General features: G+C 38.9%; 1 long non-coding RNA gene and 120 other non-coding genes across 121 annotated transcripts; 110 read left to right on the forward strand and 11 right to left on the reverse strand.

The window, feature by feature from the left end:
* The first annotated feature begins 21,376 nt into the window (after positions 1-21,376).
* Positions 21,377-23,518, forward strand: LOC149959193 (uncharacterized). The gene is made up of 3 exons (XR_016478386.1): positions 21,377-21,518; positions 22,080-22,217; positions 23,278-23,518. It is a non-coding gene; the product is annotated as an uncharacterized LOC149959193 (long non-coding RNA).
* A 15,310-nt stretch (positions 23,519-38,828) lies between these two features.
* Positions 38,829-38,910, reverse strand: TRNAL-UAG (transfer RNA leucine (anticodon UAG)). The gene has a single exon. It is a non-coding gene; the product is annotated as a tRNA-Leu (tRNA).
* Positions 38,911-39,004: 94 nt separating this feature from the next.
* Positions 39,005-39,086, reverse strand: TRNAL-AAG (transfer RNA leucine (anticodon AAG)). The gene has a single exon. It is a non-coding gene; the product is annotated as a tRNA-Leu (tRNA).
* A 269-nt stretch (positions 39,087-39,355) lies between these two features.
* On the reverse strand, positions 39,356-39,437 carry TRNAL-UAG (transfer RNA leucine (anticodon UAG)). The gene has a single exon. It is a non-coding gene; the product is annotated as a tRNA-Leu (tRNA).
* Positions 39,438-39,530: 93 nt separating this feature from the next.
* On the reverse strand, positions 39,531-39,612 carry TRNAL-AAG (transfer RNA leucine (anticodon AAG)). Its single transcript has one exon. It is a non-coding gene; the product is annotated as a tRNA-Leu (tRNA).
* A 94-nt stretch (positions 39,613-39,706) lies between these two features.
* TRNAL-UAG (transfer RNA leucine (anticodon UAG)) lies at positions 39,707-39,788 on the reverse strand. Its single transcript has one exon. It is a non-coding gene; the product is annotated as a tRNA-Leu (tRNA).
* Positions 39,789-39,882: 94 nt separating this feature from the next.
* Positions 39,883-39,964, reverse strand: TRNAL-UAG (transfer RNA leucine (anticodon UAG)). The gene has a single exon. It is a non-coding gene; the product is annotated as a tRNA-Leu (tRNA).
* Positions 39,965-45,665: 5,701 nt separating this feature from the next.
* On the reverse strand, positions 45,666-45,747 carry TRNAL-UAG (transfer RNA leucine (anticodon UAG)). Its single transcript has one exon. It is a non-coding gene; the product is annotated as a tRNA-Leu (tRNA).
* Positions 45,748-45,840: 93 nt separating this feature from the next.
* On the reverse strand, positions 45,841-45,922 carry TRNAL-UAG (transfer RNA leucine (anticodon UAG)). Its single transcript has one exon. It is a non-coding gene; the product is annotated as a tRNA-Leu (tRNA).
* A 93-nt stretch (positions 45,923-46,015) lies between these two features.
* Positions 46,016-46,097, reverse strand: TRNAL-UAG (transfer RNA leucine (anticodon UAG)). Its single transcript has one exon. It is a non-coding gene; the product is annotated as a tRNA-Leu (tRNA).
* Positions 46,098-46,190: 93 nt separating this feature from the next.
* Positions 46,191-46,272, reverse strand: TRNAL-UAG (transfer RNA leucine (anticodon UAG)). The gene has a single exon. It is a non-coding gene; the product is annotated as a tRNA-Leu (tRNA).
* A 93-nt stretch (positions 46,273-46,365) lies between these two features.
* On the reverse strand, positions 46,366-46,447 carry TRNAL-UAG (transfer RNA leucine (anticodon UAG)). The gene has a single exon. It is a non-coding gene; the product is annotated as a tRNA-Leu (tRNA).
* Positions 46,448-51,528: 5,081 nt separating this feature from the next.
* On the forward strand, positions 51,529-51,610 carry TRNAL-UAG (transfer RNA leucine (anticodon UAG)). The gene has a single exon. It is a non-coding gene; the product is annotated as a tRNA-Leu (tRNA).
* Positions 51,611-51,703: 93 nt separating this feature from the next.
* Positions 51,704-51,785, forward strand: TRNAL-AAG (transfer RNA leucine (anticodon AAG)). The gene has a single exon. It is a non-coding gene; the product is annotated as a tRNA-Leu (tRNA).
* A 94-nt stretch (positions 51,786-51,879) lies between these two features.
* Positions 51,880-51,961, forward strand: TRNAL-UAG (transfer RNA leucine (anticodon UAG)). The gene has a single exon. It is a non-coding gene; the product is annotated as a tRNA-Leu (tRNA).
* A 93-nt stretch (positions 51,962-52,054) lies between these two features.
* On the forward strand, positions 52,055-52,136 carry TRNAL-UAG (transfer RNA leucine (anticodon UAG)). Its single transcript has one exon. It is a non-coding gene; the product is annotated as a tRNA-Leu (tRNA).
* A 94-nt stretch (positions 52,137-52,230) lies between these two features.
* On the forward strand, positions 52,231-52,312 carry TRNAL-UAG (transfer RNA leucine (anticodon UAG)). Its single transcript has one exon. It is a non-coding gene; the product is annotated as a tRNA-Leu (tRNA).
* A 270-nt stretch (positions 52,313-52,582) lies between these two features.
* TRNAL-UAG (transfer RNA leucine (anticodon UAG)) lies at positions 52,583-52,664 on the forward strand. Its single transcript has one exon. It is a non-coding gene; the product is annotated as a tRNA-Leu (tRNA).
* A 269-nt stretch (positions 52,665-52,933) lies between these two features.
* On the forward strand, positions 52,934-53,015 carry TRNAL-UAG (transfer RNA leucine (anticodon UAG)). The gene has a single exon. It is a non-coding gene; the product is annotated as a tRNA-Leu (tRNA).
* A 93-nt stretch (positions 53,016-53,108) lies between these two features.
* On the forward strand, positions 53,109-53,190 carry TRNAL-AAG (transfer RNA leucine (anticodon AAG)). The gene has a single exon. It is a non-coding gene; the product is annotated as a tRNA-Leu (tRNA).
* A 94-nt stretch (positions 53,191-53,284) lies between these two features.
* Positions 53,285-53,366, forward strand: TRNAL-UAG (transfer RNA leucine (anticodon UAG)). The gene has a single exon. It is a non-coding gene; the product is annotated as a tRNA-Leu (tRNA).
* Positions 53,367-53,459: 93 nt separating this feature from the next.
* Positions 53,460-53,541, forward strand: TRNAL-UAG (transfer RNA leucine (anticodon UAG)). Its single transcript has one exon. It is a non-coding gene; the product is annotated as a tRNA-Leu (tRNA).
* Positions 53,542-53,635: 94 nt separating this feature from the next.
* On the forward strand, positions 53,636-53,717 carry TRNAL-UAG (transfer RNA leucine (anticodon UAG)). Its single transcript has one exon. It is a non-coding gene; the product is annotated as a tRNA-Leu (tRNA).
* A 270-nt stretch (positions 53,718-53,987) lies between these two features.
* TRNAL-UAG (transfer RNA leucine (anticodon UAG)) lies at positions 53,988-54,069 on the forward strand. Its single transcript has one exon. It is a non-coding gene; the product is annotated as a tRNA-Leu (tRNA).
* Positions 54,070-54,338: 269 nt separating this feature from the next.
* Positions 54,339-54,420, forward strand: TRNAL-UAG (transfer RNA leucine (anticodon UAG)). Its single transcript has one exon. It is a non-coding gene; the product is annotated as a tRNA-Leu (tRNA).
* A 93-nt stretch (positions 54,421-54,513) lies between these two features.
* On the forward strand, positions 54,514-54,595 carry TRNAL-UAG (transfer RNA leucine (anticodon UAG)). The gene has a single exon. It is a non-coding gene; the product is annotated as a tRNA-Leu (tRNA).
* A 270-nt stretch (positions 54,596-54,865) lies between these two features.
* TRNAL-AAG (transfer RNA leucine (anticodon AAG)) lies at positions 54,866-54,947 on the forward strand. Its single transcript has one exon. It is a non-coding gene; the product is annotated as a tRNA-Leu (tRNA).
* Positions 54,948-55,217: 270 nt separating this feature from the next.
* TRNAL-UAG (transfer RNA leucine (anticodon UAG)) lies at positions 55,218-55,299 on the forward strand. Its single transcript has one exon. It is a non-coding gene; the product is annotated as a tRNA-Leu (tRNA).
* A 93-nt stretch (positions 55,300-55,392) lies between these two features.
* Positions 55,393-55,474, forward strand: TRNAL-UAG (transfer RNA leucine (anticodon UAG)). The gene has a single exon. It is a non-coding gene; the product is annotated as a tRNA-Leu (tRNA).
* Positions 55,475-55,568: 94 nt separating this feature from the next.
* On the forward strand, positions 55,569-55,650 carry TRNAL-UAG (transfer RNA leucine (anticodon UAG)). Its single transcript has one exon. It is a non-coding gene; the product is annotated as a tRNA-Leu (tRNA).
* A 93-nt stretch (positions 55,651-55,743) lies between these two features.
* Positions 55,744-55,825, forward strand: TRNAL-UAG (transfer RNA leucine (anticodon UAG)). The gene has a single exon. It is a non-coding gene; the product is annotated as a tRNA-Leu (tRNA).
* Positions 55,826-56,095: 270 nt separating this feature from the next.
* Positions 56,096-56,177, forward strand: TRNAL-UAG (transfer RNA leucine (anticodon UAG)). Its single transcript has one exon. It is a non-coding gene; the product is annotated as a tRNA-Leu (tRNA).
* Positions 56,178-56,448: 271 nt separating this feature from the next.
* On the forward strand, positions 56,449-56,530 carry TRNAL-UAG (transfer RNA leucine (anticodon UAG)). Its single transcript has one exon. It is a non-coding gene; the product is annotated as a tRNA-Leu (tRNA).
* A 93-nt stretch (positions 56,531-56,623) lies between these two features.
* TRNAL-UAG (transfer RNA leucine (anticodon UAG)) lies at positions 56,624-56,704 on the forward strand. Its single transcript has one exon. It is a non-coding gene; the product is annotated as a tRNA-Leu (tRNA).
* A 93-nt stretch (positions 56,705-56,797) lies between these two features.
* On the forward strand, positions 56,798-56,879 carry TRNAL-UAG (transfer RNA leucine (anticodon UAG)). Its single transcript has one exon. It is a non-coding gene; the product is annotated as a tRNA-Leu (tRNA).
* A 270-nt stretch (positions 56,880-57,149) lies between these two features.
* TRNAL-UAG (transfer RNA leucine (anticodon UAG)) lies at positions 57,150-57,231 on the forward strand. Its single transcript has one exon. It is a non-coding gene; the product is annotated as a tRNA-Leu (tRNA).
* A 93-nt stretch (positions 57,232-57,324) lies between these two features.
* Positions 57,325-57,405, forward strand: TRNAL-UAG (transfer RNA leucine (anticodon UAG)). The gene has a single exon. It is a non-coding gene; the product is annotated as a tRNA-Leu (tRNA).
* Positions 57,406-57,498: 93 nt separating this feature from the next.
* On the forward strand, positions 57,499-57,580 carry TRNAL-UAG (transfer RNA leucine (anticodon UAG)). Its single transcript has one exon. It is a non-coding gene; the product is annotated as a tRNA-Leu (tRNA).
* Positions 57,581-57,673: 93 nt separating this feature from the next.
* TRNAL-UAG (transfer RNA leucine (anticodon UAG)) lies at positions 57,674-57,755 on the forward strand. The gene has a single exon. It is a non-coding gene; the product is annotated as a tRNA-Leu (tRNA).
* Positions 57,756-57,848: 93 nt separating this feature from the next.
* On the forward strand, positions 57,849-57,930 carry TRNAL-UAG (transfer RNA leucine (anticodon UAG)). The gene has a single exon. It is a non-coding gene; the product is annotated as a tRNA-Leu (tRNA).
* Positions 57,931-59,892: 1,962 nt separating this feature from the next.
* On the forward strand, positions 59,893-59,974 carry TRNAL-UAG (transfer RNA leucine (anticodon UAG)). Its single transcript has one exon. It is a non-coding gene; the product is annotated as a tRNA-Leu (tRNA).
* Positions 59,975-60,067: 93 nt separating this feature from the next.
* Positions 60,068-60,149, forward strand: TRNAL-UAG (transfer RNA leucine (anticodon UAG)). Its single transcript has one exon. It is a non-coding gene; the product is annotated as a tRNA-Leu (tRNA).
* Positions 60,150-60,242: 93 nt separating this feature from the next.
* TRNAL-UAG (transfer RNA leucine (anticodon UAG)) lies at positions 60,243-60,324 on the forward strand. Its single transcript has one exon. It is a non-coding gene; the product is annotated as a tRNA-Leu (tRNA).
* A 93-nt stretch (positions 60,325-60,417) lies between these two features.
* On the forward strand, positions 60,418-60,499 carry TRNAL-UAG (transfer RNA leucine (anticodon UAG)). The gene has a single exon. It is a non-coding gene; the product is annotated as a tRNA-Leu (tRNA).
* A 93-nt stretch (positions 60,500-60,592) lies between these two features.
* TRNAL-UAG (transfer RNA leucine (anticodon UAG)) lies at positions 60,593-60,674 on the forward strand. Its single transcript has one exon. It is a non-coding gene; the product is annotated as a tRNA-Leu (tRNA).
* Positions 60,675-60,767: 93 nt separating this feature from the next.
* On the forward strand, positions 60,768-60,849 carry TRNAL-UAG (transfer RNA leucine (anticodon UAG)). Its single transcript has one exon. It is a non-coding gene; the product is annotated as a tRNA-Leu (tRNA).
* Positions 60,850-61,119: 270 nt separating this feature from the next.
* On the forward strand, positions 61,120-61,201 carry TRNAL-UAG (transfer RNA leucine (anticodon UAG)). The gene has a single exon. It is a non-coding gene; the product is annotated as a tRNA-Leu (tRNA).
* A 271-nt stretch (positions 61,202-61,472) lies between these two features.
* Positions 61,473-61,554, forward strand: TRNAL-UAG (transfer RNA leucine (anticodon UAG)). The gene has a single exon. It is a non-coding gene; the product is annotated as a tRNA-Leu (tRNA).
* Positions 61,555-61,647: 93 nt separating this feature from the next.
* On the forward strand, positions 61,648-61,729 carry TRNAL-UAG (transfer RNA leucine (anticodon UAG)). Its single transcript has one exon. It is a non-coding gene; the product is annotated as a tRNA-Leu (tRNA).
* A 93-nt stretch (positions 61,730-61,822) lies between these two features.
* TRNAL-UAG (transfer RNA leucine (anticodon UAG)) lies at positions 61,823-61,904 on the forward strand. The gene has a single exon. It is a non-coding gene; the product is annotated as a tRNA-Leu (tRNA).
* A 93-nt stretch (positions 61,905-61,997) lies between these two features.
* On the forward strand, positions 61,998-62,079 carry TRNAL-UAG (transfer RNA leucine (anticodon UAG)). The gene has a single exon. It is a non-coding gene; the product is annotated as a tRNA-Leu (tRNA).
* A 93-nt stretch (positions 62,080-62,172) lies between these two features.
* Positions 62,173-62,254, forward strand: TRNAL-AAG (transfer RNA leucine (anticodon AAG)). The gene has a single exon. It is a non-coding gene; the product is annotated as a tRNA-Leu (tRNA).
* Positions 62,255-62,524: 270 nt separating this feature from the next.
* On the forward strand, positions 62,525-62,606 carry TRNAL-UAG (transfer RNA leucine (anticodon UAG)). Its single transcript has one exon. It is a non-coding gene; the product is annotated as a tRNA-Leu (tRNA).
* Positions 62,607-62,875: 269 nt separating this feature from the next.
* TRNAL-UAG (transfer RNA leucine (anticodon UAG)) lies at positions 62,876-62,957 on the forward strand. The gene has a single exon. It is a non-coding gene; the product is annotated as a tRNA-Leu (tRNA).
* Positions 62,958-63,227: 270 nt separating this feature from the next.
* On the forward strand, positions 63,228-63,309 carry TRNAL-UAG (transfer RNA leucine (anticodon UAG)). The gene has a single exon. It is a non-coding gene; the product is annotated as a tRNA-Leu (tRNA).
* A 269-nt stretch (positions 63,310-63,578) lies between these two features.
* On the forward strand, positions 63,579-63,660 carry TRNAL-UAG (transfer RNA leucine (anticodon UAG)). The gene has a single exon. It is a non-coding gene; the product is annotated as a tRNA-Leu (tRNA).
* A 93-nt stretch (positions 63,661-63,753) lies between these two features.
* On the forward strand, positions 63,754-63,835 carry TRNAL-AAG (transfer RNA leucine (anticodon AAG)). Its single transcript has one exon. It is a non-coding gene; the product is annotated as a tRNA-Leu (tRNA).
* Positions 63,836-64,105: 270 nt separating this feature from the next.
* TRNAL-AAG (transfer RNA leucine (anticodon AAG)) lies at positions 64,106-64,187 on the forward strand. The gene has a single exon. It is a non-coding gene; the product is annotated as a tRNA-Leu (tRNA).
* Positions 64,188-64,280: 93 nt separating this feature from the next.
* TRNAL-UAG (transfer RNA leucine (anticodon UAG)) lies at positions 64,281-64,362 on the forward strand. Its single transcript has one exon. It is a non-coding gene; the product is annotated as a tRNA-Leu (tRNA).
* A 444-nt stretch (positions 64,363-64,806) lies between these two features.
* TRNAL-UAG (transfer RNA leucine (anticodon UAG)) lies at positions 64,807-64,888 on the forward strand. Its single transcript has one exon. It is a non-coding gene; the product is annotated as a tRNA-Leu (tRNA).
* Positions 64,889-66,872: 1,984 nt separating this feature from the next.
* Positions 66,873-66,954, forward strand: TRNAL-UAG (transfer RNA leucine (anticodon UAG)). Its single transcript has one exon. It is a non-coding gene; the product is annotated as a tRNA-Leu (tRNA).
* Positions 66,955-67,048: 94 nt separating this feature from the next.
* On the forward strand, positions 67,049-67,130 carry TRNAL-UAG (transfer RNA leucine (anticodon UAG)). Its single transcript has one exon. It is a non-coding gene; the product is annotated as a tRNA-Leu (tRNA).
* A 93-nt stretch (positions 67,131-67,223) lies between these two features.
* TRNAL-UAG (transfer RNA leucine (anticodon UAG)) lies at positions 67,224-67,305 on the forward strand. Its single transcript has one exon. It is a non-coding gene; the product is annotated as a tRNA-Leu (tRNA).
* Positions 67,306-67,575: 270 nt separating this feature from the next.
* On the forward strand, positions 67,576-67,657 carry TRNAL-UAG (transfer RNA leucine (anticodon UAG)). The gene has a single exon. It is a non-coding gene; the product is annotated as a tRNA-Leu (tRNA).
* A 93-nt stretch (positions 67,658-67,750) lies between these two features.
* On the forward strand, positions 67,751-67,831 carry TRNAL-UAG (transfer RNA leucine (anticodon UAG)). The gene has a single exon. It is a non-coding gene; the product is annotated as a tRNA-Leu (tRNA).
* A 93-nt stretch (positions 67,832-67,924) lies between these two features.
* Positions 67,925-68,006, forward strand: TRNAL-UAG (transfer RNA leucine (anticodon UAG)). Its single transcript has one exon. It is a non-coding gene; the product is annotated as a tRNA-Leu (tRNA).
* Positions 68,007-68,099: 93 nt separating this feature from the next.
* Positions 68,100-68,181, forward strand: TRNAL-UAG (transfer RNA leucine (anticodon UAG)). Its single transcript has one exon. It is a non-coding gene; the product is annotated as a tRNA-Leu (tRNA).
* Positions 68,182-68,450: 269 nt separating this feature from the next.
* Positions 68,451-68,532, forward strand: TRNAL-UAG (transfer RNA leucine (anticodon UAG)). Its single transcript has one exon. It is a non-coding gene; the product is annotated as a tRNA-Leu (tRNA).
* Positions 68,533-68,626: 94 nt separating this feature from the next.
* On the forward strand, positions 68,627-68,708 carry TRNAL-UAG (transfer RNA leucine (anticodon UAG)). Its single transcript has one exon. It is a non-coding gene; the product is annotated as a tRNA-Leu (tRNA).
* Positions 68,709-68,801: 93 nt separating this feature from the next.
* TRNAL-UAG (transfer RNA leucine (anticodon UAG)) lies at positions 68,802-68,883 on the forward strand. The gene has a single exon. It is a non-coding gene; the product is annotated as a tRNA-Leu (tRNA).
* Positions 68,884-69,153: 270 nt separating this feature from the next.
* On the forward strand, positions 69,154-69,235 carry TRNAL-UAG (transfer RNA leucine (anticodon UAG)). The gene has a single exon. It is a non-coding gene; the product is annotated as a tRNA-Leu (tRNA).
* A 93-nt stretch (positions 69,236-69,328) lies between these two features.
* Positions 69,329-69,409, forward strand: TRNAL-UAG (transfer RNA leucine (anticodon UAG)). Its single transcript has one exon. It is a non-coding gene; the product is annotated as a tRNA-Leu (tRNA).
* Positions 69,410-69,502: 93 nt separating this feature from the next.
* On the forward strand, positions 69,503-69,584 carry TRNAL-UAG (transfer RNA leucine (anticodon UAG)). The gene has a single exon. It is a non-coding gene; the product is annotated as a tRNA-Leu (tRNA).
* Positions 69,585-69,677: 93 nt separating this feature from the next.
* TRNAL-UAG (transfer RNA leucine (anticodon UAG)) lies at positions 69,678-69,759 on the forward strand. The gene has a single exon. It is a non-coding gene; the product is annotated as a tRNA-Leu (tRNA).
* Positions 69,760-69,852: 93 nt separating this feature from the next.
* Positions 69,853-69,934, forward strand: TRNAL-UAG (transfer RNA leucine (anticodon UAG)). The gene has a single exon. It is a non-coding gene; the product is annotated as a tRNA-Leu (tRNA).
* A 1,959-nt stretch (positions 69,935-71,893) lies between these two features.
* On the forward strand, positions 71,894-71,975 carry TRNAL-UAG (transfer RNA leucine (anticodon UAG)). Its single transcript has one exon. It is a non-coding gene; the product is annotated as a tRNA-Leu (tRNA).
* A 93-nt stretch (positions 71,976-72,068) lies between these two features.
* TRNAL-UAG (transfer RNA leucine (anticodon UAG)) lies at positions 72,069-72,150 on the forward strand. Its single transcript has one exon. It is a non-coding gene; the product is annotated as a tRNA-Leu (tRNA).
* Positions 72,151-72,243: 93 nt separating this feature from the next.
* Positions 72,244-72,325, forward strand: TRNAL-UAG (transfer RNA leucine (anticodon UAG)). Its single transcript has one exon. It is a non-coding gene; the product is annotated as a tRNA-Leu (tRNA).
* A 93-nt stretch (positions 72,326-72,418) lies between these two features.
* TRNAL-UAG (transfer RNA leucine (anticodon UAG)) lies at positions 72,419-72,500 on the forward strand. Its single transcript has one exon. It is a non-coding gene; the product is annotated as a tRNA-Leu (tRNA).
* A 93-nt stretch (positions 72,501-72,593) lies between these two features.
* On the forward strand, positions 72,594-72,675 carry TRNAL-UAG (transfer RNA leucine (anticodon UAG)). The gene has a single exon. It is a non-coding gene; the product is annotated as a tRNA-Leu (tRNA).
* A 93-nt stretch (positions 72,676-72,768) lies between these two features.
* On the forward strand, positions 72,769-72,850 carry TRNAL-UAG (transfer RNA leucine (anticodon UAG)). Its single transcript has one exon. It is a non-coding gene; the product is annotated as a tRNA-Leu (tRNA).
* A 93-nt stretch (positions 72,851-72,943) lies between these two features.
* TRNAL-UAG (transfer RNA leucine (anticodon UAG)) lies at positions 72,944-73,025 on the forward strand. Its single transcript has one exon. It is a non-coding gene; the product is annotated as a tRNA-Leu (tRNA).
* Positions 73,026-73,119: 94 nt separating this feature from the next.
* Positions 73,120-73,201, forward strand: TRNAL-UAG (transfer RNA leucine (anticodon UAG)). The gene has a single exon. It is a non-coding gene; the product is annotated as a tRNA-Leu (tRNA).
* A 93-nt stretch (positions 73,202-73,294) lies between these two features.
* Positions 73,295-73,376, forward strand: TRNAL-UAG (transfer RNA leucine (anticodon UAG)). Its single transcript has one exon. It is a non-coding gene; the product is annotated as a tRNA-Leu (tRNA).
* Positions 73,377-73,646: 270 nt separating this feature from the next.
* TRNAL-UAG (transfer RNA leucine (anticodon UAG)) lies at positions 73,647-73,728 on the forward strand. The gene has a single exon. It is a non-coding gene; the product is annotated as a tRNA-Leu (tRNA).
* Positions 73,729-73,999: 271 nt separating this feature from the next.
* Positions 74,000-74,081, forward strand: TRNAL-UAG (transfer RNA leucine (anticodon UAG)). Its single transcript has one exon. It is a non-coding gene; the product is annotated as a tRNA-Leu (tRNA).
* Positions 74,082-74,174: 93 nt separating this feature from the next.
* On the forward strand, positions 74,175-74,255 carry TRNAL-UAG (transfer RNA leucine (anticodon UAG)). Its single transcript has one exon. It is a non-coding gene; the product is annotated as a tRNA-Leu (tRNA).
* A 93-nt stretch (positions 74,256-74,348) lies between these two features.
* Positions 74,349-74,430, forward strand: TRNAL-UAG (transfer RNA leucine (anticodon UAG)). Its single transcript has one exon. It is a non-coding gene; the product is annotated as a tRNA-Leu (tRNA).
* Positions 74,431-74,701: 271 nt separating this feature from the next.
* On the forward strand, positions 74,702-74,783 carry TRNAL-UAG (transfer RNA leucine (anticodon UAG)). Its single transcript has one exon. It is a non-coding gene; the product is annotated as a tRNA-Leu (tRNA).
* Positions 74,784-74,876: 93 nt separating this feature from the next.
* TRNAL-UAG (transfer RNA leucine (anticodon UAG)) lies at positions 74,877-74,957 on the forward strand. The gene has a single exon. It is a non-coding gene; the product is annotated as a tRNA-Leu (tRNA).
* Positions 74,958-75,050: 93 nt separating this feature from the next.
* On the forward strand, positions 75,051-75,132 carry TRNAL-UAG (transfer RNA leucine (anticodon UAG)). The gene has a single exon. It is a non-coding gene; the product is annotated as a tRNA-Leu (tRNA).
* A 270-nt stretch (positions 75,133-75,402) lies between these two features.
* Positions 75,403-75,484, forward strand: TRNAL-UAG (transfer RNA leucine (anticodon UAG)). Its single transcript has one exon. It is a non-coding gene; the product is annotated as a tRNA-Leu (tRNA).
* A 93-nt stretch (positions 75,485-75,577) lies between these two features.
* TRNAL-UAG (transfer RNA leucine (anticodon UAG)) lies at positions 75,578-75,658 on the forward strand. The gene has a single exon. It is a non-coding gene; the product is annotated as a tRNA-Leu (tRNA).
* A 444-nt stretch (positions 75,659-76,102) lies between these two features.
* Positions 76,103-76,184, forward strand: TRNAL-UAG (transfer RNA leucine (anticodon UAG)). Its single transcript has one exon. It is a non-coding gene; the product is annotated as a tRNA-Leu (tRNA).
* Positions 76,185-76,455: 271 nt separating this feature from the next.
* On the forward strand, positions 76,456-76,537 carry TRNAL-UAG (transfer RNA leucine (anticodon UAG)). The gene has a single exon. It is a non-coding gene; the product is annotated as a tRNA-Leu (tRNA).
* Positions 76,538-76,630: 93 nt separating this feature from the next.
* On the forward strand, positions 76,631-76,711 carry TRNAL-UAG (transfer RNA leucine (anticodon UAG)). Its single transcript has one exon. It is a non-coding gene; the product is annotated as a tRNA-Leu (tRNA).
* A 93-nt stretch (positions 76,712-76,804) lies between these two features.
* On the forward strand, positions 76,805-76,886 carry TRNAL-UAG (transfer RNA leucine (anticodon UAG)). The gene has a single exon. It is a non-coding gene; the product is annotated as a tRNA-Leu (tRNA).
* Positions 76,887-77,157: 271 nt separating this feature from the next.
* Positions 77,158-77,239, forward strand: TRNAL-UAG (transfer RNA leucine (anticodon UAG)). The gene has a single exon. It is a non-coding gene; the product is annotated as a tRNA-Leu (tRNA).
* A 93-nt stretch (positions 77,240-77,332) lies between these two features.
* Positions 77,333-77,413, forward strand: TRNAL-UAG (transfer RNA leucine (anticodon UAG)). The gene has a single exon. It is a non-coding gene; the product is annotated as a tRNA-Leu (tRNA).
* A 93-nt stretch (positions 77,414-77,506) lies between these two features.
* TRNAL-UAG (transfer RNA leucine (anticodon UAG)) lies at positions 77,507-77,588 on the forward strand. Its single transcript has one exon. It is a non-coding gene; the product is annotated as a tRNA-Leu (tRNA).
* A 270-nt stretch (positions 77,589-77,858) lies between these two features.
* TRNAL-UAG (transfer RNA leucine (anticodon UAG)) lies at positions 77,859-77,940 on the forward strand. The gene has a single exon. It is a non-coding gene; the product is annotated as a tRNA-Leu (tRNA).
* A 93-nt stretch (positions 77,941-78,033) lies between these two features.
* Positions 78,034-78,114, forward strand: TRNAL-UAG (transfer RNA leucine (anticodon UAG)). Its single transcript has one exon. It is a non-coding gene; the product is annotated as a tRNA-Leu (tRNA).
* A 268-nt stretch (positions 78,115-78,382) lies between these two features.
* Positions 78,383-78,464, forward strand: TRNAL-UAG (transfer RNA leucine (anticodon UAG)). Its single transcript has one exon. It is a non-coding gene; the product is annotated as a tRNA-Leu (tRNA).
* A 93-nt stretch (positions 78,465-78,557) lies between these two features.
* Positions 78,558-78,639, forward strand: TRNAL-UAG (transfer RNA leucine (anticodon UAG)). The gene has a single exon. It is a non-coding gene; the product is annotated as a tRNA-Leu (tRNA).
* A 93-nt stretch (positions 78,640-78,732) lies between these two features.
* Positions 78,733-78,814, forward strand: TRNAL-UAG (transfer RNA leucine (anticodon UAG)). Its single transcript has one exon. It is a non-coding gene; the product is annotated as a tRNA-Leu (tRNA).
* A 93-nt stretch (positions 78,815-78,907) lies between these two features.
* On the forward strand, positions 78,908-78,989 carry TRNAL-UAG (transfer RNA leucine (anticodon UAG)). Its single transcript has one exon. It is a non-coding gene; the product is annotated as a tRNA-Leu (tRNA).
* Positions 78,990-79,082: 93 nt separating this feature from the next.
* On the forward strand, positions 79,083-79,164 carry TRNAL-UAG (transfer RNA leucine (anticodon UAG)). The gene has a single exon. It is a non-coding gene; the product is annotated as a tRNA-Leu (tRNA).
* Positions 79,165-79,257: 93 nt separating this feature from the next.
* On the forward strand, positions 79,258-79,339 carry TRNAL-UAG (transfer RNA leucine (anticodon UAG)). Its single transcript has one exon. It is a non-coding gene; the product is annotated as a tRNA-Leu (tRNA).
* A 270-nt stretch (positions 79,340-79,609) lies between these two features.
* On the forward strand, positions 79,610-79,691 carry TRNAL-UAG (transfer RNA leucine (anticodon UAG)). The gene has a single exon. It is a non-coding gene; the product is annotated as a tRNA-Leu (tRNA).
* Positions 79,692-79,962: 271 nt separating this feature from the next.
* Positions 79,963-80,044, forward strand: TRNAL-UAG (transfer RNA leucine (anticodon UAG)). Its single transcript has one exon. It is a non-coding gene; the product is annotated as a tRNA-Leu (tRNA).
* Positions 80,045-80,137: 93 nt separating this feature from the next.
* Positions 80,138-80,219, forward strand: TRNAL-UAG (transfer RNA leucine (anticodon UAG)). Its single transcript has one exon. It is a non-coding gene; the product is annotated as a tRNA-Leu (tRNA).
* Positions 80,220-80,312: 93 nt separating this feature from the next.
* TRNAL-UAG (transfer RNA leucine (anticodon UAG)) lies at positions 80,313-80,394 on the forward strand. The gene has a single exon. It is a non-coding gene; the product is annotated as a tRNA-Leu (tRNA).
* A 93-nt stretch (positions 80,395-80,487) lies between these two features.
* TRNAL-UAG (transfer RNA leucine (anticodon UAG)) lies at positions 80,488-80,569 on the forward strand. Its single transcript has one exon. It is a non-coding gene; the product is annotated as a tRNA-Leu (tRNA).
* A 93-nt stretch (positions 80,570-80,662) lies between these two features.
* On the forward strand, positions 80,663-80,743 carry TRNAL-UAG (transfer RNA leucine (anticodon UAG)). Its single transcript has one exon. It is a non-coding gene; the product is annotated as a tRNA-Leu (tRNA).
* A 93-nt stretch (positions 80,744-80,836) lies between these two features.
* TRNAL-UAG (transfer RNA leucine (anticodon UAG)) lies at positions 80,837-80,918 on the forward strand. The gene has a single exon. It is a non-coding gene; the product is annotated as a tRNA-Leu (tRNA).
* A 268-nt stretch (positions 80,919-81,186) lies between these two features.
* Positions 81,187-81,268, forward strand: TRNAL-UAG (transfer RNA leucine (anticodon UAG)). The gene has a single exon. It is a non-coding gene; the product is annotated as a tRNA-Leu (tRNA).
* Positions 81,269-81,350: 82 nt separating this feature from the next.
* On the forward strand, positions 81,351-81,432 carry TRNAL-UAG (transfer RNA leucine (anticodon UAG)). The gene has a single exon. It is a non-coding gene; the product is annotated as a tRNA-Leu (tRNA).
* A 93-nt stretch (positions 81,433-81,525) lies between these two features.
* Positions 81,526-81,607, forward strand: TRNAL-UAG (transfer RNA leucine (anticodon UAG)). Its single transcript has one exon. It is a non-coding gene; the product is annotated as a tRNA-Leu (tRNA).
* A 93-nt stretch (positions 81,608-81,700) lies between these two features.
* On the forward strand, positions 81,701-81,782 carry TRNAL-UAG (transfer RNA leucine (anticodon UAG)). The gene has a single exon. It is a non-coding gene; the product is annotated as a tRNA-Leu (tRNA).
* Positions 81,783-81,875: 93 nt separating this feature from the next.
* TRNAL-UAG (transfer RNA leucine (anticodon UAG)) lies at positions 81,876-81,957 on the forward strand. The gene has a single exon. It is a non-coding gene; the product is annotated as a tRNA-Leu (tRNA).
* A 94-nt stretch (positions 81,958-82,051) lies between these two features.
* TRNAL-UAG (transfer RNA leucine (anticodon UAG)) lies at positions 82,052-82,133 on the forward strand. Its single transcript has one exon. It is a non-coding gene; the product is annotated as a tRNA-Leu (tRNA).
* Positions 82,134-131,276: the final 49,143 nt, after the last annotated feature.

Consider the following 131,276-nt stretch of genomic DNA (forward strand, 5'->3'; position numbering starts at 1 on the left):
GTATTGTTCTATGGAAACAGCAGCCCCAGGATCGTTGTACCTCTTAGGTAACGGAAGATTCTCTTTACAGAACTCCAATCTGCTATTGTCGGACTTTCCATCGCTTGTGAAGCACGATTGACTGCATACTCGATATCAGGCCGGGTGCCGAGAGTTGCATATCTTCGAATAGCTGAAGCGTAGATCTTTGGCGTCTCAAACTTCTTTCTTCCTGCGTGTCTGCGGATACGGCAAGAGTTTTCATCGGCTTGCAATCGACCATATTGAACCTCTCGAGTACTTTTTCCAGATATGAACTCTGGTGGACAAAAATGGAACCATCGGACGTGCGATGGATTTTCAGACCAAGATAAGTAGAGACTGGGACAGTGGTAATCTCGAACTCGTCTTTGAAAGCCTCCAGGAAAGCATCGATGCCTTCGTCGGACCTTCCAGCCACGGCCCACTGCGCATGCGCTCGCGTTCTCTCGCCCCATAGCGGCCCGCTCAATCAGCCCAAAATAGTGAATTCCATTTGTGAACGCTACGTAGGCTGTAGCGCTATAATCTGACCCCTCTTTAACATTGAATCCTACGGAGATATGTTGGTTTTTTATTCATTATGAAAAAGATTGAGAATTAATCGGCATTTTCAAGGAAATGAAAGGTAAATCAACTCTTTTTATACGTTATAATCACTTTTTTAAAATTTTTACTTTTGTTTTTCCCGCCGAAAATAATATTTTAAAATCCAATGTTCCTAGAAAAAATTCTCGGCAATGAGTCAGCTGTTACAGTAACTGTTGTCGATGAAAAGAGACTGCTTGGATAATCGCAATTTACGCTTGTAGCTAAGCCAATAGTAAATATTTTAATAACTGAGAAATTGAAAGTAAGTTATTATTTAAATATTTAAAACAAAGTTATTATTTACATATTTCTCCAGGAATGACTGCTGTAAAAGTTGTATTGAACTTTTCACATTTTGATAAACTTTCTCGATTGCGGCTTAAAAGTAAGTTCTTTAAGTTTCTCGTAACAAGCTGAAATTATCTGTGATATATTATCAACTAAAGGAGGAATTATTTTGTCATAGATAAATTTTGCAGAAGTTGAAGGATGAGTGTCATTGCAATAACACCTTAAAAGAGGTAATTCAGGAAGTTTCGGCAATAGGAAATATTCAATTTTTGTTACAAATTCCATGAGTTTCTCGTAAATATGGAATCGCTTCCTCTATGAAGGTCAAAACAATTGAGATAATCATGACAAACTTCTGCTTTGGGTATTTTAAACAACCTTTGTCTGAGTCCCAATTCGAAATTTGATTCGTTTAATCAATAAATCTAAACTTATTGGTTTGAATTTGGTTACTTGATTTTTAAGAGGCAAGAAAATTACTAAACATTATTTACATTTTTGAGGGGCTACTATGAGATTTTTAGGGTGGACTAATTTTTAATTTCAGGTCACTATATCCCACCCCCAAGGGCCTAGAGACTCCAGTGTATTTATATCCAAATTGTTTACCGGTTCTTTGAAAATTTCAATTGTCATTTAAAGATAAATTCTGTACCTTTACTTAAGTGTAAATTGCATACTACACTTGATGCTGATGTGTCATTTATTTTGTAATTATCACGATATATGATTTTCAGCCATCTTTCTCGCAGAGTTTCATCACTTTTTTAGATTTGCAATAAGGAACGCAACGCAAAAGCATTTTAATCTAGTTTAGTAAGGGTAAGTAGGGTCTTCGAGCGGGTCCCAAAACATACCGTGGATGACCTCCACCCGTCCCGCCGTCCCGTCCGCGAGTACAGTGGTGGTGAACAGCCAAAGGTAGGGTGAACTAGCAAAGTTATGTCTAACGAAAGAGTGACGCAATACTTAGGTGGTGAACGTACAAAGGCAGAGCGGTGTCGGCAGTGAACAGCCAAAGCTACAGTTGGGTGGTGAACGTGTAAAGGCAGCAGCCTTTTGTGTATTAATGGTTGACGCTCATCCCTTTACCCCCTCGTCGAAAAGAAGGGATATAATCCTGACTGACAGACCCCGCTTCCGTTGGGTGGTGAACTTGTAACGCTATAGAGAGTGGTGCATAAGAAAACGTACAGACTGTACCCCGCTAAAATGAAAGGTTTATAGAAGGTAGCAGCCTTTCTCTGTATTATTGAATTCCTACCGAAAAGAAGGGTTTTAATCCTGATTGACAGTCCCCGCTTTTCGTTGGGTGGAGAACTAGTAAAGATAAGACATCAGAGGTGGTGAACGTGTAAAGCTATAGAGAGTCCCAAAGTGTCTGGAAGAAACACATTATCCTAACTGGACACCTTAATTTGGAATACGTCACTTTCAGCCAATAGGGAAAAAGAGAGATGCTCCTCAAAAATTGCTCAATATTGTGTTTGGGGTAAACATAGAATTCACCGCCCTCTCGGACACCGTTTAGGCATACGCCATTTTTAACCAATGAGAATCTTGGTGGCGAACTGGTGGTGAACGCGCAAAGGCGGGGTGAGGGTGAAGTTTTCAAATCTAAAAAGGGTATAAAAAGTCCTGGTACGACCCGTACAAAAATACGTCTATAGAAAACCCACGTTTTACCTCTATAGTTTAACCTTGAATTTTTAATGGTTTTTCTTTAGATATTTGGGTCAATTTTGTATAACAAAGGAACTTTTTTGAAGTGTTTGTTATAGAATCAACTGATTCTATTTCTTAGAAAACACTATCTTTTCACTGGTAAATATAGTGGGTTTTTAATGGTGTTTCTTTAGATACTTGGGTCAATTTTCTATAACAAAAAGTGTTTTCATAGTTTTTCTATAGAATTAACTGATTGTTTTCGTAGAAAACACCGATTTTTAACTTGCTTATTTAGTGGAATTTATATATAATTAACTGATTGCTTTCTTAGAAAACACCAATTTTTAACTGGCAAATTTAGTGGAGTTTCTTTTGAATGAACCGATTGTTTTCTTAGAAAACACCAATTTATCACTGGCAAATATAGTGGAGTTTCTATTGAATAAACTGATTGTTTTCTTAGAAATAATCAATTCTTCACTGGCATATTTAGTGGAAATCTATATAATTAACTGATTGTTTTCTTAGAAAACACCAATTCTTCACTGGCATATTTTGTGGAAATCTATATAATTAACTGATGGTTTTCTTAGAAAACACCAATTTATCACTGGCAAATTTGGTGGAGTTTCTTTAGAATGAACTGATTGTTTTCGTAGAAAACACCTATTATTCACTGGCAAATTTGGTGGAGTTTCTTTAGAATGAACTGATTGTTTTCTTAGAAAACACAAATTCTTCACTGGCATATTTAGTGGAAATCTATATAATTCCCTCAAAATGTTAATCCGAGTTGCCACAAAGTTTACATTTTAAAATTCCCCGACTTTTCCAGGTTTTCCCGGACAGTCTAACACAATTTTCATGGACCAATCAGTAGCGTAGCAAAGGGGGCGGCACTTTTCCCTTCATGGTAACTGAAGCGACGGTCAATACTCCATTTTAAACTATCTTAGAAAACTATTTCTATGTATTAAGGGGGCGGCAAAAGGTCTAGCTACGCCACTGGGACCAATGAAATAACGTTCAAATCTTACAATTAAATTATTTTAAGTTAAACCATAACTTCTTTTGAAGTGGTAATTAAATATGAACAAGAGCACATTATATGCTGACGTTAGAAGGCTATAAAGAAGTTAGAGACAGTAAATCTAATGCATGTGGTCACCGGCCAGTGATGGTCGTTGTTCTACCCCTGTGAGAATAGGGTGAGAATTTGAGAGGAGGTGAGATGCGCGAAACTTCAAAAGGAGAGGAGCGTGAGAGGAGTTTCACAAAGTACGCATTTCAGAGAGAGGAGATTGAAAGGAGGGATTTTACAACTTCCATAAACGGAATAGAGTGAGAGATGAGATCAGATTTTTCAATAAAACTAACGGGAGTGTGCGCGAGGTTAGATTAATTAGTGAAATTCGATGAGAGGAGATGAGATACAAAATTAGTTTACGGTGGTTAGAGGAGATGAGTTTGAGTTTAAAATTTTAGAAACGGGAATGAGGTGGAGTGAGAGTTATCACGATATTTTGAAAAATGCCCATCACTGCCTAAAATTGACGCAGGGTTCATATAACCATAGGCAAACCGATTTCCTTGATATTTCCCGTTTTTCCATTTATATGTGGTCGATTTCGAGTCGAACATTCATTAGACCTTTAGCGTAGGAAAGTACAGAGAGTGTCACACTTTTAAGTAATTATCTCACTTTTGTTATTACCTATAATTATCAGACATGGGTGAGGCGGCAGCTTTTTTTCTATGTCACTAATAGGAGTTCCAGCCTAAATATAGGAATAATAATAATAATAATAACTTAATAATTTCATATAATTCACGGCACAACTTGTTCTTTCAATAAATCCCCACTTTTTCCCCGGATCCCGAAGTATGTTGGAAGAACTCGAAAATTATTTGTCCAAAATATTAGAATATAATTCAATATTATTGTAGTACAGTCCAAAAGAAATAATTCAACAATGTCATCTTCACGAGTTCTACTACAGTTGAACTATTGTCCCCAGAAAGCTTAGTACGGTTTGAACACTCTTTGCGTCTATGTCCGTCACGTGTTCTACTGCAACCATTCCCATATAGTAAAATTTAGTCAACGGTTTTACTTAATACAATAGGTGTTTCAATAAAATAATAAATCATAATTAATTAAGCTTGGTTTTAAATTAGAGCCTCACAACCTAAGCTCCAGTCTACGTCACTATTTACATTCCTTAACATCAAAACTGGAACATTAAAATCGTATAACTTTAACTTACGCTGCTGGCGCCACAGTTCGCGGGAATTTCTGGGCTTTGTAAACTCGCATCCAAACATTTTCTGTTCTCATTCATTACCGCGTATTACAGCCGTGTCTATTTTTGAACCGTTTCCGTGCGAAAATAGTCTTCGGCTATTTAAGCCCGTACCCGTTTACCGATCCAAAATAGCCGTTACCAGGCCTTTCCGCAAACGGACCTAAATAGCCAGGACTATTTTCAAACGGACACCGTTTAAAACCGACACTACGGTATATTACCTTTAATACTACTTTTATGTTAATCAAAATAAATAAATAATACTAACTATTAACAATAATAATAATCTTCGGAATAAATTGATGATTTCGCTAAGCCTAAGAATGGAACAAAATGCCCAAGGCTTGCCTCGTCTTTGTGTCGGGAGCGCTCCAAATTTTCAACACTAACTTCAGTCAGGAGTCATGACTCATGAGCAGCGTTGCCATGTCAAAAACCCGAAAATTATTTCACCCCTGATCGAAGATTTTTAAAGTGTACCATGTACAGATTTTAAAACAAAAATTCCCACATGCTCAGATTTTTTTAACAAAAGATTTGAACCTGTTATATCTTATTCTAATGTAAATACAAAGTTAACTTATGGGTTAGAATAATACAAAGAAATAACTGACAGCTCACTCTGCAACTGCATTTCGTGAAGCCAATATAGAAATCGGATAACAAACTAGAACGGGTTTTGAAATTTTGTCGTGTGGTCCGATTAGAACTTTTAAAGAACCTTGCCTTTGGTCCATGCTTTTCATTTGGCTGGTAACGAAAGTTACGCCATCAGCGCCGCACTGGTGAACCACAGTCAACTTTGATCACGCGCTGTTCACGCTACAGTGGCCAACACATTCGTCGAAATTCCGCGAGCAAGGATTTTCCCCCTATAAAATGTACTATAACGTGTTCAGCGCCACGCTCATTTTTATAATGGCTTCAATGTAAAAACTATTTTAAAAAATCCGCTAGGGGTGCTCAAATCATACACATAAATATTTAATTACACAAATTAAATATTTATGTTTTAAATAAATCTTGTGCACTAGAAAAATTCGCCTGGTGGGAACGTGTTCAAGACGGCGGCCGCGTTGTCCCGCTGCACGGCAATGGCTATGCGTTGGCTGATGTATTCCACGGAACGCGGCTACCCGGTTACTTCGCGAATTTTCCGGCCAGTCGCGTGTTCCAGGGCCAAGCCAAGAGTTTCAACAGCCAAAGCACAGAACTGGAAGCGATGACCGAGGACCACATATATTTGGCCTTTTTTCTTCAATTCAGCCTGGATGGCGGCCCAGAGAGGGGCTGTAGAAGACGAAATCAAATACGAAGGAGTTATGGGGTCGGATCGTGTGAAATCCCATACTAATGATTTACCACCGGACCAAGGGACAAGGGTCATGCCATCTGCGCGTTTGCCGTCGTCCCTCGACAAACTGCGGGGGCTCGAGGACGGAGGGCACACAGGCGGACATGTCACGAGAGCGCGTCGTACGATGTCGTTGACAGCGGCGTGGCGGGACAGACGACCAGTGCTTTTTTGCAACTTAACCATCGGTCCCGAACGAGTCGACATGGGCACCGCAGTTGCAGATTCGTGGAACGCAGATATGGGCACTAAAGCGAAGACCGATGGCGATTCTAAAAGAATCATCGTCGAGATGAGTACCAGAGACGGAGAAGGAAGCGCGTTCAGAGGCGCTCGATTCCTTTGAAACGACAGATGGGAGCCGAGTTTTATCGCAGTCGCAAGAGGCGCGTTCCGTTAGGTGCGAGAGTGGCTATCATAAGCTTATGGTAATAACGCCAGAAATTTAGAAAATTTCGTTTCTATAAAATATTTCTATTACAACTACGGATATACATGTAACACTTACATTAGATAATTGTAGCGCAAATTACAAGACGAGATCTGTAATTTTTGCAGTTTTTGGTGAAAATTACAGTGCCACAAATAAAAATATTTGGTCATTTTAACAGCCAAAATCGTTGATCGTGGATTACAGAAATAGTTCTGTAATCTCTACAGTTCTTAGTACAAATAACAGTTCTGTAACTAAAATATACATAAGGATATTGTACAAAAATAAAATGACTGAACTGTTTTACTTGCTTACAGAAACGTACTGCAAAAATTTCGCACACATTAATACTGTACAAAAACTCTGTAGAAAGTACAGAAATTTCTCTCAGTGTAGGAGGTCCCACTATTTTCACGGTCGTTCCGAATAGTTTTCTGTCCCATATATATGTATAAATCTTTTTTCGTAGTGTGGTGTATTTCTTTTTGTTATATAAGTCTTAATTGTAGTGAAGTTAATTGTAGCATTTTTAATTGTAGTTTTATTTAAGAATAGTGTATTTAGTATTTCATTTCCCTCGCCTAAACAAACTGATGGCTTTCGCCCGAGAAATTGGGACTGATCCCATAAATAATTGTGAGTAATCTAAATATTTAATGTTAAAAATTGTGGTCAGAGCATTTGAATGTCCCGCGCTAATGACTGGAAATCAGAATTAGATTTCCATTTCCCTTTCGTTTATTATTTTGTGTTTCGTAGAGTGTATAATATTAACCCACGCCCTAATTTACTGTATTGCATTTTAATTCCCGCGCCATAATATCCTTACCGTCCGATATTTGTTCATTGTATGTATATATATTTTAATACGTAAATAAAGATTTTTGGAATTTAATCGCGGGCAAAGTGTTACCAGACTGAAATCCGAACCGGCTATTTTTAACAATAGGTACTTTTGTTTTTTTTTTGGGTTTTGTTTATTTTTTTAGATGTATTATTTGTCAAGGATTACAATAATGCAAAAAGTTTTAACCGCAATTTATTATTTAGAAAGTTATGATAAATTTAAAATATTGACTTGCCAGCAATTTTTACCTAGGAAAATACGACATATTTCGAGATTTTTGTACTTGTTGGATGAGGTAGGACTGATGACGAATTAGATTTAACGACAAGATATTACTAAATTTTTAAAACGTGTGCAAACCGAAAATGTGTTTACGGCTTTTTTGGTTTTGTTATTGTTTTTTGTTTATTATTTGTCAAGGATTACAGTAATGCGAAAAGTTTTAACCGCAATTTATTATTTAGAAAGATATGATAAATATAAAATTGTTATTTGCCAGCAATTTTGGGTTAAGTGTAGAATAGCTGCCCCCCGCCCGATTTTTTATATATTTTTTTTTTGGATAGAGGGCAAGATGGGGATTACTTGAATTTTCATTTTATTTTGGCGAAAATGAAAAAAAAATCCCTCCGAACCTCCCCCTTTTTTCCCCCTTCCCTTATTTTATAATCATTCTCTCGATCCGATGTCTTTCACCCCACCAAAGGCCACGACTTGCAATTACCATCATCTTCCCTTAGCCTTGGAGAAAGTATCGTTGAGATCGTTAATTGGTTAAACAATAACGAAAACGAGAAGAAGAGGTTATATGTTTCACACCAATGTAACTTGTAAGAGGAATCTTTAAGGTGAATCACAATGCTTTTAATATTTTCTTTAACAATATTATTTTTCTTATCCGACCGAAAATTTCCCTTTATGACGGCCCCCCCGTCTTTAACCTCACAAAAATAAAAGTAATTTAAAGCCGTTAGATGGCGAAACTTTATAGATAGTCACATGACTACGACCGATAAGCAGACGCCGTTTCAATTTAGAGTACGCGACTCCGCGAGGATAGTTATATAATTCGTTTCCCTCAATTTTCTTATTACTTTAATTAGTTCTTGGTATTTCTAGATGCTTTCTTATTCTGTTCATTGTTATAAGCTTTTTAGAAAATATAAAGGTAATGGAATATTTCAAATTAGGGATTTAATTTTAATTAAACTGTGAAATATTAATTATTCAGGTATTTGAATTATACCGCCTTTATTATGCTCTGATAAAAATATTCCTTTTTAAACTAGAACCATAATAACATTTGGTTTTAGTCATCAGCTCTTGAGGAACATTTAGGGCATTTCATTTAAATTTGGTCAGATACAGGATAATATTCTTAATTTTTGGGGAGATTTTACAATATTTTAATGTTATCGCAAGGGAAGGTAGAATTACCTGTTCTAGAAATGTTTTTTGAAGATGTTGCTAAGTGTATTGGCTTAGTTGATCAAAAATAGCCGTAGTAGTAATAATTCAAGAAAATTACATATGACCTTTTATCGGGGTTTTAACTGTAATTTTTATATTTTTATCGATTTTTATTTATTTGAAATATATACCTAGCTAAGAGATTGAAAAAAAAATGAGTTTTTTTAAACTAGAACCATAAAACCACTTGGCTTTAGTCTGTTATCCGCTATTAACAAAAAAAATGCATTTAAATTTAATTGGTAAATTTTTAAACCTTAATGTACATTGCAAATTGATATCTTAATACATCACAAAGTAGACCTGCAGCTTGAGGAACGAGCTTAAATATGTTAGAGTTAATTGAAACTCAAAATAAACTAGATTCTTTATTTAAATTTAATTGGTTTTATATTATTTTAGGCTTTAATGGTATCATAGATTGCAAAATGAAGAATTTTTATATCTCAAATCGTCAAAAAAAGAAAGCTTGCAGTTTCAGCAAGAGATTTTTTACTTCAATTTGGAGATGCGAGCTCCAAATCCTATATAATTTGCAAGAGTACCTGAATTTGAAGCTCATTTGTATTTTGTATCTATATACCTGATATTAAAACAATTTAAGCGTTAATATAATGGTTTTAAAATAGGTGAATGAACGTTTAAAAAAGTTGCGAAAATTACTTCTATTGCACGTTACTCTAATAAACGTTCAAAATTGTTGATAAAACCATAGGCTTATGATAAAACGTTTCTTAAAACTTTTTTTTAACACGTTCCTTAGCCGGACATGATCAACGAGTCAATAAAGTTTTATTATCAATTATTCATCAAAGGTTTATCAAATAAATTTTGCTACCTGCGTAGAGCTGGGGGTTTCAATAAGAAATATCCGTTTTATTTATATTTATCCATAACCAAAAATTATCCGAATAAAAACCAAATTTTGGCATATTAAATCGTTTTATAACCGCGTATAATATCCAGCAATAAATTTTTATGTATAATCGAAATTTTTAAGGTTAATTTACCTGTTCCACCGAGCTCTAAAAGGTCCGGTCAACGATAATTGGTTTTTCTGTTGCGCAATTTTTTCCCGCTAGATGCGCCTACTTTTGGTGGCGAAAGGGCTGACCCGCCCACGAAATCGGTGGCAACGCTTCCCGCAAAGAGTAAAATGTCCACCTAATCGGTGTACAAACAAGCTCGTAAGCGATCAGGGCCTTGGTATGATGCCATTCTTGATCAGAATTGATTCCTAGAAGCTAAGACACAAAGTTGTGATACTTTAGATGAAACCAAGATAAACTTGTTTTTACATTTCTCTCTATTTTAAAAATGTTCCTTATTTTGATCGGGAAAAGTTCTCTTATTCCTCAAATAATTTTTTATATTTTGTGGCAGTCCTGTCATTATTCCCCTTTGGAAATATTTCCCGCCTCAGACGAAATCTCTTCAAAATTTTCCAAAACAAATCAACCCAACAAACACCAACGTCTAGGAAAGTTGATATATTGATTTTTATTGATTCAAAGTATATTAACTTTTAAAACATAAAACAATGTATTTAAAACGTGACAATCGTCACTTCAAACTGTGAGACGTAGCTTTCTGAAAGTGAGACCGTGGCGACATCTTCGTGCATTTAGTAGAACCGCATTCCTTTCCTCCACCAACGAACGAGCGGGAGCCACAGATTGTGCAATCTCTCTTGGGCGTAACAGGATCGGACGCAGCCCAGATTCGGGTACATTGAGGGCAGAGAGCCGCTGAGGTAATGGCAGAAGCACAATTCTCCAGAGACCATTTCCGAAACGAACGCAGCGCCGACTATGGTCATTACAACAATTACTCGAAGCTCCATTTCTAGAAGATAAAATGAAAGCATTATTAATACGATACGTAATTGTTCAATGTCGTTCTTGAATTCTAAATAAAGTTATCGTATACAAAGAAGAAGATACTTTCACACTGGTAACGCTAATTGTCAAACAATTTTTAAATGCCTGAATTCTTACCAGATGGCGCAAACTACACCGAGTGACAACTTAAAAGTAGAATATTCCATGACTAAATTCTAAATTCAATTAGTGACTAACTGAAATATTTTGTCTTCGATGATTTCTCTTGGCTTTGGCTCCTCAAATACTTTTTTAAGTAATTCGTTCAGTTAATAATTGTCGGAGCTAAACAATGTTAGAGTCACCTTTGGACTTGGCCTTAAGCTATTTGTTAGCTATGACTCACTTTTTGACTAACCCTTGGTACAATTAGGGACTATTTGAAGATAAGATGTATTTAATAAGTTATCACTCTCTTATCTGGTATCGCGAAGTATCACCGGGACCCCACAGATGGCGAAGGGGAGGGAAGGGGTTGGAATTATAGGAAAGCTGATCACGTGTTTTAAAAACGTGAAATCCAGTGATTATTAACTGCACTCTTCGATATCATTGATTTCGTTGATTTCAAAGAATTTTGGAGATTACTCATAATTTTAATCCACACGAAGGCAGTGTGGCCGATTGACCCAAGGCGCTGGTTTTAGGCACCAGTCTTTTCGGGGGAACGGGTTCGAATCCCGCCGCTGTCATTATTCAATTTGGCCAGAGGTATGTTTTTAGGGGCATTGGAAAACCTTTTTACAGCATTTTTACGACATTTTAGTTAATTTTAATCCACACGAAGGCAGTGTTGCTGAGTGGTCTAAGGCGCTGGTTTTAGGCACCAGTCTCTTCGGGGGCGCGGGTTTGAATCCCGCCGTTGTCCTTATTCAATTTTGTAGAAGGTATGTTTGTAGAGGCGAGGGAAAACGTTTTTACAGCATTTAGACGTTATTTTAGGAAATATATCCCAAAATGCAGGCAGTATGGCCAAGTGGTCTAAGGCGCTGGTTTTAGGCACCAGTCTCTTAGGGGTCGCGGGTTCGAATCTTCCCGTTGTCATTATTCAATTTTGTAGAAGGTATGTTTTTAGAGGCGTGGGGAATGTTTTTTACAGCATTTAGACGATATTTTGGGAAATATAAGCCGAAACGAAGGCAGTGTGGCCGAGTGGTCTAAGGTGCTGGTGGGTCTCGCTTGAGCTTTTCTAGAGTGCGGTTGCTGATTTTTCCGCTCCGTTTTTCTAGTCTCTTTCGGCGTTTAAGCCTAGGCTTAGTGTTTATTTTAAATATATTTGCTTTTCTATAATCCCAGTTTATTGAGTTGTTTATTAATATTAATATTTGACCCTGCATTGCAGGGTCTGTAACCCCTTTAACTAATTTTAATTATGGTAGTTTTACGATGTACGGTTTTCGTCGCTTCTGAAGCGACGGCCGTTAATTTGGTAGAAGATGATTTGAAAGAGCATTTTGGTTTGGATTCCTATTCGTCAGTGGTCGCTACTTTGGGTGGCTTTTTCGTCACATTTATAACATTGGAAGATGCGGATACTTGCGGTGAACATGATATAGAGTTTGGAGGCGTAGAATGTGTCGTTACGAAGGTTGGGAGCCGCGAAGTTTTGATAACGTAATCTGGTCTACCAGAATTTGTCATTGATGAAGCGGTGAAAGATAAGTTTGTCAGCATGAAATGCGATTTAAAGTCTGACGTGATGTGGGCGCGGGAAAATGGAAAATATTACGGTCAAAGGTCGCTAAAAGTGTCATTACCAAAAGGTGTGTCAAGTTTGCCTTATACTATTCGTATTCGTGATGTCTTGGGTCTTGAAACTAATTACCGTCTCCGCCACGACCGTCAGGCCAAGGTCTGTAACAAATGTTTTTCCACGTCTCAGTTATATCGCCAATGCCCCGATTTTCGTTGTCGAAAGTGCGAACTTCAGGGTCATGGAATCCGTCAATGTCCGGAATGGGAGAAGGGCGCCCAAGGCCGGCCTGCACAAGTCAACGAAAAAGTGGGCCACGCTGTTGTTCATGACTTGCCGATGGATCAGGGGGAAGTTGTTAATCCTCACCTTCCATCCGACGGGGATGCGGGTACTCCTGATGAAATGGCTGATAAAGGACCCTCCTCAATTTTATCGTTAAGCGCGGCTAAGAGACCAATTTCTACTTCCACTGGTAGTGACGATGGTGTCCGCCCCACTGGTAATTTGTCTTTCCCCGGCCTACCATTAACATTAGTGTCTTCTTCTTTGTAAAAATTAAAGAAAAACTGTGATGATTAAACTACATTTTTTGAGGGTATTTTTGATATTTGGAAAGGGTAAAAGTGGGTATTTTTCAGCTTATGTCTGGGTAAAATGAACTTTTGGAAGTGGAAGCACTGCTTATTAGTTCTAAAAATACTTTTGTGTTGATGTTATTTGTAATTGATTTCTTTACAATTTAGTGCAAAACATTTACCATGCAGTCCCGCACTAAAGCTGTCCCTTATTAATAATAAGACTTTGAGGCCTCTGTGTATAAATTAATTTAATAAGGAGGAAACACCACTTTAATTACACAATAAAATTTTACTGTGGGGTGGCGTAGTGGTTAGCACTTTCGCCTCTCAGTAAGAGGAGCCAGGTTCGAAACGGTAATAGTAGATGTATGAAGCTGTTGGTTCGCTCCTACGCTATATAACCCGGCCACTGGTTAAAAGGCCTCATAAGTCGCAAGAAAACTTAGGCCTGTAGTGGTGACTTGGTATTAGCTTAGCTGATTTTTTTTTAATTGTCCCTTATTATATTATATTTAATTACAATTTTGTTAGCTATAATAAGTGTTTTGCATGTTTTCCGCATGGTGGTGCTGTACGGGGTAGAGAAGAGGTAAAGGTACAGGAATAAGTACTTCCTCGCTGGGGTTCTTTAGTTCTTTATTAGCTTAACAAAAGGTCAGAGACCCATCACGTCAAGACAGTGAGAAATGAGATATGTACAATCAATAAGCAAAAACAATATACATACAACGAAAAAGGGTAATAAAATTGTGAAATAAAATAGCTTGAGAGATTATGGACACTTAGTCATGGAGTTAGAGATAGTTCGCACACTCCTTCCGGAACTGAGTTTGCACGGGAAAGCCCTTAAGATGATCTGGAAAGGAATTCCAGTCACGAATGGACGAGGAAAGGAATGAGTGCTTGCGGCACGCTATACGGAATCCCGGAGGCACCACAGACACCGTGCGGAGACCGCGGGGTTTACGAAACCACTGAGAGGCCACCGCGGAAAGAGGCGCAAGGGCACCTCCGTGGCGGTGAACGACAGAGTTTACCAGAACTAGGCGCCTAAAACGGTGGCGCGAAGCGAGCGTGTTCCAGTTGTTTGTCATACAAGTGTCCCACGAAAAGCCAATGCTCGCCGCGAAACGAAGAGCACGACGCTGGATAGTCTCTATAGAATGGATTCCGCTTGCCGAGTTGGGGGCCCAGACCGCCGAGCAGTACTCCAGGATAGGAAGGACATAAGTTTTTATACCCAGAGTCGTAGTGGCAAAAGTGCAATGGGCCAAATGGCGCTTAACGAAGCCCAGCGCGCGAGCGGCTTAGGAGGTGACCCGTGCAACGTGGGTAGCCCACTCCAGGGTGTCGGTGATATGGAAAAGGGTCAACTTGAACTTTATAGATTCGCCTATTGAAATTAGAGAAAGAACGTTCCTCTCTACAAAATACTTGTCATTTTTGTAAAAATGTTTGGACGTAAAGTTTTTCTCACTGTAATAAACCCTAATGACTTCGATCTTAATTTATGGAACAATTACTGTAGTTCGTAATTTGAAATATAATATTAACCATTCTTTGAGAGCTGCTTTAATATCCAGATCTCTATTAATAAAGCAGGACTTTAGTAGACGACGTAATAAGCTTGTTCGACTCACCCCAGTTCACTTCGCGCCAAAATAGTTAAAAATGGCGCCATCTATTAAAAAAGGAATGACTTGAAGGCCGAACGAAACACGGCATCCTTTAAATGTTGGTTTTCCTGCAAACCTTTGGTGAATCGGTTTATAGAGCAGCAATTGTTAAAAATTCCACCCCCCCTGGATAATGTCGCGGACAAACAGACTCACCGCTTCAATCAGCCGTCCAAAACGAAACTCCAACGGAAACCCGTGAACAAAGGGGTTTCCGTCAACAAATGGACTCGCGGGTATAAAACCACCGACCGTCTCAAAAAGAGGACAACTTTTTTTAGGGACTTAACCGAGTGTAGACCGTGGCGGAATAAGCCAAGCTCACAACTTTATTTCTAGTATTCGACTCCAGGCTGTAAAAGCCGACCGAAGTAAGAGGAGAGACCAAGGTTGAAAAAACCTAGCTCCTTTCTAGAAAAATCCCTAGGCTGACTACGCACCCGTAAAGTGTATATATTCTGTATCACATTTTTGTATTAATAAATATCGTAGGGAAAATCGTAAAACCAGTCTCGTTGTTTTCGCGCGTGACAATATGATGCTTCAGCGTGGCGTTCAAAAGAAACGGATTTGCAGCTCGCTCCGAGAGGGGCTCTCGCGATTCGAAATGTCTTCAGCGGAGCTTCCTTCGGGTTTCTGGCGTTGCTGGTCCAAAGGAATCGAAGGACGCTTCTGTCGTGGGGACCAAAGGATATCTGCAGGAATGCCTTCTCTATATCACTGGAGAAAGCGACGCGATGCTCTCCGAAGTTGATTAATAGGCGGATTGACTCTCGATTGAAATTCAGACTGGACTCTTAGACATCGTTCAGTGATGGAAACTTGGATCTGGGCGACGACGCGATGAATACGATGCGGACTTTGGTAGTGGCGCTGCTCTCGCTAATGACCGCTCGATGGGGAAGATAGAATACGATTTGGGATCTTCAGCAAGGTTGACTGCTTCAATTATTTGTCTTGGAAGTTGGCTTCTAATAATTAATATTCGCGAAGGAGAACTGGATTGGTTACTAATTTCTCCGGGCTTTTTGTAGCTACGGCCAAATTAAATCCTAGGCTGTCCTTGTTAGGTTTCCACGTGATTCGTACCGTTCTCCTTTGAATTTGATGGTTTGATTGAAAGCTTGTTGGTCTTTTCTAATTCTTCGGGTTTAACACCAGTGGCGTCGCCAAACCCTTTTTGGGGGACCTTCAAGATACGAACGTAAATACTTAACTGAGAAATCCAGCTCCATCTTGTCCACGGCCATCTCGAATTGGTCCCAAAATTCCTGCCATTTAATGGAGTCTCCGTTGAACTTCTTAATTTCTAATTGAGGTTGTTTCACTAGAGGATTGTGAGAGCAGCAGGAGGAACTACAGGTCGATGAGTGGACATCTTCCGTGTCGTCTTTGTCCGACGGCCTGGCTGGTAAGTTTCGTGGCCTTGAACTTACAGGAGATAAGGTTTTCGTGGCACTCTTCAGTTCCGATGAACTCAGTTTCTAGTTTCGAATTGTCAATCGCAGCTTCGATGGGCTCGTTCATCAGCAGTAATTTACTTTATTTTTCTTTCCAATGCATTCTTTTTTCTTCTATGATCTCTAAATTCGTGGCACTGGTGCGCACGGTCACGTGAATTTTAATGAGTTTGTCAACGTTTACCGTCGACAGGTTGATATCTCACGAACAGTTATTTTTATTGAACCAAAAATAATTATATAAAACCCTATTCCCGGGTTTCGGCACCAAAAATGTGAGAGAGCTTACGAACCCGACTTTAGCTTTATTGCCACATTGCACGTTTTACGTCATGAATTAATTTTGTCACTGGTTCATTACTGGAAACCCACAATTCAAACAAATTTTTGAAAAGCGTAGTTATTTCATACATTACAAAATCTTCTAACGAACATTGAGAGATTAATGATCCTTTGAGCCCCACCCCTGGCTACGCAACTGCCGCTAAAAATCCAAACAGTGACGTGCAGGGGCCAGTAGCAGCCAGTGCCGTCGCAAGCGGGAACAGCACTGGGGGTCAGCCTCAAAAGGGGCGAAATACATTTACAGTCCAGTAACTATGGCCCAGGGGTAACACCGACCTTAGTGACTCCAATGGGAGGAACACTTGAGAAACACAGTAATCATAGTAATCCGTAATCTGATTACTCGCGTGAAAACTTCCATAAAACTCCTGTAAACACACAGTCAAGAAGAAAGAAGTGACGTCGTCACAAGAGTTAGTTCGGTGAACGTGGCTGGAAAGCTTAACGAAAAAAAACATCTCATTTGGTAATACACTGTACAAATAAAAGTTTTTATACATTAATTAACATCAGCTTAAAAACCTGTTTTTTTAGATTTAATTTGAGTAGTTCGATTTTCTTAGAAAAATCATAGGTATTAACAGAAATCATTAAAAAAAACATTTTGAATTTCTCACAATAATTACAGTAATCTGTTAAAATGATGAGTAATCTCCATAATTCTTTGAAATCCTTGATATCCAAGAATTCAATCAATAATCTCTGGATTTCACGTTTTTAAAACAGGTGACCAGTTTGGGCTATAGTTTTAACCACCAGCCCCTAAGGAAGTGATCACTTATTAGATATATCTTATCTTCAAATAGTTTCTTGTTGTACCAAGTGTAAGTCAAAAAGTGAGTCATAGCTAACAAAAAGGTTCAGGCCTAGTCCAAAGGTCGAGATGAAACTAGGCGACTCTGACAGAGGCAGAACAACGTTCTAGGCCACATTGTTTAGCTCGGACAATCATAAATTGAACGGATTACTTAAAAATATTATTTGCGGAGCCAACGCCAAGAGACGTCATCGAAGAAAAAATATTTCAAGTAAGTCACTAATTGAATTTTTAAAATAGTAATAATAAATGAAATATTCTACTTAAAGTTGGTTGAAGTATTTGCTTTCTCAGAAGGTGTAGTTTGCGCCATCTGGTAATAATATGGGCATTTAGAAATTGTTTGCTAATTAGCGTTACCCCTGTGAAAGTGTGTTCTTCTTTGTATAGGTCTTTCTCTATCCGACAACTTTATTTGGAATTAAACGACCACATTGAACAATTACGTATCGTACTAATAGTACTTTCATTTTATCTTCTAGAAATGGAGCTTCGAGTAATTGTTGTAATGACCATAGTCGGCGCTGCGTTCGTTTCGGAAATGGTCTCCGGAGAATTGTGCTTCTGCCATTACCTCAGCGGCTCTCTGCCCTCAATGTACCCGAGTCTGGGCTGCGTCCGATCCTGTTATGCCCAAGAGAGATTCCACAATCTGTGGCTCCCGCTCGTTCGATGGTGGAGGAAAGGAAAGCGCTTCTACTAAATGCACGAAGATGTCGCCACGGTCTCACTTTCAGAAAGCTACGTCTCACAGTTTGAAGTCACTATTGTCTCGCTTTAAATATCTTATTTTTTGTTTTAAAAGTTAATATACTTTGCATCAATAAAAATCAATTTATCAACTTTCCTGGACGTTGGTGTTTGTTGGGTTGCTTTGTTTTTGAAATTTGGAAGAGATTTCGTCCGAAGTTGGAAGTATTTTCAAAGGGGAATAATGACAGGGCTGCCACCAAAATATTAAAAATTATTTGAGGAATAATAGAATTTTTCCCTATCAAAATAAGGAACATTTTTTTTAAATATAGATTAAGTATCACAACTTTGTTTTACATTACATCAAAGTTAAAACAAAGTCTATTATTTTGTAACAAGAGCTTCTAAGCTAGTGGCAATCATTTCTGATGTAAAATGTGGGTAGGAGCATCTAGCGAGAAAATTGCTCAACTGAAAAACTAGTTATCGTTGACCTTTGCCTCGTCAGAATTCCTGAAGAGCCCATTTGGACGATGAGTAAAAGAGCAGGTACTAGGCCTAATGATTTGTTCAGAAGTACACCAAAATTACGCGATCAATTTGTAATTGAATCTCTGTAAGAACGCTTAACGTGGAAGGCTGGAAACTAACTCACTACCGGGAAAATGTTATTGTTAATTTAGAGTTTGAACTATCTATCGCTGCCCCCTCTTTGGGCTTCCATTGAAACACTAGACAGCTAGCATCATGAATCTTTTATGGTACGCGGAGGGTTTTCATGGATGAAATTGAATCTTCTAAAAAGTTCATATTTGCATCACAATATAAATTGAAGGTCAATAAGGACTTCTTGGTAACGGTATTTGGCAACTTTCTGGAGGGGGGGACGGGTAATTTGCACAAATCAACAATTCTTTGGGTATGGAGTAGCTTTTGTTTGTATTGTTAATGTTATTGCACAACTTAAACCAACTAATGCAACGGTGTTCGGAAGATAAATTAAAGTCTTTAAAACATAGGGGGATGTTATAAAAGAAGAGTAAATTTATTTCAAATCCCCACTGCGCACGCAGCCAAACCTGCACTCTCGTCTGCTATGATAGGATAACCCCCAATTGTTTAAATTTGACGCTTTTTGGTTTAATTTTCGGCTCGTATTTTGTTTGTTTTTTTAATTTCGTAATCGAAAATAATTATTTACATACGAAAAAAGGAGAACTTTGTAGAATTGGCTGCCGGTTCATTATTTGAAGTTTATTTTGCTGTATCTGTTCACGTTTGTGATGTGGACAGTCAACATTAAATTTACAAAGAGGTCAAACTTGAAATTTAATAGAACTTTAATACAAGCACATCCTCATAGATAATATTGTTTATCTTAAATTTGGTTCTGAAGAAACATAATTTTTTTTTAAGTAAATTTTTGTAATTTGCGATTTTTCACTTTTGTATTAGATTCTATTACACGAGCTCTTTACGAAGGTAACACTTAACGGTGAATATGGAAAATGGTCAACTCGAAGTTTAATGAAACTTTAATCCTACCACCGCCTTATAGATCGAGCAATTTACCTTAAATTTGGTTTTGGAGAAAATATTATTTCTATATTAACGTGATTTTTAAATTCTTTCTATTCTTCACTGATGCATAAGACTTTATTATAGGACTTCATTACCGGGGTGGAAATAAACATTTCACCTGCTTTGAACTCAAAAGGGGGAAAGCACACCACACCGATTTTATAGAACGCTCTATTGTACGAACCTTTACACAAAAAGAATTTGGTGTACAGAAAAACATCACCTTAAAATTCAGTTTAGAAGAACACAAGTATTTTTTAAAACATAAGTATAAGAACTACAGGAGTCTTATGAATCTTTGCTTCCTTGAAGGTGATTGAAATTTTTCGCAACAAGCCATGACAAAACTGCTTGCACCGGAATAGCTGATACACGGAAAAGACTGTCAGCTCGTGCCCTTCCACAAAAAACTGTTGATAACCAGATCCTCACGCCTTCGGATTTGAATACATTGGACGTAAATAAAATATAAAAGAAATGACATTTCATTATGCTGCATAATCAATCTTTTATTCCAATAAGCAAAACATAAATAAAACATCTCGCCTCTCAGGTGGCCAATCCTTTTTTATAGTTAAGGCATGTGATTAAAACTTAGCAACGGGAATTCAAATACATTATTTTCAGATCTCATTCTTTGGAAAATAATAACGTTCAATATAAGGTTCCTTATAGATAGCTATTAATATTTATAATAAACGATAATTAAATAAAATAAATTAAATTTTCGTGATTGTATCTCTTTATTGCCAAATTTCACTAATCATCAATTTGTTGAGTGTGATCGCTACAGCATAGCGCTCCAATTTCTGATTCAGAAAATGTGTTAGGATCCGGTGTTCAACTTCTTTTTTGTATACACCATATGCACAAATAAATTGAAATAAATTGAAATAAATTGAAATTATTCGCGCGAAATTACCATAAAGACGTGTTTAAACACAGCCGCGCCCTCTACAGTTGGGTGGTGGAACTACTCAAGAAGAAAGAAGTGACGTCATCCCCAGAACTATTTTGCTAGCTTAATTCTTCCGTTGAGAAATTACATCCTGATTTAGCGCATCATAAAACCCAGTGACCGTGGCTGTAAAACATTACAAAGAATTGATGAAAGCTGGGTCCTCAAATCATCAAATTAAGTGTTCAAAATCAATATTCAAAGTTATTACACGGTTATCCCAATAAATCATATTGAAATCCTGATTCGTTTAGAAATAATTTAAAAAACTCGATTTTATTAAAAATAATTTAAATAATTAAATACATCATTAATATTATCCTTGGAATGCATAACAAAGTAAACACTTGAAAAGTCGAGTTATCCTAAAAATTCTATGTAAATAAGAAATTTTTTAAAAATAATCAATGAAATGATTCTGGAAATTCCCAAATTTCCACGAAATCATGAAAATCTAAAAATTCAGGCAAGTAACGCTGGAAATCACGTTTCTAAAACACGTTATCAGTTTGGCGATAATTTTCAGCCCCCCTCCCCCACCCTCTTGTGGGGACCCGGTGATACTCCGTGATACCAGATTACTAAAATATGTCTTATCTTTGGACTTTATCACAACTCAATTTCATATGGTTTCTAATTGTATCAGGTTTTAGTCGAAAAATGAGTCATAGTTAGCAGAGCGACTGAGGTAAAGTCCAAGAGTTAGAATTTTGAAAACCATACTAGGCGAGACTGAACCAGGCAGAACAAAGCTGCAGAACCCTTGCTAAGTTGGGACAGTTCTCGAAAGAAATATTTTAAAATAGTATTTCAGGAACCAAACTCAAAAGAAGTTATTGAAGAGAACAGATTTCATGTAAGTTACTAGTCAAAACTAAATTTTAATAGTCGTACAATGCTTTCAAAATTAAAAGGTTAATTTTTTAAGATCCTTGTGGTTTTTAATTCAAAATTTATAAGTAGTTTGAATAATGTTAAGCTATTTTCAAATACCACAAGTAGAGCCAACTCCAATATTATTGACACGCACTTTTATTTTATCGCAATTGGCCAGGATGGTACTTGGTTGCGAGATTATTTTTAAGAACGCACTGCCTTATTCAGTGCAATTTGTTTGAAACCGACAAATGGTGGTAATGTTATTGAAACTGGAAAATTGCTTAAGAGTTTTTAAATTATGAGGAAGAAGGCTAAAACTCTATATCCTAAATGACCAAATGAAAATGATTTGGTTTGTTCGCCGCGAATAATTTGTTAATTATTTGGACATTTCATTTGGGACGTTCCAATTTCTCAATAATTTCAAATGTTGGTCTTCTTGGTGCTTATAATTGGACTCCTGAGAACATTTTTATTCACACTCTGTTACCCTCCTCGAACTCATCGCAAAAATTATGAATTTATTAATCCCAATTAGAAACGGCACCTTTTCCCGAGGATTGTGGAAATATCAGCCAAAGTGTCTTCGAGCCACGGAGTTCTACTTCTCCCCGACGCCACAAACCAAAGACCACACGGACAACGGAGAATCAGAATCCAGTAATCCAGAAGCATGGTGAGATTGAAATTTGCTATTAAAATACAAAATTTTAAGAGTGATAATTCCTCAAAAAGTCACGTATGCCATTTTAAAGAGATTAACCAATCTTAAGCAAGGGTGCCGAAAGGGCAATTTGGACCTTAAAAATGAAATGTCGATCTACAAAGCAATGATCCTTAAAATTAGGGAAACCAAGACGGTATCTACATATTTTTAGTGATGGTGGCTCAATTGGGGCAATCCGCGGACGTCAGGGTTGAATTTTCCAACGGCCCACGAAAGAGACGAGAATCATTTCTAGCCGCGTTCGCTTTAAAATCCTTAGAAGAGGTTAGTTTAAGAGAGCAAATGAGATACCAGATTCTTTATGGGAAGGAGCTCATTTTTGAGCAAGAGGGGGATTAGGAGCAACGCTTCAGATCGTCTTAACACGAACTCACTCTCCTTGTGAGTATTTGTGCCGACGTTTCACTGGAAATTCCCGATAGATATTTCTTTTCTTAAACCACGCGAAGTGAAAGCGCCTAAAGACACTTTTTTTTTTAAAAAAATAACTTATTTTCTTATGATTAAGCACCTTAATAATCATAGTTTTGAAATAGAGAAGCGCAATTTTGAATACAAGATTTTTTAAACAATCTGGCGAGTGAAATCAGTTTATGATATTCATTACGCAATTCAAAGGATTCGTGCCACAAAAATTTAAAGTCGTTTTATAATTCGACTCCTAAGTTTGGCGTTCTCCAAATAGCAGATCAATAAATTGTTACAACCCCCAAAACGTCACCAAAATTTCCCTAGTTTGTCTGTTCACATTTTATGGTGAATCATCTCCAAAATTATTTCTGTCATTCCACTTCGGCCTCAGAATATTCTGTCGTGGTAACAGAAGTTTATAATATACGCTTACGTTAGAAGTATCCGTCTAGACTGAAATGAAGCAGAGTCGACGCGGATTAAAATAGGCTCTTATTTCCAGAATAGAGATATAAATATTTATGAGTTTTATTAAAACAATCTTGTTGTATAAGGTCGAAAAATCACGCTTGAGGATAATAACTGGTTCCATTCGCAGGAAACTGATCAGATCAGGAACGCGGATTTTTTCAATTCCCTCTTGAAATCTGGGGCTGTTGAGAAATCCTCAACAAACGCAACCCATAGATGCCATTTACCGGAAGCAAACGAGAGCGACACTACGTTCCGGAAATATCGAACAATGCGCCTGTTGGAGAACTCGTCGTTCAAGATACTGGTCACTTGTGTAGTCAATCCCTTCGAGTTTTACGTTCAACCGCTCTACAACCAAGCCCAATTGTTTAAATTGTCGAACGAACTGAATAAGTACTACCAGCGTCCAAAGAACCAAAATCAACAACTCGAGATTGATTGTGGCAGCCCGTGCACCGTATACCTGAACACCAACGGCTTCTGGTACAGAGCGGAAGTGTTGACCATCTTCGAGCGAAAAGTCAAAGTCAAGTTGGTAGATTACGGAAAGACTCAGTTAGTTCGCAGAGAGAACGTGGCACCTTTGCCGCCCAAATTCCAGCTCCTTCCTCGTCAAGGAATCAAAATGGCGCTATCCAATTGGCGGAGCGGATTGCGAGTCGAGAGTTTGGACGATAAATTCCGGGAAGAGGTCTTCTACAAACGGTTCCTCTCCGAAATCGTCGACGGTCCTTCGGGTCGCGATGCCCTCTACACCGTTCGTTTGTCGGACATCTTCGGATTGCCCGATTCGTCAGTCCGGTGGAAAACCATCGCGAATGTGTCCAAACCGTTCGTCGAGAAGAGCGCGGTGGAAGTCGGCGCCAAACTGAAAGTGGTCGTTACGACGGTGGTTTCTCAAATTCACTTTTACTGCCAGATTCCGACAAACGCCTTCCAAAGCGCTATACTCTCTTTCGAAAACTATTACAGTCGCGAGTTGGAGTCGATGGACTTGGACGCGGGGCAGCTGTGTCCAAACACCTTTTGCGCCGCTTGGAGCCCGGAAGATGAAATTTGGTTCCGCGCTCGCGTTGTACACGTTACCGGAAACCACGTCACGGTTTTCAACGTTGACACCGGCTGCTTCCGCGAGATTCCTCGTGAAGATTGTCAAATTCTGCTCCAGGAATTCACCGCCGTTCCTCGGCAAGCCATTCTCTGCCAGTTGAAGCACGCGGATGTGAGTTCCAGCCCCTTGCAATTAGAGGCCGGCACTGAACTGTTGACTGAATTCACCGCTTTTAACGACGGCGTGTACGAAGTTGACGTTCATTTTTATGTCAAGTAATTTACTCGAACTTGTGCGAAAACTCTATTCCCCATAATTTTAATCTTTTTCTGTATAAAATGATTTTCCAATTAAAATAATATATAAAAATGTATTTAGTTTTAAACATCATAATTAAAGTTTACTATTTCAGAGATAACTTTATTGTAATTTTGCGTAGGAGATAAGTTGAATGGCATTTGATACTTATTTTTTTCGAAATATTTTTTTAACTTTATCCAAATATGTTTCATCCAGTTGTGATTATAAACTATGTTTTAAAACTAAAAACTTGAATATTGCACAGGATAGGCAATCTATAATTATTGCTTCTTTTCTTTTGTCATTGATCTCCACTAGATTTAAATCCATAAACCCTGCAATTTTCAGAATAAAATGGTAATTTTATATTTAATAAGGTTTTATTTATTAAAAAAAATTGAATTAAATTTTGACGCTCAAAAAGATATTCCATCTACAATAAATACAAATAAAAACGAGGATAAGTAATTTTAGGAACTTTCACATTTTTTGTAAACAAGGGTTTCTAAACTTTTGGAACTTTGTTTCATCCTTCGGATCTTGGTGGCATTTCTGGTAGCTTTTATTGCTTTAATCTTTAAACGCGAGGAAGCTTCCTTCAGTAAATTCTTCTACAGTTTCTGAATTTCGGTTTTAAGTTTTTCGGTGAATTATTTTCTTAATCGGATCATTGTCACTTTACAAATTTTGCGTCATGAAATGGTCACTGGTTCACCACTGGAAACCCACAATCCAAATAAATTTTTATTTGGGTTTCGTTATTTGATGCATTACGTAAAAAAATTCTGCTTTATCTTCACAGTTTGCTATCTTGAATAGTTTTTTAGCTTCGTAATTAATCTCCACGAGAAGTGAAGGCTTTTGGTTTCAGAATCAATAATCCTCCCTTATTCAAGTCTTCAGTCCACTTTGTGAAATCGTTGGGATTCAACTTAACACTATTTTTAGTAAATGATTTTTGCCGTTGCAAATTCCACTATTTTCCGCAACGCTTCATTGAAAAATCTTCTTTAAAACATTGAGGTATTAAGAGCACCTATGCACCCCTGGTTACACCACTGCCGCGAAATATCCGTTCATTACTTCGCCCTCAGGCGCTGGGTGGAGCTACTGAATTTGAAAATTATTATCGACGTAAAAGGTTTAATCTAGTCATTCTTTCTTCAATCTGTGATACCGAAACTATTCCGCAGCATCGCGCAAAGGATCCAACTGCGGAAGTAAAGCAGACAGAGAGCTATGATGAAATATCCAGTGACGCACAGGGGCCAGTAGCGTCCCAAGATGAAACAGTACTGGGTGTCAGTCTCAGAAGCTAGGGGCGACAATCTCATCGAAATACATTTAAAGTCTAGTAACAATGGCCGAGAGGGTGAGACCGACCATAGTGACGCCATCGGAAGAGACACTTGAGATTGGGGAGGGGGCAGGGCCTCTGAAACACTCGGGTCTGGAGGAGAGAAAACCATATTTTTGGCAGACTTAAACGTTTAAAGTTTATTATTTTTAGATTCTGAAAATTAACACGCATTTAAGGTGATACACAAAAATAATTCTGTTTAAATTCTGGTTTTAGTTGGTCTCAGTTACAAGGTGAAGTTTGCTAAAATTGGTTTGCATTGTAAAAATTTCCAGTTTATGAATTTGCCGCTTTTCTTTTTAAGCTTTTCTAAATTTAACAATTGACTGTAACTTTAATAAAATTTGGCTTAGAAATATACAATTATATTTCCGAAATAATCAAGTTGACTTTAAATCTTAATTCTTGTTCTATCGCTTTTGGTTCATTAGTTATTTGGACATTTCATTTAGGGCTCCACTTTAAATTTTCTAAATTATTTTAAATGTTCGTCTTCTTGGCGAAAATATTTGATAATAGAAATTGGATCGCTAATACTTTACCATAAATCTAGTAATTTCGTTACTTATTTGTTTTATTTTAGTTATTAAATGTGTTTTAGTGACAATCAATCAAAATGCAATAATATCTTACTTGCTACTAAATTACAAAAATTGATTTCAAAAATTTAAATATTTACAAAATCACGTTTTTTATGTGCAAGTCTAGTATTATCGTTTTAATAATTAAAAAACATATTAAAACGGAAAAAGTACAATTTAATATATGTTAATACTAAAGAAAGCATTTTAAAAATTTTTACAACCAAATGCATGTAACTAACTGAGGCTTAATTTATTGAAAGAAATATTCATAGTTATTTTTAGAAGCACGCTATTTTCAAAAATATTGTGGTTTAATTAATATTGAAATTAATATTGACTCTCATTAATATTAATAAAAAAAGAGATAAGAATTACGTCGTAGCGAGCTCATCGTTGAAAATAAATAAGTCTGTAAACAATTATATTTATCATTCACGGTATCTACTGCACCAAATAGTTCAGTTATTAGAGTCAGAAACTTAGAATATATTCATACCATATGCATGGACTAATTAATTAGTTAATTAGTTAATTAGTCCATGCCATATGCAACTAAAATAAAAGTAGTGCTTGGAAATTTGGTTTCCCCATATCTAGTGAAGAGTTACTATTACGTTCGCCATTCCGAGGAAGCGGAATTGCTAGGCAATAAGAAAGGGAGAAAGGAGATGGGTTTCGTGCACTGCGACAGTAACTTTAACAGTGGTTTAATTGATGAACGGAACAAATTTTATTGACAATATAATTTACACTTTTTTATATTTAATACTCACACAAATCTGGGTCGGCTCCCTTTGTAGTCGGGGACATATTAAAATTTTTATATTTAAGAATTTTTAATTTCGGGGGCGATAATTTACGGACTAGCGTGGTTAAGAGCTGGGGTGAATACGACAAAAATGACGGGAACTCGGGAAGGAGTTTTCTTCGAGGGGCTCGTCACTTCGAGGAATCTCGTACGGACCTTGATTCCGTGATTCCGAATCTCAAGAATCTAATCAGGAATCTTGGGAATATTCGAATCTTCGGAATCTTGGAATCCTACTCGAATCGATGAATCACATTCGAATCACGGAATCTCGTTCGTATCACGGAATCAAAGATTAATCACGGAATCTAATATTGATATAAGGAATCACAGTAATAAGCCTTGGTCTGTCGGTCACACTTACAGCAACTGTCGGCTCTATCATTGCCACCTGTATTATGAAAACTTGAAAAGGACCCTGTTATTAGAGAGGGACATAAATCAATCCGATTCTTCGAAAAAAGGTGACTTGAGTGGAGACCGCGGTGCCATCTATTAATCAAAAATGAAGATAAATTTTAACGTCCACTTTGGATTTTATAATGTGTTCCGCGCGGACTGCGTTTCTCTCCCACTCCCGGTGAAAGGCGCCAGTGGTGGCGTTGCGATTCTGGTTGCTAGTTCTCTTCCGACGGTACAGCTTCCTTCCCCGGGTGGTGTAGCCTCCAGACAATTTTTCGACGATCTTCTCCTAGGAGTTGACACACCAGCCATTATCCTATGCGATTTCAACACACTCTGGGGTAGTAATCATACGGATCAGCAAGGCCGCCTCATCCAGAGTTGGCTAGAAGCCCAGGACCGTTTGGTCGTCCTCAACACTGGAGACTAACTAGGGGCCCAGAGGCTGCCCTCGATCTGACTTTCGTAAGCTCCAAATTGGCTATCTCCCTCCCCTGGACAGTCTTAAACCGAGGAACAAATGATCATCTCCCTATTTTTATAGGTGACCCAGCATCATACATGGGCAAACCTCCGGAGGGCTTTGAGGGCCTCATTGAAATTAACGTTAAGCCCTCCATCCCTCCGAAGTTCGCTCCGGAGGTTTGCCCTCGTATGCCCAGCACACACTACACGTTCTACGGCAAGTGGTATGCATTGGCACTATCCAGCGGCGGACAGGAAACGTTTTAGAATCCTTTTGGATGACACACTGGGGGACGCTCCGTTATCGGTATACTCTGCGGAAAATATTCTCCACCAGATTGCCCTGGCTACGATTCCTATCAAAAAGGGCGGGGGCCGCTCGTCTCCTCGTCAGCCTCCATGGTGGGATGAACGCTGTTCTAACAAGGCCTAAGAAGTCCGCCAGACCCGTCGCAGGGAACAGCGGTCGGGACTCCTGTTGGACCAGGTAGCTTACATAAGGGAGAAGGTTGTCTAAAAACGACTGATTAGCGACAAGAAGTGTGCTAGTTGGAGGGCCTATTGCGACAGGCTACATGCACACACACCCCTGCCTCAAGTTTGGAACCAGGTTAGGTGGTGCAAAACAGGGATCCGTCCCAGGAAGCTCATCACGCTCCACAATGGTGCTGAAATACTCACTGACCAGAAAAAGGTTGTGGAGTGTTTGGCATCCTCAGCTGGCGCTGTCATACATCTCCCGCTTTACTATTACTCGCGCGACCTACCACCCTGTACAATGCCCCATTCTCGGCAGAGGAACTATATGGCGTCATCTCCGGGTTACGCAATACGGCTCTGGGCGTGGACAACATTTCTAAACTTGTTATCAAAAATACTACTCCAACGTTCCGCACAGCACTTCTGAGTTTCTACAACAGCCCCAAGACCGATCGAGTTTCCGGAAGGGTCGGCGGGTGACGTACAATGCTTTCCGGTTGACTACGGCGGCACAGTGCGCCCTAGCAACCATCCATCATTGTCTATAAGATGCCTTAGGGAGTGTTCCTTACCACGCGCTCCTCTATAAGTTCCAACGTTGCGGCAGCTTGGTAAGTCGCCTCCTCTTCAGCATCATGCTGGATGGGATTCCCTTGCTATGTCCCAAGGCGGTCGACCAAGGTGAACACGCAGATGATATAGTTGCCTGGATATGCGGTCGGAACCTTTAGCATCTATATACGACCATGCAGGTCGTCCTGGACAATGTTTCGTCTTATGGCGTAAGATGGGGTCTAAACTTCCAGCCGCTGAAATGCAAATACATGGTTCTATCCAAGGTCAAACAGATTGCGGACGCTCTTCAAATTTAGCTAGGACGCAATGACCTGTCGAGGGAGACGTCATACAGATATCTAGGGGTTACTTTAAACGACAATCTCTCATGGGCAGCCCACATCAACGGGCTGATCTCGACTTCTCTGGAGCGTCTCAATCTTTTGAGGGCGGTTTTGGCGACTGACTGGGGGGCCAACAGAGCAGTCCTTAGAATGCTTTACACCCATCTCATTCACTCCAGGATGGATTATTCCAGCTCTCCCTATGAGTCGGCTACCTCCACTGCTTTTGCTAAGCTCGGCAAGGTTCAAAATGCAGCTCTCAGAGTCATACTTGGCCATTAGTCTCATGGAGGTGGAAGCAGCTCCGTGCGCCGCGGCGGACACTCCTTACTACACCTCCTTTTTTAGGGAAGGATTGTCTTATCTCGAAACTTTGGAACATCACTTCCCGTTGGGACGTTTACTATTCCTCCTCAGGGCTTGGCGTTTGGCACAGGCCCACAACCTGAGCTGGCTCATCAATACCTCCCGTCGCCATTTGTCTTTCAAGGGTTCGCCGTCCTGGAAACCACCCACCGCGACGATTCTCTCGACTTCACTCACTACCGCTAAGGAGGATAACAGTTCAGATATGCTGCGACAACGTTTCCTCTCGGATCTAGAACCTCACGGAAAGAACGCTATAGTCATCTATACCGACGGCTCGTTGGCTGAGGGTTCGGGTGTGGCGTTTGCGGCTATCGCGATCTCGGCTATCAATGTCGGCGCGACACGTCGTGTGGATTCCGGTCAACCCATAAATAGGATCGAACTCTTCGCTATTCAATTAGCTTTGTCTGACGCAGCTTCACTCTCATTCTACGGATCCGGGGGTCACCACCATTCACGACCTTTGTGATGGATACCAGTGGCCCATAACTCCCCTGTGGTGTCCGGCTCATGTTGGAGTTCCGGGCAAGGAAATGGCGGACCGTCTGGTGGGAGTTACAAAGCTTCTACGCCCAGTAAAGGAGGACTTCCTCCTCGCGGAGGAAAAGGGAGCCTGCCGCAGGGAAATTTCATCGACATGGACTCAAGAGTGGTCAGTAACTAGGACACAATGGCGTCTTCTGGATGCGAAGCCTTTTCCTGGCTCTCAGCCATTATGCGGATAACTTAAACGCGGCTCCTGTGTGCATGGTGTGAAGGCTTCCAGCCATATTATAAACCAACCTTTTACACTTTATTCTTTCCCCCCCCCCATGATAACGTCGTGAGAGAGCCGTTGTTGAGTATTATATTTAAACAACTTATACTCTATTTAGTGGACTTTAACCTAAATTATATATCCCATGTAAAAATATTGTTTATAATTGCTGTAATTTATGTTATTCACCAATTTACAAACGATCCAATCAACGCGAGGTGTACCTATAATTATCGCCTTTTGGGTCAAAATGTAACTTAATTATCTTGTTTTGGTGTCAACGATAGCGACATCTGTTGAAAAAAGATCTAATTGACGTAGAGCCGACACTTTCTTTAAAGCAAGTGTCGGCTCTATCGTTGCCCTCTGTATTTTTGATTGGGTCTATGTAACGAAGATGGCTATGATTGCTTAGATCGTCGGGAATTTGCTTCCATCTATTATCGACTTTCAAAAACGTATTGTCAATTATTTGAAAGTCGACGATTTCGTGATAGAAACACGTGATTGCAGAAAAGCCAATCCAAGCTGAGTTGACTGCGCACGTGATTACGCAAAGCCAATCAAAGGAAGGGGTACCTCGAGGCACCTACTTTTGAGGGAATAATTTGCTTGCTCAACTTGTTTCAATTTCGACTAAACTCTACGTTAGTGACATCTCTCGCTCGGCAATGATACTAACCTTAAAATAGGAGCCGACACTTGCTTTAAGGCCCGAAAACGGTTTTTTAGTGATTTGAAACGGTTTTAAGCGATTTAACCAGAGATAATTTAGAATGTTATATTATAAATTATCTCTGATTTAATTAGGTTCACACTTATGGTCGAAAACGATTTGAAGAGCTTCGAAACCTTTTTAGACGAAACGCGTATATGTGAACGTGGTTATAGTTGAACCGTATTCGTATTACCGAGCGTATTAGCTCGTCGTATTCTCGGGCTTATTACAATCGATTACAATTTGGTTGGCTTGAATTTGGAACTTTGAAGGCGAGGTTTGAATCCCATGCAGGCGGAAAATACAGTGAGCCCCATTACAGGGTGGAAAATAAAGAACTTTTTAAAGTGAACCAGTGAGTGGCAGTTACCATCGACTTAGCCTTCGACCCCGTGCTCTGAAATACCTCAGGTGATCCATATTAGGTATCCGTAGACCAAGTTGAATTAAACATCACACCGGCCTTCGAATTATTACAATTCCCCGTGCGAAATTGTGACGTAGGGAATGAAAAGTCACCTGCTACTCGATTTTCGGGCTGGAATTTTCAAACACCAGTGAGACCCTTTTTTTAAGTGGTCCAGTGAACCACTGACCCTCAACTGACCACCTTCGATTTAATTTTTAAACTGACCTAGAAAACTTTAACTGGTCATTTGCCTAGTCACACCGCCTTTTCTATAATATTCGAACAGCTAGATTGGTTTTGGTTGCGAATAGATGAATCAAGGAACCTTGTAATAGTGTGTAGCCGAACAAGAATCACGGAATCAAATAAGTATCAAAGAATCAAGAGTGGAATCACGAAATATTAAGGAATCATGGCGGAATCACGGAATCTGCTAGAATCTAGAATCTTAGCAGAATCAAGAATCTTGATTCCAGATTCCTTGATTCGGAATCTCGTACACGATTCCTCGAAGTGACGGACCCCTCGGTTTTCTTTCTTGTTTTATTACAAGAGGTGAAATTTAAGGGCGCATGCTCAAACATTCAAAACGGGGGTGGAGAAACGGAAAATATGTCAACAAAAATGGGGTTTAAAAGATTTGACTTTCTTTAACAACGGTTTTTTAAAAGGGGGAGAGACTCAATTTTTAGGCTGTGCTCGATTTCTAACTCGGTTGAGCAGGGAATATGGAAATGTTCAACTTAAAGTTCGTAGTCGGTGGATTTTATCGGGGATTCTTCTTTACGATATCCCGAAGGCGAGGCTGGCTTTAAACGTCCCTAGAGTTATGGCTATCCGGGTCTACGGGGTTCCGGTTTACGCCTTTCCGGATTATTTTTAGACTTTTCGGTTCTACGGGATTCCGGTTAATCTACGCGTTGTCTGGCTGGATGGCTCTTCGTGGCCGATTTATCTTTACCGGATGACATACGAGTTCGTTTCGCGTTAATTACAGATACCTGGCTATTAAGCGGCGCGGCGTGCTAATTGCATCTTTTGGGGTTACTATGTTTTTCTATTTATCTTCATTGCGAGTTTTATTTCGAGGTCCGAACTTGGGTTTACTTTGGGGCATTCTAGCCGAGCTTACGTTTCATTCCGACTGTGGAGCCGTCTGCGTACTCTACTCTCTATCCTGTTTTTAATGTCTGAAATCCAATTACCCTCCCTTTTCGCCGTGCGTTCTGGTTTTGTTCTTCTTTCTTTATGGGGGGGGGGGGGGTTAAAGTCGATTAGTTTACTTAGGTGCGTCATTACTAGAGGTTGTAATTACGACAAGCGGTCGAGTCTAAGGTACAGGTTCATTGGATGGGAATATTGTCCGCACCAACGACTCTATAATGGGCTTCTCTTTAAATTAGCTAGTCTCTCCTCTCGATATTCTTTGGGTCGACCTGAGGATAGCTTAGTTTTCGTGGGAAAAACCCTAAATTCTAGGTGGGACGCTGGAAAAGGTAAAGTTTTTAACAGTTACTGGGGTTCAGGTGCTCTTTTGGAAGGCTCGGATTTGAATCATGTGGTGTAATATGACCTTCAGGTGATTTTCTCTCGTTTCTTTTCTTTCACTGGCGCCGGACGGTGGATCTCTCGACGTTGTATGAGATAGAATACAATGGGTGTTTTCTTTAAGTATAGTCAAACTGGGAATTTAATTTTAAGGCATCAAGTTTAATTTTGATGTTATGGGAGTTTATATATTTTAATAGCTTGGGCTTTCTGGGAATACTTAACTCTACAATTGTAATTTAACTTTATGGAAAAATATACATAATTTACTTGTTTAATTTAATTTGGGTTGTTTTTAAGATTAACTTGGGAGTTCTAAAATCTTCGGAGAGCCAACTTGTATAATATTATTCAATTACCTAAAACACAACATAAGACACAAGACATGATGTTTATAATAATGATAAAGTGTTTAATTATATATATACAGGGTGTTACGGATAAGAGTACCGAAACTTTCTATATGCATTCTATGGTTCTCTATGAGTAAAAAATCACGAATAAACATGGGTCCTAAAGTGCTTCGTTTCAGAGATATGGGCTCCCAAAAAACTACCCCAAAAAAAACCGGACACAGCCTTAAATCTGGCAAACAATATTCTTCCTTGAACCAAATTGTTTTCATTAAACTATCAATTGTTTTTTATCCGTGAGGCGAAAAAACTTTAATAACAAGTGGCAAAAGTTCATTAATGTCCTTTTAGAAGTAAAATGAGTTTGAAGACAAAGCCATTTTGATTTATTAAATTTAAAGATACAAATGTTATAAAAATTCTAAAGGAATGGTTTTATAATTGTCTAATTCGTTTTGTAGCTAATATGGCACATTGGTCTAGGAACGCTTATTGCACGGACGGGCTCAAGAAAAATTGGTTAGAAGCTCAAAGATTCAACCAGCAGTAGATTCCTAAAAGACTGGTGTCAGATCGACACAAAGTTTAAACACTGTTTTTTTTTTGTGATTTTCATGTAAACTGGAGAGAGGTACAAATAATATTTCGACTGGTTTTACCAAATAGACGAACGATTGAATCTTTGAACTTCTAACCCAATAAGCGTTAAGCCATATTAACCACAGAACGAATTAGACAAACTTAAAAGCATTCTTTTAGAAATCTTATGACATTTTATCTTAGTTTTGATAATTAAAATCGTTCGTAACGACAAAATGTTTTTATTTTGTCTTCAAACTCATTTTACTTCTAAAAGGACATTAATGAACTTTTGCCACTTGTTATTAAAGTTTCTCGCCTCACGGATAAAAACAATTGATAGTTTAATGAAAACAATTTGGTTCAAGTAAGAGTATTGTTTAACAGATTTAAGGCTGTGTCCGGTTTTTGGGGTAGTTTTTTGGGAGCCCATATCTCTGAAACGAAGCACTTTAGGACCCATGTTTATTAGACATTTTTTACTCATAGAGACCCATAGAATGCATATAGAAAGTTTCGGTACTCTTATCCGTAACACCCTGTAAATAATGTTTTCTTTTGAGGGAAGCCCGTATCCGAGGGGTAACATTACTTCCTCCACGTCATAGATTTGCCTTTTTTGTGCTCAACCAGAAGACGACGGAACAGACTGTGTTATGACGTAGTGGAAGTAACTCTTCACCCGATAATGGACCCAAAATATTAAGCAGACTATATTTGAGGAAATACGTTTCTCTCGCCAATATGAAAACCCCAGTTGCGCGAGCTTTATTAGTAGTGAAAGTGTTGCCATCTAACACTAAAAATCAAACAATGGCGATGCCAGTGTTTAACAGGAATTGAAGACATAACCAGTAATAAGGCGAAACAAGTGAAAGCTTCACCAAAGAATATAAAGCCCAGGAACGGAAAGATAGATATTTTTGGCCGCTAATCTCTCGGAGTCTCGGTGTGAACGGCACTTCCGGCAAGAGAAAAGTAGCCAGCACGTCGTCTGCTGGATCTGTTTCGGGCTATGGGCTAACTTGCTAAGGCTCTCTCGCCATGGAAAACGACAAAACCAAAGGTACACTAACCATTTCTCTTATTTAGATTAATCGAAAAACTAATATTTACGTGATATGTTATTTAAATAGGTTCAAGAGCTTGTGAAATAGCCTTAAATGAAACCATAGATACCATTTCCAGGCCGCATGGCTATGATCATTTAGATCCGAGTGTTTTTCTGAAACAGTTCAGTAACTTAAAAGAAGTGAAATATCAGTTAATTTATTTAGAAGTAAAGAAATTTCTAGATTTAGTTAGGTAAATTGGAACAATAGCCCCGCCACTCCCTTTGTCCCCCTTTCTCGACCCCCCTTAAAGTACTTTTTAAGGAGATTCCAATGGTGCAAAAATTATTCCCCTCAAAGCATTATTAATTAAAATTTCCCAAAGACTATACATTGGCGCCTGACGGCGATAAGCACGCGATTCGCTCGAGCGCTGTTGGGCCGGACCGGTACCCCCCAGCCCCGTTCTTATAATCATCATGGATGCATATATAAACCCCTTTAAATATATCTCCTTAAGTATTAATTCCCGAAAAATAATGTTTCGCATTAAAAACAAAAGGATTACAATAATGCAAAACGTTTTAGCCGCAATTTATTATTTAGAAAAATAAATGTAAAATTGTTACTTGCCATCAATTTTTACCACGGAAAATACGACATTTTTTACGTGTAAATTAAAAGTAAAACTGGACTCGTCATCGAAGTATTGGCGCCTCACGGCGCCGCACACTCACTTCGCTCGAGTGCTGGGGGCGCGCGGCGCCACCCCAGCCCCATTCTTGCTAATCAAGCTGTGCCATCTATAACGCGACCTAGAGGACAGTACCTAGTATAGTCTCTTGTGGTGCGAATTAAACAAGGAAGAGCGACTGAGAGATGAATTGATCCCACGCGAAGGTGTTTTCCCTCCTCTTGAATGCATATATTAACCCCACCTACGGACATCGTTTCCGGTGACATCGTACCTAGTATCTAGCGAATTGAATACGCCGTAAAAAAAAACATTTTCTGTTTGGACACTTTTTAATAATTTATTAATATCTCGCTGTTAAATGTAATTCGTCATCAGTCCTACCTTATCCAACACGTACAAAAATCTCGAATTTCCCGAGAAAATCTCAAAATATGTCGTATTTTAAGAGGTAAAAATTGCTGGCAAGTAACAATTTTATATTTATCATATCTTTCTAAATAATAAATAGCGGTTAAAACTTTTTGGATTTCTGTAATCCTTGACAAATAATACACCTTAAAAATAATCAAAAACCATCCTTGACAAATAATGCACCTTAAAAAATAAACAAAAACCAAAGTACCTTTCTTAAAAATAGCCTTAGAATCTTCCGAACTTGCGGAAATACGCGAAGACCCGGAATCGGGCATGGTTAGCGGAAATAGAATCCGTTTTGTGAAATGTTTCTTTTTAGTTTCTGGCACCGTCCTTTTAATCTTTAGACCCCACTTCTACTACAGCAGCATATTTCGCTGGCGCCATTACCACTCCTAACAAATAAAGAAAGGCCGATTTCCGAAAGGGCAAAAAACGGCGATATAAAGATATTAGGGATGCAACGGTTCGGACTATCTCGGTTCCGGTTCTTAAATTTGCGCTTTGTCGTTTCCGGTTCTGGTTCCTAGCATTTTTCATTGTTCAAAAAAATGATATAGGGTACGTGATGGTACTTAGATAAAACTACATCGAATATCCAGTGGCGGCGCCAGGGGTAGGCTACGCAGGCTACAGCCTGCTTTATTTCGCTTGTAGGGGCCCCAAATCTAGATGAAGGGGCGCCGAACAGCCCCCTAAAATGATTTGCGAAACTAGAAATATCAAAATCCGAATTAAAAGCCTGCTGTTTTTAGGTTGCGAACACTGAACAGTGATTTCTAATAATTTTTCGAACGCAGCCTTTTTTCGTTGTAGTTGCTAAACTAGCTACTTCAAAAAGTGTTGCATTGTTAGACAGATGATAAATTACGCGGTTTTCCGACTCTCCGAGTCACAATTTCCTAAATAAAGATAAAATAAGAGCCGGGAGTAGTGGCTCACTCCTGTAATCCCAGGCGTCCGGGAGGCAGAGTTTGCGGATAGCCGTGTGAGGACGACCACTAATCCCCCAACGGGTGGTTGTCATACTTCCGCCACGGGTGTCCCAACCCTATTCCCAAGTAAGCCCCCGTTGGCGTGGCCGTAACACAAATCTCGCACCTGATTAATCAAATGGACGAGCGGACTGAAATGTCCCACCCGTTACAATCACTCATAACGAGCTTCTAAAAAAAAAAGAAAGAAAGATCAAATAAAGCGTGGCAACTGGCAAGTGTTTTTGCAACAATTGTAAGTGAAAATGGAGAATTCTGTTGGAGGATGTTGCCCATATGTGCATTGTTATGCTCATCGACTAAAAAAATTACTTCCGAGTACATTTAAACAGGCATGTACATTTCTTTTGTAAATTATTAAAAATAAACCGGTTTTGTCACAGTTTTGTTTAGTTAGTGTATGTAAGGGGGGGGCAAATTAAAGAATTAAGTAGCCTACCCATAGTAATATCCTGGCGCCGCCACTGCGAATATCATATTACATGTTACTTTTAAATTTAAACAACCCGTCTCCTTATTAAGCTCTCCAACGTAGAAATGTAACGTAGAGTAAAAACGTGTCCATCGTGTATGCTGCTTTATGAGCTAATTCTAATAAGTAAAACTTTAAGTAAAGTAGAGTAAATCTCGTAACGCGACTAGATAATCTTCGAAGAGTAAGTTAAAATGAAGTAGCGTAAAACTCGTAACGCATTTAAATAAACTACTCGTGTCTAAAGACTGAAATACATCAAATTTAAACCAGTCTTTACCTACCTTTGGCGCCAACTATAAAACTTACTCACTTTATAGTCCTCGAAAAAATGCGCCCCCAATCCTTCTGCGTCCCCACGCAGTTGCGTACCCTGCGTACCCTATATCGCCGCCCCTGGTTCCAAATAGCCTTTAGGGATTTGCAAGGACCTAATATCTAGCAAATCGCGAGAGGACCACTTTGTACAAACGCTTAAAATATGCCTCGACAAATTACTTAATGATAAATTGAAAACCAGTTTTGAAAAAATGACCTCATTTGAAAGCCTGCCATGCCGTTCCAAAAAAATTTGCATCAAGATTTTTTTGGTAAGCTAGTGGTGGAGCTAAGAATCGGAGTTGATGAAGCTGTGTTGAAAAGTACAAAGAAGAAAGATAAAGAAGACAAACTTAGGAGTGAACTAGATTTACCTTCAACTGATAAATATGAAAACAACTCACTAAAGGAACTCCTCGACACGTTACACTACGTCAGCGGGTTTGTTTTAAGAAGGCAAAGTACAAAAAAATGCCCCACAACGATAATAAAAGCTTTGTTGAAAGACGAGACTCCCGAACCAGCGCCTTAGATTACTCAGCCACACTGCTTTCTTTTTGTGTTATATTTCCCAAAATATCGTCCAAATGCTGTGAAATGGTTTTCCCACGTCTCTAAAAACCTACCTTCTACAAAATTGAATAATGACAGCGGCGGGATTCGAACCCGCGTCTCCGAAGAGACTGGTGCCTAAAACCAGCGCTTTAGACCACTCGGCCACACTGCCTTCTTCCCGTTTAATATTTCGCAAAATATCGTCTAAATGCTGTGAAATGTTTTTCCCACGTCTCTAAAAACATACCTTTTACAAAATTGAATAATGACAGCGGCGGGATTCGAACCCGCGCCCCCGAAGAGACTGGTGCCTTAAACCAGCGCCTTAGACCACTCGGCCACACTGCCTTCTTCCCGTTGAATATTTCCCAAAATATCGTCTAAATGCTGTGAAATGTTTTTCCAACCTCTCTAAAAACATACCTTTTACAAAATTTAATAATGGCAGCGGCGGGATTCGAACCCGCGCCCCCGAAGAGACTGGTGCCTAAAACCAGCGCCCTAGACCACTCGGCCACACTGACTGCTTCCCGGTATATATTTCCCAAAATATCGTCTAAATGCTGTGAAATGTTTTTCCACGCTTCTAAAAACATACCTTTTACAAAATTGAATAATGACAGCGGCGGGATTCGAACCCGCGCCCCCGAAGAGACTGGTGCCTAAAACCAGCGCCTTAGACCACTCGGCCACACTGCCTGCTTCCCGGTATATATTTCCCAAAATATCGTCTAGATGCTGTGAAATGTTTTTCCATGCCTCTAAAAACATACCTTCTACAAAATCAAACAATGACAGCGGCGAGATTCGAACCCGCACCCCCGAAGAGACTGGTGCCTTAAACCAGCGCCTTAGACCACTCGGCCACACTGCCTTCTTCCCGTTGAATATTTCCCAAAATATCGTCTAAATGCTGTGAAATGTTTTTCCAACCTCTCTAAAAACATACCTTTTACAAAATTGAATAATGACAGCGGCGGGATTCGAACCCGCGCCCCCGAAGAGACTGGTGCCTAAAACCAGCGCCTTAGACCACTCGGCCACACTGACTGCTTCCCGGTGTATATTTCCCAAAATATCGTCTAAATGCTGTGAAATGTTTTTCCCACGTCTCTAAAAACATACCTTTTACAAAATTGAATAATGACAGCGGCGGGATTCGAACCCGCGCCCCCGAAGAGACTGGTGCCTAAAACCAGCGCCTTAGACCACTCGGCCACACTGCCTGCTTCCCGGTATATATTTCCCAAAATATCGTCTAGATGCTGTGAAATGTTTTTCCATGCCTCTAAAAACATACCTTCTACAAAATCAAACAATGACAGCGGCGAGATTCGAACCCGCACCCCCGAAGAGACTGGTGCCTAAAACCAGCGCCTTAGACCACTCGGCCACACTGATTTCTTTCCGGTTTATATCCCATAATATCGTCTTAATGCTGTGAAATGGTTTTCCCACGTCTCTAAAAACATACCTTCTACAAAATTGAATAATGACAGCGGTGGGATTCGAACCCGCGCCAACGAAGAGACTGGTGCCTAAAACCAGCGCCTTAGACCACTCGGCCACACTGCCTTCTACCCGGTATATATTTCCCAAAATATCGTCTAAATGCTGTGAAATGTTTTTCCACGCTTCTAAAAACATACCTTGTACAAAATTGAATAATGACAGCGGCGGGATTCGAACCCGCGCCCCCGAAGAGACTGGTGCCTAAAACCAGCGTCTTTTTTTATTAAGACCAAAAGTATTATTTACATTAAAAAACTTTGAAATAAAACAAAACTCAAGCAGTTATGAAAAATCGAAACACAATAAAACTTTTGACACAAAATAATCAAGCAGTCATAACATTACCATGGAATAAATTCACTTAAAAAGTCCCAATAAAATATTTTTTAACACATTACAATTCTGAGCGGTATCCGGCTTTAAAAGTTTCAACTGGTTAATAGTTTCTTTGCGAACACATGCTTTAATACGACTTGTTAGCACCGGAACCCGTGTTATTTTTCCGACACTTTTAAAATTACGACTCCGCCATATTTCGTCTTTAAGAACCGCGGAAAGCAATTTCGCCATCGACCAGAAAATTGGAGGTCTCTTAATGGTGGACGGAACAATCGAAAAAACGATAAACTGGGCACGAGGTTCAGATATAAAACCGAAAATTGATACTGGGAGCTTTAAAATTGTGATAAAAAGCCAGGTCCACCACTCCTGAACTACGGGACACGTTACAAAAAGATGACTGACTGTTTCGCACCGAGAATTACCAAATAAACACATATTGTCCGCGACAAGACCAGCGTGGAGTAACCGTTCTTTAACCGGAAATGCTTGGTGGATGAGACGAAAGTTAATGTCCGCGTACCGCGTGGCCATTAGAGGGCAGGACACTTTTCCCCAATGCACTTGCGCAAGTGGCGCGGAGAAAAAGCCTCTCCAACGTTCTTCGCCTCGAGACTCCATGGAACACGCTTGCTTTACCAAAGAACGGTAAAAGTCGGATGATTTGAGCTCGCTGAAAACGACAGCCTCTTCTTTAGAGTTGATGACCCGATCCAATTCGGAAACCGGTGGCTCATGAACCAGAATATCCAAAGAGTCCACAAAATGAGCCCAGGCCGGTGGAATGAGCCGCAACATCTTATGATAGAGCGAAAGTATTGACCGATCCAGTAAACGCGGTCGAACCGATGAAACCATGTCCAAGATGACGGTATGAGGGAGGAAACCTGGGATGACCTCATACGTTATATCTCTCACGAGAACGAGCCCCGCGCGCGCGAAAGTAACTCTCTCTTGCGCCGACGCGGAAAAACCGGTAACTCGCGGGTTCAGAAAAATCGGCTCAAAGACAGGATTCGCGTGCGGTAAAACAGTCCATTCATTGGCGACAAGTAATCTGTTCCACGCGGTAACAATACTGCGATACCGGGGAACCATCCTTGGTAATAGTTTCTGGTCGAACTGAAGCCGAAAGACTTGAAAGCCAATGCCCTCATAACCGCCATAAAAGGAGAGCAAAAACCGTGGGACGTCCTTCATCGCGGAATCAGAGGAGTCGCCGATAAAGCCCTTAATTTCTTTTAAACGGAACGCGAGGTTTTTCAGCTGGAAATCTACGAGGCCGTACCCCCCCTTCAGATTTCGGACGAATGACTGTTTGGTAATCCACGTGACGCATGCCAGGACCCCAAATAAAATCCATCACCGCCGTTTTAAATCTTTGTGCCCAGGCTAATGGCAAATCTACCGAGCTCAGAGTATGCCAAAGCGTGGAAGCCGCTAGCACGTTAATGACGACAATTTTGCCCGTTAACGTAAGACGACGTTGTTTCCACGAACGTAAAGTGCCGGAGAACTTGTCCATTCGGGGTTTCCAGTTAAGACGGAGCAATTCTTGACCATCGTTCGTTAAATATATCCCCAAAATCTTCAGTGGGGCGCCACTTATGGACACCCCAGAGATCACCATCGGAAGGCGATTGCGATACGACCCAAGCCACTGCCCCTGACATTTCTTTACGTTTAATTTGGCTCCGGACGCTCGACCATACCGCTCGTATTCATGAATAGCCTCGACCATACCATCAGTCGAACTGGTTAGAATCGTATTATCGTCCATACAAAGGTAAGTGGCCGGTACCAAACATCGGGAGCCGTGGAATAGCCGGATTGCGCAACAGCGCAGCGAAAAGTGGTTCTGTCGAAAGAATATAGAGGAGGGAACTAAGCGGGCAACCTTTGCGAACTGAACGGCGCAGGGGGAAAAAATCCGTCAAAAAGCCATTGACCCGGACACATGATTTGGCGTGGACTAGAAAGGCTTGAATCCATTTGAGGAAAAAAGCACCAAAGCCCATACTGCGAAGCACTTCAAACAAAAAGGACCAGTCCACTTGATCAAATGCCTTCTCCAAATCCAGGTTTAACAAAACTCCTGGTGCGTTTGTTGCCGATAAAAGGTCAGACGCATCCAGCAAGAAGCGAGGCGTCTGCGATATGTCCCGGGCTCTCACCGCTCCCGTCTGGCATGGAGAAATTATATCTGGCAAAAGAGGTGCCAGCCTATTAGCAAAGACCTTCGCGAGTATTTTAAAGTCTACATTGAGCAGCGATATAGGACGCCAAGACGACAAAAAGTGAGATCGCCAGACTTAGGGACAAGCAAAATCAGACCCTCAGTCATTGTACGGGCAGTACACCATCCCGAGCCATCGTGGCCAAAACCCGAAGAAAACCTTCCTCGACTAAAGGCAAGAGAAATGACCAAAACTCGACTGTGAAGCCATCGCGGCCAGGGCTTTTCCCCCGCTTCATTGATTTTAAGGCCGTAACAATCTCCAACCAGACAATGGTATTGTCCAGGCTCCGCCGTTTGTCTTCTGATACTCTTCCCTGTACCAAGGAAGAAAAAATCCCGCCAGCTACGGGATCTACCGTTGCCTTAGCATAGAGCCTCGCATAGTATTCAAAAATATTCTGACGAATAGTGGTACCGTCGCGGGTGATCTCGCCACTGGACAATGTAAGCGACTGAATCGTTTTTTTCCTCTGCCGAAAATTTTCGAGGCGCAGAAAAAAAGCAGTAGGTTTTTCGTCGGCTAAAAGGTGCTGGGCTTTCGCACGAACTGCGGCACCAACGAACTCATGGGCGGTAACTTGAGAAAGGGATTCCGTCAAAGCAATAAGTTTGGTTTCTTCATCAACTGACAAATTCCGACGAGCAAGGTAAGCATTAATCTCTATTTACAATTTGGTTTTATGCGCGCGACGATGCGAGGCCAAATGTTTGGAGTAAAAAATAGCGTAATCACGCAAAGATATTTTCAAATCTTCATACCACCGAAAAATATCTTCCCGGTAGTCAAGTGAGGTTTGGCTTCGTTCCACTATACGAGTACAACCAGTGAGAAAGTTATCATTCTCCAACAAAGATGAATTAAAAGCCCAAGTTCCCGGCCCTCTCGGAGAACCAGACAGATCAATTTGCACTATGAGGGCTTTATGATCAGAAAAAGGAGAAACCATGTAAGTGCAACGAGATAAAAGAGCTAGTTCGGGCTGCCGATCGAAAAAGTAGTCTATTCGGGAGAATAAATATCGCCCAAAAACAAATCCAGCCCGCGAATATTCAAATTGCGAAGGATGGTAGTGACGCCAAACATCGACCAATGAAAGTTCGCCAGACATGGTTGGTAACGAATAAAGCGGGTCCCGGCGAAAATTTGCCGGGCGCCGGTCCATTGAAGGGTTCATGACATCATTTAGATCGCCAAAAATAAAATTCCGATGAAGCGTACTACAAATATCGGCGATTTCTTTAAAAAAGGTCGATCGGGAGGCTGCGTCATTTGGAGCGTAAACATTAATATGGTATCATCTATTTCAAATGAGGTCAATAAAAAACACCCCGTATTTTGATGTACCTACCACCCGGCGGGGTAAGACGTCTATTCCTGGCCGTATTAAAGTTGCAACACCGCAAAAACCTCCATTATTTAAATCCAGGTCAATAAAAACTTTACCTCTAAAATACGTTTTAAAAATAGCTACATGTTCCGGGAGCCAGTCTGTTTCTTGTAAAAAAACGAGATCATAGTCCTTTATAAAAGCTATTACATGTTCCATTTTCGTCTTATCACGCAATCCATTAACATTTAGCGATAAAAAACGTTAAGCCATATTAATTATACCATGTTGTGATCTTCCAAAACTCCATCAGACTGCTGCCCTCCAGACCCCATGGGGTCAGAGTCGTCACCAGGAGGCAAATTGGGCGTAGAGGCAAGCTTACCGGTCAGGCGGGAGGACTTAAAAGTAGAGGAACTCTTTCGGCGATACGGAAACGAAATTACGTCACCATCGTCCGTTGAATGATGACGCTTGCTGTTAGGCCTACCGCTCTGTTTAAATTTAGAAGAACGATTTATTATCGCAGCATCCGGTTTACTAACACCCACGTCGGCCGTATCCTGTGGCGCAACGCCCTCTGAATTATCAGCGGAATTATCATTACCAGCCCGCTGATGACAATTACGAACGGTGTGGCCCTGTTGCTCGCAACCGAAACAAACAAACTTAGGACAGTCCTTGTATATGTGATCGGAAGCCAAACAACCGTTACAGACCCGGCCTTGGCGATCATGCTAGACTTCGTAAAAGAACTCCACCCCCATCATGTCCTTAAGTTTAATGCGATAGGGAAGTGACGAAACCCCTTCCGGTAACGCCACCTTCACACGTCTAACTCCCGTGTAAATATTCTTCTTATTCTTCGCCCATACGATCTCTCCCTTTAGCTCACAGCTCATACTTCGCAATTTCTCCATCAAAGCCTCGTCAGCAATAAATCCCGGTAAACCAAAAAAAGAACTAGGCTACCACTACCTTAACAACAACATTCGACACGGCAATAGACTTCTTCATTAATATAAATTCCCTGCAAAACGCAAACCTCGGCGTCCTTGATAGAGACAAACGTGACAAAAAAACCTCCTATAGTTGGAACCACCGACGAGATGGCCTCCAACCCAAAAGCCAGGTTGATCGCCGTAATAACATCATCTTCTGTTATATCTTGGTTAGCGCAGATTAAAAAGTTAGAGCGTTTAAAAATATCCATCCTGGATTTCAGACGAAAACCCAGGAGGGCAAGGAAGCCGAAAAAAGAAACTGCGCGGAATAGTAAATTATAAATTTAGCAAACAAAATGTTATGAACTAAAGCTTAGCGAGCGCGCGAGGAGAGCAAAGAAAAACGAACCGCACTCTCCAAAAAACCAAACGCGAATCCAACCAGCGCATTAGACCACTCGGCCACACTGCCTTCGTTTCGGTTTATATTTCCCAAAATATCGTCTAAATGCTGTAAAACAAATTTCCCACGCCTTTAAAACAAACTTTCTACAAAATTGAAATATGACAGCGGCGGGATTGGAACCCGCGCCCCCTAAGAGACTGGTGCCTAAAACCAGCGCCTTATACCACTCGGCCACACTGCCTTCGTTTCTGTTTATATTTCCCAAAATATCGTCTAAATGCTGTAAAACAAATTTCCCACGCCTTTAAAACAAACTTTCTACAAAATTGAAATATGACAGCGGCGGGATTGGAACCCGCGCCCCCTAAGAGACTGGTGCCTAAAACCAGCGCCTTATACCACTCGGCCACACTGCCTTCGTTTCGGTATATATTTCCCAAAATATCGTCTAAAGGCTGTAAAACAAATTTCCCACGCCTTTAAAACAAACTTTCTACAAAATTGAAATATGACAGCGGCGGGATTCGAACCCGCGTCCCCTAAGAGACTGGTGCCTAAAACCAGCGCCTTAGACCACTCGGCCACACTGCCTTCATTTTGGTTTATATTTCCCAAAATATCGTCTAAATGCTGTAAAACAAATTTCCCACGCCTTTAAAACAAACTTTCTACAAAATTTAAATATGACAGCGGCGGGATTCGAACCCGCGCCCCCTAAGTGACTGGTGCCTAAAACCAGCGCCTTAGACCACTCGGCCACACTGCCTTCGTTTCGGTTTATATTTCCCAAAATATCGTCTAAATGCTGTAAAACAAATTTCCCACGCCTTTAAAACAAACTTTCCACAAAATTGAAATATGACAGCGGCGGGATTCGAACCCGCGCCCCCTAAGAGACTGGTGCCTAAAACCAGCGCCTTAGACCACTCGGCCACACGGCCTTCATTATGGTTTATATTTCCCAAAATATCGTCTAAATGCTGTGAAATGGTTTTCTAACGCCTCTTAAAACATACCTTCTGCAAAATTGAATTAGGACAGTGGCGGGATTCAAACCCGCACCCCCGAAGAGACTGGTGCCTAAAACCAGCATCTTAGACCACTCGGCCACACTGCTTTCTTTTTAGTTTATATTTCCGAAAATATTGTGTAAATGCTGTAAAAAAGTTTTCTCACGCCTCTAAAAACATACCTTCTACAAAATTTAATAATGACAGCGGCTGGATTCCAATCCACGCCCTCGAAGAGACTGGTGCCTTAAACCAGCGCCTTAGACCCACGGCCACACTGCCTTCTTTTTGGTTTATTTTTCCCAAAATATCGTCTAAATGCAGTAAAAACGTTTTGCCACGCCTTTAAAACATACCTTCAACAAAATTGAATTAGGACAGCGGCGGGATTCAAACCCGCACCCCCGAAGAGACTGGTGCCTAAAACCAGCGCCTTAGACAATTCGGCCACACTGTCTACACCAATAAATGAGGTACGTTTATGTTTTTTTTATAGCCGAGTACCCGTGTGGACTCAGCTTTGGACCTGGGAACGTCAGTTGAAGCCGAAACAATGGTTTGTAAAACTTACAATTTGAGTAAGCGTTACTCATCATTAGAAGTTGGTATTATACGTACTCATTCGTGAGAATCGTGACCAATGCAAAGTTACTAGAAATAATAAGAGATGGCGCTAAAGCATGATATTGGCTGATATTCCTATTGACCATCGGAATAAAGCTTGTGGTCCACCTGAGGTTATGTAACCGTATCGTAACCGTATGTAGAACGTAAAATAACCGAAAGAGGGCGTCAATTACTGTTGCTGACAATCTGCGTCTACGTATTGGCATATACGGTCGCGAGCGAGTTTCGCGCGCGATAGTATACTATTTTCCACCACACTCCCCCTTTTCGCCTTTCCGTTGCTATGCAACGCGTTTTGAAATTTTTAATGCTTAGGCTTAGTACCTCTTTTAGATATAACAGTCGCCAGCCAGATTTCCCGCATGGTATTGATGAGTTCCAAATAGAACGAAACTGGTTTACCGTTTTAATGTCTGGCTTTTTTTTAGTTTTTATTTAGTTTATTACTCGAAGATCTAATTGATCCGAGATTAACATCTTTTTGTTTGCTCGAAGACCTATTGGTACGAGTTATTAGAAGTTTTTTAATTTCTTCAAATTTGATTAGGGTTTAGCTTTTTTATCCTTTTTAATTATGGACTACACTCCTCCAATTACAAACACGATATAACACGGAAATCTCGCATTTAATACCGTTTTAAAGGTCTAGGATTTCTTTTGCCAGTTTTTCTTTTCCGCAACGCAAATATCCTGGTGGTAGGCCAACCGCAGAGCACGTTGGCCCACCACCAGGGTTATATGCGCTGCGGAAAAGCAAAACTGGAAGAAAAAATCCAAAGCCTTTAAGGAATAGGTAATTTGGACACGAGGAGTTTCAGGCCCTGGAAATTACGCGGGTGAAACGACCGAAGAAGTAAAGATATATCATATGGACCGGGCTTACAGCTAGGTGAGTATCTTACGTTCGGGTGGAGAAAGAAGACTAAATTAAAATACTTCTTTAAAGTTTAAAGGTCGTGCCCAGTGCTCGGAATTGTTTATTCATTATTAAAAAATTTTCCGATTTATTTAACAAAAGTTGGTAAAAAGAATATCATTTTGATTTATTTAATTATGTTTTTTACGCAACCAAGAATTTATTTGAAAAAAAAAGTTGTATTTATTTAAATAATAGGCTTATTCACTTATTTAAACATTTTAACATTTTTATTCATTTAAAAGTGTTAAAAAGCGTCGCAATTAATTTTTATTAATGGTCAATGTTACTGAAAATTTTCAACACACTTTTTACAATGAAAATATATTACATATTATTTTGCGGTTTTAAATTGGATTTGAATCTAACAATAAATAGCTGTATTCCCGTATTACGAGTAAAGCTGCCACGTGTTTGAGTGTAATACTACACCTACGGTATCTAGTAATATTACCAGTTACCGAAAACATTCTTTCAATGTCCGCGGAACTTGCAGGAATTGATAAGTACCTTTTTGCTAATCATCGTAACTAGTGAAATACCTATTTAGATAATCACTGAGATAAAGTTAAGTTATAAACGTGTTTTGAAATAAAATATCTTCATGTAGGTTAACTTAGCTTTATGTTAAAAATCGATTTTAACCGTATTTAGAAGGATAATGATAGGTTTAAAAATCCTATTAATTCTTCCAAAAATGCACCTATATTTTTTATTGAAGAGATTATATTTTTTACCCGGTTTGATTGATAGTTCTCCACACGGTGGCGCTATATTATTACTTTGATTTAATTTCCGCGGGAGTTTTGAATAATTATCCTTTTTCTAAGCGTTATTAAAAGGTAACAATGAACTACTTTTTGTGTTTTAACGAAATTTTGTTAAGAATTTAACAAAACAAAAAACCGTACCAAAGAAAAAACAAACAAAGTTCAATAAACAATATATACAGATATTGTATTAATCCGTTTAGTAAAAAAACCCGCCTTATTATAATGGTTTTAATATTTTCCCTAAGGAAGTCAATGGCTCGGCGTTGAACTATCCGCATTGTTACAATGCGACCCGAGTTCAATTCCTGATCACGATCAAATTTTACATTAAAATACTAAAATATTTAATTAAATATAAGATTAATATAATCTATAAATATTTAATTAAATATAAAATTAATATAATTTATAAATATTTAATTAAATATAAGATTAATATAATTTATAAATATTTCATTAAATACAAGATAAATATAATTTCTAAATATTTAATTAAATATAAGATTAATATAATTTATAAATATTTCATTAAATATAAGATTAAAATAATTTATTAATATTTAAAATGATTTAGAATAAATTATAGTACCTAACATTCGCCAAAGCTGTTTTTTAGAAAAACACCGTAAATTGACAAGCGTTGGTGGCTGAGTGGTTAGAGTAAATCTCTTGCACGAGGCAGCTCCTGGTTCGATTCCCGGCCGGCGCGAATAATTCGCGAATTAATATTAAGACCAATACCGTGTATAATTGGTGGGAACCCTGCCATTGGACGTTGAGAGGTTGCATAACACTCAGCACTCGGTCCGTCCCAAAGTCATTAAGAAGATGATAGAGAGAAAACGCCCATACAAACACAACAGACTCAACATCCACAACCAATCTAACACAAACAAAACAAACTCAACACCCACAACCGTCATAACACGAACTCAACATCCACAACCATCATAACACAAAAACAACAAACCCCACACCCCAACCGTCATAACACGAACTCAACATTACAATAACTAAATACCCAATCAAACTGAGTTAAAACCGTCACGACGGTGGGCGTTAACGAAAAACCACCATCTAAACCAAACCCATCCTCAAAGTAATCCGTTAACGTTCACCGTCACACGGTGGTTTTACCAACACTACGAAAAACTGCGAACGCAGAGATTTCGAGACATTGCGTACATTGATTAACCTTTGCACGGAATATGCGAACGAGTTCGCAGGGCAGACACACAGACAGAACGGTGAATGTATAACCCCTCCTAGGGGAGAGGTAAAAAGAATAGTTGTTCTGACCCTTTCATAGCTAGTTACTCCTTTTATACTGATATGGTTTTACGTCCTCTGACGTTTCTACCTAAAAATATGCATCGTTTTTTATTCACTTCAAATTCTAGAAAACGGGAAGATGCAAGATTATTTTTTATAAATTTTGAACTTTAACTTTTTTAACTTTATTTATAAAAGAACGATGTTTGCTACTTCATACAGCATAACAATCGCGGTAGTTAGAGGGTAAACACTAGTTTGTTTCAAGGTGTTGTAGATTATGATTTGGACGTGTTATATCGTGTTTGTAATTGGAGGAGTGTATTCCATAATTAAAAAGGATCAAAAAGCTAAACCCTAATCAAATTTGAAGAAATTAAAAAACTTCTAATAACTCGTACCAATAGGTCTTCGAGCAAACAAAAAGATGTTAATCTCGGATCAATTAGATCTTCGAGTAATAAACTAAATAAAAACTAAAAAAAAGCCAGACATTAAAACGGTAAACCAGTTTGGTTCTATTTGGAACTCATCAATACCGTGCGCGAAATCTGGCTGGCGACTGTTATATCTAAAAGAGGTACTAAGCCTAAGCATTAAAAATTTCAAAACGCGTTGCATAGCAACGGAAAGGCGAAATGGGGGAGTGTGGTGGAAAATAGTATACTATCGCGCGCGAAACTCGCTCGCGACCGTATATGCCAATACGTAGACGCAGATTGTCAACAACAGTAATTGACGCCCTCTTTCGGTTACTTTACGTTCTACATACGGTTACGATACGGTTACGTAACCTCAGGTGGACCACAAGCTTTATTCCGATGGTCAATAGGAATATCAGCCAATATCATGCTTTAGCGCCATCTCTTATTATTTCTAGTAACTTTGCATTGGTCACGATTCTCACGAATGAGTACGTATAATACCAACTTCTAATGATGAGTAACGCTTACTCAAATTGTAAGTTTTACAAACCATTGTTTCGGCTTCAACTGACGTTCCCAGGTCCAAAGCTGAGTCCACACGGGTACTCGGCTATAAAAAAAACATAAACGTACCTCATTTATTGGTGTAGACAGTGTGGCCGAATTGTCTAAGGCGCTGGTTTTAGGCACCAGTCTCTTCGGGGGTGCGGGTTTGAATCCCGCCGCTGTCCTAATTCAATTTTGTTGAAGGTATGTTTTAAAGGCGTGGCAAAACGTTTTTACTGCATTTAGACGATATTTTGGGAAAAATAAACCAAAAAGAAGGCAGTGTGGCCGTGGGTCTAAGGCGGTGGTTTAAGGCATCAGTCACTTCGGGGGTGCGGGTTTGAATCCCGCCGCTGTCCTAATTCAATTTTGCAGAAGGTATGTTTTAAGAGGCGTTAGAAAACCATTTCACAGCATTTAGACGATATTTTGGGAAATATAAACCAAAATGAAGGCAGTGTGGCCGAGTGGTCTAAGGCGCTGGTTTTAGGCACCAGTCTCTTAGGGGGCGCGGGTTCGAATCCCGCCGCTGTCATATTTCAATTTTGTAGAAAGTTTGTTTTAGAGGCGTGGGAAATTTGTTTTACAGCATTTAGACGATATTTTGGGAAATATAAACCGAAACGAAGGCAGTGTGGCCGAGTGGTCTAAGGCGCTGGTTTAAGGCACCAGTCTCTTAGGGGGCGCGGGTTTGAATCCCACCGCTGTCCTAATTCAATTTTGCAGAAGGTATGTTTTAAGAGGCGTGGGAAATTTGTTTTACAGCATTTAGACGATATTTTGGGAAATATAAACCGAAACGAAGGCAGTGTGGCCGAGTGGTCTAAGGCGCTGGTTTTAGGCACCAGTCTCTTAAGGGGCGCGGGTTCGAATCCCGCCGCTGTCATATTTCATTTTATAGAAGGTATGTTTTAAGAGGCGTTAGAAAACCATTTCACAGCATTTAGACGATATTTTGGGAAATATAAACCAAAATGAAGGCATTGTGGCCGAGTGGTCTAAGGCGCTGGTTTTAGGCACCAGTCTCTTAGGGGGCGCGGGTTCGAATCCCGCCGCTGTCATATTTCAATTTTGCAGAAGTTATGTTTTAAGAGGCGTTAGAAAACCATTTCACAGCATTTAGACGATATTTTGGGAAATATAAACCAAAATGAAGGCAGTGTGGCCGAGTGGTCTAAGGCGCTGGTTTTAGGCACCAGTCTCTTAGGGGGCGCGGGTTCGAATCCCGCCGCTGTCATATTTCGATTTTGTAGAAGGTATGTTTTAAGAGGCGTGGGAAATTTGTTTTACAGCATTTAGACGATATTTTGGGAAATATAAACCGAAACGAAGGCAGTGTGGCCGAGTGGTCTAAGGCGCTGGTTTTAGGCACCAGTCTCTTAGGGGGTGCGGGTTTGAATCCCGCCGCTGTCCTAATTCAATTTTGCAGAAGGTATGTTTTAAGAGGCGTTAGAAAACCATTTCACAGCATTTAGACGATATTTTGGGAAATATAAACGAAAATGAAGGCAGTGTGGCCGAGTGGTCTAAGGCGCTGGTTTTAGGCACCAGTCTCTTAGGGGGCGCGGGTTCGAATCCCGCCGCTGTCATATTTCAATTTTGTAGAAAGTTTGTTTTAAAGGCGTGGGAAATTTGTTTTACAGCATTTAGACGATATTTTGGGAAATATAAACCGAAACGAAGGCAGTGTGGCCGAGTGGTCTAAGGCGCTGGTTTTAGGCACCAGTCTCTTAGGGGGCGCGGTTTTGAGTCCCGCCGCTGTCCTAATTCAATTTTGCAGAAGGTATGTTTTAAGAGGCGTTAGAAAACAATTTCACAGCATTTAGACGATATTTTGGGAAATATAAACCAAAATGAAGGCATTGTGGCCGAGTGGTCTAAGGTGCTGGTTTTAGGCACCAGTCTCTTAGGGGGCGCGGGTTCGAATCCCGCCGCTGTCATATTTCAATTTTGTAGAAAGTTTGTTTTAGAGGCGTGGGAAATTTGTTTTACAGCATTTAGACGATATTTTGGGAAATATAAACCGAAACGAAGGCAGTGTGGCCGAGTGGTCTAAGGCGCTGGTTTAAGGCACCAGTCTCTTAGGGGGCGCGGGTTTGAATCCCACCGCTGTCCTAATTCAATTTTGCAGAAGGTATGTTTTAAGAGGCGTGGGAAATTTGTTTTACAGCATTTAGACGATATTTTGGGAAATATAAACCGAAACGAAGGCAGTGTGGCCGAGTGGTCTAAGGCGCTGGTTTTAGGCACCAGTCTCTTAAGGGGCGCGGGTTCGAATCCCGCCGCTGTCATATTTCATTTTATAGAAGGTATGTTTTAAGAGGCGTTAGAAAACCATTTCACAGCATTTAGACGATATTTTGGGAAATATAAACCAAAATGAAGGCATTGTGGCCGAGTGGTCTAAGGCGCTGGTTTTAGGCACCAGTCTCTTAGGGGGCGCGGGTTCGAATCCCGCCGCTGTCATATTTCAATTTTGCAGAAGTTATGTTTTAAGAGGCGTTAGAAAACCATTTCACAGCATTTAGACGATATTTTGGGAAATATAAACCAAAATGAAGGCAGTGTGGCCGAGTGGTCTAAGGCGCTGGTTTTAGGCACCAGTCTCTTAGGGGGCGCGGGTTCGAATCCCGCCGCTGTCATATTTCGATTTTGTAGAAGGTATGTTTTAAGAGGCGTGGGAAATTTGTTTTACAGCATTTAGACGATATTTTGGGAAATATAAACCGAAACGAAGGCAGTGTGGCCGAGTGGTCTAAGGCGCTGGTTTTAGGCACCAGTCTCTTAGGGGGTGCGGGTTTGAATCCCGCCGCTGTCCTAATTCAATTTTGCAGAAGGTATGTTTTAAGAGGCGTTAGAAAACCATTTCACAGCATTTAGACGATATTTTGGGAAATATAAACGAAAATGAAGGCAGTGTGGCCGAGTGGTCTAAGGCGCTGGTTTTAGGCACCAGTCTCTTAGGGGGCGCGGGTTCGAATCCCGCCGCTGTCATATTTCAATTTTGTAGAAAGTTTGTTTTAAAGGCGTGGGAAATTTGTTTTACAGCATTTAGACGATATTTTGGGAAATATAAACCGAAACGAAGGCAGTGTGGCCGAGTGGTCTAAGGCGCTGGTTTTAGGCACCAGTCTCTTAGGGGGCGCGGTTTTGAGTCCCGCCGCTGTCCTAATTCAATTTTGCAGAAGGTATGTTTTAAGAGGCGTTAGAAAACAATTTCACAGCATTTAGACGATATTTTGGGAAATATAAACCAAAATGAAGGCATTGTGGCCGAGTGGTCTAAGGTGCTGGTTTTAGGCACCAGTCTCTTAGGGGGCGCGGGTTCGAATCCCGCCGCTGTCATATTTCAATTTTGTAGAAAGTTTGTTTTAAAGGCGTGGGAAATTTGTTTTACAGCATTTAGACGATATTTTGGGAAATATAAACCGAAACGAAGGCAGTGTGGCCGAGTGGTCTAAGGCGCTGGTTTTAGGCACCAGTCTCTTAGGGGGCGCGGGTTCGAATCCCGCCGCTGTCATATTTCAATTTTGTAGAAGGTATGTTTTAAGAGGCGTGGGAAATTTGTTTTACAGCATTTAGACGATATTTTGGGAAATATAAACCGAAACGAAGGCAGTGTGGCCGAGTGGTCTAAGGCGCAGGTTTTAGGCACCAGTCTCTTAGGGGGTGCCGGTTTGAATCCCGCCGCTGTCCTAATTCAATTTTGCAGAAGGTATGTTTTAAGAGGCGTTAGAAAACCATTTCACAGCATTTAGACGATATTTTGGGAAATATAAACCGAAACGAAGGCAGTGTGGCCGAGTGGTCTAAGGCGCTGGTTTAAGGCACCAGTCTCTTAGGGGGCGCGGGTTCGAATCCCGCCGCTGTCATATTTCAATTTTGTAGAAGGTATGTTTCAAGAGGCGTGGGAAATTTGTTTTACAGCATTTAGACGATATTTTGGGAAATATAAACCGAAACGAAGGCAGTGTGGCCGAGTGGTCTAAGGCGCTGGTTTTAGGCACCAGTCTCTTAGGGGGCGCGGTTTTGAGTCCCGCCGCTGTCCTAATTCAATTTTGCAGAAGGTATGTTTTAAGAGGCGTTAGAAAACAATTTCACAGCATTTAGACGATATTTTGGGAAATATAAACCGAAACGAAGGCAGTGTGGCCGAGTGGTCTAAGGCGCTGGTTTTAGGCACCAGTCTCTTAGGGGGCGCGGGTTGGAATCCCGCCGCTGTCATATTTCAATTTTGTAGAAAGTTTGTTTTAAAGGCGTGGGAAATTTGTTTTACAGCATTTAGACGATATTTTGGGAAATATAAACCGAAACGAAGGCAGTGTGGCCGAGTGGTCTAAGGCGCTGGTTTTAGGCACCAGTCTCTTAGGGGGCGCGGGTTTGAATCCCGCCGCTGTCCTAATTCAATTTTGCAGAAGGTATGTTTTAAGAGGCGTCAGAAAACCATTTCACAGCATTTAGACGATATTTTGGGAAATATAAACCAAAATTAAGGCATTGTGGCCGAGTGGTCTAAGGTGCTGGTTTTAGGCACCAGTCTCTTAGGGGGCGCGGGTTCGAATCCCGCCGCTGTCATATTTCAATTTTGTAGAAAGTTTGTTTTAAAGGCGTGGGAAATTTGTTTTACAGCATTTAGACGATATTTTGGGAAATATAAACCGAAACGAAGGCAGTGTGGCCGAGTGGTCTAAGGCGCTGGTTTTAGGCACCAGTCTCTTAGGGGGCGCGGGTTCGAATCCCGCCGCTGTCATATTTCAATTTTGTAGAAGGTATGTTTTAAGAGGCGTGGGAAATTTGTTTTACAGCATTTAGACGATATTTTGGGAAATATAAACCGAAACGAAGGCAGTGTGGCCGAGTGGTCTAAGGCGCAGGTTTTAGGCACCAGTCGCTTAGGGGGTGCCGGTTTGAATCCCGCCGCTGTCCTAATTCAATTTTGCAGAAGGTATGTTTTAAGAGGCGTTAGAAAACCATTTCACAGCATTTAGACGATATTTTGGGAAATATAAACCAAAATGAAGGCAGTGTGGCCGAGTGGTCTAAGGCGCTGGTTTTAGGCACCAGTCTCTTAGGGGGCGCGGGTTCGAATCCCGCCACTGTCATATTTCAATTTTGTAAAAAGTTTGTTTTAAGAGGCGTGGGAAATTTGTTTTACAGCATTTAGACGATATTTTGGGAAATATAATCCGAAACGAAGGCAGTGTGGCCGAGTGGTCTAAGGCGCTGGTTTTTTGGCACCAGTCTCTTAGGGGGTGCGGGTTTGAATCCCGCCGCTGTCCTAATTCAATTTTGCAGAAGGTATGTTTTAAGAGGCGTTAGAAAACCATTTAACAGCATTTAGACGATATTTTGGGAAATACAAACCGAAACGAAGGCAGTGTGACCGAGTGGTCTAAGGCGCTGGTTTTAGGCACCAGTCTCTTAGGGGGCGCGGGTTCGAATCCCGCCGCTGTCATATTTCAATTTTGTAGAAAGTTTGTTTTAAAGGCGTGGGAAATTTGTTTTACAGCATTTAGACGATATTTTGGGAAATATAAACCAAAACGAAGGCAGTGTGGCCGAGTGGTCTAAGGCGCTGGTTTTAGGCACCAGTCTCTTAGGGGAGCGGGTTCGAATCCCGCCGCTGTCATATTTCAATTTTGTAGAAAGTTTGTTTTAAAGGCGTGGGAAATTTGTTTTACAGCATTTAGACGATATTTTGGGAAATATAAACCGAAACGAAGGCAGTGTGACCGAGTGGTCTAAGGCGCTGGTTTTAGGCACCAGTCTCTTAGGGGGCGCGGGTTCGAATCCCGCCGCTGTCATATTTCAATTTTGTAGAAAGTTTGTTTTAAAGGCGTGGGAAATTTGTTTTACAGCATTTAGACGATATTTTGGGAAATATAATCCGAAACGAAGGCAGTGTGGCCGAGTGGTCTAAGGCGCTGGTTTTTTGGCACCAGTCTCTTAGGGGGTGCGGGTTTGAATCCCGCCGCTGTCCTAATTCAATTTTGCAGAAGGTATGTTTTAAGAGGCGTTAGAAAACCATTTAACAGCATTTAGACGATATTTTGGGAAATACAAACCGAAACGAAGGCAGTGTGACCGAGTGGTCTAAGGCGCTGGTTTTAGGCACCAGTCTCTTAGGGGGCGCGGGTTCGAATCCCGCCGCTGTCATATTTCAATTTTGTAGAAAGTTTGTTTTAAAGGCGTGGGAAATTTGTTTTACAGCATTTAGACGATATTTTGGGAAATATAAACCAAAACGAAGGCAGTGTGGCCGAGTGGTCTAAGGCGCTGGTTTTAGGCACCAGTCTCTTAGGGGAGCGGGTTCGAATCCCGCCGCTGTCATATTTCAATTTTGTAGAAAGTTTGTTTTAAAGGCGTGGGAAATTTGTTTTACAGCATTTAGACGATATTTTGGGAAATATAAACCGAAACGAAGGCAGTGTGACCGAGTGGTCTAAGGCGCTGGTTTTAGGCACCAGTCTCTTAGGGGGCGCGGGTTCGAATCCCGCCGCTGTCATATTTCAATTTTGTAGAAAGTTTGTTTTAAAGGCGTGGGAAATTTGTTTTACAGCATTTAGACGATATTTTGGGAAATATAAACCGAAACGAAGGCAGTGTGACCGAGTGGTCTAAGGCGCTGGTTTTAGGCACCAGTCTCTTAGGGGGCGCGGGTTCGAATCCCGCCGCTGTCATATTTCAATTTTGTAGAAAGTTTGTTTTAAAGGCGTGGGAAATTTGTTTTACAGCATTTAGACGATATTTTGGGAAATATAAACCGAAACGAAGGCAGTGTGGCCGAGTGGTCTAAGGCGCTGGTTTTAGGCACCAGTCTCTTAGGGGGCGCGGGTTCGAATCCCGCCGCTGTCATGTTTCAATTTTGTAGAAAGTTTGTTTTAAAGGCGTGGGAAATTTGTTTTACAGCATTTAGACGATATTTTTGGGAAATATAAACCGAAACGAAGGCAGTGTGGCCGAGTGGTCTAAGGCGCTGGTTTTTAGGCACCAGTCTCTTAGGGGGCGCGGGTTGAGTTGCGTTCGAGCTTTTGGAGAGTGCAGGTCGTTCGATTTTGCACTCCGTGTTTTCGTCGCGCTAAGCCTAAGCGGGGTATTTTGCCAATTTATTTTTCTTTCGGTTATTATTCGTGCATTTAATTCAATAGTTGTTAATTTATTAATTTGGTAATCCCTCCTGGGTGTTTCTACCCAGGATGGACGCATTCAAAAGATCGGTTTTTATTGATTTTAAACGAAATCTACCAAGTTTTGAAGTTGTGTCTACGGCGGTGATTGCGAACTTTGGTCTGGATTGTGCTTCTGCTTTAGTTGTCTGTGATGAGGGTGGTTACATTCTCACCTTGAAGACTTTGGCCGATGTCGAGGGCGTTATAGATTCGGGCTTGGATATTGATGGTGAGATATATGAAATTTCAAGCGTTTCTGCGAAGACTGTGACTGTCGCCTTTTCGGACTTACCTGAGTTTGTGACTGATGAAGCCGTTTTATCCAAATTAACGTCGCTTGGCTGTGAAATCAAGGGTCCGCTTGTTTGGCATAAAAAGGCATCATTCTATTGCGGACTTCGTACCGTTCGTGTTACCTTACCTGAGAGTCTGTCATCATTACCATATCGCTTACGAGTTGCCGATGCTGTTGGTCGAGAGAAGTTTTACGCTGTCCGACATGATTCTCAGTTGAAAATTTGTAATAAGTGTTATTCTCCTGACCATATTTATCGCCATTGTCCTGATTTCAAGTGCTTTAAGTGCCAGAAGCAGGGACATGTTGTTCGGGAGTGTCCTCTATGGCCCCGGATGGCATCCCGCGATTTAGAAGCGGCGTCGGGCGGTGGTGGTGACGGTGAAGCGATGGTCGTCGATCCTGCCTCAGTCGCTATTCCTCAAGGTTCTCCGGTCCGGGCCGGTAGTGGTGAATCTTCCATCGTCGATGCTGGTGTCAAGTCTGATCCGCGTCGGAGTGCTAAGCATTCGCTGTCGTCAAGCGATGGCGATGTCGGTAAGAAGCTGTCTTCATCTTCTGGCTCTGCTACGAAAGTTCAAAGGGTTCCCGTTGCTATGCGTCTGCTCCCTTTCAAGGGTCATCGCCGGCCTGAGTGGTGGCCTAAGGAGGTTGCTTGGCCGCCATCTTCAGAGAACGAATATTTTGCTCGGGTGTGTCGGTATCAGGGTCAGCCTGTTACCAGTCCTCTGTATAAGGACTTTGTGATCCCGGATGATTACGGTTTCAACGTATAAGTTACAAATTAATGGTGATGGATTTTCTTAATGTTTTGCGGCCTTTTCTGTGTTCTGTCGGTTCTAAGCCTTTGCTTCTCATTTTCAATAAGGAGTTTTTTTTTCGTTAATTTATTTCTTCTTAATCGTCTTTAATGCTGTTTATTATCTAATTTAGCCTATTTTTGTTCATGAATTCTTTCTACAACATGTACTGCCTAATAGTGTTTGATACGTTGCTTAATTTTTTTATTTCTCACTATTGTTTAATCAATATTATCTAATCGTTTTTCTTTCTTTATCGCTGTTCATTTTCGCGACCGATTTTTCAAATGTTACTTCGTATTTTTTTCTTGTTCTATTATCTTGTTGCATTTCGCTTTTTGTACCATACACGCGTCGTGTATTTTTTTAATGATATAATTAAAAAAAAAAAAAAAAAAAAAGGCGCTGGTTTTAGGCACCAGTCTCTTAGGGGGCGCGGGTTCGAATCCCGCCGCTGTCATATTTCAATTTTGTAGAAAGTTTGTTTTAAAGGCGTGGGAAATTTGTTTTACAGCATTTAGACGATATTTTGGGAAATATAAACCGAAACGAAGGCAGTGTGGCCGAGTGGTCTAAGGCGCTGGTTTTAGGCACCAGTCTCTTAGGGGGCGCGGGTTCGAATCCCGCCGCTGTCATATTTCAATTTTGTAGAAAGTTTGTTTTAAAGGCGTGGGAAATTTGTTTTACAGCATTTAGACGATATTTTGGGAAATATAAACCGAAACGAAGGCAGTGTGGCCGAGTGGTCTAAGGCGCTGGTTTTAGGCACCAGTCTCTTAGGGGGCGCGGGTTCGAATCCCGCCGCTGTCATATTTCAATTTTGTAGAAAGTTTGTTTTAAAGGCGTGGGAAATTTGTTTTACAGCATTTAGACGATATTTTGGGAAATATAAACCGAAACGAAGGCAGTGTGGCCGAGTGGTCTAAGGCGCTGGTTTTAGGCACCAGTCTCTTAGGGGGCGCGGGTTCGAATCCCGCCGCTGTCATATTTCAATTTTGTAGAAAGTTTGTTTTAAAGGCGTGGGAAATTTGTTTTACAGCATTTAGACGATATTTTGGGAAATATAAACCGAAACGAAGGCAGTGTGACCGAGTGGTCTAAGGCGCTGGTTTTAGGCACCAGTCTCTTAGGGGGCGCGGGTTCGAATCCCGCCGCTGTCATATTTCAATTTTGTAGAAAGTTTGTTTTAAAGGCGTGGGAAATTTGTTTTACAGCATTTAGACGATATTTTGGGAAATATAAACCGAAACGAAGGCAGTGTGGCCGAGTGGTCTAAGGTGCTGGTTTTAGGCACCAGTCTCTTAGGGGGCGCGGGTTCGAATCCCGCCGCTGTCATATTTCAATTTTGTAGAAAGTTTGTTTTAAAGGCGTGGGAAATTTGTTTTACAGCATTTAGACGATATTTTGGGAAATATAAACCGAAACGAAGGCAGTGTGGCCGAGTGGTCTAAGGCGCTGGTTTTAGGCACCAGTCTCTTAGGGGGCGCGGGTTCGAATCCCGCCGCTGTCATATTTCAATTTTGTAGAAGGTATGTTTTAAGAGGCGTGGGAAATTTGTTTTACAGCATTTAGACGATATTTTGGGAAATATAAACCGAAACGAAGGCAGTGTGGCCGAGTGGTCTAAGGCGCTGGTTTTAGGCACCAGTCTCTTAGGGGGTGCCGGTTTGAATCCCGCCGCTGTCCTAATTCAATTTTGCAGAAGGTATGTTTTAAGAGGCGTTAGAAAACCATTTCACAGCATTTAGACGATATTTTGGGAAATATAAACCAAAATGAAGGCAGTGTGGCCGAGTGGTCTAAGGCGCTGGTTTTAGGCACCAGTCTCTTAGGGGGCGCGGGTTCGAATCCCGCCGCTGTCATATTTCAATTTCGTAAAAAGTTTGTTTTAAGAGGCGTGGGAAATTTGTTTTACAGCATTTAGACGATATTTTGGGAAATATAATCCGAAACGAAGGCAGTGTGGCCGAGTGGTCTAAGGCGCTGGTTTTTTGGCACCAGTCTCTTAGGGGGTGCGGGTTTGAATCCCGCCGCTGTCCTAATTCAATTTTGCAGAAGGTATGTTTTAAGAGGCGTTAGAAAACCATTTAACAGCATTTAGACGATATTTTGGGAAATACAAACCGAAACGAAGGCAGTGTGACCGAGTGGTCTAAGGCGCTGGTTTTAGGCACCAGTCTCTTAGGGGGCGCGGGTTCGAATCCCGCCGCTGTCATATTTCATTTTTGTAGAAAGTTTGTTTTAAAGGCGTGGTAAATTTGCTTTACAGCATTTAGACGATATTTTGGGAAATACAAACCGAAACGAAGGCAGTGTGGCCGAGTGGTCTAAGCCGCTGGTTTTAGGCACCAGTCTCTTAGGGGGCGCGGGTTCGAATCCCGCCGCTGTCATATTTCAATTTTGTAGAAAGTTTGTTTTAAAGGCGTGGTAAATTTGCTTTACAGCATTTAGACGATATTTTGGGAAATACAAACCGAAACGAAGGCAGTGTGGCCGAGTGGTCTAAGCCGCTGGTTTTAGGCACCAGTCTCTTAGGGGGCGCGGGTTCGAATCCCGCCGCTGTCATATTTCAATTTTGTAGAAAGTTTGTTTTAAAGGCGTGGGAAATTTGTTTTACAGCATTTAGACGATATTTTGGGAAATATAAACCGAAACGAAGGCAGTGTGGCCGAGTGGTCTAAGGCGCTGGTTTTAGGCACCAGTCTCTTAGGGGGCGCGGGTTCGAATCCCGCCGCTGTCATATTTCAATTTTGTAGAAAGTTTGTTTTAAAGGCGTGGGAAATTTGTTTTACAGCATTTAGACGATATTTTGGGAAATATAAACCGAAACGAAGGCAGTGTGGCCGAGTGGTCTAAGGCGCTGGTTTAAGGCACCAGTCTCTTAGGGGGCGCGGGTTCGAATCCCGCCGCTGTCATATTTCAATTTTGTAGAAGGTATGTTTCAAGAGGCGTGGGAAATTTGTTTTACAGCATTTAGACGATATTTTGGGAAATATAAACCGAAACGAAGGCAGTGTGGCCGCGTGGTCTAAGGCGCTGGTTTTAGGCACCAGTCTCTTAGGGGGCGCGGTTTTGAGTCCCGCCGCTGTCCTAATTCAATTTTGCAGAAGGTATGTTTTAAGAGGCGTTAGAAAACAATTTCACAGCATTTAGACGATATTTTGGGAAATATAAACCAAAATGAAGGCAGTGTGGCCGAGTGGTCTAAGGCGCTGGTTTTAGGCACCAATCTCTTAGGGGGCGCGGGTTCGAATCCCGCCGCTGTCATATTTCAATTTTGTAGAAAGTTTGTTTTAAAGGCGTGGGAAATTTGTTTTACAGCATTTAGACGATATTTTGGGAAATATAAACCGAAACGAAGGCAGTGTGGCCGAGTGGTCTAAGGCGCTGGTTTTAGGCACCAGTCTCTTAGGGGGTGCGGGTTTGAATCCCGCCGCTGTCCTAATTCAATTTTGCAGAAGGTATGTTTTAAGAGGCGTTAGAAAACCATTTCACAGCATTTAGACGATATTTTGGGAAATATAAACGAAAATGAAGGCAGTGTGGCCGAGTGGTCTAAGGCGCTGGTTTTAGGCACCAGTCTCTTAGGGGGCGCGGGTTCGAATCCCGCCGCTGTCATATTTCAATTTTGTAGAAGGTATGTTTCAAGAGGCGTGGGAAATTTGTTTTACAGCATTTAGACGATATTTTGGGAAATATAAACCGAAACGAAGGCAGTGTGGCCGCGTGGTCTAAGGCGCTGGTTTTAGGCACCAGTCTCTTAGGGGGCGCGGTTTTGAGTCCCGCCGCTGTCCTAATTCAATTTTGCAGAAGGTATGTTTTAAGAGGCGTTAGAAAACAATTTCACAGCATTTAGACGATATTTTGGGAAATATAAACCAAAATGAAGGCAGTGTGGCCGAGTGGTCTAAGGCGCTGGTTTTAGGCACCAATCTCTTAGGGGGCGCGGGTTCGAATCCCGCCGCTGTCATATTTCAATTTTGTAGAAAGTTTGTTTTAAAGGCGTGGGAAATTTGTTTTACAGCATTTAGACGATATTTTGGGAAATATAAACCGAAACGAAGGCAGTGTGGCCGAGTGGTCTAAGGCGCTGGTTTTAGGCACCAGTCTCTTAGGGGGTGCGGGTTTGAATCCCGCCGCTGTCCTAATTCAATTTTGCAGAAGGTATGTTTTAAGAGGCGTTAGAAAACCATTTCACAGCATTTAGACGATATTTTGGGAAATATAAACGAAAATGAAGGCAGTGTGGCCGAGTGGTCTAAGGCGCTGGTTTTAGGCACCAGTCTCTTAGGGGGCGCGGGTTCGAATCCCGCCGCTGTCATATTTCAATTTTGTAGAAAGTTTGTTTTAAAGGCGTGGGAAATTTGTTTTACAGCATTTAGACGATATTTTGGGAAATATAATCCGAAACGAAGGCAGTGTGGCCGAGTGGTCTAAGGCGCTGGTTTAAGGCACCAGTCTCTTAGGGGGCGCGGGTTCGAATCCCGCCGCTGTCATATTTCAATTTTGTAGAAGGTATGTTTTAAGAGGCGTGGGAAATTTGTTTTACAGCATTTAGACGATATTTTGGGAAATATAAACCGAAACGAAGGCAGTGTGGCCGAGTGGTCTAAGGCGCTGGTTTTAGGCACCAGTCTCTTAGGGGGCGTGGTTTTGAGTCCCGCCGCTGTCCTAATTCAATTTTGCAGAAGGTATGTTTTAAGAGGCGTTAGAAAACAATTTCACAGCATTTAGACGATATTTTGGGAAATATAAACCGAAACGAAGGCAGTGTGGCCGAGTGGTCTAAGGCGCTGGTTTAAGGCACCAGTCTCTTAGGGGGCGCGGGTTCGAATCCCGCCGCTGTCATATTTCAATTTTGTAGAAAGTTTGTTTTAAAGGCGTGGGAAATTGGTTTTACAGCATTTAGACGATATTTTGGGAAATATAAACCAAAATGAAGGCAGTGTGGCCGAGTGGTCTAAGCCGCTGGTTTTAGGCACCAGTCTCTTAGGGGGCGCGGGTTCGAATCCCGCCGCTGTCATATTTCAATTTTGTAGAAGGTATGTTTTAAAGGCGTGGGAAATTTGTTTTACAGCATTTAGACGATATTTTGGGAAATATAAACCGAAACAAAGGCAGTGTGGCCGAGTGGTCTAAGGCGCTGGTTTTAGGCACCAGTCTCTTAGGGGGCGCGGGTTCGAATCCCGCCGCAGACATATTTCAATTTTGTAGAAAGTTTGTTTTAAAGGCGTGGGAAATTTGTTTTACAGCATTTAGACGATATTTTGGGAAATACAAACCGAAACGAAGGCAGTGTGGCCGAGTGGTCTAAGGCGCTGGTTTTTAGGCACCAGTCTCTTAGGGGGCGCGAGTTCGAATCCCGCCGCTGTCATATTTCAATTTTGTAGAAAGTTTGTTTTAAAGGCGTGGGAAATTTGTTTTACAGCATTTAGACGATATTTTGGGAAATATAAACCGAAACGAAGGCAGTGTGGCCGAGTGGTCTAAGGCGCTGGTTTTAGGCACCAGTCTCTTAGGGGGCGCGTGTTCGAATCCCGCCGCTGTCATATTTCAATTTGGAGTTGCGTTCGAGCTTTTGGAGAGTGCAGGTCGTTCGATTTTGCACTCCGTGTTTTCGTCGCGCTAAGCCTAAGCGGGGTATTTTGCCAATTTATTTTTCTTTCGGTTATTATTCGTGCATTTAATTCAATAGTTGTTAATTTATTAATTTGGTAATCCCTCCTGGGTGTTTCTACCCAGGATGGACGCATTCAAAAGATCGGTTTTTATTGATTTTAAACGAAATCTACCAAGTTTTGAAGTTGTGTCTACGGCGGTGATTGCGAACTTTGGTCTGGATTGTGCTTCTGCTTTAGTTGTCTGTGATGAGGGTGGTTACATTCTCACCTTGAAGACTTTGGCCGATGTCGAGGGCGTTATAGATTCGGGCTTGGATATTGATGGTGAGATATATGAAATTTCAAGCGTTTCTGCGAAGACTGTGACTGTCGCCTTTTCGGACTTACCTGAGTTTGTGACTGATGAAGCCGTTTTATCCAAATTAACGTCGCTTGGCTGTGAAATCAAGGGTCCGCTTGTTTGGCATAAAAAGGCATCATTCTATTGCGGACTTCGTACCGTTCGTGTTACCTTACCTGAGAGTCTGTCATCATTACCATATCGCTTACGAGTTGCCGATGCTGTTGGTCGAGAGAAGTTTTACGCTGTCCGACATGATTCTCAGTTGAAAATATGTAATAAGTGTTATTCTCCTGACCATATTTATCGCCATTGTCCTGATTTCAAGTGCTTTAAGTGCCAGAAGCAGGGACATGTTGTTCGGGAGTGTCCTCTATGGCCCCGGATGGCATCCCGTGATTTAGAAGCGGCGTCGGGCGGTGGTGGTGACGGTGAAGCGATGGTCGTCGATCCTGCCTCAGTCGCTATTCCTCAAGGTTCTCCGGTCCGGGCCGGTAGTGGTGAATCTTCCATCGTCGATGCCGGTGTCAAGTCTGATCCGCGTCGGAGTGCTAAGCATTCGATGTCGTCAAGCGATGGCGATGTCGGTAAGAAGCTGTCTTCTTCTTCTGGCTCTGCTACGAAAGTTCAAAGGGTTCCCGTTGCTATGCGTCTGCTCCTTTTCAAGGGTCATCGCCGGCCTGAGTGGTGGCCTAAGGAGGTTGCTTGGCCGCCATCTTCAGAGAACGAATATTTTGCTCGGGTGTGTCGGTATCAGGGTCAGCCTGTTACCAGTCCTCTGTATAAGGACTTTGTGATCCCGGATGATTACGGTTTCAACGTATAAGTTCCAAATTAATGGTGATGGATTTTCTTAATGTTTTGCGGCCTTTTCTGTGTTCTGTCGGTTCTAAGCCTTTGCTTCTCATTTTCAATACGGAGTTTTTTTCGTTAATTTATTTCTTCTTAATCGTCTTTAATGCCGTTTAATATCTACTTTTGCCTATTTTTGTTCATAAATTCTTTCTACAATATGTACTGCCTAATAATGTTTGATACGTTGCTTTAATTTTTTTATTTATCACTATTGTTTAATCAATATTATCTAATCGTTTTTCTTTCTTTATCGATGTTCATTTTCGCGACCGATTTTTCAAATGTTACTTCGTATTTTTTTCTTGTTCTATTATCTTGTTGCATTTCCCTTTTTGTACCATACACGCGTCGTGTATTTTTTTAATGATATAATTAAAAAAAAAAAAAAAGGCGCTGGTTTTAGGCACCAGTCTCTTAGGGGGCGCGGGTTCGAATCCCGCCGCTGTCATATTTCAATTTTGTAGAAAGTTTGTTTTAAAGGCGTGGGAAATTTGTTTTACAGCATTTAGACGATATTTTGGGAAATATAAACCGTAACGAAGGCAGTGTGGCCGAGTGGTCTAAGGCGCTGGTTTTAGGCACCAGTCTCTTAGGGGGTGCCGGTTTGAATCCCGCCGCTGTCCTAATTCAATTTTGCAGAAGGTATGTTTTAAGAGGCGTTAGAAAACCATTTCACAGCATTTAGACGATATTTTGGGAAATATAAACCAAAATGAAGGCAGTGTGGCCGAGTGGTCTAAGGCGCTGGTTTTAGGCACCAGTCTCTTAGGGGGCGCGGGTTCGAATCCCGCCGCTGTCATATTTAAATTTTGTAAAAAGTTTGTTTTAAGAGGCGTGGGAAATTTGTTTTACAGCATTTAGACGATATTTTGGGAAATATAAACCGAAACGTAGGCAGTGTGGCCGAGTGGTCTAAGGCGCTGGTTTTAGGCACCAGTCTCTTAGGGGGCGCGGGTTTGAATCCCGCCGCTGTCCTAATTCAATTTTGCAGAAAGTTTGTTTTAAAGGCGTGGGAAATTTGTTTTACAGCATTTAGACGATATTTTGGGAAATATAAACCGAAACGAAGGCAGTGTGGCCGAGTGGTCTAAGGCGCTGGTTTTAGGCACCAGTCTCTTAGGGGGCGCGGGTTCGAATCCCGCCGCTGTCATATTTCAATTTTGTAGAAAGTTTGTTTTAAAGGCGTGGGAAATTTGTTTTACAGCATTTAGACGATATTTTGGGAAATATAATCCGAAACGAAGGCAGTGTGGCCGAGTGGTCTAAGGCGCTGGTTTTTTGGCACCAGTCTCTTAGGGGGTGCGGGTTTGAATCCCGCCGCTGTCCTAATTCAATTTTGCAGAAGGTATGTTTTAAGAGGCGTTAGAAAACCATTTCACAGCATTTAGACGATATTTTGGGAAATATAAACCAAAATGAAGGCAGTGTGGCCGAGTGGTCTAAGGCGCTGGTTTTAGGCACCAGTCTCTTAGGGGGCGCGGGTTCGAATCCCGCCGCTGTCATATTTCAATTTTGTAGAAAGTTTGTTTTAAAGGCGTGGGAAATTTGTTTTACAGCATTTAGACGAAATTTTGGGAAATATAAACCAAAACGAAGGCAGTGTGGCCGAGTGGTCTAAGGCGCTGGTTTTAGGCACCAGTCTCTTAGGGGAGCGGGTTCGAATCCCGCCGCTGTCATATTTCAATTTTGTAGAAAGTTTGTTTTAAAGGCGTGGGAAATTTGTTTTACAGCATTTAGACGATATTTTGGGAAATATAAACCGAAACGAAGGCAGTGTGACCGAGTGGTCTAAGGCGCTGGTTTTAGGCACCAGTCTCTTAGGGGGCGCGGGTTCGAATCCCGCCGCTGTCATATTTCAATTTTGTAGAAAGTTTGTTTTAAAGGCGTGGGAAATTTGTTTTACAGCATTTAGACGATATTTTGGGAAATATAAACCGAAACGAAGGCAGTGTGACCGAGTGGTCTAAGGCGCTGGTTTTAGGCACCAGTCTCTTAGGGGGCGCGGGTTCGAATCCCGCCGCTGTCATATTTCAATTTTGTAGAAAGTTTGTTTTAAAGGCGTGGGAAATTTGTTTTACAGCATTTAGACGATATTTTGGGAAATATAAACCGTAACGAAGGCAGTGTGGCCGAGTGGTCTAAGGCGCTGGTTTTAGGCACCAGTCTCTTAGGGGGTGCCGGTTTGAATCCCGCCGCTGTCCTAATTCAATTTTGCAGAAGGTATGTTTTAAGAGGCGTTAGAAAACCATTTCACAGCATTTAGACGATATTTTGGGAAATATAAACCAAAATGAAGGCAGTGTGGCCGAGTGGTCTAAGGCGCTGGTTTTAGGCACCAGTCTCTTAGGGGGCGCGGGTTCGAATCCCGCCGCTGTCATATTTAAATTTTGTAAAAAGTTTGTTTTAAGAGGCGTGGGAAATTTGTTTTACAGCATTTAGACGATATTTTGGGAAATATAAACCGAAACGTAGGCAGTGTGGCCGAGTGGTCTAAGGCGCTGGTTTTAGGCACCAGTCTCTTAGGGGGCGCGGGTTTGAATCCCGCCGCTGTCCTAATTCAATTTTGCAGAAAGTTTGTTTTAAAGGCGTGGGAAATTTGTTTTACAGCATTTAGACGATATTTTGGGAAATATAAACCGAAACGAAGGCAGTGTGGCCGAGTGGTCTAAGGCGCTGGTTTTAGGCACCAGTCTCTTAGGGGGCGCGGGTTCGAATCCCGCCGCTGTCATATTTCAATTTTGTAGAAAGTTTGTTTTAAAGGCGTGGGAAATTTGTTTTACAGCATTTAGACGATATTTTGGGAAATATAATCCGAAACGAAGGCAGTGTGGCCGAGTGGTCTAAGGCGCTGGTTTTTTGGCACCAGTCTCTTAGGGGGTGCGGGTTTGAATCCCGCCGCTGTCCTAATTCAATTTTGCAGAAGGTATGTTTTAAGAGGCGTTAGAAAACCATTTCACAGCATTTAGACGATATTTTGGGAAATATAAACCAAAATGAAGGCAGTGTGGCCGAGTGGTCTAAGGCGCTGGTTTTAGGCACCAGTCTCTTAGGGGGCGCGGGTTCGAATCCCGCCGCTGTCATATTTCAATTTTGTAGAAAGTTTGTTTTAAAGGCGTGGGAAATTTGTTTTACAGCATTTAGACGAAATTTTGGGAAATATAAACCAAAACGAAGGCAGTGTGGCCGAGTGGTCTAAGGCGCTGGTTTTAGGCACCAGTCTCTTAGGGGAGCGGGTTCGAATCCCGCCGCTGTCATATTTCAATTTTGTAGAAAGTTTGTTTTAAAGGCGTGGGAAATTTGTTTTACAGCATTTAGACGATATTTTGGGAAATATAAACCGAAACGAAGGCAGTGTGACCGAGTGGTCTAAGGCGCTGGTTTTAGGCACCAGTCTCTTAGGGGGCGCGGGTTCGAATCCCGCCGCTGTCATATTTCAATTTTGTAGAAAGTTTGTTTTAAAGGCGTGGGAAATTTGTTTTACAGCATTTAGACGATATTTTGGGAAATATAAACCGAAACGAAGGCAGTGTGACCGAGTGGTCTAAGGCGCTGGTTTTAGGCACCAGTCTCTTAGGGGGCGCGGGTTCGAATCCCGCCGCTGTCATATTTCAATTTTGTAGAAAGTTTGTTTTAAAGGCGTGGGAAATTTGTTTTACAGCATTTAGACGATATTTTGGGAAATATAAACCGAAACGAAGGCAGTGTGGCCGAGTGGTCTAAGGCGCTGGTTTTAGGCACCAGTCTCTTAGGGGGCGCGGGTTCGAATCCCGCCGCTGTCATGTTTCAATTTTGTAGAAAGTTTGTTTTAAAGGCGTGGGAAATTTGTTTTACAGCATTTAGACGATATTTTTGGGAAATATAAACCGAAACGAAGGCAGTGTGGCCGAGTGGTCTAAGGCGCTGGTTTTTAGGCACCAGTCTCTTAGGGTGCGCGGGTTGAGTTGCGTTCGAGCTTTTGGAGAGTGCAGGTCGTTCGATTTTGCACTCCGTGTTTTCGTCGCGCTAAGCCTAAGCGGGGTATTTTGCCAATTTATTTTTCTTTCGGTTATTATTCGTGCATTTAATTCAATAGTTGTTAATTTATTAATTTGGTAATCCCTCCTGGGTGTTTCTACCCAGGATGGACGCATTCAAAAGATCGGTTTTTATTGATTTTAAACGAAATCTACCAAGTTTTGAAGTTGTGTCTACGGCGGTGATTGCGAACTTTGGTCTGGATTGTGCTTCTGCTTTAGTTGTCTGTGATGAGGGTGGTTACATTCTCACCTTGAAGACTTTGGCCGATGTCGAGGGCGTTATAGATTCGGGCTTGGATATTGATGGTGAGATATATGAAATTTCAAGCGTTTCTGCGAAGACTGTGACTGTCGCCTTTTCGGACTTACCTGAGTTTGTGACTGATGAAGCCGTTTTATCCAAATTAACGTCGCTTGGCTGTGAAATCAAGGGTCCGCTTGTTTGGCATAAAAAGGCATCATTCTATTGCGGACTTCGTACCGTTCGTGTTACCTTACCTGAGAGTCTGTCATCATTACCATATCGCTTACGAGTTGCCGATGCTGTTGGTCGAGAGAAGTTTTACGCTGTCCGACATGATTCTCAGTTGAAAATTTGTAATAAGTGTTATTCTCCTGACCATATTTATCGCCATTGTCCTGATTTCAAGTGCTTTAAGTGCCAGAAGCAGGGACATGTTGTTCGGGAGTGTCCTCTATGGCCCCGGATGGCATCCCGCGATTTAGAAGCGGCGTCGGGCGGTGGTGGTGACGGTGAAGCGATGGTCGTCGATCCTGCCTCAGTCGCTATTCCTCAAGGTTTTCCGGTCCGGGCCGGTAGTGGTGAATCTTCCATCGTCGATGCTGGTGTCAAGTCTGATCCGCGTCGGAGTGCTAAGCATTCGCTGTCGTCAAGCGATGGCGATGTCGGTAAGAAGCTGTCTTCTTCTTCTGGCTCTGCTACGAAAGTTCAAAGGGTTCCCGTTGCTATGCGTCTGCTCCCTTTCAAGGGTCATCGCCGGCCTGAGTGGTGGCCTAAGGAGGTTGCTTGGCCGCCATCTTCAGAGAACGAATATTTTGCTCGGGTGTGTCGGTATCAGGGTCAGCCTGTTACCAGTCCTCTGTATAAGGACTTTGTGATCCCGGATGATTACGGTTTCAACGTATAAGTTACAAATTAATGGTGATGGATTTTCTTAATGTTTTGCGGCCTTTTCTGTGTTCTGTCGGTTCTAAGCCTTTGCTTCTCATTTTCAATAAGGAGTTTTTTTTTCGTTAATTTATTTCTTCTTAATCGTCTTTAATGCTGTTTATTATCTAATTTAGCCTATTTTTGTTCATGAATTCTTTCTACAACATGTACTGCCTAATAGTGTTTGATACGTTGCTTAATTTTTTTATTTCTCACTATTGTTTAATCAATATTATCTAATCGTTTTTCTTTCTTTATCGCTGTTCATTTTCGCGACCGATTTTTCAAATGTTACTTCGTATTTTTTTCTTGTTCTATTATCTTGTTGCATTTCGCTTTTTGTACCATACACGCGTCGTGTATTTTTTTAATGATATAATTAAAAAAAAAAAAAAAAAAGGCGCTGGTTTTAGGCACCAGTCTCTTAGGGGGCGCGGGTTCGAATCCCGCCGCTGTCATATTTCAATTTTGTAGAAAGTTTGTTTTAAAGGCGTGGGAAATTTGTTTTACAGCATTTAGACGATATTTTGGGAAATATAAACCGAAACGAAGGCAGTGTGGCCGAGTGGTCTAAGGCGCTGGTTTTAGGCACCAGTCTCTTAGGGGGCGCGGGTTCGAATCCCGCCGCTGTCATATTTCAATTTTGTAGAAAGTTTGTTTTAAAGGCGTGGGAAATTTGTTTTACAGCATTTAGACGATATTTTGGGAAATATAAACCGAAACGAAGGCAGTGTGGCCGAGTGGTCTAAGGCGCTGGTTTTAGGCACCAGTCTCTTAGGGGGCGCGGGTTCGAATCCCGCCGCTGTCATATTTCAATTTTGTAGAAAGTTTGTTTTAAAGGCGTGGGAAATTTGTTTTACAGCATTTAGACGATATTTTGGGAAATATAAACCGAAACGAAGGCAGTGTGGCCGAGTGGTCTAAGGCGCTGGTTTTAGGCACCAGTCTCTTAGGGGGCGCGGGTTCGAATCCCGCCGCTGTCATATTTCAATTTTGTAGAAAGTTTGTTTTAAAGGCGTGGGAAATTTGTTTTACAGCATTTAGACGATATTTTGGGAAATATAAACCGAAACGAAGGCAGTGTGACCGAGTGGTCTAAGGCGCTGGTTTTAGGCACCAGTCTCTTAGGGGGCGCGGGTTCGAATCCCGCCGCTGTCATATTTCAATTTTGTAGAAAGTTTGTTTTAAAGGCGTGGGAAATTTGTTTTACAGCATTTAGACGATATTTTGGGAAATATAAACCGAAACGAAGGCAGTGTGGCCGAGTGGTCTAAGGCGCTGGTTTTAGGCACCAGTCTCTTAGGGGGCGCGGGTTCGAATCCCGCCGCTGTCATATTTCAATTTTGTAGAAAGTTTGTTTTAAAGGCGTGGGAAATTTGTTTTACAGCATTTAGACGATATTTTGGGAAATATAAACCGAAACGAAGGCAGTGTGGCCGAGTGGTCTAAGGCGCTGGTTTTAGGCACCAGTCTCTTAGGGGGCGCGGGTTGGAATCCCGCCGCTGTCATATTTCAATTTTGTAGAAAGTTTGTTTTAAAGGCGTGGGAAATTTGTTTTACAGCATTTAGACGATATTTTGGGAAATATAAACCGAAACGAAGGCAGTGTGGCCGAGTGGTCTAAGGCGCTGGTTTTAGGCACCAGTCTCTTAGGGGGCGCGGGTTTGAATCCCGCCGCTGTCCTAATTCAATTTTGCAGAAGGTATGTTTTAAGAGGCGTCAGAAAACCATTTCACAGCATTTAGACGATATTTTGGGAAATATAAACCAAAATGAAGGCATTGTGGCCGAGTGGTCTAAGGTGCTGGTTTTAGGCACCAGTCTCTTAGGGGGCGCGGGTTCGAATCCCGCCGCTGTCATATTTCAATTTTGTAGAAAGTTTGTTTTAAAGGCGTGGGAAATTTGTTTTACAGCATTTAGACGATATTTTGGGAAATATAAACCGAAACGAAGGCAGTGTGGCCGAGTGGTCTAAGGCGCTGGTTTTAGGCACCAGTCTCTTAGGGGGCGCGGGTTCGAATCCCGCCGCTGTCATATTTCAATTTTGTAGAAGGTATGTTTTAAGAGGCGTGGGAAATTTGTTTTACAGCATTTAGACGATATTTTGGGAAATATAAACCGAAACGAAGGCAGTGTGGCCGAGTGGTCTAAGGCGCTAGTTTTAGGCACCAGTCTCTTAGGGGGTGCCGGTTTGAATCCCGCCGCTGTCCTAATTCAATTTTGCAGAAGGTATGTTTTAAGAGGCGTTAGAAAACCATTTCACAGCATTTAGACGATATTTTGGGAAATATAAACCAAAATGAAGGCAGTGTGGCCGAGTGGTCTAAGGCGCTGGTTTTAGGCACCAGTCTCTTAGGGGGCGCGGGTTCGAATCCCGCCGCTGTCATATTTCAATTTTGTAAAAAGTTTGTTTTAAGAGGCGTGGGAAATTTGTTTTACAGCATTTAGACGATATTTTGGGAAATATAATCCGAAACGAAGGCAGTGTGGCCGAGTGGTCTAAGGCGCTGGTTTTTTGGCACCAGTCTCTTAGGGGGTGCGGGTTTGAATCCCGCCGCTGTCCTAATTCAATTTTGCAGAAGGTATGTTTTAAGAGGCGTTAGAAAACCATTTAACAGCATTTAGACGATATTTTGGGAAATACAAACCGAAACGAAGGCAGTGTGACCGAGTGGTCTAAGGCGCTGGTTTTAGGCACCAGTCTCTTAGGGGGCGCGGGTTCGAATCCCGCCGCTGTCATATTTCAATTTTGTAGAAAGTTTGTTTTAAAGGCGTGGGAAATTTGTTTTACAGCATTTAGACGATATTTTGGGAAATATAAACCAAAACGAAGGCAGTGTGGCCGAGTGGTCTAAGGCGCTGGTTTTAGGCACCAGTCTCTTAGGGGAGCGGGTTCGAATCCCGCCGCTGTCATATTTCAATTTTGTAGAAAGTTTGTTTTAAAGGCGTGGGAAATTTGTTTTACAGCATTTAGACGATATTTTGGGAAATATAAACCGAAACGAAGGCAGTGTGACCGAGTGGTCTAAGGCGCTGGTTTTAGGCACCAGTCTCTTAGGGGGCGCGGGTTCGAATCCCGCCGCTGTCAAATTTTAAATTTTGTAGAAAGTTTGTTTTAAAGGCGTGGGAAATTTGTTTTACAGCATTTAGACGATATTTTGGGAAATATAATCCGAAACGAAGGCAGTGTGGCCGAGTGGTCTAAGGCGCTGGTTTTTTGGCACCAGTCTCTTAGGGGGTGCGGGTTTGAATCCCGCCGCTGTCCTAATTCAATTTTGCAGAAGGTATGTTTTAAGAGGCGTTAGAAAACCATTTAACAGCATTTAGACGATATTTTGGGAAATACAAACCGAAACGAAGGCAGTGTGACCGAGTGGTCTAAGGCGCTGGTTTTAGGCACCAGTCTCTTAGGGGGCGCGGGTTCGAATCCCGCCGCTGTCATATTTCAATTTTGTAGAAAGTTTGTTTTAAAGGCGTGGGAAATTTGTTTTACAGCATTTAGACGATATTTTGGGAAATATAAACCAAAACGAAGGCAGTGTGGCCGAGTGGTCTAAGGCGCTGGTTTTAGGCACCAGTCTCTTAGGGGAGCGGGTTCGAATCCCGCCGCTGTCATATTTCAATTTTGTAGAAAGTTTGTTTTAAAGGCGTGGGAAATTTGTTTTACAGCATTTAGACGATATTTTGGGAAATATAAACCGAAACGAAGGCAGTGTGACCGAGTGGTCTAAGGCGCTGGTTTTAGGCACCAGTCTCCTAGGGGGCGCGGGTTCGAATCCCGCCGCTGTCATATTTCAATTTTGTAGAAAGTTTGTTTTAAAGGCGTGGGAAATTTGTTTTACAGCATTTAGACGATATTTTGGGAAATATAATCCGAAACGAAGGCAGTGTGGCCGAGTGGTCTAAGGCGCTGGTTTTTTGGCACCAGTCTCTTAGGGGGTGCGGGTTTGAATCCCGCCGCTGTCCTAATTCAATTTTGCAGAAGGTATGTTTTAAGAGGCGTTAGAAAACCATTTAACAGCATTTAGACGATATTTTGGGAAATACAAACCGAAACGAAGGCAGTGTGACCGAGTGGTCTAAGGCGCTGGTTTTAGGCACCAGTCTCTTAGGGGGCGCGGGTTCGAATCCCGCCGCTGTCATATTTCAATTTTGTAGAAAGTTTGTTTTAAAGGCGTGGGAAATTTGTTTTACAGCATTTAGACGATATTTTGGGAAATATAAACCAAAACGAAGGCAGTGTGGCCGAGTGGTCTAAGGCGCTGGTTTTAGGCACCAGTCTCTTAGGGGAGCGGGTTCGAATCCCGCCGCTGTCATATTTCAATTTTGTAGAAAGTTTGTTTTAAAGGCGTGGGAAATTTGTTTTACAGCATTTAGACGATATTTTGGGAAATATAAACCGAAACGAAGGCAGTGTGACCGAGTGGTCTAAGGCGCTGGTTTTAGGCACCAGTCTCTTAGGGTGCGCGGGTTCGAATCCCGCCGCTGTCATATTTCAATTTTGTAGAAAGTTTGTTTTAAAGGCGTGGGAAATTTGTTTTACAGCATTTAGACGATATTTTGGGAAATATAAACCGAAACGAAGGCAGTGTGGCCGAGTGGTCTAAGGCGCTAGTTTTAGGCACCAGTCTCTTAGGGGGTGCCGGTTTGAATCCCGCCGCTGTCCTAATTCAATTTTGCAGAAGGTATGTTTTAAGAGGCGTTAGAAAACCATTTCACAGCATTTAGACGATATTTTGGGAAATATAAACCAAAATGAAGGCAGTGTGGCCGAGTGGTCTAAGGCGCTGGTTTTAGGCACCAGTCTCTTAGGGGGCGCGGGTTCGAATCCCGCCGCTGTCATATTTCAATTTTGTAAAAAGTTTGTTTTAAGAGGCGTGGGAAATTTGTTTTACAGCATTTAGACGATATTTTGGGAAATATAATCCGAAACGAAGGCAGTGTGGCCGAGTGGTCTAAGGCGCTGGTTTTTTGGCACCAGTCTCTTAGGGGGTGCGGGTTTGAATCCCGCCGCTGTCCTAATTCAATTTTGCAGAAGGTATGTTTTAAGAGGCGTTAGAAAACCATTTAACAGCATTTAGACGATATTTTGGGAAATACAAACCGAAACGAAGGCAGTGTGACCGAGTGGTCTAAGGCGCTGGTTTTAGGCACCAGTCTCTTAGGGGGCGCGGGTTCGAATCCCGCCGCTGTCATATTTCAATTTTGTAGAAAGTTTGTTTTAAAGGCGTGGGAAATTTGTTTTACAGCATTTAGACGATATTTTGGGAAATATAAACCAAAACGAAGGCAGTGTGGCCGAGTGGTCTAAGGCGCTGGTTTTAGGCACCAGTCTCTTAGGGGAGCGGGTTCGAATCCCGCCGCTGTCATATTTCAATTTTGTAGAAAGTTTGTTTTAAAGGCGTGGGAAATTTGTTTTACAGCATTTAGACGATATTTTGGGAAATATAAACCGAAACGAAGGCAGTGTGACCGAGTGGTCTAAGGCGCTGGTTTTAGGCACCAGTCTCTTAGGGGGCGCGGGTTCGAATCCCGCCGCTGTCAAATTTTAAATTTTGTAGAAAGTTTGTTTTAAAGGCGTGGGAAATTTGTTTTACAGCATTTAGACGATATTTTGGGAAATATAATCCGAAACGAAGGCAGTGTGGCCGAGTGGTCTAAGGCGCTGGTTTTTTGGCACCAGTCTCTTAGGGGGTGCGGGTTTGAATCCCGCCGCTGTCCTAATTCAATTTTGCAGAAGGTATGTTTTAAGAGGCGTTAGAAAACCATTTAACAGCATTTAGACGATATTTTGGGAAATACAAACCGAAACGAAGGCAGTGTGACCGAGTGGTCTAAGGCGCTGGTTTTAGGCACCAGTCTCTTAGGGGGCGCGGGTTCGAATCCCGCCGCTGTCATATTTCAATTTTGTAGAAAGTTTGTTTTAAAGGCGTGGGAAATTTGTTTTACAGCATTTAGACGATATTTTGGGAAATATAAACCAAAACGAAGGCAGTGTGGCCGAGTGGTCTAAGGCGCTGGTTTTAGGCACCAGTCTCTTAGGGGAGCGGGTTCGAATCCCGCCGCTGTCATATTTCAATTTTGTAGAAAGTTTGTTTTAAAGGCGTGGGAAATTTGTTTTACAGCATTTAGACGATATTTTGGGAAATATAAACCGAAACGAAGGCAGTGTGACCGAGTGGTCTAAGGCGCTGGTTTTAGGCACCAGTCTCCTAGGGGGCGCGGGTTCGAATCCCGCCGCTGTCATATTTCAATTTTGTAGAAAGTTTGTTTTAAAGGCGTGGGAAATTTGTTTTACAGCATTTAGACGATATTTTGGGAAATATAATCCGAAACGAAGGCAGTGTGGCCGAGTGGTCTAAGGCGCTGGTTTTTTGGCACCAGTCTCTTAGGGGGTGCGGGTTTGAATCCCGCCGCTGTCCTAATTCAATTTTGCAGAAGGTATGTTTTAAGAGGCGTTAGAAAACCATTTAACAGCATTTAGACGATATTTTGGGAAATACAAACCGAAACGAAGGCAGTGTGACCGAGTGGTCTAAGGCGCTGGTTTTAGGCACCAGTCTCTTAGGGGGCGCGGGTTCGAATCCCGCCGCTGTCATATTTCAATTTTGTAGAAAGTTTGTTTTAAAGGCGTGGGAAATTTGTTTTACAGCATTTAGACGATATTTTGGGAAATATAAACCAAAACGAAGGCAGTGTGGCCGAGTGGTCTAAGGCGCTGGTTTTAGGCACCAGTCTCTTAGGGGAGCGGGTTCGAATCCCGCCGCTGTCATATTTCAATTTTGTAGAAAGTTTGTTTTAAAGGCGTGGGAAATTTGTTTTACAGCATTTAGACGATATTTTGGGAAATATAAACCGAAACGAAGGCAGTGTGACCGAGTGGTCTAAGGCGCTGGTTTTAGGCACCAGTCTCTTAGGGTGCGCGGGTTCGAATCCCGCCGCTGTCATATTTCAATTTTGTAGAAAGTTTGTTTTAAAGGCGTGGGAAATTTGTTTTACAGCATTTAGACGATATTTTGGGAAATATAAACCGAAACGAAGGCAGTGTGACCGAGTGGTCTAAGGCGCTGGTTTTAGGCACCAGTCTCTTAGGGGGCGCGGGTTCGAATCCCGCCGCTGTCATATTTCAATTTTGTAGAAAGTTTGTTTTAAAGGCGTGGGAAATTTGTTTTACAGCATTTAGACGATATTTTGGGAAATATAAACCGAAACGAAGGCAGTGTGGCCGAGTGGTCTAAGGCGCTGGTTTTAGGCACCAGTCTCTTAGGGGGCGCGGGTTCGAATCCCGCCGCTGTCATATTTCAATTTTGTAGAAAGTTTGTTTTAAAGGCGTGGGAAATTTGTTTTACAGCATTTAGACGATATTTTGGGAAATATAAACCGAAACGAAGGCAGTGTGGCCGAGTGGTCTAAGGCGCTGGTTTTAGGCACCAGTCTCTTAGGGGGCGCGGGTTCGAATCCCGCCGCTGTCATATTTCAATTTTGTAGAAAGTTTGTTTTAAAGGCGTGGGAAATTTGTTTTACAGCATTTAGACGATATTTTGGGAAATATAAACCGAAACGAAGGCAGTGTGACCGAGTGGTCTAAGGCGCTGGTTTTAGGCACCAGTCTCTTAGGGGGCGCGGGTTCGAATCCCGCCGCTGTCATATTTCAATTTTGTAGAAAGTTTGTTTTAAAGGCGTGGGAAATTTGTTTTACAGCATTTAGACGATATTTTGGGAAATATAAACCGAAACGAAGGCAGTGTGGCCGAGTGGTCTAAGGTGCTGGTTTTAGGCACCAGTCTCTTAGGGGGCGCGGGTTCGAATCCCGCCGCTGTCATATTTCAATTTTGTAGAAAGTTTGTTTTAAAGGCGTGGGAAATTTGTTTTACAGCATTTAGACGATATTTTGGGAAATATAAACCGAAACGAAGGCAGTGTGGCCGAGTGGTCTAAGGCGCTGGTTTTAGGCACCAGTCTCTTAGGGGGCGCGGGTTCGAATCCCGCCGCTGTCATATTTCAATTTTGTAGAAGGTATGTTTTAAGAGGCGTGGGAAATTTGTTTTACAGCATTTAGACGATATTTTGGGAAATATAAACCGAAACGAAGGCAGTGTGGCCGAGTGGTCTAAGGCGCTGGTTTTAGGCACCAGTCTCTTAGGGGGTGCCGGTTTGAATCCCGCCGCTGTCCTAATTCAATTTTGCAGAAGGTATGTTTTAAGAGGCGTTAGAAAACCATTTCACAGCATTTAGACGATATTTTGGGAAATATAAACCAAAATGAAGGCAGTGTGGCCGAGTGGTCTAAGGCGCTGGTTTTAGGCACCAGTCTCTTAGGGGGCGCGGGTTCGAATCCCGCCGCTGTCATATTTCAATTTTGTAAAAAGTTTGTTTTAAGAGGCGTGGGAAATTTGTTTTACAGCATTTAGACGATATTTTGGGAAATATAATCCGAAACGAAGGCAGTGTGGCCGAGTGGTCTAAGGCGCTGGTTTTTTCGCACCAGTCTCTTAGGGGGTGCGGGTTTGAATCCCGCCGCTGTCCTAATTCAATTTTGCAGAAGGTATGTTTTAAGAGGCGTTAGAAAACCATTTAACAGCATTTAGACGATATTTTGGGAAATACAAACCGAAACGAAGGCAGTGTGACCGAGTGGTCTAAGGCGCTGGTTTTAGGCACCAGTCTCTTAGGGGGCGCGGGTTCGAATCCCGCCGCTGTCATATTTCAATTTTGTAGAAAGTTTGTTTTAAAGGCGTGGTAAATTTGCTTTACAGCATTTAGACGATATTTTGGGAAATACAAACCGAAACGAAGGCAGTGTGGCCGAGTGGTCTAAGCCGCTGGTTTTAGGCACCAGTCTCTTAGGGGGCGCGGGTTCGAATCCCGCCGCTGTCATATTTCAATTTTGTAGAAAGTTTGTTTTAAAGGCGTGGTAAATTTGCTTTACAGCATTTAGACGATATTTTGGGAAATACAAACCGAAACGAAGGCAGTGTGGCCGAGTGGTCTAAGCCGCTGGTTTTAGGCACCAGTCTTTTAGGGGGCGCGGGTTCGAATCCCGCCGCTGTCATATTTCAATTTTGTAGAAAGTTTGTTTTAAAGGCGTGGGAAATTTGTTTTACAGCATTTAGACGATATTTTGGGAAATATAAACCGAAACGAAGGCAGTGTGGCCGAGTGGTCTAAGGCGCTGGTTTTAGGCACCAGTCTCTTAGGGGGCGCGGGTTCGAATCCCGCCGCTGTCATATTTCAATTTTGTAGAAAGTTTGTTTTAAAGGCGTGGGAAATTTGTTTTACAGCATTTAGACGATATTTTGGGAAATATAAACCGAAACGAAGGCAGTGTGGCCGAGTGGTCTAAGGCGCTGGTTTTAGGCACCAGTCTCTTAGGGGCGCGGGTTCGAATCCCACCGCTGTCATATTTCAATTTTGTAGAAAGTTTGTTTTAAAGGCGTGGGAAATTTGTTTTACAGCATTTAGACGATATTTTGGGAAATATAAACCGAAACGAAGGCAGTGTGGCCGAGTGGTCTAAGGCGCTGGTTTTAGGCACCAGTCTCTTAGGGGGCGCGGGTTCGAATCCCGCCGCTGTCATATTTCAATTTTGTAGAAAGTTTGTTTTAAAGGCGTGGTAAATTTGCTTTACAGCATTTAGACGATATTTTGGGAAATACAAACCGAAACGAAGGCAGTGTGGCCGAGTGGTCTAAGCCGCTGGTTTTAGGCACCAGTCTCTTAGGGGGCGCGGGTTCGAAACCCGCCGCTGTCATATTTCAATTTTGTAGAAAGTTTGTTTTAAAGGCGTGGTAAATTTGCTTTACAGCATTTAGACGATATTTTGGGAAATACAAACCGAAACGAAGGCAGTGTGGCCGAGTGGTCTAAGCCGCTGGTTTTAGGCACCAGTCTCTTAGGGGGCGCGGGTTCGAATCCCGCCGCTGTCATATTTCAAGTTTGTTTTAAAGGCGTGGGAAATTTGTTTTACAGCATTTAGACGATATTTTGGGAAATATAAACCGAAACGAAGGCAGTGTGGCCGAGTGGTCTAAGGCGCTGGTTTTAGGCACCAGTCTCTTAGGGGGCGCGGGTTCGAATCCCGCCGCTATCATATTTCAATTTTGTAGAAAGTTTGTTTTAAAGGCGTGGGAAATTTGTTTTACAGCATTTAGACGATATTTTGGGAAATATAAACCAAAATGAAGGCAGTTTGGCCGAGTGGTCTAAGGCGCTGGTTTTAGGCACCAGTCTCTTAGGGGGCGCGGGTTCGAATCCCGCCGCTGTCATATTTCAATTTTGTAGAAAGTTTGTTTTAAAGACGTGGGAAATTTGTTTTACAGCATTTAGACGATATTTTGGGAAATATAAAACGAAACGAAGGCAGTGTGGCCGAGTGGTCTAAGGCGCTGGTTTTAGGAACCAGTCTCTTAGGAGGCGCGGGTTCGAATCCCGCCGCTGTCATATTTCAATTTTGTAGAAAGTTTGTTTTAAAGGCGTGGGAAATTTGTTTTACAGCATTTAGACGATATTTTGGGAAATATAAACCAAAATGAAGGCAGTTTGGCCGAGTGGTCTAAGGCGCTGGTTTTAGGCACCAGTCTCTTAGGAGGCGCGGGTTCGAATCCCGCCGCTGTCATTATTCAATTTTGTAAAAGGTATGTTTTTAGAGACGTGGGAAAAACATTTCACAGCATTTAGACGATATTTTGGGAAATATTAAACGGGAAGAAGGCAGTGTGGCCGAGTGGTCTAAGGCGCTGGTTTTAGGCACCAGTCTCTTCGGAGACGCGGGTTCGAATCCCGCCGCTGTCATTATTCAATTTTGTAGAAGGTATGTTTTTAGAGACGTGGGAAAACCATTTCACAGCATTTGGACGATATTTTGGGAAATATAACACAAAAAGAAGGCAGTGTGGCTGAGTAATCTAAGGCGCTGGTTCGGGAGTCTCGTCTTTCAACAAAGCTTTTATTATCGTTGTGGGGCATTTTTTTGTACTTTGCCTTCTTAAAACAAACCCGCTGACGTAGTGTAACGTGTCGAGGAGTTCCTTTAGTGAGTTGTTTTCATATTTATCAGTTGAAGGTAAATCTAGTTCACTCCTAAGTTTGTCTTCTTTATCTTTCTTCTTTGTACTTTTCAACACAGCTTCATCAACTCCGATTCTTAGCTCCACCACTAGCTTACCAAAAAAATCTTGCAAAAAAATGCTGATGCAAATTTTTTTGGAACGGTATGGCAGGCTTTCAAATGAGGTCATTTTTTCAAAACTGGTTTTCAATTTATCATTAAGTAATTTGTCGAGGCATATTTTAAGCGTTTGTACAAAGTAGTCCTCTCGCGATTTGCTAGATATTAGGTCCTTGCAAATCCCTAAAGGCTATTTGGAACCAGGGGCGGCGATATAGGGTACGCAGGGTACGCAACTGCGTGGGGACGCAGAAGGTTTGGGGGCGCATTTTTTCGAGGACTATAAAGTGAGTAAGTTTTATAGTTGGCGCCAAAAGTAGGTAAAGACTGGTTTAAATTTGATGTATTTCAGTCTTTAAACACGAGTAGTTTATTTAAATGCGTTACGAGTTTTACGCTACTTCATTTTAACTTACTCTTCGAAGAATTAGTTCATAACGCAGGCTACACGCCGGAGACTTTTTAGATTATCTAGTCGCGTTACGAGATTTACTCTACTTTACTTAAAGTTTTACTTATTAGAATTAGCTCATAAAGCAGCATACACGATGGACACGTTTTTACTCTACGTTACATTTCTACGTTGGAGAGTTTAATAAGGAAACGGGTTGTTTAAATTTAAAAGTAACATGTAATATGATATTCGCAGTGGCGGCGCCAGGATATTACTATGGGTAGGCTACTTAATTCTTTAATTTGCCCCCCCCCCCCCCTTACATACACTAACTAAACAAAACTGTGACAAAACCGGTTTATTTTTAATAATTTACAAAAGAAATGTACATGCCTGTTTAAATGTACTCGGAAGTAATTTTTTTAGTCGATGAGCATAACAATGCACATATGGGCAACATCCTCCAACAGAATTCTCCATTTTCACTTACAATTGTTGCAAAAACACTTGCCAGTTGCCACGCTTTATTTTATCTTTCTTTTTTTTTTTTAGAAGCTCGTTATGAGCGATTGTAACGGGTGGGACATTTCAGTCCGCTCGTCCATTTGATTAATCAGGTGCGAGATATGTGTTACGGCCACGCCAACGGGGGCATACTTGGGAATAGGGTTGGGACACCCGTGGCGGAAGTATGACAACCACACGTTGGGGGATTAGTGGTCGTCCTCAAACGGCCATCCGCAAACTCTGCCTCCCGGACGCCTGGGATTACAGGAGTGAGCCACTACTCCCGGCTCTTATTTTATCTTTATTTAGGAAATTGTGACTCGGAGAGTCGGAAAACCGCGTAATTTATCATCTGTCTAACAATGCAACACTTTTTGAAGTAGCTATTTTAGCAACTACAACGAATAAAGGCTGCGTTCGAAAAAATATTAGAAATCACTGTTCAGTGTTCGCAACCTAAAAACAGCAGGCTTTTAATTCGGATTTTGATATTTCTAGTTTCGCAAATCATTTTAGGGGGCTGTTCGGCACCCCTTCATCTAGATTTGGGGCCCCTACAAGCGAAATAAAGCAGGCTGTAGCCTGCGTAGCCTACCCCTGGCGCCGCCACTGGATATTCGATGTAGTTTTATCTAAGTACCATCTCGTACCCTATATCATTTTTTTGAACAATGAAAAATGCTAGGAACCAGAACCGGAAACGACAAAGCGCAAATTTAAGAACCGGAACCGAGATAGTCCGAACCGTTGCATCCCTAATATCTATATATCGCCGTTTTTGCCCTTTCGGAAATCGGCCTTTCTTTATTTGTTCGGAGTGGTAATGGCGCCAGTTGAACCACAATATTAGCGAAAAATGCTGCTGTAGTAGAAGTGGGGTCTAAGGATTAAAATGACGGTGCCAGAAACAAAAAAGAAACATTTCACAAAACGGATTCTATTTCCGCTAACCATGCCCGATTCCGGGTCTTCGCGTATTTCCGCAAGTTCGGAAGATTCTAAGGCTATTTTTAAGAAAGATACTTTTGGTTTTTGTTTATTTTTTAAGGTGCATTATTTGTCAAGGATGGTTTTTGATTATTTTTAAGGTGTATTATTTGTCAAGGATTACAGAAATCCAAAAAGTTTTAACCGCTATTTATTATTTAGAAAGATATGATAAATATAAAATTGTTACTTGCCAGCAATTTTTACCTCTTAATATACGACATATTTTGAGATTTTCTCGGGAAATTCGAGATTTTTGTACGTGTTGGATAAGGTAGGACTGATGACGAATTACATTTAACAGCGAGATATTAATAAATTTTTAAAAAGTGTCCAAAGCGAAAATGTTTTTTTACGGCGTATTCAATTCGCTAGATACTAGGTACGATGTCACCGGAAACGATGTTCGTAGGTGGGGTTAATATATGCATTCAAGAGGAGGGAAAACACCTTCGCGTGGGATCAATTCATATCTCAGTCGCTCTTCCTTGTTTAATTCGCACCACAAGAGACTATACTAGGTACTGTCCTCTAGGTCGCGTTATAGATGGCACAGCTTGATTAGCAAGAATGGGGCTGGGGTGGCGCCGCGCGCCCCCAGCACTCGAGCGAAGTCAGTGTGCGGCGCCGTGAGGCGCCAATACTTCGATGACGAGTCCAGTTTTACTTTTAATTTACACGTAAAAAATGTCGTATTTTCCGTGGTAAAAATTGATGGCAAGTAACAATTTTACATTTATTTTTCTAAATAATAAATTGCGGCTAAAACGTTTTGCATTATTGTAATCCTTTTGTTTTTAATGCAAAACATTATTTTTCGGGAATTAATACTTAAGGAGATATATTTAAAGGGGTCAAAAAAGCTACCTGTCTAAAAGGAAACACTAATTGCATACCGTTCAAGTTAAAATTGCTATATTAGTAAGTGGCTTCGTAATGACGACTCTTTAGTTAAATTAAACCATGAATATATATTGAGTACACGTGTTACATTTACATAGCGTCTGGATGACTATCCACAAGTGAAGACCACGTTCTCGAATCATCTAGGTCAGAGGGGGCTTTGACTAATATTTACTTAATATTACATTATTATAAATCTTCCTTTATTATTTATTAATAAGTTGAGTTTCCTTTCAAAATTCGACATGAACGAGATGTGCGAATGACTGGTTGATGGTCGGAAACACTGGTGGGCTGCTGAAAACGTAACTCGCTGTGGTCTGTGGTTCGTGGAATGTCTGGACGGTGAGTTCTGGATACTCTTTAGTTATGAGTTGGGGTTTGGGATAGTTCATTCGTTGTCGTTTCTGCTCACGAGTTGTTTTATCAGGTAGTCGAACTAGAGGAAATCTGTTCCGTCGAATGATACCATGGGCTTTTGATGTCACGTACGGGATCTTGCGGGTTGTCTGTACCTTGAATTCTCATATTGACCAGCCACCCGTTTTTCTGGGTTTAAGGAGCGTAAATCCTTTGTTCCTTGTCGGCAATCAAATTTAACTTTTTGCGTCATCCTTCCAGAGATCCTGCTAGTCACTGCGCTTATAGAGATATGAAACTCTCACGAAAATGCGTCAAGAAAAATTCAAGCATCAAATGGCCGGGAGTAAAGCCATTTTTGCTTAGGGCATTGCAATAGTTTTCTCCCAGACGTCAAGGGGCGCCACCGTCGGCAAAAAAAAATAGAGGGTCGCTGTGGGTATTGGGAGTTTCATATCTCTATAAGCGCAGGATCTCCGATCCTACTCTTCTCTTTCAATTGATAAACTTGCTTTTTGTGTTGAATTTTCGATTCTAACCATTCTGGCGTAGCTAGGACGGTAGTACGAAGTTGTCGATTCATAAATGGTTCTGCGGGACTGAAGCCCTTTTCATAAAGGTGTTTCTCGGTTAGCTTACTTGGGGATTAATGGAGGTATTTGTATTAATTACGGAAAACTCATGAGGCGATTTGGATTTAATTAAAATTGATTTAACAAAATGAAAATTAAAAACAAACATTTTAAAAACGTGATGTTTGAATCAACGTCCGACACTACGTTTCGGGTCCTACAAGATCCTTTGTCAATTGTGAAGATTTAGTTGAAAACATGCTTATTTATAGATTTTTTACATTAGGTATAATGACGTCATATTTCTACACTTTATTACAAGAGAGGTTATATTATTATTTTTTATTTAGGTAAATGTAGATGGAGGGACGATGAGACAATTTTCGATATCCCATATCGGGGAAATTTCGCCCTCTTTATCTAAATTTAAGTTTCCGAATTTTTGCATAAGGATTTTTTCTGTAAATTTACGTTTGAAATTATGTTTTTCAGTGTGGAGGATTTTTTTTAATTATAGGAAAAAGCTCATCTACGCTGAGGAAAAAGGAGATATATAAGTAACCCTGGGCAAGTAAGAAGGGACAGGTATTGAAAAAGCCCTAACTGGCATTCCACCTAATGACGTGGCATCGTACCAAGGGACATTGCCCTAAGTAGAATCGTACCTAGTGGCATCGCCGTAAATGGTATAGTACCTAGTGACATCGCACTAAACGGAATCGTACCAAATGGCATCGCCCTAAGTGGCATTGTACCTAATCTGGTACTGAAATCTGGTGGAGATTGGTTGGTTGGTTTTTTATTCCGTTAACGTCGCGCTGGTTGTCATGGGTGTGCTTTTCTAACTCCTTCTTATTGACTTTTGGGAAGGACCGAGTGCTGATTGTTACGGCAACCTCTCAACGTCCAATGGCCGGGTTTCCACCATTTGTTCACGGTATTCGTCTTAGTACCAATTTGCGATCACATCGGGCGGGTTTCGAACCCGAGACCGCCTGCTTGACAGGCGGACGTTCTACCACTGAACCACCGACACTCATTACGCTTCATCGAAAATTAGACCTTCAGCTTTATCGGAAGCGTATATAATAGAGTATGAAATTTTGGTTTAATTGATATAGAACAAGATTTCGTGTAAGATTTAAATTATTGCACCGAATAAATTCTAATTTAGCGATTTCTCTATTGATTAAAAACAAATGCGCCACCCAGGTTTTGAACCCGAGCCGTTCAGTTAGGCAGTTGAGCGCTCTACCACAGAACCAACGATAACTCCTCTGCTATACTGCAAATAAGACACTCATCGTAAGCATAATAGTTAATAAAGTCTTGAATTTTTATACGAATAAAATTATGAAGGCCTAATCTGGTTTTTTTACGATTGAAATTATGAAGGCCTAATGTGGTTTTTTTACGATTAGAATGAAATTATGAAGACTTAATCTGGTCTTATCGACTTAGATAAAGTTGTATTAATGTGGTGGCGTTGGTTTAACGTTTATTGATATACGAGCTGTCGTTTAGGTAAGGTTTTTGCTTCTTGTTTTGTTTTGCTTACTTAACTCGTGACTTCGTAATTTATTTTACGTGTTTTCTTATCGGCTTTAAATGTATGATACCAGGGCCGGACTGGCTAGTAGTCGGCCCCACCGGCTATGCAATCGTGTTGGCCTCATTTCCCATTAATGCCAAATTTTTCCCAATTTTTTCCCAATCGCCGGTCAGATCGGGGCCAATCTGGGCCTGTGTGATACATTTTCATTAATGTGGTTACGTTGGTTTTATTTATTTTGAGGCAAATTCTTCCGAGGAGAGGAATATTTTGGCAAGCTTGCCAACTTGTTTCATTAGAACAATTTTTAGAAATGAAACGAAAGGCACCTTGGAACTATTAATATAACCAAAGGAAGGCGTGTAACATTTTAAACGAACACTAAAATACATATATTTTGATTGTTGAAATCGCACATATGTCCCAATAAAAGCCTCTGTTAAACTCCAATGCGAGAGTCTGTAAAATAAAAGACAACGCTTTTCATGTTGCGGTGTAATTGATAAATTTCTTTAGTTTGCTTCCCTGATGGTGGGAATTAGAAATTCAGACAGTCAAAAGACAAAACCAAGAATGTATTTATTTATATTTAGGAAGAATGATTATGTTGCGACAATCGCCGGGCACGTTGAACCCCTTTCGGGGGGAAAGACAAAACGTCACCGGCGATTGATTTCCATCGCGTTAGGTGACGTAAATTTTAAGCAGCCAATGAAATACCGGGACTATTCGTTTTATTTTAAGCGGAGGAGCGTTCTGGGGGGACCAACGGGTGGTATGAGAGAAAGGCTAAAAACCGTCTCGACATAGACATTCTCCCTAGGTAAAAATAAATACATTCTTGACAAAACAAACAGTTGTAATAAGGAATTGTCCCCAAGGTATAATAATATGACCGGCTTTTAATGCATGGTAGGCTAAGCTATTGTGAGGGTCAAGGTTTTTCACTGCGCGTTGATGTTCTTTAATGCGAGTTTGTATTGGTCTCATCGTCTCTCCAACGTATTTATCTGTACATGCGCCACAAGAGATTTGGTAAATCACGCCATCTGGGTAAGATTTATGGTTTTCTGAGTTTTCCGTAATTAATACAAATACCTCCATTATTACTACACCATGACAAAAATCAGTAACTTTATTTACTTGTGGATTCTTTTAATCACATAGTGCAAGAGCTAACTGTATCTTCGAAATCCGTAGAAAAATCCTGTGTGTGTTCTCTACATTTTGTGATTACAAGATCTATAATTCTATATGATGGATCTTCGTGATAATTTTGTGTCATTGACTGTTTGGTATTAGAAGTCGACATCCAAGCATTAGAAATTCCTTCGATATAGTAATGTCCTGACAATTACGAAAACATTCAATATACTAACGGTATTTTCGATTTTTCGGGCCGTTCACTTGTAGTGTACTTACGAATTCGGTTCATGGTTTTGTATAGAAGTTGTGACTCTAAAATTCGCCAAATTTGGCATCTGTTGCTGGCAACATCGATGTGATGAGTTGAACATGCGCTGAGAGTTCATCTTGAAGTTCGATTGCTTCGACGACCTCTAACGGTTTCCTTGAAAAAACGTCAGCTTTAAGCAGGTCCTTCCTGGAATATGTATCACTATAGAAGTATCGCATCCGCCAAACTATTCATCGCTGGAGTCTTGGTGTCAAGTCATCTAGCTAATTCTCAAGTTATGTGGAGACCAAGAATATACATTTTAACTTATCACACGTCCATGCAAGTGCTTGTTGAAATAATGGAAATATGTCACCTGTAAATAGGACGTCGTGTTTTTGCTAAGCCTTCATATGTCAAAAAAAGCTACCTGGTTAAAAGGAAACACTTTTTGCGTACCGTGCCCGTGAAAAGTTTCCTTTATTTCAACAAGCACTATAATAACGGTCACATTCAGGTCCTGTCCTCGGATGTATTACTTCTTGGCAATTTCGTTGAAGATGGTTTATTGAAGCGGCTAATGGGAACGATTACACGAAGAAAGGCGGATGGGGCGTGGTTTATCTTCTAGAAATCACTAGCCAATTAGAGTACCACTCACAAATTACCTCTTATTATTATCATAAGTAACAAAATAACCAGAAGTATGACACTACCTTTTCACCCAATGCATTTTTTATGATTGTCAGTTTCGCCAATCACAACGTAAACCACTACGTACCGACGGACTTATCAGACTGAAAACTCTCCACGAACGGTTCCTAGTATTTGGAGGATGCCCTGAAAATCGCAGACGGTCCGCCGGCAGCCTTTTCAAAAGTGTAAATAACGCTTACTTTTGGAAAATAATGATAAATTATTGAATCGGAAGATAAAAACAAGAATGTATTTATTTATACTCAGGGAGAATGAATATGTCGAGACTATCGACGGACACGTTGAGCCCCTAACCCCGTCACGTTAAGGGGGTGGGGAGGAAAAAGAGAGGCGGTCTTATTTTTTGCGTCCTCGCTGCAGCGTTAATCGCGTCGAAAAACGTAATTTTTAAGAACCAATGAGATTGCAGTATTATTTGATTTTATTAAATAGGAAGAGCATACCGGGGGGCCCAACGGGTGGAATTGGAGAAACGCTAAAAATAATCTCGACATATTCATTTTCCCTGAGTATAAATAAATACATTCTTGATAAAAATAAGTATTATAAACACCTGCTCAATTTCAGAAGTTAGTTATTTTTGAATTTCAAACTTAAACGCCTGTACGCTCGTTTTTATCGCCATCAAACTAACCAACTATTTTACCAACGGAAAGAGTAGGAAGGGACAAGTTTCCTGTTCGGAAACTTCCTATTTCGCAATATCTCTACGACAGAAAATCATTAACCGAATTCGTTCTGTGCCATACTTGTGTTAATTATGTTACTTATGTTATTATTATCAAAAATAAATAGACATAATCAGAAAGTCTCGCATTAGTGATATTCTGTACCTTTCAACAAACAATTATTTACGTCCTTCGGCATCCCCATATGGTCGCGTTGGATAGTTTGTAGGAATGGGAAGTAGTTAGCGAAAGGCCAAAAGAGGGATCCAACGTGTTTCCATTGTTACTACTCTGCTAAAAGGAATCTCTATAGATGCCCGAAATTGCCCTCCTGTCAACCCAGCCACTGATTTATAGTTTTACGATCGTCTTTAGAATCGACGGTGAATAGCGTATAGTGTGCATGCCGCGTGTATTTATTATTGAACTCGAACCTTTGCCAGATTTTCTCGACCAATGCTTACAATTATAGTAGTGCGCCTCGATATTATTGTTTGGTGTAATTGTCACCGAATGTGTGCGCGTCTTGTGATCTCAAGAAAGTGAAACACATGTGAAACACATGGGCGCTTGAAATAAAGCCCTACGTTTAAATTTGGTGATTGGTCAAACCATAGTGTCCCTCCACGTGACAGCCCGTCATAGTAATTCGATTGGGTAACGAAAAAACCAGGATGGACCCAAAAAGTCACGTGGACAATACAACAAAACTGGAAAACAAGAAGAAGAATGGAAGAAGAGGACCCGTATCTCCGGACCGAAAGGAAAGGATGATCTTAAACACCCCGCTCCGGATGACCTTAATAGAAGGAACATAGTTTTCGCGCTGGTCGCAATCTATGGATGTCTCCAGCCAATTGATCAGTTATCGCCGGACCATGGTTTTCCTCTGCCGATCACCACCACGACATCGTAGACGATAGTAGTAGCCTCACCTTATCTCCAACGTCTCAAGCCTTCAACTCGTCTCTTCAACTCTACGAACTCTCTCCTCGCATCTACCTTTTTCATTTTATTTTCAAGTCTCGAGACCGACGATAATCAAGAATAGTGATGAGTACTTTTTATATGGCGCAATTAGTGTATATAGTAGACCGCGAATTTTTAGTAGTCTGGCATTGGTCGAGTGCATGCTGCATGTAGTTATTTTGGGGGTCATGTATATTAATCTAGTAGTATTTTATTTGTTAGCGGTATTGTTTGGTTTTTATTTAGTAGTTCGATTCGAAATGTTTGTCAATAGTAATTTTAGAAGTTGATCATTAAATCAGAATCTGGGTATGGCAAAACAACTTGTCCTTATTTAATAATTCATTAGCGTCCTTACGAACCATTTTAATCTAGTAGCATAGTGGTAGTATATGTCAACGCTAGGCACCTATAGGCCTATAGTAGTAGTAGAAAAGCGTTACATGTTTCGCGATGCTAAACACCCTGGAGAGATTTCCTACAAGCTCTTTAGGTCGGCCGCTTATTTTTCAGTTCTAGATGACTGGAAAAATAAATCCCAGCTCAATTGGAATTAATGTCTAAAAACCAGACAAGTTAATTTAATTTTTACGTAAAAGAGTTGTTTAGGACTGGAGTTTAAACTGAACTAGTTGAAAGGGAAAACAATGAAGACATTTGAAAAAAAAAGCAAAGCGTTAGAAGATTTAGATAAGTTAGACCTAGGCTTAGTGGCTGAATCTGTTGTTCTCCTCCTCATATTTTTCTTTCAACAATGTAAATTGAGAAACGATATCTTCATTGTGAAAAAATCGTCTACAGCATATTTCTTAACAATGATTTCTGTAACTCCTAGAATTTTCCATTACTATAACACAACTAAAACATTAAGTTTTGGTACACAAGTGCGCGTGGAGGCAACGAACTTATAGATGCTAGCTATTTCGCGGAGAGCGACAATTTTATGACCAGTTTTCGCATGTACCTCGTGCAATACCCTAAATTTGTAATCGCAGAAAGGGGATAAAGTAGTTTCTCAGATTACACGGCGCGAACTTGGCCTCCAATGCCAGACTTTCTGTTTATATCTATTTATATTTGTTATTATTATATTATCTTTTAGCACGAATACATTTTTGGTATTATTCTTGGGAAATCTGTACTTCAGTTCAGCTAAAAACATAATCAGCTAGGCTAATACCGAAGGCACCACCTTAGGCTTAAAGCATCAAGCGACATTTTAAAGCCTTTAATTCAGGTGGCTGGGTTACAATGCGTGAGAAATTTTTCTGATTCGTGGGGACAATAATCACTCCCACAGCAAGAGCGTGTTTGGAAGTGGGAGTCTGTCATTGGGGAGATAACCTTTGCTTAAGATCAGTGTCCACCGCAACGTTTACAAATATGTTTAAAGGTTTCCGCTCTAAAAATACGTTTTTACACGGATCGTACTTTAGATCCAGACATGGGCAAAATCACGAGTGATTATTAAGTATTCACTCTCACTCTTGAGGGAGAGTGGTGGAAAAAAATTATAGACCACTCCCGCTCAAGAGTGAGTGTGGCAAAAAACATTTTTAGTCCACTCTCGCTGAAAAGTGAGAGTGGCGAAAACAATTCTAGTCCACTCCTGCTTAAGAGAGAGAGAGAGCGGCGAAAACAATTCTAGTCCACTACCGCTCAAGAGTGAGAGTGGCGAAAACAATTCTAGTCCGGGAATAACTCCCGCAATAGAGCGAGAAAACCATTTTCTGCTACTATCACTCTTTCCGCACCCTTAAGTAGTTCACTCGGTGAAAGAGTTAAATAAATCAAGGCGATCACTTACACCCTTTTTCTGGGCGGAAAATTTGAAATTTCCAGCGCTTTATTCGAATTTTGTATAAAAACTTTAAAGGTAAGGCACTATGGTCTACTTTAAGATTTAGTTACCTTTTAGCCATGGTGATATGATTCAGTAGACCAATTGTTTTAAGTCATGGCTTAAATGGGTATTTTAAGGTTTGTTTCCCGATTTTCTCATTCATTGAGGAATTACTACTCGTAATTGAGCGTTATTGTTACACGATTGAAGAACTGGCTGACATTCATTTTACGTATGGAATAGCGGATAGTAATGCAGATGCTGCTTAACAAATTTACAGTGAAAGGTATCCAAACAGTGTATACCGATCCCACGAGCTTTCGTAAATGTTCATCGTCGATTACGTGAAACAGGCGCAACAGAGGTAAGATTTGGTCTGAACCCACTAGACTTTTTCCTGTGGGGATGGATAAAAGATCTTGTCTACGTAACTCCACTCGAATCAGAGGTAGATTTATTGGCAAGAATGCACGCCGCTGCGGAACACATTCGTACCACACCTATAGTGTTCCAGGACGTATGTTCAACTCTTATTTGCCGCTGCGGCCTTCGTCTAAGAGTTGGAGGACGACATTTTGAGCATTTGCTTTAAATAAATAAAATTGCGTTTCGCACGCGAAAATGTTTTGCGTCTTTCTTTTGTAAAGTCCAATTTTCCTCCTAAAACTAAAATGGGCTTTCCTATCTGGGTCCTTGTTTTCTTGTGGTTGAGTACAATAAGGCATATTTAACACAAACTTGAAAACTCTCTGACGTTTGTCCAATTCGTCACAGAGGATCGCGATGATTAACAAGTTGGCAAGCCAAAATATACCTCTCCTCGGAAGAATTGTCCCTAGCGGTATTAATTTCGAGATAACCCTCAAAGATATATCTCCCCAATTCAGAGTTATTTACTAAAAACGTAATCCCGGTTCAATCCCGCCCGGTATAAAATTTTAATTATAATTAAAATAATTGAGACGAAACAACCGATAATAATTTATTCAGAATATTATAAATTAAGTAGTTACAACAGTAAGTTAGACGTACTAAAACAATGCACAATTGAATTTAACCCTATTTACGGTACAAGTTTAGCAGTTAAATATAATACGAAGCCAATTTTAATGAAAGAAATATCTACAGAGGGTATTTGTATTTTTCTCGCTTACGAAATATTTGCCGCATCGTTAACGCTCATTTTATTTCAACGTTCGTCCTTGATGAAGATACCGTAGAATATCGATATCTGGTAGTGGACGACTCGTAGACGTCCTGTTGACGTTTTGACACATACCGCATGAAAACGACCAATACCGTCCAATTTCCAATATCATATAATGACTCGCACACCCAGGAAATCAATGACTGCATTAGGAATCGTAGATATCCAAATATCCACACCAACAAAAAATTTATTAACAAGAAGCGAAACACTTACCATTCACAAAGCACAGAAAGTCACTTGACTAAACGTATATCAATATATGACCGAAGACGGAATAGTTAGGGTTCTTTATAAATAAACACAAACGAACCCAATTGTTGAACAGGTCGGTGAAGTTGGCCCCCCCTATCGCCATTTTGATAAATTAACTATTTGATTAAAATGCACCCATTACGCACCATTATGCACCACCAATACCGCATTATGCAGCCATTGGGCTCGGAAGGAAAAAGCCACTCTAAAGGGGGGGGGGTAACTTTACCATAGCCCCCCCCCACTTTGACTTTTCACAATAACAAGTTAACCAATCAAAGGCACTCATTATGCAGCGTTATGCACCACACGCCAATCATTACGAACCAGTATCATAATAGAGTTATTTAAAATTTTAAATGGGGGGGGGGCGGTTTACCTCAACCCCCCCTTTCACCAATCGCGCCAAAAACGGTGTTATTCTAATGCACCCATTACGCACCGTTATGCACCACATTCGATATATTATGCACCATACTAGTTAATGGAAATTTTTATTTTTTACATTTTGGTCTATCCAAAATTTTTTTAAACAGACGGAGCAGATTTGAATTTACCTCAGCCTCCCCCATTCAATAATTAAGATAAAAATGGTGCCAATATAACGTAAGCTCTAGCGTAGAATTATCTTCCGTACTCAAATTATTAGGCACCATCACATTATATCATTATTTAATTATTAAATCTAATGAAATGCTCTGCAAAAGAATAACAGTATTTGCCTGGATAGCTTTTTCCGCAAACTCCCGGATTACAATTAATTATAATTTCGCATCACACTTACAATTTGTTCGCTGTTCAAAATATAATATAAATAATAAAATAGAAATTTATAAATAAAAATTTGTGGGTAGTCAAAATTGTTAATGAAAATTGTCAATATACTTATTGCACATACCCTTTTTGTATGGGGTAAAATAAACCGCTACAAATGTGTGACAAAAACAGACGCGATAAACATGAAATAGCCCACAAGGCCCTAATTAAGATTTAAGGCCGAAATAATCGGTAAATAAATATACACATTTGCGGTAAAAATAGCCACTTTTCACAGGAGCTATTCACCAATCCCCATAAAAATTGTGTCTTGCATTATGCACCACAGTTGATTTATTATAAACCATACTAGTTAGCGGAAATAATTAATTTTTTAAATTTAGACTTTAAATTTTCAATTTTAGCGGGAAATGATTTTCGTCTAACCGACCTGAAATTGGTTCCATTCAATTGCACTCATTACGCACCATTATGCACCACAGTCGATTTATTATGCACCATACTAGTTAGCGGAAATAATTAATTTTTAAATTTAGGCTTTATATTTTCAATTTTTAGCAGGGGAAAAATTACGTCTGCCCGCCCCACTTTTACTAATCCTCCTAAAAATGGTTCCATTCAATTGCACCCATTACGCACCGTTATGCACCACAGTCGATTTATTATAAACCATACTAGTTAGCGGAAATAATTAATTTTTAAAATTTAGACTTTCAATTTTCAATTTTAGCGGGAAATGATTTTCGTCTAACCGACCTGAAATTGGTTCCATTCAATTGCACTCATTACACACCATTATGCACCACAGTCAATTTATTATACACCATACTAGTTAGCGGAAATAATTAATTTTTAAAATTTAGACTTTCAATTTTCAATTTTAGCGGGAAATGATTTTCGTCTAACCGACCTGAAATTGGGTCCATTTAATTGCACTCATTACGCACCATTATGCACCACAGTCGATTTATTACGCACCATACCAGTTAGCGGAAATAATTAATTTTTAAATTTAGGCTTTATATTTTCAATTTTTAGCAGGGGAAAAATTACGTCTGCCCGCCCCACTTTTACTAATCCTCCTAAAAATGGTTCCATTCAATTGCACCCATTTTGCACCATTATGCACCACAGTCGCTTTATTATAAACCATACTAGTTAGCGGAAATAATTAATTTTTAAAATTTAGACTTTAAATTTTCAATTTTAGCGGGAAATGATTTTTGTCTAACCGACCTGAAATTGGTTCCATTCAATTGCACTCATTACGCACCATTATGCACCACAGTCGATTTATTATAAACCATACTAGTTAGCGGAAATAATTAATTTTTAAAATTTAGACTTTAAATTTTCAATTTTAGCGGGAAATGATTTTCGTCTAACCGACCTGAAATTGGTTCCATTCAATTGCACTCATTACACACCATTATGCACCACAGTCAATTTATTATACACCATACTAGTTAGCGGAAATAATTAATTTTTAAAATTTAGACTTTAAATTTTCAATTTAAGCGGGAAATGATTTTCGTCTAACCGACCTGAAATTGGGTCCATTTAATTGCACTCATTACGCACCATTATGCACCACAGTCGATTTATTATACACCATACTAGTTAGCGGAAATAATTAATTTTTAAAATTTAGACTTTAAATTTTCAATTTTAGCGGGAAATGATTTTCGTCTAACCGACCTGAAATTGGGTCCATTTAATTGCACTCATTACGCACCATTATGCACCACAGTCGATTTATTACGCACCATACCAGTTAGCGGAAATAATTAATTTTTAAATTTAGGCTTTATATTTTCAATTTTTAGCAGGGGAAAATTTAAGTCTGCCCGCCCCACTTTTACTAATCCTCCTAAAAATGGTTCCATTCAATTGCACCCATTTTGCACCATTATCCATTATGCACCACAGTCAATTTATTATAAACCATACTAGTTAGCGGAAATAATTAATTTTTAAAATTTAGCCTTTAAATTTTCAATTTTAGCGGGAAATTATTTTCGTCTAACCGACCTGAAATTGGTTCCATTCAATTGCACTCATTACGCACCATTATGCACCACAGTCGATTTATTATAAACCATACTAGTTAGCGGAAATAATTAATTTTTAAAATTTAGACTTTAAATTTTCAATTTTAGCGGGAAATGATTTTCGTCTAACCGACCTGAAATTGGTTCCATTTAATTGCACTCATTACGCACCATTATGCACCACAGTCGATTTATTGTGCACCATACTAGTTAGCGGAAATAATTAATTTTTAAATTTAGGCTTTATATTTTCAATTTTTAGCAGGGGAAAAATTACGTCTGCCCGCCCCACTTTTACTAATCCTCCTAAAAATGGTTCCATTCAATTGCACACATTACGCACCATTATGCACCACAGTCGATTTATTATAAACCATACTCGTTAGCGGAAATAATTAATTTTAAAAATTTAGACTTTAAATTTTCAATTTTAGCGGGAAATTATTTTCGTCTAACCGACCTGAAATTGGTTCCATTCAATTGCACTCATTACGCACCATTATGCACCACAGTCGATTTCTTATAAACCATACTAGTTAGCGGAAATAATTAATTTTTAAATTTAGGCTTTATATTTTAAATTTTTAGCAGGGGAAAAATTACGTCTGCCCGCCCCACTTTTACTGATCCTCCTAAAAATGGTTCCATTCAATTGCACCCATTACGCACCATTATGCACTACAGTCGAATCATTACGCACTATACTAGTTAAGGAAATAACTTATTTTTTAATTTTGGACTCACATTTTCGAATTAAAAAAGTGGGGGCTAGATTAACCCCAACCCCCCCCCCTTTCACCATAAGCATAGAAAATGGTGCCGTTTAAACGCACCCATTACGCACCATTATGCACCACAGTCGATTTATTACGCACCATACTAGTTAGAGGAAATAATTAATTTTTAAATTTAGGCTTTATATTTTAAATTTTTAGCAGGGGAAAAATTACGTCTGCCCGCCCCACTTTTACTAATCCTCCTAAAAATGGTTCCATTCAATTGCACTCATTACGCACCATTATGCACCACAGTCGATTTATTATAAACCATACTAGTTAGCGGAAATAATTAATTTTTAAAATTTAGACTTTAAATTTTCAATTTTAGCGGGAAATGATTTTCGTCTAACCGACCTGAAATTGGTTCCATTCAATTGCACTCATTACGCACCATTATGCACCACAGTCGATTTATTACGCACCATACCAGTTAGCGGAAATAATTAATTTTTAAATTTAGGCTTTATATTTTCAATTTTTAGCAGGGGAAAATTTAAGTCTGCCCGCCCCACTTTTACTAATCCTCCTAAAAATGGTTCCATTCAATTGCACCCATTTTGCACCATTATGCACCACAGTCAATTTATTATAAACCATACTAGTTAGCGGAAATAATTAATTTTTAAAATTTAGACTTTAAATTTTCAATTTTAGCGGGAAATTATTTTCGTCTAACCGACCTGAAATTGGTTCCATTCAATTGCACTCATTACGCACCATTATGCACCACAGTCGATTTCTTATAAACCATACTAGTTAGCGGAAATAATTAATTTTTAAATTTAGGCTTTATATTTTAAATTTTTAGCAGGGGAAAAATTACGTCTGCCCGCCCCACTTTTACTGATCCTCCTAAAAATGGTTCCATTCAATTGCACCCATTACGCACCATTATGCACTACAGTCGAATCATTACGCACTATACTAGTTAAGGAAATAACTTATTTTTTAATTTTGGACTCACATTTTCGAATTAAAAAAGTGGGGGCTAGATTAACCCCAACCCCCCCCCCCTTTCACCATAAGCATAGAAAATGGTGCCGTTTAAACGCACCCATTACGCACCATTATGCACCACAGTCGATTTATTACGCACCATACTAGTTAGAGGAAATAATTAATTTTTAAATTTAGGCTTTATATTTTAAATTTTTAGCAGGGGAAAAATTACGTCTGCCCGCCCCACTTTTACTAATCCTCCTAAAAATGGTTCCATTCAATTGCACTCATTACGCACCATTATGCACCACAGTCGATTTATTATAAACCATACTAGTTAGCGGAAATAATTAATTTTTAAAATTTAGACTTTAAATTTTCAATTTTAGCGGGAAATGATTTTCGTCTAACCGACCTGAAATTGGTTCCATTCAATTGCACTCATTACGCACCATTATGCACCACAGTCGATTTATTATAAACCATACTAGTTAGCGGAAATAATTAATTTTTAAAATTTAGACTTTAAATTTCAATTTTAGCGGGAAATGATTTTCGTCTAACCGACCTGAAATTGGTTCCATTTAATTGCACTCATTATGCACCATTATGCACCACAGTCGATTTATTATGCACCATACCAGTTAGCGGAAATAATTAATTTTTAAATTTAGGCTTTATATTTTCAATTTTTAGCAGGGGAAAATTTAAGTCTGCCCGCCCCACTTTTACTAATCCTCCTAAAAATGGTTCCATTCAATTGCACCCATTTTGCACCATTATGCACCACAGTCAATTTATTATAAACCATACTAGTTAGCGGAAATAATTAATTTTTAAAATTTAGACTTTAAATTTTCAATTTTAGCGGGAAATGATTTTCGTCTAACCGACCTGAAATTGGTTCCATTTAATTGCACTCATTACGCACCATTATGCACCACAGTCGATTTATTGTGCACCATACTAGTTAGCGGAAATAATTAATTTTTAAATTTAGACTTTAAATTTTCAATTTTAGCGGGAAATTATTTTCGTCTAACCGACCTGAAATTGGTTCCATTCAATTGCACTCATTACGCACCATTATGCACCACAGTCGATTTCTTATAAACCATACTAGTTAGCGGAAATAATTAATTTTTAAATTTAGGCTTTATATTTTAAATTTTTAGCAGGGGAAAAATTACGTCTGCCCGCCCCACTTTTACTAATCCTCCTAAAAATGGTTCCATTCAATTGCACACATTACGCACCATTATGCACCACAGTCGATTTATTATAAACCATACTCGTTAGCGGAAATAATTAATTTTAAAAATTTAGACTTTAAATTTTCAATTTTAGCGGGAAATTATTTTCGTCTAACCGACCTGAAATTGGTTCCATTCAATTGCACTCATTACGCACCATTATGCACCACAGTCGATTTCTTATAAACCATACTAGTTAGCGGAAATAATTAATTTTTAAATTTAGGCTTTATATTTTAAATTTTTAGCAGGGGAAAAATTACGTCTGCCCGCCCCACTTTTACTGATCCTCCTAAAAATGGTTCCATTCAATTGCACCCATTACGCACCATTATGCACTACAGTCGAATCATTACGCACTATACTAGTTAAGGAAATAACTTATTTTTTAATTTTGGACTCACATTTTCGAATTAAAAAAGTGGGGGCTAGATTAACCCCAACCCCCCCCCCCCTTTCACCATAAGCATAGAAAATGGTGCCGTTTAAACGCACCCATTACGCACCATTATGCACCACAGTCGATTTATTACGCACCATACTAGTTAGCGGAAATAATTAATTTTTAAATTTAGGCTTTATATTTTCAATTTATAGCAGGGGAAAAATTACGTCTGCCCGCCCCACTTTAACTAATACTTCTAAAAATGGTTCCATTCAATTGCACCCATTACGCACCATTATGCACCCCAGTCGAATTATTACGCACCATACTAGTTAAGGAAATAACTTATTTTTTAATTTTGGACTTTCAAATTTTCGAATTTAAAAAGTGGGTGCTAGGTTAACCCCAGCCCCCCCCCTTTCACCTTAAGCATCGAAAATGGTGCCATTCAAACGCACCCATTACGCACCATTATGCACCACAGTCGAATAATTACGCACCATACTAGTTAAGGAAATTTCTAATTTTTTTAATTTTGGACTAAAAAGGGGGGCTAGGTTAACCTTGGATGTCGTTACTTTAACAATACGGGATATGTTGATTTGATGTTTTTCGGCTGTTAAATGCTGTCATTTTACACGTAATCCTTTACAATTTGAAATTTTCTCAGTTTCCTGTTACAATTTCAAGGCTCAAATTTAAGGGAAGGGTTTTAAAATATATAAAAGGTGAGGAAAACCGATGGAAATTATTTTAGAAATATAATTTGCTTTTGAAAATTCCAAAAACAAAACTCTTTAAACCTAAAACATTTTCAATATCTGCGCCTTCATAGATCTCAGCTACTCCCCCTTAATTCAACCTTTCAACTGCTTTGATTAAAGCATTTTTTATTTAATATACTTATGGCTTCAATCTCAAATTCATCGATCTATTATTTCCGGTGGGCGGATTAAATCATGATTCTGTTAGATTACAATCACACCTGTATCTTTGATTTAAAATGATTTAATCATGATTAGATTTTTATCATGTTTATTAGGACACTTCGATACTAAGTGACCTACCCCGAGATTATTTCATTATTACTAACACAATAAAACAGAACCCCAGAAGCATTTCGTGGGTAAACCCTAGTTCAGAAATTCAGAATCGAAACCATTTGAGTGATGGCTGTATATTTTACAATTTCTCCAAGGACTAGAGCAGAACATGGTAAATTTAAAAGATACTGTAGTCTTTTAAACATTTTTACACACAATCCCTATGTGTAGTGTATTAGTTTCAAGTACAGTGTAGGTGCCCACCGCCGTTCGTTTGATTAATCTCGAACCGTTTGCGACACAAAATCCAACGATACGTCAATCGATTAGGAATAGAAAACCCTCGTCGTCATTGTTAATTATTTTAAAATAGGACGTCAAGAAGTTGGTCATTTGCCCAGTTTTTTTATACCGCCGTTTTTTTTTTCAAATTGGAATGAATTTTGCGCTTTAACTCTCGAACCGATTGCATTGTAATATCAAACGATACATCAATCGATCGATAACGTTAAACCCTAAATCGATGAACTAGAAGTTGGTCATTTATACTTTTCAAATTTACAGCAAAACAGAAGAAGAAAAAAAAAGGACTGGACATATTCTATGATGAGTATTTTCAAAGGAAAATGCTTGGACAGGGTGAATGTATTATTTCAGACGGTATTCTTAACACATCAGCGGGATTGTGTGTACGGACATGTCCGTCACATCTTGTTAACACGATATTTGTGGTTGTATTTTATAAAGATTTTACTCCTTAATCTTCAAGTAAGCTGTAGTTTTCTACAATTACCTATAACAACACCACTACACAGACCCCGACTAAAATCGCACCCCGTGCCGAAAAACATCAAATCAACATATCCCGTATTGTTAAAGTAACGACATCCAAGGTTAACCTAGCCCCCCCTTTTTTAATTAGAAAATGTGAAAGTACAAAATTAAAAAAATTAAGTTATTTCCTTAACTAGTATGGTGCGTAATGATTCGACTGTGGTGCATAATGGTGCGTAATGGGTGCATTTGAATGGCACCATTTTCGATGCTTATGGTGAAAGGGGGGGCTGGGGTTAACCTAGCCCCCACTTTTCTAATTCGTAAATGTGAAAGTGCAAAATAAAAAAATAAGTTATTTCCTTAACTAGTATGGTGCGTAATGATTCGACTGTGGTGCAAAATGGTGCGTAATGGGTGCAATTGAATGGAACCAATTTCAGGTCGGTTAGACGAAAATCATTTCCCGCTAAAATTGAAAATTTAAAGTCTAAATTTTAAAAATTAATTATTTCCGCTAACTAGTATGATTTATAATAAATCGACTGTGGTGCATAATGGTGCGTTATGGGTGCAATTAAATGGAACCATTTTTAGGAGGATTAGTAAAAGTGGGGCGGGCAGACGTAATTTTTCCCCTGCTAAAAATTTAAAATATAAAGCCTAAATTTAAAAATTAATTATTTCCGCTAACTAGTATGGTGCATAAAAAATCGACTGTCGTGCATAATGGTGCGTAATGAGTGCAATTGAATGGAACCAATTTCAGGTCGGTTGGACGAAAATCATTTCCCGCTAAAATTGAAAATTTAAAGTCTAAATTTTAAAAATTAATTATTTCCGCTAACTAGTATGGTGCATAATAAATCGACTGTGGTGCATAATGGTGCGTAATGAGTGCAATTGAATGGAACCAATTTCAGGTCGGTTAGACGAAAATCATTTCCCGCTAAAATTGAAAATTTAAAGTCCAAATTTTAAAAATTAATTATATCCGCTAACTAGTATGGTGCATAATAAATCGACTGTGGTGCATAATGGTGCGTAATGGGTGCGATTAAATGGAACCATTTTTAGGAGGATTAGTAAAAGTGGGGCGGTTAGACGTAATTTTCCCCTGCTAAAAATTTAAAATATAAAGCCTAAATTTAAAAATTAATTATTTCCGCTAACTAGTATGGTTTATAATAAATCGACTGTGGTGCATAATGGTGCGTAACGGGTGCAATTGAATGGAACCATTTTTAGGAGGATTAGTAAAAGTGGGGCGGGCAGACGTAATTTTCCCCTGCTAAAAATTTAAAATTTAAAGTCTAAATTTTAAAAAATAATTATTTCCGCTAACTAGTATGGTGCATAATAAATCGACTGTGGTGCATAATGGTGCGTAATGAGTGCAATTGAATGGAACCAATTTCAGGTCGGTTAGACGAAAATCATTTCCCGCTAAAATTGAAAATTTAAAGTCTAAATTTTAAAAATTAATTATTTCCGCTAACTAGTATGGTGCATAATAAATCGACTGTCGTGCATAATGGTGCGTAATGAGTGCAATTGAATGGAACCAATTTCAGGTCGGTTGGACGAAAATCATTTCCCGCTAAAATTGAAAATTTAAAGTCTAAATTTTAAAAAATAATTATTTCCGCTAACTAGTATGGTGCATAATAAATCCACTGTGGAGCATAATGGTGCGTAATGAGTGCAATTGAATGGAACCAATTTCAGGTCGGTTAGACGAAAATCATTTCCCGCTAAAATTGAAAATTTAAAGTCTAAATTTTAAAAATGAATTATTTCCGCTAACTATTATGGTTTATAATAAATCGACTGTGGTGCATAATGGTGCGTAATGGGTGCAATTGAATGGAACCATTTTTAGGAGGATTAGTAAAAGTGGGGCAGGCAGACGTAATTTTCCCCTGCTAAAAATTTAAAATATAAAGCCTAAATTTTAAAAAATAATTATTTCCGCTAACTAGTATGGTGCATAATAAATCGACTGTGGTGCATAATGGTGCGTAATGAGTGCAATTGAATGGAACCAATTTCAGGTCGGTTAGATGAAAATTATTTCCCGCTTAAATTGAAAATTTAAAGTCTAAATTTTAAAAATTAATTATTTCCGCTAACTAGTATGGTTTATAAGAAATCGACTGTGGTGCATAATGGTGCGTTATGAGTGCAATTGAATGGAACCATTTTTAGGAGGATTAGTAAAAGTGGGGCAGGCAGACGTAATTTTTCCCCTGCTAAAAATTTAAAATATAAAGCCTAAATTTAAAAATTAATTATTTCCGCTAACTAGTATGGTTTATAATAAATCGACTGTGGTGCATAATGGTGCGTAATGGGTGCAATTGAATGGAACCATTTTTAGGAGGATTAGTAAAAGTGGGGCAGGCAGACGTAATTTTTCCCCTGCTAAAAATTTAAAATATAAAGCCTAAATTTAAAAATTAATTATTTCCGCTAACTATTATGGTGCATAATAAATCGACTGTCGTGCATAATGGTGCGTAATGAGTGCAATTGAATGGAACCAATTTCAGGTCGGTTAGACAAAAATCATTTCCCGCTAAAATTGAAAATTTAAAGTCTAAATTTTAAAAATTAATTATTTCCGCTAACTAGTATGGTGCATAATAAATCGACTGTGGTGCATAATGGTGCGTAATGAGTGCAATTGAATGGAACCAATTTCAGGTCGGTTAGACGAAAATCACTTCCCGCTAAAATTGAAAATTTTAAGTCTAAATTTTAAAAATTAATTATTTCCGCTAACTAGTATGGTGCATAATAAGTCGACTGTGGTGCATAATGGTGCGTAATGAGTGCAATTGAATGGAACCAATTTCAGGTCGGTTAGACGAAAATCATTTCCCGCTAAAATTGAAAATTTAAAGTCTAAATTTTAAAAATTAATTATTTCCGCTAACTAGTATGGTGCATAATAAATCGACTGTGGTGCATAATGAGTGCAATTGAATGGAACCAATTTCAGGTCGGTTAGACGAAAATCATTTCCCGCTAAAATTGAAAATTTAAAGTCTAAATTTTAAAAATTAATTTTTTCCGCTAACTAGTATGGTTTATAATAAATCGACTGTGGTGCATAATGGTGCGTAATGGGTGCAATTGAATGGAACCATTTTTAGGAGGATTAGTAAAAGTGGGGCGGTTAGACGTAATTTTCCCCTGCTAAAAATTTAAAATATAAAGCCTAAATTTAAAAATTAATTATTTCCGCTAACTAGTATGGTGCATAATAAATCGACTGTCGTGCATAATGTTGCGTAATGAGTGCAATTGAATGGAACCAATTTCAGGTCGGTTAGACGAAAATCATTTCCCGCTAAAATTGAAAATTTAAAGTCTAAATTTTAAAAAATAATTATTTCCGCTAACTAGTATGGTGCATAATAAATCCACTGTGGAGCATAATGGTGCGTAATGAGTGCAATTGAATGGAACCAATTTCAGGTCGGTTGGACGAAAATCATTTCCCGCTAAAATTGAAAATTTAAAGTCTAAATTTTAAAAATTAATTATTTCCGCTAACTAGTATGGTGCATAATAAATCGACTGTGGTGCATAATGGTGCGTAATGAGTGCAATTGAATGGAACCATTTTTAGGAGGATTAGTAAAAGTGGGGCAGGCAGACGTAATTTTTCCCCTGCTAAAAATTTAAAATATAAAGCCTAAATTTAAAAATTAATTATTTCCGCTAACTAGTATGGTGCATAATAAATCGACTGTCGTGCATAATGGTGCGTAATGAGTGCAATTGAATGGAACCAATTTCAGGTCGGTTAGACAAAAATCATTTCCCGCTAAAATTGAAAATTTAAAGTCTTAATTTTAAAAATTAATTATTTCCGCTAACTAGTATGGTGCATAATAAATCGACTGTGGTGCATAATGGTGCGTAATGAGTGCAATTGAATGGAACCAATTTCAGGTCGGTTAGACGAAAATCATTTCCCGCTAAAATTGAAAATTTAAAGTCTAAATTTTAAAAAATAATTATTTCCGCTAACTAGTATGGTGCATAATAAATCCACTGTGGAGCATAATGGTGCGTAATGAGTGCAATTGAATGGAACCAATTTCAGGTCGGTTGGACGAAAATCATTTCCCGCTAAAATTGAAAATTTAAAGTCTAAATTTTAAAAATTAATTATTTCCGCTAACTAGTATGGTTTATAAGAAATCGACTGTGGTGCATAATGGTGCGTAATGAGTGCAATTGAATGGAACCATTTTTAGGAGGATTAGTAAAAGTGGGGCAGGCAGACGTAATTTTTCCCCTGCTAAAAATTTAAAATATAAAGCCTAAATTTAAAAATTAATTATTTCCGCTAACTAGTATGGTGCATAATAAATCGACTGTCGTGCATAATGGTGCGTAATGAGTGCAATTGAATGGAACCAATTTCAGGTCGGTTAGACAAAAATCATTTCCCGCTAAAATTGAAAATTTAAAGTCTAAATTTTAAAAATTAATTATTTCCGCTAACTAGTATGGTGCATAATAAATCGACTGTGGTGCATAATGGTGCGTTATGAGTGCAATTAAATGGAACCAATTTCAGGTCGGTTAGACGAAAATCATTTCCCGCTAAAATTGAAAATTTAAAGTCTAAATTTTAAAAAATAATTATTTCCGCTAACTAGTATGGTGCATAATAAATCCACTGTGGAGCATAATGGTGCGTAATGAGTGCAATTGAATGGAACCAATTTCAGGTCGGTTAGACGAAAATCATTTCCCGCTAAAATTGAAAATTTAAAGACTAAATTTTAAAAATTAATTATTTCCGCTAACTAGTATGGTTTATAATAAATCGACTGTGGTGCATAATGGTGCGTAATGGGTGCAATTGAATGGAACCATTTTTAGGAGGATTAGTAAAAGTGGGGCGGGTAGACGTAATTTTCCCCTGCTAAAAATTTAAAATATAAAGCCTAAATTTAAAAATTAATTATTTCCGCTAACTAGTATGGTTTATAATAAATCGACTGTGGTGCATAATGGTGCGTAATGGGTGCAATTGAATGGAACCATTTTTAGGAGGATTAGTAAAAGTGGGGCAGGCTGACGTAATTTTTCCCCTGCTAAAAATTTAAAATATAAAGCCTAAATTTAAAAATTAATTATTTCCGCTAACTATTATGGTTCATAATAAATCGACTGTCGTGCATAATGGTGCGTAATGAATGCAATTGAATGGTACCAATTTCAGGTCGGTTAGACAAAAATCATTTCCCGCTAAAATTGAAAATTTAAAGTCTAAATTTTAAAAATTAATTATTTCCGCTAACTAGTATGGTGCATAATAAATCGACTGTGGTGCATAATGGTGCGTAATGAGTGCAATTGAATGGAACCAATTTCAGGTCGGTTAGACGAAAATCACTTCCCGCTAAAATTCAAAATTTAAAGTCTAAATTTTAAAAATTAATTATTTCCGCTAACTAGTATGGTTTATAAGAAATCGACTGTGGTGCATAATGGTGCGTAACGGCTGCAATTGAATGGAACCATTTTTAGGAGGATTAGTAAAAGTGGGGCGGGCAGACGTAATTTTCCCCTGCTAAAAATTTAAAATATAAAGCCTAAATTTAAAAATTAATTATTTCCGCTAACTAGTATGGTGCATAATAAATCGACTGTCGTGCATAATGGTGCGTAATGAGTGCAATTGAATGGAACCAATTTCAGGTCGGTTGGACGAAAATCATTTCCCGCTAAAATTGAAAATTTAAAGTCTAAATTTTAAAAAATAATTATTTCCGCTAACTAGTATGGTGCATAATAAATCGACTGTGGTGCATAATGGTGCGTAATGAGTGCAATTGAATGGAACCAATTTCAGGTCGGTTAGACGAAAATCATTTCCCGCTAAAATTGAAAATTTAAAGTCTAAATTTTAAAAATTAATTATTTCCGCTAACTAGTATGGTGCATAATAAATCGACTGTCGTGCATAATGGTGCGTAATGAGTGCAATAGAATGGAACCAATTTCAGGTCGGTTGGACGAAAATCATTTCCCGCTAAAATTGAAAATTTAAAGTCTAAATTTTAAAAAATAATTATTTCCGCTAACTAGTATGGTGCATAATAAATCCACTGTGGAGCATAATGGTGCGTAATGAGTGCAATTGAATGGAACCAATTTCAGGTCGGTTAGACGAAAATAATTTCCCGCTAAAATTGAAAATTTAAAGTCTAAATTTTAAAAATGAATTATTTCCGCTAACTATTATGGTTTATAATAAATCGACTGTGGTGCATAATGGTGCGTAATGGGTGCAATTGAATGGAACCATTTTTAGGAGGATTAGTTAAAGTGGGGCGGCAGACGTAATTTTCCCCTGCTAAAAATTTAAAATATAAAGCCTCAATTTTAAAAAATAATTATGTCCGCTAACTAGTATGGTGCATAATAAATCGACTGTGGTGCATAATGGTGCGTAATGAGTGCAATTGAATGGAACCAATTTCAGGTCGGTTAGATGAAAATCATTTCCCGCTTAAATTGAAAATTTAAAGTCTAAATTTTAAAAATTAATTATTTCCGCTAACTAGTATGGTGCATAATAAATCGACTGTCGTGCATAATGGTGCGTAATGAGTGCAATGAATGGAACCAATTTCAGGTCGGTTGGACGAAAATCATTTCCCGCTAAAATTGAAAATTTAAAGTCTAAATTTTAAAAATTAATTATTTCCGCTAACTAGTATGGTGCATAATAAATCGACTGTCGTGCATAATGGTGCGTAATGAGTGCAATAGAATGGAACCAATTTCAGGTCGGTTGGACGAAAATCATTTCCCGCTAAAATTGAAAATTTAAAGTCTAAATTTTAAAAATTAATTATTTCCGCTAACTAGTATGGTGCATAATAAATCGACTGTCGTGCATAATGGTGCGTAATGAGTGCAATAGAATGGAACCAATTTCAGGTCGGTTGGACGAAAATCATTTCCCGCTAAAATTGAAAATTTAAAGTCTAAATTTTAAAAAATAATTATTTCCGCTAACTAGTATGGTGCATAATAAATCCACTGTGGAGCATAATGGTGCGTAATGAGTGCAATTGAATGGAACCAATTTCAGGTCGGTTAGACGAAAATCATTTCCCGCTAAAATTGAAAATTTAAAGTCTAAATTTTAAAAATGAATTATTTCCGCTAACTATTATGGTTTATAATAAATCGACTGTGGTGCATAATGGTGCGTAATGGGTGCAATTGAATGGAACCATTTTTAGGAGGATTAGTAAAAGTGGGGCGGCAGACGTAATTTTCCCCTGCTAAAAATTTAAAATATAAAGCCTCAATTTTAAAAAATAATTATGTCCGCTAACTAGTATGGTGCATAATAAATCGACTGTGGTGCATAATGGTGCGTAATGAGTGCAATTGAATGGAACCAATTTCAGGTCGGTTAGATGAAAATCATTTCCCGCTTAAATTGAAAATTTAAAGTCTAAATTTTAAAAATTAATTATTTCCGCTAACTAGTATGGTGCATAATAAATCGACTGTCGTGCATAATGGTGCGTAATGAGTGCAATGAATGGAACCAATTTCAGGTCGGTTGGACGAAAATCATTTCCCGCTAAAATTGAAAATTTAAAGTCTAAATTTTAAAAATTAATTATTTCCGCTAACTAGTATGGTTTATAAGAAATCGACTGTGGTGCATAATGGTGCGTAATGAGTGCAATTGAATGGAACCATTTTTAGGAGGATTAGTAAAAGTGGGGCAGGCAGACGTAATTTTTCCCCTGCTAAAAATTTAAAATATAAAGCCTAAATTTAAAAATTAATTATTTCCGCTAACTAGTATGGTTTATAATAAATCGACTGTGGTGCATAATGGTGCGTAATGGGTGCAATTGAATGGAACAATTTTTAGGAGGATTAGTAAAAGTGGGGCAGGCAGACGTAATTTTTCCCCTGCTAAAAATTTAAAATATAAAGCCTAAATTTAAAAATTAATTATTTCCGCTAACTATTATGGTGCATAATAAATCGACTGTCGTGCATAATGGTGCGTAATGAGTGCAATTGAATGGAACCAATTTCAGGTCGGTTAGACAAAAATCATTTCCCGCTAAAATTGAAAATTTAAAGTCTAAATTTTAAAAATTAATTATTTCCGCTAACTAGTATGGTGCATAATAAATCGACTGTGGTGCATAATGGTGCGTAATGAGTGCAATTGAATGGAACCAATTTCAGGTCGGTTAGACGAAAATCACTTCCCGCTAAAATTGAAAATTTAAAGTCTAAATTTTAAAAATTAATTATTTCCGCTAACTAGTATGGTGCATAATAAGTCGACTGTGGTGCATAATGGTGCGTAATGAGTGCAATTGAATGGAACCATTTTTAGGAGGATTAGTAAAAGTGGGGCGGGCAGACGTAATTTTTCCCCTGCTAAAAATTTAAAATATAAAGCCTAAATTTAAAAATTAATTATTTCCGCTAACTAGTATGGTTTATAATAAATCGACTGTGGTGCATAATGGTGCGTAATGGGTGCAATTGAATGGAACAATTTTTAGGAGGATTAGTAAAAGTGGGGCAGGCAGACGTAATTTTTCCCCTGCTAAAAATTTAAAATATAAAGCCTAAATTTAAAAATTAATTATTTCCGCTAACTATTATGGTGCATAATAAATCGACTGTCGTGCATAATGGTGCGTAATGAGTGCAATTGAATGGAACCAATTTCAGGTCGGTTAGACAAAAATCATTTCCCGCTAAAATTGAAAATTTAAAGTCTAAATTTTAAAAATTAATTATTTCCGCTAACTAGTATGGTGCATAATAAATCGACTGTGGTGCATAATGGTGCGTAATGAGTGCAATTGAATGGAACCAATTTCAGGTCGGTTAGACGAAAATCACTTCCCGCTAAAATTGAAAATTTAAAGTCTAAATTTTAAAAATTAATTATTTCCGCTAACTAGTATGGTGCATAATAAGTCGACTGTGGTGCATAATGGTGCGTAATGAGTGCAATTGAATGGAACCAATTTCAGGTCGGTTAGACGAAAATCATTTCCCGCTAAAATTGAAAATTTAAAGTCTAAATTTTAAAAATTAATTTTTTCCGCTAACTAGTATGGTTTATAATAAATCGACTGTGGTGCATAATGGTGCGTAATGGGTGCAATTGAATGGAACCATTTTTAGGAGGATTAGTAAAAGTGGGGCGGTTAGACGTAATTTTCCCCTGCTAAAAATTTAAAATATAAAGCCTAAATTTAAAAATTAATTATTTCCGCTAACTAGTATGGTGCATAATAAATCGACTGTCGTGCATAATGTTGCGTAATGAGTGCAATTGAATGGAACCAATTTCAGGTCGGTTAGACGAAAATCATTTCCCGCTAAAATTGAAAATTTAAAGTCTAAATTTTAAAAAATAATTATTTCCGCTAACTAGTATGGTGCATAATAAATCGACTGTGGTGCATAATGGTGCGTTATGAGTGCAATTGAATGGAACCAATTTCAGGTCGGTTAGACGAAAATCATTTCCCGCTAAAATTGAAAATTTAAAGTCTAAATTTTAAAAAATAATTATTTCCGCTAACTAGTATGGTGCATAATAAATCCACTGTGGAGCATAATGGTGCGTAATGAGTGCAATTGAATGGAACCAATTTCAGGTCGGTTAGACGAAAATCATTTCCCGCTAAAATTGAAAATTTAAAGACTAAATTTTAAAAATTAATTATTTCCGCTAACTAGTATGGTTTATAATAAATCGACTGTGGTGCATAATGGTGCGTAATGGGTGCAATTGAATGGAACCATTTTTAGGAGGATTAGTATAAGTGGGGCGGGTAGACGTAATTTTCCCCTGCTAAAAATTTAAAATATAAAGCCTAAATTTAAAAATTAATTATTTCCGCTAACTAGTATGGTTTATAATAAATCGACTGTGGTGCATAATGGTGCGTAATGGGTGCAATTGAATGGAACCATTTTTAGGAGGATTAGTAAACGTGGGGCAGGCAGACGTAATTTTTCCCCTGCTAAAAATTTAAAATATAAAGCCTAAATTTAAAAATTAATTATTTCCGCTAACTATTATGGTTCATAATAAATCGACTGTCGTGCATAATGGTGCGTAATGAATGCAATTGAATGGTACCAATTTCAGGTCGGTTAGACAAAAATCATTTCCCGCTAAAATTGAAAATTTAAAGTCTAAATTTTAAAAATTAATTATTTCCGCTAACTAGTATGGTGCATAATAAATCGACTGTGGTGCATAATGGTGCGTAATGAGTGCAATTGAATGGTACCAATTTCAGGTCGGTTAGACAAAAATCATTTCCCGCTAAAATTGAAAATTTAAAGTCTAAATTTTAAAAATTAATTATTTCCGCTAACTAGTATGGTGCATAATAAATCGACTGTGGTGCATAATGGTGCGTAATGAGTGCAATTGAATGGAACCAATTTCAGGTCGGTTAGACGAAAATCACTTCCCGCTAAAATTCCAAATTTAAAGTCTAAATTTTAAAAATTAATTATTTCCGCTAACTAGTATGGTTTATAATAAATCGACTGTGGTGCATAATGGTGCGTTATGGGTGCAATTAAATGGAACCATTTTTAGGAGGATTAGTAAAAGTGGGGCGGGCAGACGTAATTTTTCCCCTGCTAAAAATTTAAAATATAAAGCCTAAATTTAAAAATTAATTATTTCCGCTAACTAGTATGGTGCATAAAAAATCGACTGTCGTGCATAATGGTGCGTAATGAGTGCAATTGAATGGAACCAATTTCAGGTCGGTTGGACGAAAATCATTTCCCGCTAAAATTGAAAATTTAAAGTCTAAATTTTAAAAATTAATTATTTCCGCTAACTAGTATGGTGCATAATAAATCGACTGTGGTGCATAATGGTGCGTAATGAGTGCAATTGAATGGAACCAATTTCAGGTCGGTTAGACGAAAATCATTTCCCGCTAAAATTGAAAATTTAAAGTCCAAATTTTAAAAATTAATTATATCCGCTAACTAGTATGGTGCATAATAAATCGACTGTGGTGCATAATGGTGCGTAATGAGTGCAATTGAATGGAACCAATTTCAGGTCGGTTAGATGAAAATCATTTCCCGCTAAAATTGAAAATTTAAAGTCTAAATTTTAAAAATTAATTATTTCCGCTAACTAGTATGGTTTATAATCAATCGACTGTGGTGCATAATGGTGCGTAATGGGTGCGATTAAATGGAAACATTTTTAGGAGGATAAGTAAAAGTGGGGCGGTTAGACGTAATTTTCCCCTGCTAAAAATTTAAAATATAAAGCCTAAATTTAAAAATTAATTATTTCCGCTAACTAGTATGGTGCATAATAAATCGACTGTCGTGCATAATGGTGCGTAATGAGTGCAATTGAATGGAACCAATTTCAGGTCGGTTGGACGAAAATCATTTCCCGCTAAAATTGAAAATTTAAAGTCTAAATTTTAAAAAATAATTATTTCCGCTAACTAGTATGGTGCATAATAAATCGACTGTGGTGCATAATGGTGCGTAATGAGTGCAATTGAATGGAACCAATTTCAGGTCAGTTAGACGAAAATCATTTCCCGCTAAAATTGAAAATTTAAAGTCTAAATTTTAAAAATTAATTATTTCCGCTAACTAGTATGGTGCATAATAAATCGACTGTCGTGCATAATGGTGCGTAATGAGTGCAATAGAATGGAACCAATTTCAGGTCGGTTGGACGAAAATCATTTCCCGCTAAAATTGAAAATTTAAAGTCTAAATTTTAAAAAATAATTATTTCCGCTAACTAGTATGGTGCATAATAAATCCACTGTGGAGCATAATGGTGCGTAATGAGTGCAATTGAATGGAACCAATTTCAGGTCGGTTAGACGAAAATCATTTCCCGCTAAAATTGAAAATTTAAAGTCTAAATTTTAAAAATGAATTATTTCCGCTAACTATTATGGTTTATAATAAATCGACTGTGGTGCATAATGGTGCGTAATGGGTGCAATTGAATGGAACCATTTTTAGGAGGATTAGTAAAAGTGGGGCGGCAGACGTAATTTTCCCCTGCTAAAAATTTAAAATATAAAGCCTCAATTTTAAAAAATAATTATTTCCGCTAACTAGTATGGTGCATAATAAATCGACTGTGGTGCATAATGGTGCGTAATGAGTGCAATTGAATGGAACCAATTTCAGGTCGGTTAGATGAAAATCATTTCCCGCTTAAATTGAAAATTTAAAGTCTAAATTTTAAAAATTAATTATTTCCGCTAACTAGTATGGTGCATAATAAATCGACTGTCGTGCATAATGGTGCGTAATGAGTGCTATGAATGGAACCAATTTCAGGTCGGTTGGACGAAAATCATTTCCCGCTAAAATTGAAAATTTAAAGTCTAAATTTTAAAAATTAATTATTTCCGCTAACTAGTATGGTTTATAAGAAATCGACTGTGGTGCATAATGGTGCGTAATGAGTGCAATTGAATGGAACCATTTTTAGGAGGATTAGTAAAAGTGGGGCAGGCAGACGTAATTTTTCCCCTGCTAAAAATTTAAAATATAAAGCCTAAATTTAAAAATTAATTATTTCCGCTAACTAGTATGGTTTATAATAAATCGACTGTGGTGCATAATGGTGCGTAATGGGTGCAATTGAATGGAACAATTTTTAGGAGGATTAGTAAAAGTGGGGCAGGCAGACGTAATTTTTCCCCTGCTAAAAATTTAAAATATAAAGCCTAAATTTAAAAATTAATTATTTCCGCTAACTGTTATGGTGCATAATAAATCGACTGTCGTGCATAATGGTGCGTAATGAGTGCAATTGAATGGAACCAATTTCAGGTCGGTTAGACAAAAATCATTTCCCGCTAAAATTGAAAATTTAAAGTCTAAATTTTAAAAATTAATTATTTCCGCTAACTAGTATGGTGCATAATAAATCGACTGTGGTGCATAATGGTGCGTAATGAGTGCAATTGAATGGAACCAATTTCAGGTCGGTTAGACGAAAATCACTTCCCGCTAAAATTGAAAATTTAAAGTCTAAATTTTAAAAATTAATTATTTCCGCTAACTAGTATGGTGCATAATAAGTCGACTGTGGTGCATAATGGTGCGTAATGTGTGCAATTGAATGGAACCAATTTCAGGTCGGTTAGACGAAAATCATTTCCCGCTAAAATTGAAAATTTAAAGTCTAAATTTTAAAACTTAATTTTTTCCGCTAACTAGTATGGTTTATAATAAATCGACTGTGGTGCATAATGGTGCGTAATGGGTGCAATTGAATGGAACCATTTTTAGGAGGATTAGTAAAAGTGGGGCGGTTAGACGTAATTTTCCCCTGCTAAAAATTTAAAATATAAAGCCTAAATTTAAAAATTAATTATTTCCGCTAACTAGTATGGTGCATAATAAATCGACTGTCGTGCATAATGTTGCGTAATGAGTGCAATTGAATGGAACCAATTTCAGGTCGGTTAGACGAAAATCATTTCCCGCTAAAATTGAAAATTTAAAGTCTAAATTTTAAAAAATAATTATTTCCGCTAACTAGTATGGTGCATAATAAATCCACTGTGGAGCATAATGGTGCGTAATGAGTGCAATTGAATGGAACCAATTTCAGGTCGGTTGGACGAAAATCATTTCCCGCTAAAATTGAAAATTTAAAGTCTAAATTTTAAAAATTAATTATTTCCGCTAACTAGTATGGTTTATAAGAAATCGACTGTGGTGCATAATGGTGCGTAATGAGTGCAATTGAATGGAACCATTTTTAGGAGGATTAGTAAAAGTGGGGCAGGCAGACGTAATTTTCCCCTGCTAAAAATTTAAAATATAAAGCCTCAATTTTAAAAAATAATTATTTCCGCTAACTAGTATGGTGCATAATAAATCGACTGTGGTGCATAATGGTGCGTAATGAGTGCAATTGAATGGAACCAATTTCAGGTCGGTTAGATGAAAATCATTTCCCGCTTAAATTGAAAATTTAAAGTCTAAATTTTAAAAATTAATTATTTCCGCTAACTAGTATGGTGCATAATAAATCGACTGTGGTGCATAATGGTGCGTAATGAGTGCAATTGAATGGAACCAATTTCAGGTCGGTTAGACGAAAATCACTTCCCGCTAAAATTGAAAATTTAAAGTCTAAATTTTAAAAATTAATTATTTCCGCTAACTAGTATGGTGCATAATAAGTCGACTGTGGTGCATAATGGTGCGTAATGTGTGCAATTGAATGGAACCAATTTCAGGTCGGTTAGACGAAAATCATTTCCCGCTAAAATTGAAAATTTAAAGTCTAAATTTTAAAACTTAATTTTTTCCGCTAACTAGTATGGTTTATAATAAATCGACTGTGGTGCATAATGGTGCGTAATGGGTGCAATTGAATGGAACCATTTTTAGGAGGATTAGTAAAAGTGGGGCGGTTAGACGTAATTTTCCCCTGCTAAAAATTTAAAATATAAAGCCTAAATTTAAAAATTAATTATTTCCGCTAACTAGTATGGTGCATAATAAATCGACTGTCGTGCATAATGTTGCGTAATGAGTGCAATTGAATGGAACCAATTTCAGGTCGGTTAGACGAAAATCATTTCCCGCTAAAATTGAAAATTTAAAGTCTAAATTTTAAAAAATAATTATTTCCGCTAACTAGTATGGTGCATAATAAATCCACTGTGGAGCATAATGGTGCGTAATGAGTGCAATTGAATGGAACCAATTTCAGGTCGGTTGGACGAAAATCATTTCCCGCTAAAATTGAAAATTTAAAGTCTAAATTTTAAAAATTAATTATTTCCGCTAACTAGTATGGTTTATAAGAAATCGACTGTGGTGCATAATGGTGCGTAATGAGTGCAATTGAATGGAACCATTTTTAGGAGGATTAGTAAAAGTGGGGCAGGCAGACGTAATTTTTCCCCTGCTAAAAATTTAAAATATAAAGCCTAAATTTAAAAATTAATTATTTCCGCTAACTAGTATGGTGCATAATAAATCGACTGTCGTGCATAATGGTGCGTAATGAGTGCAATTGAATGGAACCAATTTCAGGTCAGTTAGACGAAAATCATTTCCCGCTAAAATTGAAAATTTAAAGTCTAAATTTAAAAAAATAATTATTTCCGCTAACTAGTATGGTGCATAATAAATCCACTGTGGAGCATAATGGTGCGTAATGAGTGCAATTGAATGGAACCAATTTCAGGTCGGTTGGACGAAAATCATTTCCCGCTAAAATTGAAAATTTAAAGTCTAAATTTTAAAAATTAATTATTTCCGCTAACTAGTATGGTTTATAAGAAATCGACTGTGGTGCATAATGGTGCGTAATGAGTGCAATTGAATGGAACCATTTTTAGGAGGATTAGTAAAAGTGGGGCAGGCAGACGTAATTTTTCCCCTGCTAAAAATTTAAAATATAAAGCCTAAATTTAAAAATTAATTATTTCCGCTAACTAGTATGGTGCATAATAAATCGACTGTCGTGCATAATGGTGCGTAATGAGTGCAATTGAATGGAACCAATTTCAGGTCGGTTAGACGAAAATCATTTCCCGCTAAAATTGAAAATTTAAAGTCTAAATTTTAAAAAATAATTATTTCCGCTAACTAGTATGGTGCATAATAAATCCACTGTGGAGCATAATGGTGCGTAATGAGTGCAATTGAATGGAACCAATTTCAGGTCGGTTAGACGAAAATCATTTCCCGCTAAAATTGAAAATTTAAAGTCTAAATTTTAAAAATTAATTATTTCCGCTAACTAGTATGGTTTATAATAAATCGACTGTGGTGCATAATGGTGCGTAATGGGTGCAATTGAATGGAACCATTTTTAGGAGGATTAGTAAAAGTGGGGCGGGCAGACGTAATTTTCCCCTGCTAAAAATTTAAAATATAAAGCCTAAATTTAAAAATTAATTATTTCCGCTAACTAGTATGGTGCATAATAAATCGACTGTCGTGCATAATGGTGCGTAATGAGTGCAATTGAATGGAACCAATTTCAGGTCGGTTGGACGAAAATCATTTCCCGCTAAAATTGAAAATTTAAAGTCTAAATTTTAAAAAATAATTATTTCCGCTAACTAGTATGGTGCATAATAAATCGACTGTGGTGCATAATGGTGCGTAATGAGTGCAATTGAATGGAACCAATTTCAGGTCAGTTAGACGAAAATCATTTCCCGCTAAAATTGAAAATTTAAAGTCTAAATTTTAAAAATTAATTATTTCCGCTAACTAGTATGGTGCATAATAAATCGACTGTCGTGCATAATGGTGCGTAATGAGTGCAATAGAATGGAACCAATTTCAGGTCGGTTGGACGAAAATCATTTCCCGCTAAAATTGAAAATTTAAAGTCTAAATTTTAAAAAATAATTATTTCCGCTAACTAGTATGGTGCATAATAAATCCACTGTGGAGCATAATGGTGCGTAATGAGTGCAATTGAATGGAACCAATTTCAGGTCGGTTAGACGAAAATCATTTCCCGCTAAAATTGAAAATTTAAAGTCTAAATTTTAAAAATGAATTATTTCCGCTAACTATTATGGTTTATAATAAATCGACTGTGGTGCATAATGGTGCGTAATGGGTGCAATTGAATGAAACCATTTTTAGGAGGATTAGTAAAAGTGGGGCGGCAGACGTAATTTTCCCCTGCTAAAAATTTAAAATATAAAGCCTCAATTTTAAAAAATAATTATTTCCGCTAACTAGTATGGTGCATAATAAATCGACTGTGGTGCATAATGGTGCGTAATGAGTGCAATTGAATGGAACCAATTTCAGGTCGGTTAGATGAAAATCATTTCCCGCTTAAATTGAAAATTTAAAGTCTAAATTTTAAAAATTAATTATTTCCGCTAACTAGTATGGTGCATAATAAATCGACTGTGGTGCATAATGGTGCGTAATGAGTGCAATTGAATGGAACCAATTTCAGGTCGGTTAGACGAAAATCACTTCCCGCTAAAATTGAAAATTTAAAGTCTAAATTTTAAAAATTAATTATTTCCGCTAACTAGTATGGTGCATAATAAGTCGACTGTGGTGCATAATGGTGCGTAATGTGTGCAATTGAATGGAACCAATTTCAGGTCGGTTAGACGAAAATCATTTCCCGCTAAAATTGAAAATTTAAAGTCTAAATTTTAAAACTTAATTTTTTCCGCTAACTAGTATGGTTTATAATGAATCGACTGTGGTGCATAATGGTGCGTAATGGGTGCAATTGAATGGAACCATTTTTAGGAGGATTAGTAAAAGTGGGGCGGTTAGACGTAATTTTCCCCTGCTAAAAATTTAAAATATAAAGCCTAAATTTAAAAATTAATTATTTCCGCTAACTAGTATGGTGCATAATAAATCCACTGTGGAGCATAATGGTGCGTAATGAGTGCAATTGAATGGAACCAATTTCAGGTCGGTTAGACGAAAATCATTTCCCGCTAAAATTGAAAATTTAAAGTCTAAATTTTAAAAATTAATTATTTCCGCTAACTAGTATGGTTTATAATAAATCGACTGTGGTGCATAATGGTGCGTAATGGGTGCAATTGAATGGAACCATTTTTAGGAGGATTAGTAAAAGTGGGTCGGGCAGACGTAATTTTCCCCTGCTAAAAATTTAAAATATAAAGCCTAAATTTAAAAATTAATTATTTCCGCTAACTAGTATGGTGCATAATAAATCGACTGTCGTGCATAATGGTGCGTAATGAGTGCAATTGAATGGAACCAATTTCAGGTCGGTTGGACGAAAATCATTTCCCGCTAAAATTGAAAATTTAAAGTCTAAATTTTAAAAAATAATTATTTCCGCTAACTAGTATGGTGCATAATAAATCGACTGTGGTGCATAATGGTGCGTAATGAGTGCAATTGAATGGAACCAATTTCAGGTCAGTTAGACGAAAATCATTTCCCGCTAAAATTGAAAATTTAAAGTCTAAATTTTAAAAATTAATTATTTCCGCTAACTAGTATGGTGCATAATAAATCGACTGTCGTGCATAATGGTGCGTAATGAGTGCAATAGAATGGAACCAATTTCAGGTCGGTTGGACGAAAATCATTTCCCGCTAAAATTGAAAATTTAAAGTCTAAATTTTAAAAAATAATTATTTCCGCTAACTAGTATGGTGCATAATAAATCCACTGTGGAGCATAATGGTGCGTAATGAGTGCAATTGAATGGAACCAATTTCAGGTCGGTTAGACGAAAATCATTTCCCGCTAAAATTGAAAATTTAAAGTCTAAATTTTAAAAATGAATTATTTCCGCTAACTATTATGGTTTATAATAAATCGACTGTGGTGCATAATGGTGCGTAATGGGTGCAATTGAATGGAACCATTTTTAGGAGGATTAGTAAAAGTGGGGCGGCAGACGTAATTTTCCCCTGCTAAAAATTTAAAATATAAAGCCTCAATTTTAAAAAATAATTATTTCCGCTAACTAGTATGGTGCATAATAAATCGACTGTGGTGCATAATGGTGCGTAATGAGTGCAATTGAATGGAACCAATTTCAGGTCGGTTAGATGAAAATCATTTCCCGCTTAAATTGAAAATTTAAAGTCTAAATTTTAAAAATTAATTATTTCCGCTAACTAGTATGGTGCATAATAAATCGACTGTGGTGCATAATGGTGCGTAATGAGTGCAATTGAATGGAACCAATTTCAGGTCGGTTAGACGAAAATCACTTCCCGCTAAAATTGAAAATTTAAAGTCTAAATTTTAAAAATTAATTATTTCCGCTAACTAGTATGGTTTATAAGAAATCGACTGTGGTGCATAATGGTGCGTAATGAGTGCAATTGAATGGAACCATTTTTAGGAGGATTAGTAAAAGTGGGGCAGGCAGACGTAATTTTTCCCCTGCTAAAAATTTAAAATATAAAGCCTAAATTTAAAAATTAATTATTTCCGCTAACTAGTATGGTGCATAATAAATCGACTGTCGTGCATAATGGTGCGTAATGAGTGCAATTGAATGGAACCAATTTCAGGTCGGTTAGACGAAAATCATTTCCCGCTAAAATTGAAAATTTAAAGTCTAAATTTTAAAAAATAATTATTTCCGCTAACTAGTATGGTGCATAATAAATCCACTGTGGAGCATAATGGTGCGTAATGAGTGCAATTGAATGGAACCAATTTCAGGTCGGTTGGACGAAAATCATTTCCCGCTAAAATTGAAAATTTAAAGTCTAAATTTTAAAAATTAATTATTTCCGCTAACTAGTATGGTTTATAAGAAATCGACTGTGGTGCATAATGGTGCGTAATGAGTGCAATTGAATGGAACCATTTTTAGGAGGATTAGTAAAAGTGGGGCAGGCAGACGTAATTTTTCCCCTGCTAAAAATTTAAAATATAAAGCCTAAATTTAAAAATTAATTATTTCCGCTAACTAGTATGGTGCATAATAAATCGACTGTCGTGCATAATGGTGCGTAATGAGTGCAATTGAATGGAACCAATTTCAGGTCGGTTAGACGAAAATCATTTCCCGCTAAAATTGAAAATTTAAAGTCTAAATTTTAAAAAATAATTATTTCCGCTAACTAGTATGGTGCATAATAAATCGACTGTGGTGCATAATGGTGCGTAATGAGTGCAATTGAATGGAACCAATTTCAGGTCAGTTAGACGAAAATCATTTCCCGCTAAAATTGAAAATTTAAAGTCTAAATTTTAAAAATTAATTATTTCCGCTAACTAGTATGGTGCATAATAAATCGACTGTCGTGCATAATGGTGCGTAATGAGTGCAATAGAATGGAACCAATTTCAGGTCGGTTGGACGAAAATCATTTCCCGCTAAAATTGAAAATTTAAAGTCTAAATTTTAAAAAATAATTATTTCCGCTAACTAGTATGGTGCATAATAAATCCACTGTGGAGCATAATGGTGCGTAATGAGTGCAATTGAATGGAACCAATTTCAGGTCGGTTAGACGAAAATCATTTCCCGCTAAAATTGAAAATTTAAAGTCTAAATTTTAAAAATGAATTATTTCCGCTAACTATTATGGTTTATAATAAATCGACTGTGGTGCATAATGGTGCGTAATGGGTGCAATTGAATGGAACCATTTTTAGGAGGATTAGTAAAAGTGGGGCGGCAGACGTAATTTTCCCCTGCTAAAAATTTAAAATATAAAGCCTCAATTTTAAAAAATAATTATTTCCGCTAACTAGTATGGTGCATAATAAATCGACTGTGGTGCATAATGGTGCGTAATGAGTGCAATTGAATGGAACCAATTTCAGGTCGGTTAGATGAAAATCATTTCCCGCTTAAATTGAAAATTTAAAGTCTAAATTTTAAAAATTAATTATTTCCGCTAACTAGTATGGTGCATAATAAATCGACTGTGGTGCATAATGGTGCGTAATGAGTGCAATTGAATGGAACCAATTTCAGGTCGGTTAGACGAAAATCACTTCCCGCTAAAATTGAAAATTTAAAGTCTAAATTTTAAAAATTAATTATTTCCGCTAACTAGTATGGTGCATAATAAGTCGACTGTGGTGCATAATGGTGCGTAATGTGTGCAATTGAATGGAACCAATTTCAGGTCGGTTAGACGAAAATCATTTCCCGCTAAAATTGAAAATTTAAAGTCTAAATTTTAAAACTTAATTTTTTCCGCTAACTAGTATGGTTTATAATAAATCGACTGTGGTGCATAATGGTGCGTAATGGGTGCAATTGAATGGAACCATTTTTAGGAGGATTAGTAAAAGTGGGGCGGTTAGACGTAATTTTCCCCTGCTAAAAATTTAAAATATAAAGCCTAAATTTAAAAATTAATTATTTCCGCTAACTAGTATGGTGCATAATAAATCGACTGTCGTGCATAATGTTGCGTAATGAGTGCAATTGAATGGAACCAATTTCAGGTCGGTTAGACGAAAATCATTTCCCGCTAAAATTGAAAATTTAAAGTCTAAATTTTAAAAAATAATTATTTCCGCTAACTAGTATGGTGCCTAGTATGGTGCATAATAAATCCACTGTGGAGCATAATGGTGCGTAATGAGTGCAATTGAATGGAACCAATTTCAGGTCGGTTGGACGAAAATCATTTCCCGCTAAAATTGAAAATTTAAAGTCTAAATTTTAAAAATTAATTATTTCCGCTAAATAGTATGGTTTATAAGAAATCGACTGTGGTGCATAATGGTGCGTAATGAGTGCAATTGAATGGAACCATTTTTAGGAGGATTAGTAAAAGTGGGGCAGGCAGACGTAATTTTTCCCCTGCTAAAAATTTAAAATATAAAGCCTAAATTTAAAAATTAATTATTTCCGCTAACTAGTATGGTGCATAATAAATCGACTGTCGTGCATAATGGTGCGTAATGAGTGCAATTGAATGGAACCAATTTCAGGTCGGTTAGACGAAAATCATTTCCCGCTAAAATTGAAAATTTAAAGTCTAAATTTTAAAAAATAATTATTTCCGCTAACTAGTATGGTGCATAATAAATCCACTGTGGAGCATAATGGTGCGTAATGAGTGCAATTGAATGGAACCAATTTCAGGTCGGTTGGACGAAAATCATTTCCCGCTAAAATTGAAAATTTAAAGTCTAAATTTTAAAAATTAATTATTTCCGCTAACTAGTATGGTTTATAAGAAATCGACTGTGGTGCATAATGGTGCGTAATGAGTGCAATTGAATGGAACCATTTTTAGGAGGATTAGTAAAAGTGGGGCAGGCAGACGTAATTTTTCCCCTGCTAAAAATTTAAAATATAAAGCCTAAATTTAAAAATTAATTATTTCCGCTAACTAGTATGGTGCATAATAAATCGACTGTCGTGCATAATGGTGCGTAATGAGTGCAATTGAATGGAACCAATTTCAGGTCGGTTAGACGAAAATCATTTCCCGCTAAAATTGAAAATTTAAAGTCTAAATTTTAAAAAATAATTATTTCCGCTAACTAGTATGGTGCATAATAAATCCACTGTGGAGCATAATGGTGCGTAATGAGTGCAATTGAATGGAACCAATTTCAGGTCGGTTAGACGAAAATCATTTCCCGCTAAAATTGAAAATTTAAAGTCTAAATTTTAAAAATTAATTATTTCCGCTAACTAGTATGGTTTATAATAAATCGACTGTGGTGCATAATGGTGCGTAATGGGTGCAATTGAATGGAACCATTTTTAGGAGGATTAGTAAAAGTGGGGCAGGCAGACGTAATTTTTCCCCTGCTAAAAATTTAAAATATAAAGCCTAAATTTAAAAATTAATTATTTCCGCTAACTAGTATGGTGCATAATAAATCGACTGTCGTGCATAATGGTGCGTAATGAGTGCAATTGAATGGAACCATTTTTAGGAGGATTAGTAAAAGTGGGGCAGGCAGACGTAATTTTTCCCCTGCTAAAAATTTAAAATATAAAGCCTAAATTTAAAAATTAATTATTTCCGCTAACTAGTATGGTTTATAATAAATCGACTGTGGTGCATAATGGTGCGTAATGGGTGCAATTGAATGGAACCATTTTTAGGAGGATTAGTAAAAGTGGGGCAGGCAGACGTAATTTTTCCCCTGCTAAAAATTTAAAATATAAAGCCTAAATTTAAAAATTAATTATTTCCGCTAACTAGTATGGTGCATAATAAATCGACTGTCGTGCATAATGGTGCGTAATGAGTGCAATTGAATGGAACCAATTTCAGGTCGGTTGGACGAAAATCATTTCCCGCTAAAATTGAAAATTTAAAGTCTAAATTTTAAAAAATAATTATTTCCGCTAACTAGTATGGTGCATAATAAATCGACTGTGGTGCATAATGGTGCGTAATGAGTGCAATTGAATGGAACCAATTTCAGGTCGGTTAGACGAAAATCATTTCCCGCTAAAATTGAAAATTTAAAGTCTAAATTTTAAAAATTAATTATTTCCGCTAACTAGTATGGTTTATAATAAATCGACTGTGGTGCATAATGGTGCGTAATGGGTGCAATTGAATGGAACCATTTTTAGGAGGATTAGTAAAAGTGGGGCAGGCAGACGTAATTTTTCCCCTGCTAAAAATTTAAAATATAAAGCCTAAATTTAAAAATTAATTATTTCCGCTAACTAGTATGGTGCATAATAAATCGACTGTCGTGCATAATGGTGCGTAATGAGTGCAATTGAATGGAACCATTTTTAGGAGGATTAGTAAAAGTGGGGCAGGCAGACGTAATTTTTCCCCTGCTAAAAATTTAAAATATAAAGCCTAAATTTAAAAATTAATTATTTCCGCTAACTAGTATGGTTTATAATAAATCGACTGTGGTGCATAATGGTGCGTAATGGGTGCAATTGAATGGAACCATTTTTAGGAGGATTAGTAAAAGTGGGGCAGGCAGACGTAATTTTTCCCCTGCTAAAAATTTAAAATATAAAGCCTAAATTTAAAAATTAATTATTTCCGCTAACTAGTATGGTGCATAATAAATCGACTGTCGTGCATAATGGTGCGTAATGAGTGCAATTGAATGGAACCAATTTCAGGTCGGTTGGACGAAAATCATTTCCCGCTAAAATTGAAAATTTAAAGTCTAAATTTTAAAAAATAATTATTTCCGCTAACTAGTATGGTGCATAATAAATCGACTGTGGTGCATAATGGTGCGTAATGAGTGCAATTGAATGGAACCAATTTCAGGTCAGTTAGACGAAAATCATTTCCCGCTAAAATTGAAAATTTAAAGTCTAAATTTTAAAAATTAATTATTTCCGCTAACTAGTATGGTGCATAATAAATCGACTGTCGTGCATAATGGTGCGTAATGAGTGCAATAGAATGGAACCAATTTCAGGTCGGTTGGACGAAAATCATTTCCCGCTAAAATTGAAAATTTAAAGTCTAAATTTTAAAAAATAATTATTTCCGCTAACTAGTATGGTGCATAATAAATCCACTGTGGAGCATAATGGTGCGTAATGAGTGCAATTGAATGGAACCAATTTCAGGTCGGTTAGACGAAAATCATTTCCCGCTAAAATTGAAAATTTAAAGTCTAAATTTTAAAAATGAATTATTTCCGCTAACTATTATGGTTTATAATAAATCGACTGTGGTGCATAATGGTGCGTAATGGGTGCAATTGAATGGAACCATTTTTAGGAGGATTAGTAAAAGTGGGGCGGCAGACGTAATTTTCCCCTGCTAAAAATTTAAAATATAAAGCCTCAATTTTAAAAAATAATTATTTCCGCTAACTAGTATGGTGCATAATAAATCGACTGTGGTGCATAATGGTGCGTAATGAGTGCAATTGAATGGAACCAATTTCAGGTCGGTTAGATGAAAATCATTTCCCGCTTAAATTGAAAATTTAAAGTCTAAATTTTAAAAATTAATTATTTCCGCTAACTAGTATGGTGCATAATAAATCGACTGTGGTGCATAATGGTGCGTAATGAGTGCAATTGAATGGAACCAATTTCAGGTCGGTTAGACGAAAATCACTTCCCGCTAAAATTGAAAATTTAAAGTCTAAATTTTAAAAATTAATTATTTCCGCTAACTAGTATGGTGCATAATAAGTCGACTGTGGTGCATAATGGTGCGTAATGTGTGCAATTGAATGGAACCAATTTCAGGTCGGTTAGACGAAAATCATTTCCCGCTAAAATTGAAAATTTAAAGTCTAAATTTTAAAACTTAATTTTTTCCGCTAACTAGTATGGTTTATAATAAATCGACTGTGGTGCATAATGGTGCGTAATGGGTGCAATTGAATGGAACCATTTTTAGGAGGATTAGTAAAAGTGGGGCGGTTAGACGTAATTTTCCCCTGCTAAAAATTTAAAATATAAAGCCTAAATTTAAAAATTAATTATTTCCGCTAACTAGTATGGTGCATAATAAATCGACTGTCGTGCATAATGTTGCGTAATGAGTGCAATTGAATGGAACCAATTTCAGGTCGGTTAGACGAAAATCATTTCCCGCTAAAATTGAAAATTTAAAGTCTAAATTTTAAAAAATAATTATTTCCGCTAACTAGTATGGTGCATAATAAATCCACTGTGGAGCATAATGGTGCGTAATGAGTGCAATTGAATGGAACCAATTTCAGGTCGGTTGGACGAAAATCATTTCCCGCTAAAATTGAAAATTTAAAGTCTAAATTTTAAAAATTAATTATTTCCGCTAACTAGTATGGTTTATAAGAAATCGACTGTGGTGCATAATGGTGCGTAATGAGTGCAATTGAATGGAACCATTTTTAGGAGGATTAGTAAAAGTGGGGCAGGCAGACGTAATTTTTCCCCTGCTAAAAATTTAAAATATAAAGCCTAAATTTAAAAATTAATTATTTCCGCTAACTAGTATGGTGCATAATAAATCGACTGTCGTGCATAATGGTGCGTAATGAGTGCAATTGAATGGAACCAATTTCAGGTCGGTTAGACGAAAATCATTTCCCGCTAAAATTGAAAATTTAAAGTCTAAATTTTAAAAAATAATTATTTCCGCTAACTAGTATGGTGCATAATAAATCCACTGTGGAGCATAATGGTGCGTAATGAGTGCAATTGAATGGAACCAATTTCAGGTCGGTTAGACGAAAATCATTTCCCGCTAAAATTGAAAATTTAAAGTCTAAATTTTAAAAATTAATTATTTCCGCTAACTAGTATGGTTTATAATAAATCGACTGTGGTGCATAATGGTGCGTAATGGGTGCAATTGAATGGAACCATTTTTAGGAGGATTAGTAAAAGTGGGGCGGGCAGACGTAATTTTCCCCTGCTAAAAATTTAAAATATAAAGCCTAAATTTAAAAATTAATTATTTCCGCTAACTAGTATGGTGCATAATAAATCGACTGTCGTGCATAATGGTGCGTAATGAGTGCAATTGAATGGAACCAATTTCAGGTCGGTTGGACGAAAATCATTTCCCGCTAAAATTGAAAATTTAAAGTCTAAATTTTAAAAAATAATTATTTCCGCTAACTAGTATGGTGCATAAAAAATCGACTGTGGTGCATAATGGTGCGTAATGAGTGCAATTGAATGGAACCAATTTCAGGTCAGTTAGACGAAAATCATTTCCCGCTAAAATTGAAAATTTAAAGTCTAAATTTTAAAAATTAATTATTTCCGCTAACTAGTATGGTGCATAATAAATCGACTGTCGTGCATAATGGTGCGTAATGAGTGCAATAGAATGGAACCAATTTCAGGTCAGTTAGACGAAAATCATTTCCCGCTAAAATTGAAAATTTAAAGTCTAAATTTTAAAAATTAATTATTTCCGCTAACTAGTATGGTGCATAATAAATCGACTGTCGTGCATAATGGTGCGTAATGAGTGCAATAGAATGGAACCAATTTCAGGTCGGTTAGACGAAAATCATTTCCCGCTAAAATTGAAAATTTAAAGTCTAAATTTTAAAAATGAATTATTTCCGCTAACTATTATGGTTTATAATAAATCGACTGTGGTGCATAATGGTGCGTAATGGGTGCAATTGAATGGAACCATTTTTAGGAGGATTAGTAAAAGTGGGGCGGCAGACGTAATTTTCCCCTGCTAAAAATTTAAAATATAAAGCCTCAATTTTAAAAAATAATTATTTCCGCTAACTAGTATGGTGCATAATAAATCGACTGTGGTGCATAATGGTGCGTAATGAGTGCAATTGAATGGAACCAATTTCAGGTCGGTTAGATGAAAATCATTTCCCGCTTAAATTGAAAATTTAAAGTCTAAATTTTAAAAATTAATTATTTCCGCTAACTAGTATGGTGCATAATAAATCGACTGTCGTGCATAATGGTGCGTAATGAGTGCAAAGAATGGAACCAATTTCAGGTGGGTTGGACGAAAATCATTTCCCGCTAAAATTGAAAATTTAAAGTCTAAATTTTAAAAATTAATTATTTCCGCTAACTAGTATGGTTTATAAGAAATCGACTGTGGTGCATAATGGTGCGTAATGAGTGCAATTGAATGGAACCATTTTTAGGAGGATTAGTAAAAGTGGGGCAGGCAGACGTAATTTTTCCCCTGCTAAAAATTTAAAATATAAAGCCTAAATTTAAAAATTAATTATTTCCGCTAACTAGTATGGTTTATAATAAATCGACTGTGGTGCATAATGGTGCGTAATGGGTGCAATTGAATGGAACAATTTTTAGGAGGATTAGTAAAAGTGGGGCAGGCAGACGTAATTTTTCCCCTGCTAAAAATTTAAAATATAAAGCCTAAATTTAAAAATTAATTATTTCCGCTAACTATTATGGTGCATAATAAATCGACTGTCGTGCATAATGGTGCGTAATGAGTGCAATTGAATGGAACCAATTTCAGGTCGGTTAGACAAAAATCATTTCCCGCTAAAATTGAAAATTTAAAGTCTAAATTTTAAAAATTAATTATTTCCGCTAACTAGTATGGTGCATAATAAATCGACTGTGGTGCATAATGGTGCGTAATGAGTGCAATTGAATGGAACCAATTTCAGGTCGGTTAGACGAAAATCACTTCCCGCTAAAATTGAAAATTTAAAGTCTAAATTTTAAAAATTAATTATTTCCGCTAACTAGTATGGTGCATAATAAGTCGACTGTGGTGCATAATGGTGCGTAATGAGTGCAATTGAATGGAACCAATTTCAGGTCGGTTAGACGAAAATCATTTCCCGCTAAAATTGAAAATTTAAGTCTAAATTTTAAAACTTAATTTTTTCCGCTAACTAGTATGGTTTATAATAAATCGACTGTGGTGCATAATGGTGCGTAATGGGTGCAATTGAATGGAACCATTTTTAGGAGGATTAGTAAAAGTGGGGCAGGCAGACGTAATTTTTCCCCTGCTAAAAATTTAAAATATAAAGCCTAAATTTAAAAATTAATTATTTCCGCTAACTAGTATGGTGCATAATAAATCGACTGTCGTGCATAATGGTGCGTAATGAGTGCAATTGAATGGAACCAATTTCAGGTCGGTTAGACGAAAATCATTTCCCGCTAAAATTGAAAATTTAAAGTCTAAATTTTAAAAAATAATTATTTCCGCTAACTAGTATGGTGCATAATAAATCCACTGTGGAGCATAATGGTGCGTAATGAGTGCAATTGAATGGAACCAATTTCAGGTCGGTTAGACGAAAATCATTTCCCGCTAAAATTGAAAATTTAAAGTCTAAATTTTAAAAATTAATTATTTCCGCTAACTAGTATGGTTTATAATAAATCGACTGTGGTGCATAATGGTGCGTAATGGGTGCAATTGAATGGAACCATTTTTAGGAGGATTAGTAAAAGTGGGGCGGGCAGACGTAATTTTCCCCTGCTAAAAATTTAAAATATA

This window comes from Leiobunum rupestre, chromosome 2 (genome assembly GCF_980474605.1).
Source record: "Leiobunum rupestre chromosome 2, qqLeiRupe1.1.hap1, whole genome shotgun sequence".
NCBI lineage: Eukaryota > Metazoa > Arthropoda > Arachnida > Opiliones > Sclerosomatidae > Leiobunum > Leiobunum rupestre.